Genomic DNA, 123,192 nt, shown 5'->3' with positions numbered 1-123,192 from the left:
TGGGGGTTTTTTATTTCACTCTTAGGTTCCATTTCTCTTGGCAGTGCTGCTGGGATATCTTTTCTTTTATAAAATGACACCATCAAAGGTTGCATTATATATGGAAGATACTCAGCATATAAATCTAGATCCAGAATTCCAAGTAACTGCTTTTTTCATAAGGGAGGAAGATAAAACCGTTGAACCAGGACCTTATAGCTTTGAAATAAGATCAGAAATTAAATTTTGCAGGGCAGACCTGTATCCAGAAGCTCTAGTCACTGCTGCTGACCAGATTTCACAGTCAGCTGGGCTGCCCCACATAGGAAACAGCTCAGCCACAGGCTCAGAGCACACTCCAGGCACTGACTGCAGCCCAGCCCTCCCTCCAGTGGGGTGATCTGCAGCCCCAGAACAGGTACCTGAGCCCTGACAGGGTGTTTTTATCTCTTGGGCTCTGTTTATGGCAATACTTTTATTCCAGATGCTAAATCTTGCTTTCCCTGGAGCAGCTGAGCACTTTGCCACAAGCTTTGGGGTGCCTGTGACCCAAGGCAAGGGTCAGTCTGTGCTCACAGCTGTGATGAGGACTTGGGAAAATGAACTTTTAAGAGAAAGTGGAATGTCCCCTAATGATAAAATTGATGGACCATCCAAATCCCTCTATAATTTCTTTTATGTATTTTTTTCTATTCCCTACCCTCCCTGTTTTTATTTTCCAATCAATTGCAAACATGTGGTTTCAAACTCTGTTTAAACGAGCACTTTTAAAATATGTCATAGTTGAAAGCAAAAGTTGTTTCTTTTGATGCCTGTGGTGATTGTGTGAATGTGTGATTTGTGTAACTTTTCAGGACGTGCAAGTAAGAGGAGTGTGCTGAGTCACTCCCTGGCTTTGCAGGGACAAGGAGGGGGTGGAAATCCCTGCCAGGTGAAGTTCAGTCCCTGTTTCTGAAACAAGGAGCTCAACTGGGGATTCACAGTGCCTTAACTTTCAACTTTTAGCTTTCTGAGTGGGAATGTGCACATCCAACTGCAAAAACTCCTTGTCTATTGAAAAAAAAATTAAAAAGGTGCAGCCTTTTGTTTTTATGTGAGTATTTAAATTTCTGCAGCTGTGGATCCCTGGATTTTGTACAGCTTTTGCCAGGGTCAGTGTTAATTTGTGTGTCCACGTTGCCTCCCTTGTGCAGGAATCTTCTGCATTCCAAGGGAAGGGAAGTGCTGTGGTTTAACTTGTGGAAACTCTTGTTTTGCTGGAAGCTTGACCAAAAGCCTCTGGTCAGAGATGGAAACCTCCTGAAATGTATCTCCAGGACTTTAATGAGATTTGCTGGAGGACAGCTTTCCAGAAGCAAATTATGTTAATACAGTTATAAGTTGTTGCTTGATGACTCCCTTACCCTATTAGCTGTATTGCTAATTGTGTGGCCAAGGCAGTTGTGCTGGTCTGAGGATATCTTTGGGGAGTAAATTAAAATGAAATTACACTTACTTAGACTTCTCTGTGCAGGAGTAATTGCATTCATGTGGTGAATTTTATTTACCAACACTTCTAGTGGGTTGCTATTTTCTGTTGTAGCCAAGATATAATGAATATTTTGGGGCTGTTCTGTTGGTTTGGGGTTTTTTCCCCCAGCCAGGTGTTGTTCAGCTCTTCCTCAAATTTGGGTGATCATCTTCACTGGAGGTAAGCAGGACTGTGAGATGTCATTTTTAATTGAAATACCAATAAAGTCTCTATGGAATCAAAGCCCTTCAGTGTTTCTCTGACCACTGACAGCCCTTGAGAAGCCTGTGCTGAACTTGTTTTTTAAAAACTCTAAAATGCCAGATCTGTTGCTCTTCATAAATGTTTATTATCAATAGGCAGCTGGAAATGTTACATCTGAAAAGGTAGAAACACCTTGATTTTTCAATAGGCTTACATTTTTGGGAAAAAAATTAAATGCTTTTTATTTGTTTGGTTTTTTTTTTTTTGTTCAGTTTACAGTTAAGCTAAAAATACACATAAAATAAATAATTTCCTTTGTTATGTACATAGGTTCATTTTGTACAGGTTATACGAGGGTCTGACATGGAGTCTGCACTAGGGGTGGAAGTAGATGCAAGTAGAAAAGTACATAAAACTAAGCATCTGTTTTTGCTTTTTGCTCTTGCCCTTGTCTCCAGGGGTGGCTATTACCACTCAACTGGCAGATTCTGAGGTCCCCATTCTGTCTTTGCATACACAAAATTCTTACAACATGTAAAAGCTCTTTTGCCTGGAAAAGGCCTTTGAGTTTTTGAGCAAAACTAAAATAAAGAAGAAGGGGGTGGGAGGATGGAAAAAAGCCTCACTTTTTTTTTTTTTTTTTTTTTTTTTCCCATGAAATAAAATGGTATTTTAAAATATGCTTGGGTGTGAAGGCTGTTTCTGTGGTTGCTTTTTTTATTAATGAAGATTTGATTTGACAATAAAACTTGATTGCTAAAAAAACTTCAGAGTCAGCCCAGGTCACCAGGGCTCCACATAGAAAATAGAATACTCAAGCATCTGCTACTGTCTTTTGCTTCTCAAAATCCTTAGCCCTGTAGCTCCCAGACCTGCCTTATAAACACCTTCAGTAGTTTTTAAATAACTGTACAATAGCCAGAAAAATAGCTAAGACCCAAAAGTGCCCCCTTGCTGAAAAACAACTATTTATAGTCAAAAGGCCTCGCTCTGCTGGCTAAAGGTATCACAGTGTTCTGTCAGCTCCTCCTGGGGCACCTCTGAGCCCTGGGCACAGCAGCTCTGCTGCCTCAGGGGTGCTGCTGCTGATGTGGGAATGCTTCCAATGGGATGGGAAAGGAAAAACAATCCCCCAAACAATCCCCAAGGCAGGCTGTGCTGAGGAGGGCTGGGGACAGGCTGCACGGGGTCCCAGTGGGTGGGACTGATGGAGAAGGGGCTGTCAGGAGACAGAGGCTGGGACTGGATCTCCAGGGGTCTCTTCCAGCCCCAAGCAGGATTCTGTAGGGGAGGAATGACTAGATGTAAAATTGTGGGTGGTTTGAGCTCTGCTGCTGCTCTGCCTGGGGGTTTCGTTTTGCTTTGCACACCTTAAAAAAACCATAGCAGGTCAAAGTGTTTCCCTGAAGCACAAAATGCTATCAAAGGTTTGGAAGTTGAGGATCAAATGCTTTTTGCTTTTTAAGTGTACTTCTTTAGATGAAACATGTTTTCTTTTTGGAACAATGGTCCTTGGTCACGAATTGCCTGCAGAGCAGTTGTTGGTCTGGGTGGAAGCAGTTCCATGAATAGTATAGAAATTACTCTTCTGTAAAAAGGGCCTGGAATGGGGAAAGAAGTGTGAAAATTAAATTTAATCATAATATAAACGTTTAGGAAATAAGCTGATGGGACTTGCCCAGAGTATTCTCTATCTCCTCCAAAAAAGTTCAGAGAGGAAGTGACTTTATAGCTGTTTCAAGTCACACATTCACTGAAAACTGCAGATTCTGTTGGAGGACAGTTTATTTTAGATGCTTCTCCAGAGAGTGAATTCATTATCCACCACAGTCTGACTCAGTTAATTTCACCATGACATGAATTAGAGAGCCTGGGGCTGGCAGCACACCTGGGAAGGTGTGAGCAGCCCTGGCCCCTCCCTCAGCTGGAGCTGCTGTGCCAGGGGGCTGGAAATGCCCCTTGGGGGAAAGAGTCCCTGCAGGGCACCCATCCCCAAACCACCTCCAGGAGGTCTCAGTTAAAACCCAACCCTCATTAACTCCAGGCAGCCTTGGGGGCTGGGATGGTTTTGATGGATTTTTGCCCTTCTGTGTGTAGAATTGCAGCAGAGGTGGGAGGGGGGTCCTGATCCTTTGGGAATCAGCCTCAGGGGCTGCACAGAGCTTTGTCTGCCCGTGGGACAGGGGTGGACACTGCAGGAGGAGCTGACTGGTTAAAGGAGAGCTCAGCCAGCACAGAACTCCTCCTGGTTAACTGGAACACGCTTTTCTTTGGGATTTTGGTCCTTTGGAAAGGAAAGGAGCAACACCAAAGGGAAAGGAAGGGGGACAAACACGTCATGGTGTGAGAGCAGTGAGTGCTTGGGGGGCTCCCAGTGCTAGAAACCCCAGAGGTGATTCAGATCCTTGCTTACCCTGCTGCTCACTGTCAGTAACATCCAGGTCCCCAGGGCAGGGACAGTGCTCCTGTGCCTGGCAGGGAGCTCAGAGTGCCCTTGCCCTGCCAGACCCTTCCTAGAGCTCCTCTTGCTCAAACCCAAGACCTTTCTCCAGAGTGAACACTGGAGAAAACACCTTGTACAGAGAAATCTGTGGGAGGAGCCCCTCCCAGGGATGCAGGGGACAGTGTCCACCTGTCCAGGCTCCCCCAGCAGCCACAGTGCTGGCCACCCTCTGGTGCCTGGGGGGGTGTCCAGAGCTGCTGTCCCCTCTCCTGGAGCAGAGCAGGCAGCAGGGCCACCCTGCTCCAGTCCCAGCCTCCCTCTGCCCTCCTGTGACACCCAGGTGAGCTCTCCTTGCCCGTGGTGGGGTGAGAAGTGATGATCACAGAGGTGATGGTGTGAAATTTCCCTATAGCCCTACCCTGGTATACACATCCTGGTGTGCACCAGTGCTGAGCTGCCTGTGGAGCCCCTCACCGTGCTCAGAATCCTGTTGTACCAACCAATTTTAACCTCTTTCAAAGGGTTTAGAGTCATACATTAATATATTTATTTAAATACTCTTTAATATTTACAGTGGCTGTTTCTGCTAAAAATCGTGTTACAGGGGCTGTGGGGAAAGGGGTGGAACACAAAGACAGGAAGGTGACATTTGGGGTGAGGCATAAACCACAAAAGCAAAGGTGTCAGAATTTAGGCTTCCAGGGTATGCTGCTCCTGCTCTCTGTCTACTGCAGAAGTCCCCTAAATTCCCTTCATGGGGAAACCATGCGAGTTTCCTACATGGAAAATTATCATAACAGACATAACAGTTAAATCCTAACCTGAATTAGTTGTAAGAAAATAAAAGTACCTACTGCTGCTACCAGTGTCACCTACGTCCTGTCTATAGCGCCTTGGAACTGGAAAGTGCTTCTAAACTATGAACTAACCCCCCCTGCGAGGTAGGTAAGTATTATTATCCCTATTTTACAGATGGGGAAACTGAGGCATTCCAGAGGCTGAGTGACTTGCCCAAGGTCACAGGGGAGGCAGAGGCAGAGCAGGGAGTGGAGCTGAGCTCCCTCCTGGCTCTGAACCTGCCCATGCTTCCTCTGAGGGGACACGGGTACAAACACAGGAGTATTTACATATTTACCAGCAAGTGAGCCGTGTACCAATGCAGTTATCCAAATAACCTGCACTGATAATTCAGTTAATTTCTTGTTTCTGAAGCAATTTAGGTAATCTCTGACCTGAGTACAAACACCTCCCAGCTCTATTAAATTCTTGACCCTGGGTGCTATTTGTTAACTTTTTAATTGGTGATGATGCCCCATCCCTGGAAGTGTCCAAGGACAGGGCTTGGAGCAACCTGGCCTTGTGGAAGGGGCCCTGCCCGTGGCAGGGGGGCTGGAACAGGAACTTTAAGGTCCCTTCCAACCCAAACCACTCCTTAATTCCATGACCAGGTGTGCTGTTTTACAAAGCCAGGTGAAAATGCCACTGGGATGGGAGGCGAGAAGAAAAAAAATGCAACTTCAAGAGCAAGAGACCTAAGAAAGGAAAAGTGGTTGAAAAATCTGTTCTTCCTAACTCCAAACTCCAAGGGTCCTTCTTGAAGCCCACAGAATAAAGGCCAGGTGTGAACCAGCAGAGCCAAGGAAAGGTTTGACTCCCCACAGGAGAAACTCAAGTGTTCCACCAGCTCCTGCCCTGAGCTGAGACAGCACAGGGGTCATTCACTGATTTCTCTGCAGGAGAAAAGAACTTTCACTAAAACATGCTCTCATTTTTGAGCAACTGAAAGCAGAAAAACACTGGTGCAGTCCCAAATACTGTGCTGCAAGTGAATTAAGCAAAACCTGGGTGGGGTTTGTTTTATCAAATGTATTTTTCAGAACCCACTTCAATTTCCGCTCCCCTGAAGCTCCTGTTTTAGCATAATAATAATTCACCAGCTGCTCCAAAGTCTATTGCTATCAACAGGGATGCATGGATGCAATCAAAGAGAATTTTGCCTTTTGGGGGGACCAATTTGAGTTTTTCAAACTCCTGGACACGTGTATTAATCACAGCCAAATCAAATATTGGTGTTGGATTCCAGAGTCAGCTCAGACTCGCTGCTAGCTGGGAGCAGGGAAGGATTTCAGTCACGAAACAAAGCCCAGGGGAGCCCCAGCCAGGGGGCCAGAGAGCATCTCCCCCTCGATCCCAGCCCTGGGGATGCAGATCTGCCATCCACTGCCACGGGGCAGCTCCCAGCCCTGCCCTTTCGGCACCAGCAGGGGATAGTGACTCACACTGCCCGCAGGAAAGGGATTTTTGCATTTTTGGGGGCAGCACTGCTGAGTTAATTCTGTCTCTTTGTGCTGTTTGTACCTGGCAATGCATTCGAGTGTGAGCTGTGTCACCGGGCTGGGTGCTGGTTCTCACTGCACACTTCAAAGCCTTTCTGCTGTCCAAGGACACAAACCCAGCTTCTGGCCCAATTTGATATAATCTGCATAACTGTACTTGAATTGTTTTCATTCTTCCTCCTTACCCAGGAAATGCCACAAAGATTCTCTGGCCCCTCTGTCCAGCAGAGTCCCCAGGCTGCAGAGTGGGTCAGGTGAGGCACCACAGGACCCGAATCCACCCCCCTGCAGCAGCTCCTGCTCATGTTTGTCTTTGCAGAAATGTGCTCAGTTTGGTTTCCTGACCTGTGGGGCTCTTATTGTGACCACTGCCTGGGTGGGTTCTGCCGTGGCTCTCCCCCATCCATGGATTTGCTCCCCCAGCCAGGGGTGCCTGATCTCCTGAGGGAATGATCAGCAAGCTGCTTCCCCCTCGGGTTTTGCAAATCTCCTCGTGTGCCACCAATGTCAGCTGGCTCAGCTTTCCATGAGGGAAGAGGAAATGCAGTTTTCAAAGACAACCCTAACCCTGCAATTAGTGTGAAAGCCCGAAATCTGTTGATACAGAAATGCCTTTCACTCTGCCTTAACTAACACATCCAGAGGCTTAAATATTTGGGGTTTTACACTGCCTGCTGCTAACAAGACTGCTGTCACTATAAGCAAGGAATACAGAATTGGCTTGGAGTCTCTGCTGGTTTATCCCAGCACCAGGGCTGCCCTGGAGCCACAGAGGTCTGCCCTGAGCACTGCCATGGGTTTGGGGTGCTGGCACCTCAGCTCTGCCCCAGCAGCTGCTGCAGCACCCACTCTTCTCTCTGTGCTCCACCTGCTGGGTGAAGCTGCACGAGTGCCCAGAGGAAGAACCCCACAAGGGGAGTTTTCCCCCACAAGAGGAGGGAGGCAGGGTTAAAACTCGGGCAGAGCATCCAGCTGCAGGTGCTCCAGCATCTCCCACCCCCCTGACCCTCCGTGCTGCCAGCAGAGCTGCTCCTGCCCTGCTGGTGGATCTGACCTGCTCCAGTGGCAGGTGTGGATTGTCCAGCACTATGTTCCTCCAGAGGCAATTCACAACCCAGTTCCCAGGTGAGGGGATTGCTGGCAGCCACCCTGGGGAAATGCTGGAGCTCCACAGCCCCTCCAGGGAGCAGAGCCCTGCAGGAGGGCAGGAATGGGGACAGGAATGGGGACAGGAATGGGGACAGGAATGAAGCCATTCCCGAGCTCCTGGGCAGGACCTGCTCCCTCCAAGGAAGCAGCTGACCAAGATCAGCTCTGAGGTGGTGCTGAGTGCCAATTATCTGTGCTCCTTAGCAACACTGCAGAATAAAGTCCAAGTATCCCATTGTTAAAAAATTAAAATAAAGCCCCCTAAAAGTCCCTGTTAAGAATTCAACCACCTTGCCCTTGATGGGGCTTTCCCCCCCCTCTGATGCTCCTTGGGACAGCAGCAGTGACAGTGTTAAGCCCTGTCCAGACACTCCCACAGCTGGGGAAGTAAAAGAAAATAAAAGAGACCATCTCCTGCCACACTCCTTTTTGTTACACCTCAGAGAAGGACCTGCAGAGCTGTTCCATGCTGCTGCAGCTCTTGCTTAGGCTGCTTTCAGACCTGCAGCTCAGGGGCCCAGGGAGGATGCCCTCCCTCAGGAGATGGATTTCCCCCTGGCACCCATCAGAGAGGCAGCAAAAAGTGAATGCAGCACTGGAAGTAAAATCAGGAATTGCAAAATAAGGGCAAGGCTTAGAGCTGGGTTTTGGTTCAGCCTATTAGAAACTACTCTGAGGTTTGTATTTTAAGCAGCCAGGATTGTTTTGGGTTGTTTTGGGTTGTTTTCTTTTCAGTTCATCTACACAGGAGTTGGAGGCAAGGCCAGGTGCTGGCTCCCACTGTCAGCCTAATTGGAAGGTCCTTCTGCTCCCCAAAAGGGAAATTAGGTAAATAAGCAAATATGTTAGCAACAAAAACATGATCCAGGTGGATGATCAAAGGGGTCTCATATTCAGTAATACTTTACAATATTAATATAGTGGCCTGAAAAAACAAGCACAACCAAAAGAAGTCATATTGCTTAAAGGAAACAAAAAAACACCTGTTATAGGCCAAAACCCCTTTAAAAAATATTTTCAGTGTGATTCTCAGCCTCCTGCTGAACAGCTGTTTGTGTTGATGAGGAACACTGAGCAGGATGCAGAGCCAATGGTGCTGGGCAGCAGCACTGAAACCCAGCTGGGCTGGGATGATGATGGGAGCACTGGAGAAATCCTTTCCTTAGCCACCTGCATGCCTCACGTCTGTGGGGCTTGGAGACTAAGACTGCATCCAAAGGGATTCCTGTGGTTTATGGCAACCTTATAAATGGTGCAACCATTCATTTAGCATTAGTGAGTGTAAAAAAAAGTAAATTAAAAAAGGTGCAGATGGCTATAAAATAGGCTGTAACATAAGTAGGCTTACACTTTTTTTTCACCTGTGGACAGAAAGGAAACAGTGATGCTGAACCAGATGAGAGCAAACAATTACCAATACTTGGCTGAGTTTTGCAGTGAGAGTTAAGAGAGCTTTGCTCAGAGCCGAGTGGTAACATGATCCTCCTGCCCATCTTTCCACTGGTTTATAAACAAGTCACAGGCCTCTCCCCAGGAATCAAACACATCCTCTGATGAGTCTATAAGTTTGGAGTTAGAGGAACAAATACTGGAAGCACAGTGAAGGGAACTGGTACAAACCACAGGGCACTCCTTGCTCTGTCCCGTGAGTCTCGTGTTCCCACTGTAGGCCACCTCATTGAGGTTAATTTCACTTTTGGAACAATTCTCTTCCCTCTCTCTGTCCATGGGAGAATATTTAATGTCTTTCCACATGTAGTGTGGCTGGATGATCCCGTCTGAAATGGTGTACATGGGTTCTGAGCTGGGCTCGGGGACGTGGCCGTTCATCTTGGAGAAGAGCAGCCCCAGCCTCTTGAAGGATTCCTTCTTGGAGCTGGAGAGTCTCTGAACCCTGTTCCCGTTGCGCACAAAGGAGCGCTTGCTGATCCCGTTGCTTTTCGGCCTCTCCTCCACCATGTTGATGCCAGACATGGTTTTAATCAGGGCAGACACGTTGAAGTCCTTTTTCTTGTTGGCTACATTGAAGGACACGCTCTTGGCTCTGGGTTTTTCTCCAGCATTGTCCTCGTTTGTCTCCTCCTTTTGGGACACCTCTGTGCTGCTGGTAGAGTAACTTCTCCTCTGGGGCTTCCTGTTGCCTAAGAGGTCAAGAACTTCATAGCGAAAGCTCGAGATGTCCTGTTTTAATTCCTGGGGCAAGAGGAGACAGGAGTTACCCCCAGCAGCCTTATCTGACATGAAAGAATGACCACATTCCCTCAGCTGTGCCAGTGGCTGGTACCAAATCACACAAGAACATCACATCCCCGTCCAGTGCCACACAGAAATGTGTTGGTAGTGCTGAGAACTGGGGACCTCACAAGGCTTTTGTCTCCAAAGGCTGGGGACTGGCCCTGATGATCAACCCTCCCTGCACACCTCAAAAAGTCAGATAAGAGAGTTACAGAAAAGGGAATACTGCTGAAATAGGGCAGGAATGGTGTCTGGCTGATAGGCCCAAATTTACATTTGTTTGTGAGTGTTCTTAATATCCATCAACCCCAACCCATTCATCAACTCTGTCTGCATTAGGACTGGGAATGTGATGTTGACTCAAATCACATCTTTCACTCCTGCTCTCTTCCAATGCTTTTGTCTGCATAGCACATTGTATATTAACATTTGGGAGATGGTCATATAGGAAGACACTCAATATTAACTCACTCTGCCCACAAAACCCCACAGGCCCATCAGATGCATTCCCAGCTCCAGTCACAGTCCTATTTCCACACATCACAAATCACCTTAACAGGTTAGTGCAAACTCTGCAAGTGGCTGTTTGAATTAATAAAACCAATTATTATTGAGGAATAATAAGCTACCTTGAAGTTTTCTTCAGTTAAACCTTCGTTGGTTTTGGAAGTTCTTATCATTGCAGCGACGTATCTTTTCACAAGATTTCTTATCACTTCCTGGAACAGGAAACAGTCCAAGTGATTCAACTGCTAGCTCAGCCCAAACTCTGCTCTTGCTGCGTTTCCCTGAGCTCTTGCCAACAGCAGCTGTCCTGACTCTGCTGGCTAAAAACCACTCACCACCAGAAACAAAATGCTTCCTTTTAAGCAGAGCAAACCTTGGGAAGGGGTGATACAGCTTCCACCTCTCATGGAGGCTCAGTTTTGAACTAAAGGCAAAGCAGTTGTTTCGTGCTGGGGCTTGGAGATGTGTAAGTCATGCAGAAAGAAATTCTCAGAGTGATCTCTCCAAGCAGTTCTTGGATGTGCTCTTTAATCTCAGCTGCTGAAAGGTTTTACAATTACCAATCTCATGTGCACACTGCGTATCGTGATGGGCTAAATTTGGCATCTGAAGGTGGTTTGTCAAGTCTTTGAAGCCAAGGAGGCCATGTGAGCAATAAATAATGTGAAGAGCAGCCAGGATCCCATGGGTCAATGGACATTCACCTCAAACCACATCTGCAGCTGCCTGAGTGTTCCCTAAGGGCAGAAACTCCTTTCAGGGTGGCTGCACCACGCGTGGGCAGCACTGGAAGGGCCAAACCACACTCTCAGTGACTTCTCCAGGGACTCTCCCTCCTCTGTGTCACCTGTCTGCTACACTCCATGTTTTTGGTTGGATGAGCTCCATTTTGCTCTGCTCATGTCCCTCCCTGATGCCTTCACGGAAGCAAACTGGTGCTTTGAGCTTGCACATTTATCTGTGCCAGCCAAAACACACCCAGGCTGTTTGTGCCTGCTGTGTGCAGGGAAGAGACCACTCCAAACCTGCCCTGCATCTTCCCCCCTTCACAAACAAGTCTGAGCAACACCAAGCTGAGGATGGTGTCAGCAGCAAGGCTTTGCTGGGAGGTTTTTCAGAGATCCCAATGCCGCAGCCGTAAGCTGTGCTGTGAAGTCAGAAAGCACCATATGCCAGTTGTCAGAGGTGACTAATTATGTTAACCACCAACTTCTGATAAAAGTGCTCTTCAGAAAGCAGGAGATGTCTTAAGTAAGACAAATTACTAATGGCTTTTGGCAGTGGAGCCTAACATAGAGCCTAACATTTTGGAGAATATTTTTCCTTCCAGCGTGCTGGCATAATGCATCCCACTGAATTCAAGGGCTGAAGCTGGTGTTTTTAATGAAGTTCCATCCTTTTGTGGGTTGAGTTTAATGAGTACTTGATGACAGACAGGCTGAGAATAAACAAACCAGCAAGATTCAATAAAGGAATCATTCCTCCTTCCCGAGCTGTCCCTAACAAAAGAATATCCCAACCACAGTCTGAGTTAGGGGTGCTTTACAAAAAAGAGCAAGAGAGGAACAATTCAGGAGTGTAAAAATGCTGCAGGAATAGTTTTAATCAGGATGTCCTGACAGCCTGATGGCAATGGGGATGTGACCTTGACTTCAGCAGCCACACTGATACCTGCAAGTTTTCCACTATTCCAGAGGGGCTGAAAGGCAAGGACAGATTTACTGAACCATCCACCTCCAACGAGGAAATGCTTTAATCCATGATAAGCTAAATCCTCTTAGAGGACCTACACTTACCAAAATATATGCTGGAAGCAAGCAAGAATTGAAGTATTGGAAAATGAGGAAGAGAAAGAAACAGCAAGTAAAAACTTTATGTGCCCAAAAGTTTACCTGGTAATGTTGATTCTGAATCAGGTTGTCAGCGTGACGTTCCTGGAAAGAGAAAGGCACAGGGGTGTCACCTGTCTGCTCCTGCCTTTAGAGCTCCCCATGGCTCTGAGCAAGTGTCTCAGGGTTAGCTGGGTGTGTGTTCTATCACCATCTGTCAGAGCTGGGGCAGTTCTCTGCTGTTCCTTGGGCAGTTTTATCTCTCCCACAGCCCATCCTCCCTCCAGGAGATCTCTGCTGTCCATGGCCAGGGAGTGTCCCTGCAGGGCCGATCAAATTCCAGCATCCCATGGGGAGATGCTCCGCCCAGGGGAGGAGCCAAGCATTCCTACCTGGATCTAATCTGCCCTGGGAACAGCCCAGCAGCCTTTGCCCACTGCATTCCCAGAGGAGCAGCTTTCTCCTGCCCTGCATTCCCAGAGGGAGAGCAGGCCCATCTCCAGCAGCCCTGGAGCTGCAGAGGAAAACTCCCCCCTTGTGCAGGATCCCTGCTCCAGCAGAACCACAGCTGGCACTGCAGGAGGGCTGAGCCCCCCTGGGATGGGACTGTGCCACCACCCTGAGCCATCCTGGGATGGGACTGTGCCACCACCCTGAGCCCCCCTGGGATGGGACTGTGCCACCACCCTGAGCCCCCCTGGGATGGGACTGTGCCACCACCCTGAGCCCCCCTGGGATGGGACTGTGCCACCACCCTGAGCCCCCCTGGGATGGGACTGTGCCACCGCCCTGAGCCCCCCTGGGATGGGGCTGTGCCACCAGCCTGAGCCCCCCTGGGATGGGACTGTGCCACCACCCTGACACACAGGGGGTCAGGACATGCTCTGACTCTGGCAGTGGGGTTTTTTTTTGTTTGTTTGTACTACTGCATTTTTATTTTTAGTTTTCCTAGTAAAGAGCTGTTATTCCTATTCCCGTATCTTTGCCTGAGAGATTCTTAGTTTCAAAATCATAATAATTTGGAGGGAGGGGGTTTACATTTCCCATTTCACAGGAGGCTCCTGCCTTCCTTAGCAGACACCTAGTTTTTCAAACCCAGACAGCTAGTGATGATCCAGCAACCCCCTGCTGATCCCTCAGGACCCTGAATATCCCCAACACCCTCCAGAAACCAAGCACAAACCCATGAGCTCCTTACTGTGAATGTTTTGAGGTTTTCGTGCCTCTTCTGCTCGTTGTCAGAGTCATCTCCTGGGCACAGCTGGTTGTGGATCCACTTGCAAAGGTACCAGACAGACTTGGGGCTGGGGACGATGTTAAAAGGAGGGGGCAGAGTGGCGCCTTCGTCGAAGTAACTCATCCAGAGCTTCGTCCGCGCAAACTTCCACTCGATGTCCGCGTGGTCCTGTGGGACGAGGGCAGAGACCATCAGCAGCTGCAGACAGCTGTTCCTGGAGCCAGGCTGAGCAGGGCAGGTGTGAGGGATTCCCCCAGCTTCAGGCACAGCAGTGTCACTCCTTACATCTCCCTCGCTGGGGGTGGGCGTAAAAAAATTGGTGTGAAATGTAGCTGGAGTGAAAAAATACCAACCACGGAGAGGCCAGAGGAGAGCAATACCCAGCAAGGAGAATTCCCTGTGCTAGAGGCCAAAGGAAAGCAATACCCAGCAAGGAGAATTCCCTGTGCTAGAGGCCAAAGGAGAGCAATACCCAGCAAGGAGAATTCCCTGTGCTAGAGGCCAGAGGAGAGCAATACCCAGCAAGGAGAATTCCCTGTGCTAGAGGCCACAGGAGAGCAATACCCAGCAAGGAGAATGCCCTGTGCTAGAGGCCAGAGGAGAGCAATACCCAGCAAGGAGAATTCCCTGTGCTAGAGGCCAAAGGAAAGCAATACCCAGCAAGGAGAATTCCCTGTGCTAGAGGCCAAAGGAAAGCAATACCCAGCAAGGAGAATTCCCTGTGCTAGAGGCCAGAGGAGAGCAATACCCAGCAAGGAGAATGCCCTGTGCTAGAGGCCAGAGGAGAGCAATACCCAGCAAGGAGAATGCCCTGTGCTAGAGGCCAGAGGAGAGCAATACCCAGCAAGGAGAATGCCCTGTGCTAGAGGCCAGAGGAGAGCAATACCCAGCAAGGAGAATGCCCTGTGCTAGAGGCCAGAGGAGAGCAATACCCAGCAAGGAGAATTCCCTGTGCTAAAGACCAGCTTTGTCCTTAAGAGGTTGTGCTTATTAGCTCATCAATGCAAGAAGCAAGAAAACACATTTCTTATTTTGCTCTTTGCTAGCGTTTTTATTATCACAAACCGCTGTTCCTCATGTCTAAATCCAATGAATTCTCATATTCTACCCTGGGAAAAAGGTTTTCCATAGTGGTTTTTGATTTGTTTTTTATAGCCTCCATTAATTCTGCTCTTATAAGGAAATGACACATTTTATGTGTGCTGTATTTTACATCTTGCCTCTGCATTATCCTTACAGAAGCCAGGAGACATTTTACTCTTGGGTTGGTGGGTTTTGTATTTATATTATCACCATGATGGCTTGCTGTGCCCTGGTGTTTTTCACCCCACCAAAGTGGAGGTGGGAAGTTAACACCATCCTTTCACAGCTGCACAGACACACACGGGGTCCATCCAGTCCCCAGGAAAGGAATGCTGAGTTATGGAAGAGACTGACCTCACAGACTTCAGAATAGCTGGGTTTGGGGAGCAAAATTTAGTCAATTTTTAATGATGGTGGAGCCAACCCAGTAACACAGTGCATATTCCAACACCATGGCAGAGGCAGCTCCCTGCAGCCAGAGATGCTGCATAGACCCAAAACAGACCTCGTGCTGCTTTGTGCTAGATTTAAAGTTGAAAAAAATGCCACTGCTTGGTAGGTTCTGCAGAAATTCTGACATTAGACAGAAAAGGGGGGGAAATAATTTGTGCTGAACACGGCTGGCACCAGTGGAGTGAGCAGAAATGGTGTAGTGTGTGTTGTTACCTCTGCAGAGCAGCGCTAAGCTGATGGTTGTGACATTTCAGCATTTGCGTGAACGGTGTCTGACACCAGATTAAACCAAAGCCACGGTGATTCAGGCTGAGAACGGCACAAGGTGGGAGAAAAGGACAATGCAGGACTTCAGTTTTCTGAGGAGATTTCAGCGAGGCTGGAACAAGCAGCTTATTGAGCGAGGGGTGCTGGGCTGCAGCTCTGGCAGGCAGGCACTGAAGTGTAGGACAGGGAGTTTAATAAAATATTGCTGAACATCTACCCAAAAAATTGCTACACCGGCTCTCTGGCCATGCTCCAGTGCCCTGACACGGGTAAAATATGCTCACATTTTGACAGTGAGGTGCAGCTGAACTCCATTTTGGTAATGTATTCAAATTATGTGCAGCCCTGGATTCAGAACGACTGTCTCGGTGGCCCGGGTGCACATTAATCTCTGCAGATGGTTGAACCAGCCCAGAACATCATTGTCCCCTGCCAGTTTACCACAGGGGCTCTTTGCAAGCCACAGGGAAGCTCAGAAGTGCAGCCTGTCATGCCCTTTTTTCCTCAAACACCATCACACCCCGTAAACAGGTGAGCTGCAGCATTGCTGTGAACTATCACCAGTTGATGCTGCTGGAAATTAAGTCCTGGGTAGTAAAAAAAAAAAGCAGTTTGTAGCAGTAGGAATAACTGCCACCATTTAAAAAAAAAAAAAAAAAGAAAATAAAAAGAACAACTCCTGCTCATTTTTAGTTCATTTGTCTCTGCCTCAGCCCCTTCCAGAAGCAGGGCTGGCTGCTCCCTGCCCACACCTGAAAGCTCCCTCACCTCATGCCCATCTTTCCACCTGAACCTTTCCAGGTCTGGGCAGCTTGAGCTGAAACCAGAGGAACGATGGGCACTGCAGGCCAGGTGAGCCCAGAGGGACCAGGGAGGGGGGAGAGAAGGGGCCTGAGCTGCCCTTTCTGTGCTTCACCTGGATATAGAATCATTATCATGGAAAAGCCCTCTAAGATCATCAACTCCAGCCATTCCCCAAGGCCACCACCACTAACCCCTGGCCCACATCTCCCCTCCTTCTAAATCCCTCCAGGGATGGGGACCACACCACTGCCCTGGGCAGCTGTGTCAGTGCTGGACAAATCTTTAGGAAAAGGAATTTTTCCTGGTATCCAAGCTAAACCTCCCCTGCTCTCTAGCAGGAAAAGCCCAGTGGCAGCTGCACGTTGCTGCTCTGAGCATCTACAGCATTTTGTAGGGGAAGATCTGCATGAGCCCAGGGTTGGATTACTCAGCCCTGCTGGGGCTGAGCAGGAACTAAACCTGGCAGCACTGCCTGAGGCAGCTGGGGAGCTCCGGGCAAGGCAGGAGCTGAAGGACAGCCCAAACACTTATTCTGGGTAGAGACAGATCTTTTGAGTTCTTTGTCAACACAGGAGTAGGTGTGAATGTGCTGCCTTCCAGCTCGGCATATTCTGTGATATTCTGTGTTAAACCCACCCCTCCCCTCTCCAAGAGCCCACCAAAGGCCCGGTGTCAGGGGGATCAGGGGTGGGGGCTTGGCAGCAGTTTCCTCCAGCACATCATCAAAGGGCCCATCCTGGGCAGGTGCAGTTTGGCACTGGATGTTGGATGCTGTTTGAATAGGAAGGTGAGGCAAATCTCTACCTTGGGGATAGCAAATTTGTTTCTGGGAAAGGAAGGAAAAGGCTTAAAAAGCTTTTCTGCACAAAGCAGAAGGTTTTTTTTACTTTTTGTCCTTTCATTTTTAAAACAGCTGGATGGGACACTTCATCCCTGGAGGTGTCCCAGGCCAGCCTGGGCAGGGCTTGGAGCAGCCTGCTCTCATGGATAAGGATGTGCCCATGGCAGAGGGTTGGAAAAGGTGATCTCAACCCAAACCATTCTGTATTCTGTGACTACACAGGCTTTCCTAGGGCTGAGGGCTGTGAAGCTCAGCAAGGCTTTTCCCTTGGGAAGCTTGGAGGCTGGTCTGAACAAATCCCTGCTGGTCTGGGTGTGCCTGTGGATGCTGGCTTCACCCCACCTGTATTTCTTCTTGTGTTGTCTCAGTCAACAAGAGCACCATTACTTCTCTGAAAAGACAGACCAGATCCTCTGTACAGAGCTCCAAGTGTCTTTTCTCCCCTTCTCTGTTCTGCTGCTGAAAAATTCCCCAGAGTTTGCAAACGCAGCCTGTCTCAATTATTCACCTTGATGTTTTGTGAACCTGAGCAAATCAGATGAGAGCTCCTGGCAGCAGTTTTGTGTTGGAAATATACAGCAAAGAGACACTTCAGTTTTACTGACAATGTCTTTGTGTGCCAGGAAACCACCATTTTCTTGGTTAGAGCTCTCCTTAGTGCTGTAAGCAATAAAATCCTCACACAAAGCTACAGCTCCCCGAACTCTCCTCCCTGTGCTGAGCACCAAACAACCACTTCAGTGTCTGTTCTGTACCCAGTTCAAACCTGGAGCACCCGGGACAGCCAGCCAGGACATCAGTCCCTGCAGTGGCTGGGAATGTGGCCCCACCAGGTGTGCTCCAGGTTTGGGGTGTTCCCCCAGTGACTGCTGGCCCCTGGGCAAGAGAGACATTTCTGGGAGCTGCCTGAGTCTGAGCAGTGAGTGCAGGACCCTCCCAGACCTGTGCTGCCTCGTGCAGTGTTCCTAGATGACAACTCCTTGGTAACATTTATAATAAGCTCAAACCCCACATTCGCTAGCTTTGCCAGCGTGACCTCGCTGCTTCAGGAATTTTTATCCAAGTTGGGATTTCAGTGTCCTCTCTTTGAGAGCTTCTGTCTCTCTCACCCTTGTTCTTGTCACCATTTCCTTTCAAGCACTGCTCAGCGTTTCAGCTATCAAACACTCCACACTTAAGAGGGCCAAGCCCTCAAGCTCAAAGAATACACGAACTCAAAGAAACCAGCACTCAGCTCTGCTGTGAGGGAAAAAAACCTGCCTCACTTCCCATCACAATGTGAATGTGTCATCCTGGCCACATAATCCTCTTGCAAATCTCTGCCATTTGAAGTGAGAATTAATCTCCCACCAGGATTTCCCTGTGGGATGGCTGAAGCCATTTCACTGTAGCAGTTGCAAATATTTCCTAATTCAGTCAAAGTGATGTATTCACAGATGTGCCAGATTTTAAATGATTACCTGCTAAACTAATTATCCAGGGTAATTCTGACATTAATCTCCGTCCTTATCTCTGTGTAGGAAATGTGTTGTTTACAGTTTCTGAGATGTTTTCTATAGAGATTTCCATCACCTCTCCTCCTCGGCCGTGCAGGTTGGGTCACACTTTGCCCATGACAGCAGTGAGTCCTGACCCAGCCACACAGACCCAGCTGGCAGGGAAGGTGCTGTCAGCTGTAAGAGCCTGAATCAGGGATGTGGGACTCCAGGGGCTCTCCAAAATGCAGCTTATGGTACCCAAGAGTTACAGCAGTCCAGGGCTGTGGGTGACAGAGCTGTGCCCACAGCTGTCAGCTCCAGCTGCAGGCAGGCCTGGAGACCCTTTGGTTTTGGTTACAGTGCATTCTAGACTTTTCTTTGCTGAGCATCCTAATACAGTAGAACCAATCTATACCTTAACTTTTACCTATAGCCTGTCATAACTACTCTAATTACCCAATTCATGTTTCTGTTCTCCAGTCACTCACAGTCAGTACATCACAGTTCAAGCCAGAAGTTGTTTTTCAGTTTTCTTGCAGTGGAAAATTCTGAGACCTTTCTTCTACTTGCCACATGGGCAGGCTTGTCTGCCTGTGCTCTCTTTCTGCTTGGTAAAAACATCTTCTTGTCTGGGTTGGGTTTATCCTTTGCTCTAAGCCATAAAACCCCTTCTAACTAACACACCCTTTGCCTCCTTGGTTACCCAGTAACACTGGCTCAGCAATTCTTTTCTTCGATATCAAAACTCGCTTCCATCTCTATTCCTTCTTCAGATTCTGCTTTCAAAAATCTTTCTGCTAAGCACACATATCTGTGAGACTTTCTTGTCCAACTTTCATCCTTCCCAACAGTCAGCTTTCTGCATGAGGGGGACACTCTGCCACAGGCTCCAGGTTCCTTAAGCTCTCCAGGAGTTTTTCCAGCTCCCTCCTGCCTGGAAGCTGGTGCAGGGAATCACTGTGAATTCCTCTTAGCACACAGGAGCTGAAGCTCATCCTGTGGAAAGCCTGTGGCAAATCAAGGCATGGGAGTCCCATCTCCTGGCTCTTAAGTTCTTAACAGCCCTGGAAGCTCTGGGATAGCCCCGAGTTTAGGTTGGCTCAGGGCTGAGATGGATTCTGGGCACCCTGTAGGTTTTGCAGGTGTCCCTGCACTCTGGATCAGGCTGGCACAGAGCTGTGGTTCAAACTCAGCTCCCAGGGGCAGCGTTAGATGTTAAGATAAATTCCTTTATTGTGAGGGTGGGCAGGCCCTGGCACAGGTGCCCAGAGCAGCTGGGGCTGCCCCTGGATCCCTGGCAGTGCCCAAGGCCAGGCTGGACAGGGCTGGGAACAGCCTGGGACAGTGGGAGGTGTCCCTGCTATGGCAGTGGGTGGAATAAGATGATCTTGGAGTCCCTTCCAACCCAAATCATCCCAATATTTCTACGAAATCGAATGCTGGGGTGATCTGATGCTCAGCAGCCAGGCATGCTGAGATCCTCCGACTTTTCCACCGCCAAACAATCCCAGATGATCAGTTGCTCCAGCTCCTCCGTGCCACACAGAGGTGCCCAAGGGCTCCTGCCCCTTCCTCTGGGACTTCCTGGGATGCAAATCCTCCCCACAGCCACTTGGAAGGAATGACCTACAAAGATCCCCAGCATCACTCTGTCTGGCACGAAAAGGGCTGTGTGAGCCTTTCCTGTGTTTTGTTACACAACAGGCAGTGGGCTAGGCTGGGAATCAGGCTGCTGCCTGTCAGATGCAGATATAGATGGCTCTGACAGTGCCCTGGGGACCAGGCTGTCTGGCTGTGGCTGAGTGCCTCTGAAGGAGGGATGGGAAGCTTTCTAGCTGTGCCAGGAGTGCTGGCAGGAGCTGGAGTGATTTCTGCAGCAGGAGCAGCTCTCTGCTGCTGTCCCACCCCAGGAAGAGCCACCAGCAGCCCCACAGGATAAGGATGTGCCCAAGCTGCACTTTGCTCTAGGAAGGAAGGAGGAGATGTAACATTTACCCTGCAGGCTACTGAGTAAGGGAGGCTGGCTGCCCCAGAGGCACGGGAACTTCAAAGGTGCCTTTTTTGCTGTGTAATTAGCAGTGCTGCAAAGTCATTACACTCCACTCAACACATTTCTCTCTCCACGTGCCTCTTTATTGCTCTGAGCTAAACCCAGAGCAGGAAACTGCACAGAAAATGTATCAGGGCTGGCTTTCAAGCAGGCTAGCACAAGAAAGATGCCCTTGTGTGTCCTGAACAGAAAGCACTGCAGAAAGAGGGTCAGGAGAAATGTAATCTTTACAGAGCTCCACACAGGCAACTCTTGTGCTGTTTCAAAGCTGTTAATTTTGTAATATGTGTCAGGCAAACTGGAAATAACATCAGCAGAGCTCGGGGGCTTGGTGACAAGCTCAGAGAAGCAAGCAGCAAAATTCCAAGCAGGCTATTTGACGTAAGTGGTGCTTAACATTGTTCAAAAGAAAGGATGTCATAGAAAGAAAAAGTCTGTGAGAAAATCAGGAAGCTACAAAGTCAATTAATGCCTAGGTAATTCAGCTGCAGCTGGCAACAAATGACTTTGCTTTCAAAGCTGGGGATGACATACTGAGGGGTAAGAACTTAATAGGATCAATCTCCAAAATAATGCAAGAAAAATTACTAAAGGAGGACAACCTAGCATTAGGAAAAGCAATTAGAACAGTCAGGGGATGAGACAGCCAGAGAAGAGATGAAAGCACTGAGGAGCACAAGGCAAGTCCTGGGCAGCTGCAGTGGCACTGCCCTGGGACAGCCAGCCCTGGGTTATGGAGGAAAATCAGGGAAAACCCACCTGGAGCAGCCCCTGCAGCAGCAGGCAGGGCAGGGAGGGGGGGAAGGGAGAGCAGCTCCCCAGGATCAGCTCCAGGGGGGACACAGGGGGGTTTTGGCTCCAGCACAGAAAAGGAGCATGGGCAGGTCCTGAGGAAACACTCACAAATAAATACAGCACTGGGAAACAAGGAAAGTGAATTCCTGGAGCAGGATGCAGGGAAATGACTTCAGGCAAGAGCTACCCCTGTCTGGCCAAAGGCAGCAAGGCTCTTAGGTGAGGAAAGCAAACAGAGCACAAGGGAGAAAAACCCTCCAATCCAAAGTTTTATATGGCAGGTAAGCCATCACTGGGACTGTGAGCCTTCAGAGCCTGAAGGCTGGGAAAGATCCCACATGGCAGAGCCTGTGAAAGAACACACTGCAATGGAGGAAGTGAGGAAAAATTTCCTTAATTTTGCAGTGTCCAAGGCCCCCCGCTTGGGAATGGCCAGTGCAATGTCAACAAGACACAGCACAGGACCTGCATTTTGTTGGATAAAGGACTCCATCTCTGGAGCACAGCCAAAGAGGTTCAGGAATTATGGAAATGGAAAAGAAAACCACAAGTGGCTTCTGAACATGCCAGGTGGGGCAGAGAGCAGGGACATTCCCCGCTGGATGCCAGCCCAGCAGACCTGTCCCAGGAGCTGTGGCACTGCCCATCCCTGCCCAGAGCCTTGGCTGCTTCTCCCAGCCCCAGGGAATCAGTTTGTTTGTACTTGGAAAATGCATGCTTTAGCATCTCTGCTATTTATAACTTCCATGTGCAGAAGATATTCATAATTAAAATTGTTCTTATGGCTCACAATGTGCTGCATTCCACAATGTATTTAGGTTATATGTACATATACAGATATATATCAAATACTTTTCATCTCCCAGCAGCATCTTGGATGGAAGCAACGACAGCTAATGAGAAGGCCAGGGAATATTATGTTGGAGAAAACACAGAGAACTGGGGATTGTGCTGGTTTTATTGCAGTTAAATTATGGGAACTGACACCTTTTTGTTTCTGCAGTCATATTCCAGTTAAGTTCAGTTTTTATTTTAATAGTCAAATAAATCTGAGCAGTGGGAAGGTCATGCAGAGAAACAGCTCTGTAAAAGCCTCAGCAGGAAGATATCACCAAGGCTTTGTTCTCCCTGCCATCCATTCTTTCTCCTCCATCACTGCCTGATAAGAGCCTCTTTTCATGCTGAAGGTCAGAGAGATAAGGGGCATCTGTGCTGATAACTTAACCACCTCCAGCCAGGTCAAAACCAAACCTCACATGTCCTGGGGAACTGGAGGGCTGAGCAGGTATGGACAACCCAAAGTGCTGGAGTGCTTATGACTCTGTTAGTGCTAAGGCAAAAAATAAACAAACTCAGCCTCATTTTTACTTGCCCTATTTCCAGAAGATTGTCTTTGATTTTTTTTCTGCATAGCCAGTCAGGCTGAGATTTGATCTTCAAAGGTCTTTTTTTTTAACCCAAGCCATTCTAAGAGTCCCTAAAGCTCTCATTGCTAAAGGTATCATATCTGCATTACACCTGGAGATACTGCTGGGCTCAAGAAAGTGGCTGCTCCTCTCTGAGCAACCACTCCTAAAGCTCAGGAATCAAACTCAGCTCTCTCTTCTGGCCTCAGGGTGCTCAGCCTGTCAGTCCAGGCTACCTGCTGCAGGTGGATGGGAACCCTGGATTCCCTGCTGCACACAGCCAGGATGATTCCCTGGCACAAACCTGCCCTGGCAGGAAGGAGCACTGCAGAATTCACCAGGCTGCACTCCGTGTCTGACCTTGGCTCCTCCAGCTGAGCTGCTGCAGGTGAACTTCAAAGGGGAAGGACAAACCACAGGCAGAGCCCAGAAACCAAAACCCAGCCCGTGAGTCATGGTGTCCTGCTGAGGATGGAGCAGAACACTGTGAAACTGGGCTGGAGCAGCCTCTGGGGCTGGCAGGGGGCTCTGGAGGTGCCAGGCTTCACCTTCCCAAATCTCAGAACTCCCTCATCTGCTCAGAACCAAAGGCAAGGCTGCTGCTCCTCGTGTCCCCTCCCTGCTCCTGGCAGGAACACGACTCTGTGCAAGTATTCAGGCACCAAATACCTCAGTGCTCTGCTCTTTTATGGCTGCCCATAAACTGCCTTTCCTCAGCACAGGAGTGGGGCTGGATTATGTGTTTTACTGAGCCTGGAAAGGTCACAGCACCAGAGGGAGCAGCAGGTGCCCAAGACCTCTAGAAGGCAGCCTGCTTGCACAGCCACTGAAATGCAGCGCCTGAGCTTAGCTGCCAAAAATTGAGTAATTGCTCAAAAATTGAAAAATCCTGTCTCCTGACCATTTAAATCCATCCTTGAGCCAAAGGGAAGGGACAGATTATAAATGTCTGAGATTGCTCAAGTTTGGAAGTGAACCTGGAGCTGTGCAGACAGCACTGCTCAGGAGAGAAGGCTCTGTTTTCTCCCCCAAAAAGCAGGGGCTGTAGCTGAGTAGCCACTCAGCTACAGGGAACAGGACCAGCAAACAGGACCAGGTTATTAATCATATCCCCATTTAATTAGGAGTGGTTGTGGGTATCCTCTTTCACCTGTATGATCAGCATCCATTTATTTGCAAGATTGCAGCACGTTGCAAAAGGAAATCTCTGAAGCACTGGCAGCTAAAAAGTCATTATTTCAGAGAATTCTTAGTAATATAGCTGTTTCCATTGTTCAGTACCAGGGGAAAGCTCTTCCCAGATAAATCCTTTTTAGTATTTCCCTGCTTTTTCCTCAGTAATATTCTCCCTTTATCTTTCACTTTTCCTCTTTCTCTCCTGCCTTTCTAACAAGAGTCCCCTCGATGCAGAAGCACAAGATAATGCTAATTGAGCTTGTCAGGCCTAAATAAAAGATGGGATAATGCAGGGGCTGCAACCTATGTGCTTCCATCTGGATACTTCAACTTCTATCATGTAGCAAGAGCAAACCTTGCTGTGCTGCTCACACGAAATGGGCAGAGAGTTATTGACCTGTCAGGCAGGGCACTGGGGTGTTAACCACACCAAAAACCCCCAGAGCCCAGCCCTGAAAATTCCAAAAATAAGTGCCAGCAATCTCCCTGGAATATCTTAAATCAGCCAGGGTTCATCTACAGATTGCAAGCTCTTCTTTTTTTCACTTGAGTGTAACTTTTGTGCCCTGAATAATCCCCGAGATGGTTTGGCCATGGTGGTCCCCAGGGACACACAAACTCCTGTGGCTTCCAAGATGAAAAGCAACAGAAAGGCTGAACCTCCTGATTCTGCTGCCAGTTCTCACAGGAGAGGCAGGACTGGATCCCAGGACGGAGCACGAGCTTTGTCTGGTCTAAGAACAGAAGATGCAGCATGTGAAGCTGGAGCACATCGAGTGCCTCTATTTAGAGGCTCTGCAAACACCAGATGAATATTAACAATGTGATTCAAGTCCATGGGTTACATGTAATTAGGCAAAAGCCAGCAAAAAGACAAACAGTTCTACACCTTCAAATGAATCCTTTAGCTTGCTAACAAAAAGCAATTAAGCTGCCTGCCAGTCTGGAGCGAGGCTCCAGGGCTAATTTCACACACACAGGCTGTATGGGAGCATCCCAACAGACCACTGCTGCATATTTCCCTTCCCTTTCCAAGGAAAATCTGCTGGCAGTCCCCCCACACCCAGCCACAAGGTGCAGAGAGAGCACTCAGCCTTGGGAATCAATCCCACTGCTCTAGAGGTGGGCTGCAGCTCCTCGGCAGGGAACAGGAGTGGGGGTCCAGCATTTCCTCACATGGATTGCACTCCATGGGAAATGGGACAGAAACCATGGAGTCACGGACTGGGCTGGGTTGGGGGGTCTCATTTCTGTGGTTGAGATGACCCCTGAGGTATCAGAAAGTCTCTTTTTTCCAGTGCCATGAGTGAAGAAGTCGAGATTCATGGGTTCTGCTTTTCAAGGTTGTTTATCTTTTCTTATCTGTTACGTTCTGTCTCTGCCCTGCTGAGCTCTGTCCAGCAGGTCGGGCTGAGGCACAGTCCCTGCCCTTGGGGTGGTGTTGGCTTCTTATACTAAGAACTACCTGTGCTTTATTTACAATAACTTCCCAATCCCTATCACCTGTGTTAGACAGTCTGTCTCTACTCTAAACCAATCCAGAAGTGCCACCATCACAGCAGGAGAGAGGACAAGAAGATGAAGAAGAAGGACAGGACACGCCCAGATTTCTCCATCTTGCCTCTTGAACCCCCATTCTAAATCCCCAAAATTCTGCTTTTTCACCCTGTGACAAATTCACTGTCATCCTACTCAAACTCTTGTGGCTTGTACATCTTCACACCAAGTTGGTAATTGTTTCCATGGGTTAAAATCCAAGGCACAGGTGTCTTTGACTCAGTGCCAAGGTCTCTGAGCCCCCTGCCAGGGTCTGGAGTCCTCCAGGGCAGCCAGAGGAGTTTCCTGGGCTCTGACAGGGACAGACCTTAAAGCTCATTCTATTCCAACCCTCTGCCATAGGGACACCTCCCACAGTCCCAGGCTGCTCCAAGCCCTGTCCAGCCTGGCCTTGGGCACTGCCAGGGATCCAGGGGCAGCCCCAGCTGCTCTGGGCACCCTGTGCCAGGGCCTCACACCCTGCCAGGGAAGGATTCCTTCCTTAGGCTTGATCTAAACCCACCCTCCTTTAGCTCAAGGCCATTCCCCTTGTCCTGTCTGCCTGCCCAAGCGTCACTGAAGGCACTGACCAAGTGCAGGAGAATTTCCCATTTCAATTAATTATTGCTGATCCAGGGATGAGTGCAGTAATTGAGATCTGGGTCATTACAGCTGTGCTGTAGAATAAAGGAGAGGTGTGAGTGTGCCACCTGCACCTCAGACACTTCTGCATGTGGGCAGTGACCAGCAGGTGTGTGTGTTGGTCAGCAGGAGGCTCTGAGGGACACAAAACTGAGGGGCAAAGAGGGGTGTTCACTCAGCTGGCAAACCAAGGAAGAGCCATTTCATTCTCTTTCCAGACCCTCCTTGTTTCACTGCACCATAAAAATCTTCAAGAAATATTGATCCCAGCTTGTACTGGCAACACAACAAGAGCATAATTTCATTTCCTGCAGCATTACAGAGTTAAAAACTGATGGCTTAATTTCTAAGAAATTCAAATTGATGGTGTTGAAATGGACCTGGGAGATGAACATTTCCTGATGCTTTAAAAGAGATTAGTTCTGAGACCAGATTTAGGAGCTGGCCTTACCTTTATAGGGGAACACCCACCACCCCAAAATCTGCCCAATGCATGGACTGGGCAGCTGTTGTACTTCAAACTAAGTTTATTGATTCATAAAATTCCTCCTCAGCAAAACCACCAGGTAATACCTGTGCAGGTCGTGCAAGCAGAGGAACATTTTCTGACAGTCCTGAGGGTCACAAATCACAGTGGGGAAGAGAATTTCTGCTGGTGTTGTGAATTAAACTGGGTAGCAATTACTGCCATGGTGCTGAGGGAGTTCAGCTGCTGCAGCAAAGTGGAGGAATCTGTGTGCTTGGCAGAAGAAGAAGAAAAGTTTGAAACTGCCACCTGGGAGAAATCCAAAGTTATCTTGGAAACAATGTAATAGGGAGCTGAAAAATCTTTATGTTTCTCTGTGCCTTAATTTTTAAGCTCTCTGGCCTGCAAAAATTGAGAAAATTCTGTATCTAATATCCCTATACTTACAGTCAAAGTTTTCTTTATTTTTTAGCTGCACATGCCATTTCTGTTTCGTGTACAGCTTTTGTTTTGCCATGCAAAATATTTCTATTCTTCATTCTCGTCCTAAACTCCCTGTGTGAATCCATTCCATTTAATTTCATCATCTAAAACTGCATCCTGAGGTTGGTGCCCAATGCCCTGATTCCTGCAACCCAAACACTGGCAGCTCAGTTCCAATTTAGACATCCTCTCAGAGACACACTTAAAACTTTTTTATTGTTTTAAAGACTGCAGCCTTTTGCAGGAACAGCTGTCTGGGATGAGCTAACTCGAAATAACAGAGATACCAACCAACAGGAGGATACAAAAGACAATGCACAGAAGAATTTTGTAGCTTTATGCTGGCTGCTGAAGTCATTATTCCAACATCACACACGGACACTGCACCACACACTCGAGGCTGCAACACCTTCTCCCATGGGAGCTGGAGGGAATTTTTCTCAGGCTCCCTTTGGTGTAAGTAATCCCTGAGGCATTAAGCATCTTTGTACTTTTTTCCCAGAACATCTGAAGGCTGTGAGGGCTCGCATCTCTCTTTAACGTGCAGAGCTGTTGTGCACCATTTACCACCCTACCTCACCTGCAGCTCTGCCCAGCAGCTCACAGCCCGTGCCTCCCATCCTGCACAGCCCTAGCTTGCTGTTCTCCCACTGGTATTGCTCCTGCTGCTGCAGAGTCACCACTCCTGGTGCAGTTCCAGTGACCAATTCTTGCCTGACTCCCCAGAATAGTCAAAGGTGTGGCCACAAGGAACAGGCTGTCAGAAAATACACCTTAAATCCCTGCAAGTGTCCCTGCCCCCGAGGGCACCCCCAGGGCCAAAATGCACCTGCACCCTCGGGAACACCAACTATCCCCCTTATTCTGAAAAAGTTATCACCTGGCAGGAGGATGGCTTGATGAGAAACAGCCCATCACACAAAGTGTCCTCATCACCCACTCAGTTACTTTCTGCCACTTAACAAACGATGCAGCCACCTGGCCACTCTCACATCATTCCCTTGTCCTTCCTCTTGTGATTGTGACAAATTCCTCTTCCCATCCTGGGCTAATGGCAATTCTGTCACGTCTGGAAGGTATTGAGATGAGGGAGCTGGCACTGCATAACATCCCACTGCACCCTGTGCTGCTTGGATAAAACATTCTGATCTCCCCATACTGAAACACAGGGGGGTATGGAAATTTGGGGCATTGCATTTGGATTTTGTTTGCTTTCTTGGTGAAAGATGGTGTCTGCCATAACCAAGGTATGGTTTGGCAAAGGAGAAAAATGGGCTGTCTGGAAATAATCGATATTGAAACTGCTTCAGGGCACTCCTGGAAGTGTGTGTTTATTGAAGTCTGAAACAGCTGAGGAAAAAACCAACAAAATTACGGCAGAAAAGTTCTTCCTTCTCTGAGTCAAGAACCACTTGAAGCAGAGGTTTTACTCTTTGCTCGCCTTGCTCTGCCTTCCACAGCCCGGGGTGCTTTCATGCTGTGTGCCTGCAGTGCCTAATTAAGCACCAAGCCCTAATCCCCAGACTGGGGAGACACAAGGAAGGGCCAAGGAGGAGCAGCCCAGATTCTCCTTTCTCAAACCTCGCAGCAGAAACTCAGTGTGAACACAGGAGAAAAGCTGACCTGAAGAATGACTGCTGCAAATGCATGAGGTGTATTTGTCCCTTCAGGAGAGGAAGGGAGAAAGCCTGTTTGCATTGCAGCACTGCCTGGGGCTCATTGAAGATGTCCTCAGCACTCCACTGCAGGGGAGTCAGCAGGCAGAGATGCACTCTCATCTCACCCCCCACGTGTGTTTTATTGCTCTGCAGTGATGTTTGTGGCACAGCATTTGCTGCTGGTGCAGAAGAAGACCTCCACCCCACCCCAAGGACTCCTTTCCCCTCCTTCCCCCTGGAATGCTGTCATTCCACATGTACCCACTGCAATACAAATACCAGGAGGAAGAAGTGCCCAGTCTAGCACCCAGCCTGCTCTCATTCAGCAGGGGTGAACCTGATTACAGGAGGTTAATTAATGCCCCACATTTGTAAAGCTCAGCGTTTATTAACGACTTGTTTTCTTCGGGGGAGAGATTAATTGATGTTTGCCCTGAGAAGACACACCAAGGAAATCTGTCCCTGAGAGGAAGCATGCAGGAATGCAGCCTGCAGACCCCAGCTGGCCAGAGATGGGAAGTGCCTGCCTCCTGCCTTCCCAGGAAATGTCACTGCTCTCGGTATCACCTGCAGCCAGACACTTTCAGTGACAACAAAGTCTCCTGTAGCATTTCCAGGGTCGTTTTCCCAAGCAGGGGCTCATGCTGCTCACTGAACTCCATGCTTTGCCTCAGTTTTCTGGAGAGTCCAGTCCTCCAGCCCCGGGTCTGTCAAGGGCAGACTTTCTGATGGGGCCAGTCCCCGCTGCCAGCTGCTGCAGACACAAAACCATGAACACAGCAGCCCTCTCTGGAGCCTTCTCTTCAGCTAATTGTTATGATGGGTCCCTCTAATTCATGCGGGATTGTGTGTAATGTGTCATTGCATCACTCGAATTATTCAGGGAAAGAATGATGAGTGGTTTGTGGCCCTGTGAATAGCAAATACTGCTATTCTTGTGCCAGTCTTAGGCTGGGCCTTTGTCTTAGTGACAAGCCTGTTCGATGACAATAAAGGAAAGGGAATTGGAGAAAATGGCCAAGGAGAGAATCTTTGTTTTCTGTCCCTCGTTCCAGTCTCCCTGGAATGTGAGGAGTAGCAGCGAACAAAGAGAAAGCACTTGAAGCATTGAAACAGACTGATAAATGCCTTTGTGATAAACTGCTTTTCTGCTCATCTGGAAGGTCAGTGGTCCAGTTTTTCTCATACTTTTTACCATGATAAAGATCAGATGTCCAAAAGAATCAGCAATTTGACCAAGTGAATTTAGGAGCCACTTGAATCAGCAGATAATCAACAACAATTGTGGAACCTGTTCAAGAAAACAACTCAATACTCCCCTCTGTGCTTTAGCCAGGAAAGGAACTCACCCACACACATCCCCGGAGACTTGTCCAGGGATTTGTAAATGGAAATAGTAGGAGAACTGCTTCTGGTTCTGTTATTGCTCTGGTTTATCTTGTAGAATAAAACAAGAGTCACCAAAGCAGAGGAGGAACCTTCCACTCCCTCTGTACTGAGTGACCAGCCAGGGACACAAACAGCTCCCCCCAGTCCTGTTTTGCTCCCAGATGCTGCAGCAGTTCAGCACCTCCCTGTCTCCAAACCTGTCATGTTAGTGGTCACAATGGAGAGTAAGTGCCCACTGGTTCATCTGAAGTCCTGTGCATACAAGATTTTACTTCCTTCCATACTGTTCCTGACCTAAAGAGCCTTAAAATGCAGAGCCACGCTGCTTCAGCTTTCAGTCTGTTGACAAATTTAATCATCAAGGCACAGATTGGCTTTTGGGTACACAGAATGAGATTACAGTGGAGAAAACAGGTCTGAACATTCAAATGAAAGTTCAGTTTGATGAGGGCTCTACATGCCCGAGCTGCCTCAGCTCAGATCCATCCTGCACTGGGATTACTCAGGAATCTCACATGGTTATACAGCCAGGAGACTCTGGTATTACAGATGGACATGATCTAATTTCAAGTGGGAAGACTGTGGAAAAAGAAATTGCAGGACTGGGCTCCTGACACACGTGGTTTCACAGGAGAAAGCAGAAATAGGATAAAAAAATACACCACAACACCCAACCCCCAAGCTCTAACCAAACTTCAGGAAGCAGTGGGAAGGTTTCCCTTTACACACCCAAGGTGGTCAGCAAGGTTACTCCACAGGAGGAGACAGGGCAGATCACAGCCCATGAGCCTTTTCCAGCTAAGAAGCTTCACAAACAGAGCAAAACCTCCTCCTCAGGCATGATTCAGGCTGGTGAGCAGGAATCCCAGCTACCTGCTGGCAGAAAGTGGGGGCAGCAGTCTCCAGCCGCCCAGAAGGGACCCACTAGCTGCAAATCAGACCAGTGAGGCACACAGGGAGCAATGCCAGCAGCAAGAGAAGGGGTAACTCACAGCAATGAGCTGGTAGGAGTTGTTCATCATGGCTATGAGCATGTTCAGCAGCACAACGAGGGAGATGACGTTGTAGGTCCCAAACATCGTGGCCCCAACAAACTCTGTGAACTCGTGCCTGGCTTTCACGTTGGTGACATAGAGATTCAGCAGCCCAAACACAGACCAGAAGAGTGACTGGAGGGTCTCGAAAAGCCTGCAAAGAAAACAGATTTTTAGCTGGCAACCTGATGCTGGGGGGTGGCAAATGATCTTCTCCCACACAGATACTGGGGGCACCACAGAGCAGCCAGTCAGCACAGCCTTTTATCCTCCCTGGGGACAGCCTGTGCTCAGCCACAGTGAGCCACCAGCCAATGCATGTGAGAGCTGTCCCATCAACAGCATTTGCTGTCTGTCCAAGAGCCCAGTCCACATCCTTGTGAGATGCAGCGAGCACGACTTCCCCAAGGAACCCAAGGCTCCCTTTCCCACTGTGCACATTGCAAAGAACAGCCACAATATATTCCATTTAATTAAAATTGCCATGCTGCGATGCTGCTGCTATCTATAAACTCTCCTGTTTAATCAGTGCCTGCATCATTAACATGTCTGCAGGATGAATGCTCAGGGAACCCAGCCCCAAGCATGACTGCAGCAGTGAGCAGTGCACAACAACAAGGCACCACGAGGTGGGAGCTGGCAGAAACCACAGCACTTGCACCTTCTGCTCTAATTTGCAGTGCTGTGTTTGCAGTGCACCTGCCCAAAACTCTGCTCTGTTTGGAACACACCTGCCCAAAATTCTGCTCTGTTTGGAACACACCTGCCCAAAATGCTGCTGTGTTTGGAACACACCTGCCCAAAACTCTGCTTTGTTTGCAGTGCCCCTGCCCAAAACTCTGGGGGCTCTGAGTGGCTGGAGCAGCAGCTCCCACCCACCAGGGGCAGAGTCCCTGGCAAAACCCTGCAACCACTGCTGGGTAATGACTCAGATGAAAGAGTCATCACATTAACTCAGCTCAAAGTTTCTCTTCTTTTGAAGGCTTCCTTCCCCAGATGAACCAGACCTGACCCCACTGAGCTGCTGAGATCATCCCAGGTCTCTCTGCTTCCAGTGACCTTTCACAGTCACATCAGACGCGTAATCAGCAATCGAAGTAATTGCTCTATTTGGGCATCTCTGTTTTGGCTTTCCAAAATATGGCATTTATATCATCCAAAAATGACATTTATATGCCTGTTTAAGAGTTCCCATTTTGGCCTGAGGTCGGCAGATGTTTTCAAATGCGACTACTAGGCACAGCAATATGAATAATTCAGATGCTTTACTTGACATGCCAGGAATCTGTTCTCCCATCATCTCCAGGCATTTGTTCACATGTATCCCCATGCCTTATAGGAGGGTTCTGTTTATACTTTGTGGATGTAGCTTATGTTTTTCACTGGCCAAAATCATAAAGATGCTCCCTCCCAAAAAAACTCCCTCCAAAAATCCTCCCTCCCAAAGCTCAGGCTGTTCATTAGGCTTATTAAATAACCAGGGTAGTAAAATACAGATTAACCAAAGAATGCCAAGCATTTCTTTACTAGAAGTGGTAGAGTGCTAGCTGTCTTTTAAAGTATTTATAATATTTTTACTATTAACGGGAGAAATACTGCTTGGGCTACAAAGTACAAGAGAGGCAGGGGTTCTAATCATTGAACTGAAATCAGTTCTAGAAGTGATTCGTGTGTTGTGTGTTCTTCTAGAGGCACAAGATTACCCAGGTGTGTAATCTGGGCCCAGACAAAGCAAACAGTCACATATGGGCACGTAGTGCCCTTGGCAAAGACACCAGGTGGTTCCTGCAGCTCTGCAGAGCAGTGAGGATGCTGTGTGGTGCTGTGTCCTCAGTGTTTAATGACAGGACAGGTCCACAGCTTCTTTTCACAGTCCATGTTTCAGGGCAGGCTCACACTACTTTGGAGAAGCAGCTGTAAAGAAATAGAGTTTTGGAAATTGTGATTGAGAGGCTCTCATGTCCTGCTGAGTGTATTTTGAATCCTAATCAAGCAGAAGAATTCTCACAGCTCCACCACTCTCCATGGTGGCTTGGAGAGAGCAAGTGCCCCCTGTGCCACAGGAACCTGTGCCCAGGGGAATGGCAGAGAGAAGGACACAGCAGACAGGGAGATGTGACTTCCTCCACCCCTTCCTCCTCTTCCTCACCCTCCTCTCCCTCCTTTAGTTGCCAGCATCACAGCTATAAACATATTTTCCAATCATCTTCCTAAGCAGCAGGCACTCTGCTTTCTGAGGGATGGCAAGGCCAAAGCAGAAAACCTTAAATTATTCATTACTTCCCCTCATTGCTGTCACAAAGGAATATTACTTTTCCATGATCTGTGTGTGCAATGCAGAAAATTTCCTCACCAAGAAAATGTTAAACCCACCCTCTGAGAGTAATGGGAAATAAGGTGCCAGTAAATAGGTGTCACGCTTGACACAACTGCACACACACCAGGGGTGCCCTCTTTGCTCCCCCAGAAGAATTAGAGCTCATTGTGTGAGGCCAGGAATGCTGGTGGGAATCAAAGTGCACTGATTCAGAGCTTTGCAGATTTATTCCTTCATAAGGAATGAGCCATGAGCAAAGTCAGGGTCCCCAGCCCTGGCTGGACTGGCTCCAGCCTCCCCCCCAAAACAATATTTGGATCTGCAGCTGCTCCTTCCCAGCCACTGCCCCATGCTGTGCATCTGCTCCCCAGCCAAATGTCAGCTGGTGCTGGGGGTGTTAATAGAGACCATTTAAACTTTTAAGAACACGTTAAATAAATTTCTTAAGCGAGCCTCAAACAAAAAGTACCTGCAGAGTGTTCTGTCCCCTGCCAGGAGACCTCACTCCTAATGGATCCCCTCCCACTGGGATTTTGTTTTACACAAACCTCTGCCACAAAGGCTGAGCCCCCTCAATTTCCTTTCTGTGCTACATTCCCTTGGCAGGGGGTTCAAATGAATGTTAGGGGGGCAGAAATTGTGGCTTGCATTTAAGCTGATTGACACACGTTCTGCTAAGTGCTTCTTGTATAATTTTTAGCTCCCAAGACATCACACCTTCTTACAGACTTCAGGATGGTTGGTTGCTTGTTTTGTTTATTTATTTTTTTTTCCTGCTGGCCTGATGTTCTTTTCCTTCAGTCAAATCCTGCTGTTGCTTTCTCCACTTACCTGACACGATGAAATCTGTAAAAAACCCGGTGTGCAGTGGTGGCAGGCCCAAACCAGAGTGCAGAACTGCACACATCTGTTCACCACAGCTCCAGAGAAAGGCAGGGTTTGGTACTGGATTTTGTAGGCTTGACCCTTCCTGAGGTAGAGTTTACCCCTTAACACACACTGTGCTTGCCAAACTTTCCTCCCTGTGGCTGCTGCATCAATGGTCGCAGATCAAGGAATAAATTTGTGATTTAATTCCTTTGCCAGGGCAGCACAACACATTTCTGGGGCACGTGAGGCAACTGAAACAGAAAAAGGTCTGAAATCTTTAATTCTGTTTCTCATTAGCACAGTGCAGGTCCATTCACATCCCTCAGACAGAGTTGAGTTTCATGAGAAAATTAATCAAGCCTGTGGTGTCCCTGCTCTGCAGTGGGAAGTGGCACATGTCTGGTGTGCCAGGGCCTGCTGCTCTTGAAGGATGGGCTCTATCCCATGAAAACTCCACATTTCTTTTAGGACACAGCCCACAGGACAAAGCTGGAACCTCTCCTCTCCCAACCAAGTCATGTGGCCTGAGCCATCATCTGTTTTTGATAAGAGTGCAAATACATCCCAAATCCTTTCTTAACCCCAAACCTTCAGCTGACAGAGGGAGGAGAATTATTGGGCATCATGACAAGTTTTATTTAATTTAGCATAAAGTGGTGGACAACAGTTTTGTTTTGCTTGTTTGCAGGGCGTGGGCCTTTTTCTAGACCGTGCTTTATTTATTTCTCCTGCCATTGTGAGTTAAGTACTGTGCAAGCAGCAAGAACAATCGGGTGGGGGCTGATTATTATAATTATTTCTACTATTAGTAATTAAAACAAATACATCAGCAAGACAATTCATGTCATTTTTCAGCATGTGCTCTCTCTTTCAGCTCTGCCAGATGTCCTCACAGTAATTTCCATGCCAGCATCTCAGCAAAGTACCAGCATTCCCAGCAAAAAAAAAAAAAGTTCTGCTGGGATTTCAGTCTGCAAGGAAGGAAATCAGAGAAGCCTGCACCATCATGTATCCATGAAAATGGTCTAGGTGAGATTGTTGTTGTTGCTGCAGGCACATTATTTATTAATTCCTGTTTTTAACAGGTTTATCCCTTATTTTCTTCATTTTTTTCAGGTTCTCCTCCTTTCTTCAGTAATTAGGCAACGACTACTGTGGCAAAATTACACCTCCTTTCTCAAATCTGCTGAAATTGTGCATAGCCATAATGAGATTTAAGTTGCAGGATCATGCAGGGAAACTCCTTGGTCCAGAACTAAAAGGTCTCCTGGTGCCGAACCTAAGTGAGAGTCTTTGTGACGGCAGAGCTCAGCACAATGTCTGCCCCACTTAACTCCCACCTCTCCTGCAGAGCCAACCACCTCACCTGGCATTTGCAAATGAATAAATAAAGGCCCTGTCAGCGCAGTGACAGGCAGCAGGCAAGGGCAGGGGAGGCAGGGGACAGGGGAAGCAGCCTCAGAAGCAGAAAGAGAGGATGTCTTACGTGGAGAAGGCATTGTTCTGTTTCTCACATCGGATCCCCTTGCAGTTGTTGGGTTCCTCCGAGGCACTGGTCTCATAATAAAAATAAAGCTGGTTCAGTCCATTGGCAAAAGCCAGCAGCACCAGGCAGTAGATAAAAAGGAACTTGAGGATGTCTAGCAGCATGCGTCCCAGAGAAATCTGCAGGGGTCCCAGGTGTGAGTTGGCTGTAAACAGGGAGATGAGGCGCAGGGAACTGAGGATGTTGGATATTGCAAAGAGGGCTTCTGCAATCAGGGTCGGGTGCCACATCTCCCACTCCTCCCGCGGGCGAGAGCCGTTGTACTGGCAGGAAGGAAGGAAGAACAAGGGCATCAAAGTGAGATGAGGTGTAATTTCTCTGGGCTCACTCCAAGCTCACACCCACTAACCCAACCCTTCACAGGTAAATCCTAACCAGGTACTGTGGCACAAAATGGGCTTTTAACTGTCGCTGCAAGGAGCCCCTGACGCTGGGAATAATGTGCTCTGACTCCATGATTCAGAAGGCTGAACAATGGCTTTATTAAAGCTATACTATATTACACTAATAATATATTAAAACTATACTAAAGAGATACTATACTATACTGGACTGTACTATACTAAAGATATTAAAGAAAAGCCTGTGACTGTCTCCAGACAGCCAGGACACAGCTTTGAGTGACTGGCTAATCACTCAAAACCATTTTCACCCGTGTCCAATTAACCAAATCACTTCCAGGTAAACAATCTCCCTAACACATTCCACACGTGCAAAAATAGGAGCAGTGAATAGAGATAAGAATTGTTTTCTTTTCTTTTCTGAGGTTCTCACTGCCTTCCCCAGGAAGAATCCTTGGGAAAGTTGTGCCTGCTGCTCTCTGTGAAGAGAGCTGAGGCCACATTTAACCCCTTACACCCCAGCTGCTGTCAGACTCACAGCTGGGATTCAGGACTGAGAATGTTCCAGGTGTAAATTTCCAATTACTTTTATTCTTCTTTCTCCTAAATATGACTGCACATTATAAACACTGCACATTCCAGGAACAATGGGAGGCATGGAGAAGGAAGGGAAGAAGAAAAGCAGTGAACTGTTGGATGCTTTCCTTCCCATGTAATCTCAAAAAAAAAAAAAAAAAAAATGGAGCAGGCAGCCCAGAACCAAAAGGCTTTTATCATATTAATTTTCTTATTAGTTAATTTGTCATGGCAATTTTAGGAGAGTTGCTAAAGCAGAGGTCTTAATTACAGCTGAAACACTGTACAGTTGAGTGCATCAATTACAACATTAACTGGGTTTGTAATGTAGCTGTAAAAGCAGAAGCATTTTCTGAGCAAAGTGCAGGCAGATGCGAGCAGGTACCACAAAAGATTGGTTCTGTAAAATGTAACTGCTCTGGTTCTGTGAAATGTAAAATGTAACTGCTCTGGCTTAACGACAGTGGCACAGAGAATGGAGTCAAAGACATTTAACATCAAGGAATAATTGTCCTTTTTAACATTTGTCTCCGCTCATTTAGCATGCATAAAAAGGCAGAACTGCACTCAGCATAACACAGCTAAAACCATAACCAGCGTGTTTTGGGCTCCTAAAATAATTCAGGTACCTCTGGAAAGGAAATGGTACCAATATCACACTGACAGGACGAGATTGCAGAGACTTTCTATTTAAATCTGAAGGTCCAATACACAAACCCCAGTGTATTCAAGGGCTCCCAGCTTTTTCAAGGGCTCAGCAAAAAGCAGGTTGATATTTCAAACTATCCCTCTGTATGAAGGAGATGAGACATGATACAAAGGCATTTCAGCATGACCTCGGATTGCTTCTGACATTTCCAAACTGTTCTTTATTACATGAACAGCATGGCCTCAGCCTGTTAACTTGATTTGAAGATGGGTCTTCAAATGCCCACAAACAGGCAGAGAGGTTAACTTTTTGTGGATATCCAGCAATGGGGGTGGGTGGGTGGGTGGGATTGGGAAGCAGATTTGCTTCTGGACTGCAGATTTGCACAGCTATTCCCAATTCTCTTCTTCAGGCTGGCTGGACACAGCAGCCCAAGGCTCTCTGCTAAGGTTTAGCACAGACTGCACATAAATGGGAAAAATACCTTTTTTTAAGGTATTTATATTTTTAAAGGTATTAAATATTTTAAAATATTGCTTTAAAAAGAGGTGTGGGACACTATTCTGTGCAATATTTAAAGCAATAAATAAAGCAATATTTAGGTCATTAAGGTCACATTTTGGTCCTTTATGAACTGATGGTATCTCCTCGCTTTGCAAATAGCATCTTCAGGGCATCTTCTGTTACCTGGCATCACAGGTAACAGAAAACCAGCAGATTTCAGAGTTACCTAATGAAGCTGGGTAGCTGGGAAGGGTGGAGTAGTTTGGTTTGGTGTCTGTTCAAAAGATGAAATACAGCAGAGATGTACACAGAATAGTACAAATAAATTACACCATGCTGTCACATTTACCCTTCCTCATTACACGATAATTCAATGCAGCAAATAGAAACTGATTAAGAAAGTATTTCTACCCTATAATTAGCCAGAAGATTCCATTGGTATCAGACAATATTAGAGCCAGGTCTTGGAACCAGTCAAATCAAGGGAAAAAAAAGTTTTCACGTAAAAACAAGGATGGAAAGCATTTAGTGTCAGTATGCAATTTATTTTTTCTGCTATTTGGCAGAAAGTTAAATGTCCATGTAATCCTTTGAAGTTCTAAGAAGTGTTAGAATATGGTATATTGGCATATATCCCAGCCTCTTCCAGCTCAGGGCTGTTCTATAAATAACAAACCATGTTGCAAAATGTTTTGAAGCCATTATCAACGTTATAAGCCCTCACACTGCAGAGCACACTGCAGCCCCTGAGTGACACAGGGCACTTCTGTGACCACGTGTTCAGAAGATTTTCTGCACCTCTCAGAATTGCCTGGCACTGGCCCTCATCAGGAGCTGACCTGAGATGGGCCAGGTTTAACCCAAGCAGGTTTGATCTGGGCTCAGACAGATCTGTTCCTGCCAACCCTCCTTTGTGTGCTGGCCCATGGGGTTTGGGGTTGAGCTGCACGTTTCTGTGGCTCTCACAGGGAGCACAAACAGAGCTGCACCTCCTCTGGAGCTGGCTTTGGCTGAGAGTTTACATCCCAGAGTGACTGCACAACCCCTGGATGCACAGCTCCTCTAGTAATCTGTGTGAGGAAGAACCAGATTGGTAACATTTTAAGTTTTGTCCGTGCATTTTACCATTTCCAGGGTTTTTTTATTGGTTTGTTTGTTTGTTGGTTTTTTTGTTTTGTTTTGTTTTTTGGTTTGGTGGTTTTTTTTGGTATTGCTTCTGATTTAAAGACCAACCTTTCAAGTCTGTAATTTCCTCCCTGGTTCTGAATGTTGGGAGAATAAAAGACATAATCTGTTCCTGCTTTGATGCTGTTACAGAGCTGCCTCTTCAGGGAGCAGCAACCAGCTGAAAAGCCTTTCCCTTTGAAAATCTGACTCACCACACTGCAGCCTTCAGGATTTAACAAAGGCCCCATAGCAGGGCTGTTTGCATTCTGGAGTCAGGGGGCTTGGGGAAATGTTCTCCTCTCTCCCCCTCTGCCTGCTGGCCAGCACTAAACAAGGCTGCTCTGGGGAAGGGCTTGTCCTGCTTATTGGGAGCTGGGCTGCCAGAGGTGGAGACCTTGCAAAGCTGGGAAGAGCAGGGGTGGCCAGGGAGCAGATCCCAGTTGCTTGATTTACACCTGAGTAATTTCACTGACTGCAGTGAAGCTGCTGCTGATTCATACCAGGGGAAGAACTAGGCCAAGCACGAAGCTCCAGCTGAAGCCAAAGAGAGCTGTTGCATAAGGAATTTTACTTTTGTGTCTTGTCTTTGAAAAAGGGAGACAGAAGGAAAGTGAGGGAAGTGCTTCAGGCCATCCCCTGGCTTCAAACCCTGTGCTGATGCTAATTTGGAGCATCAGAAGTTGATAAGTGTGAAAGGTGCTTTTGAGGATGAGCTCTGATGTGGGCTCTCACCCCAAATGGAACATGACAGGGAAGAACCTAGAGGGTGTTAAAGCCCCAGCTTGCTCCTTTGTCATTCCCCTGCCCACAGGTTACACATTGAAGAGTGAGCTGACCCCTTTATATCAGATTATCAGAGAGAGGCCTCCCAATAACAGTCTTGCTCTTCTCAGTAGACCTGTCACAAACTTCTCATCACCAATCTCCAGATCTGTAGGATCATACAGATGATAAAGCTTGGGTCTAGAAGTTTTCAGGTAACCCTGTTCTTGTTTTGCCTTTACCATTTTATTCAAAAGCCATGTTTTCACTATGCACTGTTGAAGGAGGTCCAGTGCCAGCACAGAAAACAAAGTGCCTTGGCAACTGAGTAGCTGCAAAAGGCACAGAAAGTGGAGAAATTTCTCCCCAGTGCCTAAACAATCTATTTAACTTTTAATTAAAGAGTCGGAATGAGCAGGATGTTCATTCTCCAAACAAAATAGCTTTCCAGGTGAATTTTCAAAATTGGACTGCTTGAAAAGCTGCTATTTTCTTTGCTTTGTGATTTTGATTCGAACAGTTTGTACTCTGTGTACCACATCTCTCACCAGCACGTTACAAATTCCCTCTCCCAAGTCACTGTACCTTGACATAGGCAACAATTTTAAGGGAGATAGTTGCAAGATAGAGGGAGTTCATTGCAAAATCCATCAGATTCCACCAGTCATGCACGTACTCATTGAATCCACCATCCCACATTTCCTTGATTTCTCCCCAGATGAAACCTGTAGAAAGAGAGGGAGTCCATTACCACGCCAAGGCATTACTTTGCCATTAAAACTCTGTGTATATACATATGATGTAACAGGAGACAATTTGAAATTAACAGCTTGGAAAAAATGCCTCATCCCTCCTGCCTTCCACAAAGTACAATGCTGCTGATTATGAGACATTTTACAAGTCTGTGGGGAATGCAGTCTGGAGAGAGCTGAAAAAGACCTTGGTTTCCTACCCAGGGCTCCAGCTATGCACATGAGGAGACTGCCTGAAACACATGTTATTTATAACCAGGACGAGCAAATTGGCTCAGCTGAAATTTGTTCTACGTGAATAAACTCTTCAAGCAGCTGTATCTGGTATAGGTCCTAATAGACTGTCTGCTCTACAGACACTGTGAGCAATTCCTTGCTCTGTTGGACAGCACTGATTTTCCCTGACTTTCTCTAGCAGCACCAGAACCAGCTTCTGCACGCCAGCACAGCTCCTCCCTGACCTGGAAATATCACCCCAAAGAAGGAAGCAGTGGATCCATTCTCTGCTCAGCCACTGCACTGATGCATCTTGCTGTAGAAAGAGCCCACAGGGATTATTTGTGAGGAAAGGTAAGACTCAGCAGGAAGCAGGGCACTGCAGCCTGGCAGTGACTCACCTCGTGTCAGATGTGGCTCTGGGGTTTGGGAGCTGTTTGTTCCCAAGGATACGGCCAGAGCCCATCATGCCAACCCTGAAATGCCTCCTGGTGATCATTTCTGGCACCTGCTAATGCTCACTAGGCCTCCCTGCAGCTGAAAGGGTGAAGGGCAGCTTCTGAAATTCAGCACCAGACTGCTGAACCCACCTGACACAGTTCTGATAAGTAACTGTTATGTCCCCTCTTGCAGAACTGTTTAAGTATTTCTGAAAACCCAAGTCCCATCAGAAAGCAAACGGCAGCTCCTTCATGCCCTGGATCCTTCTGAAAAATGTCTTTAGAGCCGCAGGTATTTTGAATTGACATTATCCTTGAATGAAAACTGGAAATGTGTGAAGAGGACACAAAACAAAACAAAACAAAGTACATCTCCAGGTGCATTGCCAGTATAATTACCCAAACTGCTGCCCCCACCTAACTACAGCATATTGCAGTGGTCACTGATGTGCTGCTTCCACCTCAACCTTGAGGACCTGGATGTCCAATCTGAAGAGCAGCAAAGCTGCAATGAACTGCTGCAGGCCCCCAGGTATCAATCTGAGCTGCTCAGCTGCCAGCCAGCAGGTCAGTGGCCACACATGCACAATGTCAGGGCCAGCCAGGTAATCCCATTACAGCTGCCTCCACGTCTCTGCACGCACACAAACCCATAAAATAAAATAAATCAATGGAGAGGAGCCTGTTGAAGAACTCATACACTGTATTTATAGTGAGTTATCCTTGCTGGTTACTATAGCTACAGCAATGCTGTGTGTGCCTGCTCTCTCTCTTTCTATAGTGGAAAATATTTTGTAAGTAATAACCTTTAATCTGGTGAAACTGTTCTAATTTCTCTATTTAATAAACAGTCATACAATATCTCTATTTATCTGAAACAAAGGAACTCAAGAACAGACAGCTGTAAAAAAGGTTTTTTGAAGGGATTGTGCTTTTGAAAGGTTTTTTTAAATGGATTATCCTTCTTTCATCTGCAAATCAATTTTACTGAAATGCCTACCATTTCCCTCAATTTTAACCATGAATTTAAAGATAAAGTGAATATATGACCTAAGCTCAGAAAAGACATTTAACCCCCTGAGCTTACTTGAAGGTTCTACCAACACCTCCATTTGAGTGCATAAATCAGCTTCATCAGATAATGAGGCTGCTGGTGGAGGAGCAAGGAGCACAGTGCCCTGGGCCACCACCCAGAGTGATTTGTGAACATGACTGCAACTCTAACTTCCCTTCCTCGTTTCCCATCAGCAGTTTTGGGTTTGTTCAGCACAGAGCCAGCCTGACCCAGAGCCACCAGAGAAACAAGGAGCAGAGTCCTGGTGTCACCAGGACAGGGGAGTCAGAAAGCTGTGGGGAAGCAGGAGAGCCAGAAAGCTGTGGGGAAGCAGGAGAAAGATGTGGAAACCACTGCCCATGAGCAAAGTGCCTGGTGACATTCCCAGCTCCCAGGGGTGCCACGTGCTGGTGGCACACCAGGGACGTGGGAGCTGATCAGGATCCTGATGGAGCTCACTCTGGAAGGGTGAATAGTCCTCTCTCATCAAAAATGCACCCACCTGGCTTCTCTGTTCTTCTCCCACCTCATCCCATCGCAGTGCCTCACCTGAGCATCCTCAGCACACAGACACCTCCTCCTCTGCCCAGCTCTGGCTGCCCCAGCCAGACAGGAATGAGAGCCTCACATGGAACTTCAGACAATCAACACTCCTCCTCCTCCTGCTGATATCAGAGCACTTGATGCTGATGTGGCCAGGGATTATCAGCAGAGAGTGAGCCTTATCTTCCCTCTCCTGCATTCCTGCAGCTCATCTGGGAGGAATAAGCCAGGCTGGGAGCAGGGATGGCAGAGCCAGGCTCTGGGCACTGCCTGTCCCTGCAGCAGGCACAGGACAGAGCCAGCAGCAGCAGGGACACTGTGTGTGACCAGGAGCTCTTCCCAACCTGCTCCTCTCCTCTCACCTGGCGTGGGGAGGCAGGAGGGAGTGCACCATGCATCTGCTGTGCTGCACTGGGGTCACGGCCAAGGGCACATCAGGTGGCACAGAGCAGCCCCAGGCCAACAGGAGCTGCTGCTCCAGGAGGAGCCCAGCTGTTCTGTGCAGCTCCTGCAGCTCCTGCCAAATCTCTGCACGTGCTGGGCCTGGGAGGAGCCCCACACAGCTGCTGGGGGTGCGGGTCAGGCCCTGGAGCTCAGTGCTCCTGCTGTGGGATTTATGGGATTTGCCTAGAACCCAGGGCAGGATCAGATGCGGGATTTATGGGATGTACCTAGAACTCAGGGCAGGATCACGTGTGAGATTTATAGGACTGGGTGTGGGATTTACAGGATCAGGTGTGGTATGTACCTAGAACCCAGGGCAGGACTGGGTGTGGGATGTACCTAGAACCCAGGGCAGGATTGGGTGTGGGATTTATGGGATTGGGTGTGGGATTTACCTAGAACCCAGGGCGGGACTGGGTGTGGGATTTACCTAGAACCCAGCGCGGGACTGGGTGTGGGATTTATGGGATGTACCTAGAACCCAGGGCAGGACTGGGTGTGTGATGTACCAAGAACCCAGGGCAGGATTGGGTGTGGGATTTACAGGACCAGGTGTGGGATTTACCTAGAACCCAGGGCAGGACTGGGTGTGGGATTTATGGGATTGGTTGTGGGATTGACCTAAAACCCAGAGCGGGACTGGGTGTGGGATTTATGGGATGTACCTAGAACCCAGGGCAGGATCAGATGTGGGATTTACAGGACCAGGTGTGGGATTTACCTAGAACCCAGGGCGGGACTGGGTGTGGGATTTATGGGATTGGTTGTGGGATTTACCTAAAACCCAGAGCGGGACTGGGTGTGGGATTTATGGGATGCACCTAGAACCCAGGGCAGGATCAGATGTGGGATTTACAGGACCAGGTGTGGGATTTACCTAGAACCCAGGGCAGGATCATCCACTCCACGATGGTGGGAGGTGGCCCCTGCATGTGGAGGTCAGTCCTGACGATGTGCTGCGATGCCAGCAGGAGCATGAACAGGAAGGTCAGGTAGGAGCCAGTGTGGCAGATAAACTTGATAAATGGCTTTTTAATGAACAGTCCCAGCCTGCTCTTGGGTGCAATCAGGTATGCCACGGATAGCACTGGGAACAGCAGTCCAATGGTGACACAGGTCAGGAGCTTCACTGCCCAGTGTTTCCTCCTCCATCCTGGAAAGCCATCGTACCACAGCGTTGCTAGCAGCTGCTGGCAGTTTGGCTGAGCAACAAACTGGGGAGGAAGAAACAAATAAAAAATATTAAATTATTACTGACTGGTACTCTGCATGCACTGCCCCTCACTTATGTGTTAGAGCCCACTCAGATTACTTTTGGGGCCAGCTATGGGCTGGAAAAGCATATTTTGGAGACAAAGGGAAAAAAGGAGGGAAGTTCCACTCTTCTTTTTCTATGTAGGATTTAAGATTCCTTCTCATGGAAGCAATGTTTTTCTACTTGCAGCATCCCTCTGCAGATCAGCCACTCACCACACACCCAGCCTCGTGCCAGAGCAGCACCAGGAGGATTACTACAAGCTGTTTCTCTCCCCATGTGCTGGAGCACGTTCCCTCTCGCAATGTTTCAGGTTCCGACCGCCTGGAACAAGTCACTGTCAGCATCCTCAAGAAGTGACTCAAGGATGAGGCAGGAGGGAAAAGGTGCAAAGCTCTGAGAGTGTGTGTGAGAGGGAGAACGTCTGCAGCGGGTGTGTGTGGGCTGGGCTGGCATGAGACAGCCAAGAGCAGCAAGAGGTGTGGCCAGGTGACACCTGGTGGGAAGCAGGACAGCACATTGGGAACCCTGCCTGGCTGCTCAGCCAGGGAGCAGCTGTGAAACACAAGGGATCAAGCAGAGACCAAGAAATCCAAGTGACATTTGACAGTTCACTTTCACTCTGTAAAAAACAGCATTGTGATGGTGATTTTGTGCATCTCACCCACCCACACCACACGGGCTCAGGGTGCAACTTCTTCATCCCAAACAAATTTCTGGGATTTCAAACCAAGCTGTGGTATTCCTGCTCAGTGCCAGAAGGCTTCCTGTTCCTGATCATACCTGGACAGCCCCATGGCTTTCAAGCCTTTCCAGACCCAGAACTAACCAGAGATGTCTGCAAGACCAAGACAACTCTGATTTTTTAAAAAAATCTTTAGCCCACACCCAAATCTTTTAAAGACACCACAAAAACTGCCCAGTGTTGGGAGGACTTCTAAGCACAGTGCTCTGAGTGCTCTAAACAAGCAGAGCTCTGTCATTGCCACGTTCAAAATGACTAAACCAAGGTCAAACAAAAGGATAAATTAGTTGCTTGTTCTGATGAAGTCATTCACTTCTCTAAGTATTTTTAGATTTTGGTAATATATTTTATATGTCTTAACAGGCTGTTTAGATCAGAATCAGACCATTTTTGGACTGGGTAGCTCAAATCTGTGGAATGACCCAAACCAGCACTGCAAATAAGCTCTCCAAGGGAACTATCTGGCATTTATAAAGCTGGATTTTGATGTGTTATTACAACAATAAGCTTCTGATTACTTCTGCATTGGCACATAACTGAAGACACTCTGCTCCAGAGGGCTTGGGAAAATAATATCAGAAGAGTGTGTGATTTGGAATCAACCAGCACATGCAGCAGCTGAAAATGGGCCATAGCTCATGGGGTGATGGTCTCCAGAAAAAGCCAAGACCTGCTGCTCGCAGTGATGAGAAAATATTATTGTGAAATTCCATATATGGGGAGAATGATCATGAAGCCACAGAATCCCAGAATGGTTTGGGTTGGGAGGGACCTTAAAGCTCATCTTATTTCCACCCCCTGCCACGGGCAGGGACACCTCCCACCATCCCAGGTTGCTCCAAGCCCCGTCCAGCCTGGCCTGGGACACTTGCAGGGATCCAGGGGCAGCCACAGCTGCTCTGGACAGGTAAGAGAAACAATTCCACAGCAACTGGAAAACTGCCAAGCAGTGATTGGTGTCTGGCTGTGTTCTAACTCTGATTTCAGAAGGGTCAGCGCTTTGTGTTTAAAACCTGGAAGAAGCAGAAAGTTGCACTGCTCTGTTTTCTCAGGAGCTGTTCTGCAGTGACTCACAGGGCAAGAGATGCTGCTGCTTCTCTGAGATGAGGCACAACTTTTCCTTTTTTTCTAATTTTTTTTTTTTCGAGGGAGAAAATGTTATAAACACATTTTCTCTTTATCACATATGATAGAAAGCTCTGAGGGGAGAATAAAACTGTTTTTCCCTTGAGTCAAAGTCAAAGTCATTTGAGAAATCAAATGACTGTATGTTCCTCTGGTTGCTGTGCAACTTGCAAGCGTCTTAAAAGTGCCTCTTCTCTGCCTAATAGCTCATTTCTAAAATCTGCTTTCTCAGTTGTAGCTGATGTTAGTTCTTCAAATGGAGACAAATTCACACATCATGAAAGAGCAGCTTTAAAGAGCAGATTGGCAAAAGGGAATGGAAATGGAAAAAGCCATTAAATTTTCCAATCAAGCTGATCCCAACCTCAATGAAAATTGCCCAAGGGAAATTTAAGCACACCACACAAAGAGACTCCCTAATGTCATAAACCACCAAATGCTGTGTTTATTAAAGGTGAGGCCAAGCACTTACCAAAGTTGACTTTTACTAACTTGTATTAGTCCAACTTATTAACCACAGATTTAAAATCAGTAAGCACTGATGCTTTTATCTCCAGTAGTGCAGTTGGCCGAAAAACAAAATTTCCAGTGTGCAGAAACACTGGAATTCTGAATTTTAATGAAGAAGCAAAGCAAGCCACTGGTGTGCTGCCTAAAGAATTTATTGGTTTTTGGTGAGTTTGTTTTTAGGTGCTGTTAACTAATCTAAACCCCCAAATTCGTTCAGCAGACTAAACCACTGAATGCTCAACTTATTAGAGATTGTCTAGGAGTCATAGTGCTAAATCAATGCACACAAAATACAAAAGTATATTCTTTTAGGTGTGAAGTACCCTGAAGCTCTGATAATACTGTGGAACTTTTGTTATCCTCCATAATTTCAAATTTCTCCATAAAGTTAGGGAAATTTCTACTTTGCAAATAGGAGAGCAGAGAACTGGAAAAGCAACTTGACATCTACAGCACCACTTTTACCAAGGCTTTTCCTGAGTGAAAGTTAATTTTCCATGTAAGTAACCCCAAATGTGTTTTTTTTCACATTTTTGCAAAGCCTTTTATGTGTCACAGCCTGAAACAGTGCCTGTGTATATCACAGCCTTTTATCACTTCACACGAATGTACCGTGTGTGACAGGATTTGGCATCAAAGTTTCTGCACAACAAAAAGCAGGAAAAAAACCTGCATTTTGTCCCAGTTTTGTGGATGGGCCAGAGTCACAGGCAGATGCTCTGCACCAGAAGCTCTGCTAAGAGAACACATGGCTATCAAAGACTATTTCTCCAACACCTGACAAGCATTTTATCCAAGGACTGCTGGATTACAGGAGCCTCCAGTCTCTAGCACAAACAGCAGCACAAGGCATCACCCCATAGACAGGATGGAGAATGTTCTGACAGGTGCACCAGTGGAAAGAAATGTCCCCAAGAGGTGGCATTTATGCTCAGCTCAGTGCAGGAACTGAACATCTGATGCTGTGCTGGTTTTGGCTGGGCTAGAGTTAATTCTCCTCACAGCAGCTGGGTTTGGTTTTGTGCTGGGAGCAGGGCTGATCACCCAGGGATGTTTGAGCTCTCCCTGAGCAGGGATTGCACACAGCCAGGGCCTGTCCTGCTCCTCACCCTCACCACTGAGGAGCTGGGGGGCACAGCCAGGACAGCTGATCCCAGCTGACCCCAGGGACATCCCAGACCTCATGGCATCACCCTCAGCACTCAAAGCTGGGAGAGAAGGAGGAAGGGGAACATTCTGAGTTTGTCTTCCCAAGTCACTGTGACAGTGATGGAGCCCTGGGGATGGCTGAGCTCCTGCCTGCCCATGGACACAGTGAATGAATTCCTGCCTTTGCTCTGCCTGCACACATGGCTTTTGCTGCACCTGTTCAAACTGTCTTTATCTCAGCCCACGGCTTTTCTCACTCTGCTCTTCCAGTTCTCTCCCCCATCCCACGGCAGGAGGGGGCGAGTGGCTCCAGGAGCTGAGCTGCTGCCTGGGGTTAAACCACCACAGAAGCACCAAAGGCTGTGGCTGTACAAAACACTGCCCAGGGTGGTCCCCACCTGCAGATGCATTTCTGGAGGAGCTAATCCCAAAACCAACCTCCTTGTCCGTTACCTGTCGAGCAAAACCCATCCCTAGGTGAAGATACAGTTCACAGGGAGATAAGATGCAACTCAGAGCCCCTCCTTGTGGGCACAACACCCCTGTGATACCTGTGAGCAAGGGGCTCAGTCTCCTGGCTTTTGAAAATGGGGATAAATATCTTTTCCTTTCCAAGAAATGAGATCAGCAACTCCAGTCATAGTTGGGAAGCACTCTAGAGATTACTGCAGTACAAAGTCTTTTATATTCTCTTCTTCTTCTTCTCTCAGCCTTGCCAGGGTCCTTGTGTAACATTTGGCTTGCAGGTGGATTGTGCTATTAGAGAATTTCATTTTCAATGTTCATCACGCTCATTGCCACCTAATCCTATACCAAGGGGGACATTTTTAAGGGGGAAAAAAGCAACTGCTGGATGGAGTGTCTTTTCCTTAATAACTAATCTTTACTGGTATTTTTAAGTCACCTAAATTCCACTTCTCAGGAATTAAATGCTTTCTGCATGCTGTCAAACACAGAAATCATGTTCCACCCCCCTCCCCTCATCTATGGGGAAATCCCTGATCTCTCGCAGTCATAAGTAATTTAGGATCAGACACAGATGGGTTGAGATGTGAATGCCTCAGGGAGCATCTGAAATAGCTCCCTGATAGACATCACAGGGGCTGAGCACAGCATCCCTCTGCCTTTATTGTGATTATTGTGGCTGCTGCCAGCAGCCTCTTGTTTGGAGTTTGCTGGAGTTCTTGTCGCTGCTCTCGCTGCGGATGGCGAGGGCGAATCCTCTTCATAGATGAATAACCACTAATTTGGAACTGCAGAGCTCTGTCTTCATCAGCAGGACCCAGTTCTTCTATCAGTCAGCTCCAGCAGCTCCCACAGAGGTCACCAGTGAGAGCCAAACACAGCCTGGGAGCCATGAAATTACCTTTGGTTCCTCTCCAAGGTCAGAGCTCACCAACATCCCCGCAGCCCAGAGCATCTCAGACCTGCAAGGCTGCACTGCATGCTGCTGCCTCCACAGTTAAAGCTATTCAGGCTTTGGAAAGGCAGATTTTCTCAGAACAGAGCTAGGCTTTGCAGCCTGTGAGCAGTGTCTGATGCAGCAGCGTGTCTCAGAGAGGTCTGTGAGGAATGCAGATTCCCTGTGAATCCCTGTCTCCCAGGAGAAGGAGAAATGCCACTGCCATTCTCCACTCAAGCAGCAGCACACACTTCCAGGGTCACACCAAGCCCTCTGCCTCTGCTTTTACTGAGAACAAGACCTTCTGAGGAAGAATGGAAACGTGGTGGTTGCAGCAGGCTGACTGCTCTTCAGGGAAATTCCAGCGGGCAACAGTCGAAGAGCCTCATTTCTAAATTAGCCCAAGACAGGAGAGAGAAACTCTGTGTGGCCTAATTTGAAATTTGATGCCTGCAGCAGAGAGCCAGTGAGCCCTGTGAGACCCCATATTCCAGAGAAGAAATGCCAGCCTCCTCAAGTTTGCAGTGTGGCAAACAGTGAGATGAATAAGAAAACCCTCTTTTGTAGCACATTTCTTTTAAAGTTCAACCTTGTTAATGACTGCAAAGTTATTTACATTCTGCTGCCGAAGTGTGAGCTGCAGAGGGTAAACACCTAATGGCTGTTCATCCTGTTAATTAAGTACTTTCTGCAAGAGGAAAGAAAAAAATAAATAAATAAAGAGAAATGAGACAAAGTAGTTGGAGGGGGGGCTGTGTAATGTGGGGGGAAAGGGACTACACAACTCAACATTCCTCATCAGACACTTCCAAGACATAACAGTTTTTTTGCAGGATGAATATCCTATCAAAACCACAGCTGTGAGTAGCAGCAGTGAAGCACTGATGAAAATCCAAATGGCAGCATTCCTGCCACGAAGGAGATCACACAGCTGAGCTGGACCAGCCCTTCAAGAAAAGCAGGTGCTACCCTCAGCTGGTGAATAAAACAAACTCCAGATCCTCCACAGATGAACATATGGCCTCAAATTAGACAGGAATTTAGTTTAATCTGTTCTTAAAATATTTCAAATTATGATGACACATGAATCTCAGCTAAAGGTCTCCTATCCATAATAGATCTCTCTGGTGGTAGCAGACATGAACTCAGCTGAAGTGGCAGCAATTGGAAATTCAGCAGTGAGGTGAATGCTGACAAAAGGAAAGAGTGAATAACCTCTAAAATCCTGCCACTGTCCCATCAAAATTCATGGGTTTAACACCTTCAAGTTGGATTGGCTTCAACATTGAAACTAAAAGGTCCCACATCTCCTAGGACATAGACAGATGCTTGCAAATGCTGCATACCAACCCATGGAAGAAGCAATTATAAAGTCTTTCAGCTTGAAATTAAATCCATCTCTACCCCGAGTGCTTCAATGTGTGTTGGGCTGTAGGTCTGTACCTGTGGCCTGTCAGCAGGATTCAGGTGCATTAGTTCTGCCCTGAACCAAGGCAAGGTGCTGAAGGCTGCTCCTGGAGCAGACCCCCCAGCAGAACAGCCTCCCCTGGGAACAAGAGCCCAACAGAACCACAACTTCCCAGTGTTTATTCAAGCAGACAGCTACAGCTGATAAATAAATTCCTCAGGGATGGATCCCAGCAAACATCCCAGGATCCAGCTCTCTGACCAAGATGCTCTGGGCTGGCTTTCCAAAGGCAGAGTGCTGAAGTGCTGAACAGGAGCAACACAGCCCACGGGGAGTTAATTCCAACACATCCCTGGGTCCCAAGAGCTGAACAGGGGAAATCAGACACAGAAGCACTGGAAAAACACTAGGAAGTGTTTAGAGACAAATCTACCAGCGTTTCCTGAGTGCTCTTTCAGGCAGCACTTCAGGAGTTACAGATTTTGGCAGTGAATACTGGGAGCTCTCAGGGGCTAGAGCAGAAGTGGGGAAGGTATTGACTTTTAAGTAAAAGGCTGGGCTCATTCTCTAGTGAATTACTAACATTTACATTAAATGAGTGAAAAGTAAAGCAAACAGGAAAATTTTAAAAGCCATTTACGAGTATTTTAAAATACATACTTATTTTACCCGATGAGCATTAATAAAAAGTCCCAAAATTCGTTTCCCTTTGCTTCCTTTCTGACCTGAGACACATTTACAATGAAACTGTAATTTTGGATTCCTTTTCCTTTCTGCCTTACCTTCTCCTGAATGAGTAAATTTACTCCAACATCCACAAAAGAGCAGAGGAGCACACCACAAACACTTCTCACCTCCCTGGGAGCCCCCAGAGGCTGCCCCTGCTCCTGGGTTGTACCACCCTGGCAGAACATGCACTTTGCTGAGGGAAGTTTGCTCAGCCAGCTGGGGTTTGGAGAGAATAAGAACAAAAACTGCAGCCACAGCTTTTAAATGTCAGTGTGCACAAGAGCTCGGTCTGGGGGGTGTCATGACAAACCCATCTATTCATCTCACTTCTCCTGGAGCCACCTGTGAGGTGGTGACTGAGAGCAGTCACCACTGAGATGGTGATGGACCTGATTTGGACATGAGGTGAGAGGAGGGTGCAGTGGCAGTTCTTTTCTGAAAGGAGCCTCATAACTCGCTTCTCTAAGCCACAGGAGTGAAGTTGAAATCCCCAGAAATCAGGTAAGTAACAATGATCACTTCTAAATCCAAACGAGAGACCCCATGCCCACAGTTTCCCCCCAGAGTTTATTATTGCAGGGTGTCATTCAAAGTACAAAATAAATTATTTGCTTTCTCCACTGACATAAAGCTGACTCTAAATACACTTCAGCCCTTCAGATGTGGGCACACTGAACACTTGGCTGTTACCACACACCAGGCATCACTTGTCCTCTCCAGTTCCTGCTGTCTATAGAAAGCCCATCAATCATGTCCTGTACTTTGGCTTTGGCTTCCCAAGCCTCTTCTCTGGCTGGCAAGGAGACTGATGGGAAACATGAAGTTTGGGGAACTGTCAAACTCACTAAATCACTCTTGAATGCTGTTAAAACAGTGGCAACCTCTTTAGCTTTCAACATATTCCCCATCTTTGTCCAGGAGATCATTAAGTAAGAGGCACAAGACACCAAAAATGACTTAAAGAATGATCCTGGCATTTTCTGCCCATTACACATCACCATAATGCAATCCGAGTCCTTGTCCTTGACCTACATACCAGTCTTAGGGTGCTTTTTCAAACTGGTGCATGACAGGATTAGTCAGAGATGATTTTGCTGTCAAAAGACAGATTTCTGCAGCTCTGTTCCGTGACAGCTGCAATATGTGGCTAACCTTCATCAAGCGAGAACGTTCCGGCGTTACGTGAACGATGTACCAAATCATGCTGCTCCCTCAATAAACATTCCAGCCCACTGTGTCAGACCACTGAACCATCAGCCCTCTGAATATGATTTTTTTCTTCCAAGTTCAGAGAGGAGTTAAGATTTAAGTGCCACTTGTCCTGATTTTTGTAACGCGACAATGCAGCCGTACAGGTTAAACTTCTGTGACAATTTCCTGAACCGAACAGAGAGACCTGGCAACTGCACAAGCCCATAGAGGAGGGGCTCTGAGTCATGCACCACCAGTGATCAGCAGGGATGGCTCTTTTAAGGGTGCAAATGTAGACAAATCTCCCCTCCTGCCACCACAAACCCTGCCTCCCAGGCTGCTGATAACAGCTCAGTTAGTGCCGCGTTCACACGAGATTTTCCAAGGTGGTCGAGTGCTGCTGGGATGGAGTCTGGGAGAAAACAGCTTCATTTAGCACAGGCCACTGCTCACACACCAGATGGGAACACTGCTGCAGACAACAGTGAACAAATGAGAGGATGGCTGTTGGAAAAGGGAAGGTCACATTTGGCCACTCAGTGCTTTTGAAATCCCTAAACTGACGTTTGGGTTTGTGGCACAGGATGGACCACACTGTCCTCACCATGGACCACACCAAGGAATATCAGTGTTCCAGATCACCAGAACCAAGAAAAGCTTCCACAGGGAGCAGCTCTGCTTCCCTCAGCTACTCCTAATAAAGATCTTTTCACGACCTGATTTCCTTCTAGAAATCTGGAAGTAAAAGCCTCTTTATCACTCTTCTGAGCTGTGCAGGCTCAAGCAAGACTTTTCATTATGCCTTTAAAGAGCACAATACAAATATTCAGCCCTCTATCATTATTCCTCCAGGCAGTATGGCAAGAAAACAGACAAACCCACAGGAGAATAACTGAGCTTTGCCTGCAAGCAAAGAAAGACCTGTGGCCATCCATCAGGATACCTGAATGGCTTTCAAGTCAGGTAAACAAGGTGCAGGCGAGGAGCTTTGATTCTCACAGACCTCACACTTCATTCTTCATGCATCTCTGATATTTTCATAAGCCCTTTTTATACACTAAGTGAAGTGCCCTCAGAAATTTCCCAGGTTTATGCATGCTCCCTGGAGAGGGATGCTGTGCTTCTGACTGCAGCCACACAGCTGACAAGAGTCAAGACACAGCGGAAAAATATGCGGCATGGCAGGAGTGATTATTCATTCACTTCAGAACTGCTTCTCAGGAGGTGCTTGTCTATGTAAATGTCCTGGGAAAAAAAATAAAAAAAGGACTGAAGCTGTTGAAGCTTCATCCTTCAGAGAAAAACGGCGAAGAGCACTGGGTTTGAATTGGAAAAGCAAACAATTCTGCTTCTGTCCTCTGCTGCCATTGATTAGAGCACGGTGAGGAGGAGATATGGGGGTTAAGGGTTTTTGAGAAGGAATTTCTCTGTGCACTCCTTTGATCTAATTCTGTGGAAGTGCTAAGCAGTAGAGTCACAGATAAAATAATGGGTTTTTTCTGAGTGCCTTGCATTGTGCAGACACATAAACTAAACCTGCCCAGCTATTTGCCAGCACCAGAAAAACGCATTAAAACCCCCACTACTGTGATGTTTCACTTTGTTTTGGAGATGGGAATGACCTGTGATGGAGAGCAGGAGAGCAGGAATAAGCTGAATGTGTGTTGCTGTTCTTGAGGCTCAGCAGAATGTTAAATATGAGCAGAACTCTGCCCTTTTAGACCTGACTCACTGCTACACTATGGATGTTTTACATCATTGGCAAAGGAAAAAAAAACTTTAAGGACATCAAAATTGTCTCTGCCTGCTGCCTCTGCTCTGATTCCCTAAACCAGCCACACACCTTGAATACACAACTGTGCTCTACAAGACTGGCAAGATCCTAAGAGACGACTTTTCCCTATCTTTTCTTAGAAATGCAAACAAATTAACAAATGTAGAGCTAATTTGGTGCCAGGAGAGCACAGTGAAGACTGATCCTCAACAGCTGAGCTGTGCCTTTTCCTATCAGGCCCTCAGTACCCTTTCTCCTTCCAAAATTAGTCATGAATAAAAGAACTAGAAAAGACATACTATGAAGGCAAATGCCACACACTACAGAACATTTATGAAAAGCCTGCTGGTCTCTTAGACCTTAATTACTGCAATCCCTGGAAAACAATTGCTTTAACAGTGGACTGAGAGAACTGATGTGTCTGTGCTGGGCCTAACTCATCGTGTTCCACAGTGTTTTGTGCTGTCCTCATTTTTTCCCCAGATTTTGTGACTGCCATGCAATCAGATATCACAACTATTAAGTCCTTCCCATTTCCTAGAGAAATGATCACAGGGAGTTGAAACTGAGCACACAGCCATTCTACACTTCACATGAGAAGGGAGAGGGAGCTTGAGAACATTGCACAGCAGGTTTTACCATTTACTGCCATAAAACACACTACAAAGCTACCTTAGGGCACATTTTAATCTTTCCTGTGTAATTGATTTTTTTTTTCCCCTTCTGTGTAAACAGAAATTTACCTTCTAGGATTTACGGACTTATTAAAAACAAACAGGAAAAGCAACAAATTTATTCTCTATTGTTTTGGCCCTCCTCCAAAGAAGAACAGTCTTATTCCTCAAGAGCAACGCATTTCTCAGTTTATAAAATATTTAGCACGTGTCATGTTTGGGAGTAATCAAAATTTCTACATTCCAAGGGGTTTTTTGGGGAAAAAAACCCCAACAAAACATAATGGGAGATTTTTCTAGCCTTTGTAAAGACAAACCCCACAATCTCTTCACCCATCTCCCCTTGACAGCTTCTCTGAGAAGAATCTTGAAGCTGACCTTATCTGCCTGATTAAGCTGAAATGGAATCATTTCATATTTTGGAGAGAAATTTTCAGGTTCAGCTTCATTTAAATAAAAAAGAAAAAAAGCTGCAGGAAATTTGTCTGAAATCAATATGAAATTACACATTCTTCGTGCAGAATATAGAGAACTAAAAACTGCAGTAACAATTTGACACCCCAGAAAATACCCAAAGCCCACGTTGGATTCTTCTCTTAGGCTACCCGAGATCTGACTTTTATCTTTGTCAATGTTCAGGTGTAAAAACCTTCTCCAGCCAATCCAATCCAATCCAGTCCAATCCAATCCCATTTAACGTTAAGACATAAAAAGCTTCAGCAGAACAAGATGATCTACTTTTAAAAGTCTTCTGTTTTTCTCTGCACAGCCTTCTTTCATGAAAACCAAACTCACTTCTCTTTCCCTTCCTGTCCCCACAGAAATCCTCCCAGTCTGATACTCTTCAGTCAGGATGAACAAACATTTCTCAGTGTCTCCCTGGCAAAGGTTCCTACTCATTTTTTCAGAAGCTGGCAAGGATGTTTGCATCTCGCTTGATGTTTTGTGTTGTGCTAATTGCCACGCCAAGATGGCCTGATTGTTATGGTAAGAAAACCCCAGTCACCCTGCAGGATGCTCCAGGGGTTTGTGAATAACCAGGTGGGATGGCAGGGCTCAGCAGCTGCTTCCCCAGCCTCATTCACTCTGCCCCTGCCCACCAGTATTCCACCTGAAAACAGCACTGACTCGAGCTGGCAACACAGAGCGTGTTTGCTATCATTTTTAGGCTGGAACTGTCATGAATATGTCACAAAACATGGAATTTGGCCATATGCTTGGAATTCAGTCAAATACGCCTAAAAAAAAAAAAGATAAAAGCTGTCAAGAAAGCAGGCAACGATTAAAAATTTTAAAATTAAAAAAGCTCCAGCACTGTTCAGCACCACGTTTCAAACACAGTGAGCTGCTTCAGATTTGCAGCTCCTGAGTGTGAGCACAGGACCAGAGCAGGCACAGACTCACACCTGGATGCCACCAGGGACACTGTGGGACCTGCCCCTGGAGCTGGTGCCTGCCAGGCCATGCAAAACCAGAAGCAGAACCTCTGCTCCTCCTCAGATCCAATGAACATTCACCTGATTACCTGGGCTGCCCTCCTCCAGAGTAACCCTTCACCACTTGTCCATTCCCTAGAGCACTTGTGGTGTTACCCAACCCTGCCACAGAGCAAAAAACAACCTGACATGACACCAGCGAGCTGACATTCCCCCAGAGCAGCCCAGCAAGAGCAGGGAGCTGCCAAGTGCTGGATCCCAGGAAGTCTGAGGCTTTGGCTCCAGCTTAGTGCATCGAGGGGCTGGCACTGGGGGCACAACATGAAAAGAAATCTGCAACTTTGACCTCTCGGCCCTTCAGGGAGGTGAAATGGGTCACACCATGCTGGGGCAGTGCTGGATGTGGGGCAGGCAGTGAAAAGAGGAATGTGGCAGGATCTGCTGCCACTCAGGTGACCCTGCAGACAGAGAGGAATGTAATGCACATTGAAATTCAGCTCCTCCACCAAGCAAGTGAATTCCTCCTTCAGATAAGCTGGAGCACCGCTGGCCAACAGCAATAAATCATCCCCTAAATTCTGCCTGGATTTGGAAAGAGAAAGGAAATCCAGAGCCAGCTAATGAAACTGCTGCCAGCATTCTCCTGGGGTTTGTGGCCTTTATTGAATCAACTCATAAATCTGTGGATCTGAGGGCTTCTGAAAGGCTCTGTGCCCTTTAGCTGAAGTGTGGCTTCCCTCTCTGGAACTTGGGGCAGGAGTCTGAATTTCTGGGAATTGCTTCTCAGTTTCTAAAACAGAGATGGGGTCGAGGACTGAGGATCAAGAGGTGTCACAGGTGTGAAGAAAGAGTTGCACCACATGAGCATTTTCACAAGACTGCTGGTGACTTGGAGACCTGGGACTCTGGGAGTGCTCCCAGCCTCTCCTGCTCTCTTTAGCTGCTGTCACATCTCTGGCCCTTTTGAGTTGGAGCTGAATGGGTGCCTGGAAGTGCTTGGTGGCTGCAGGAAGTGATTTGTGTGCTGTATTATTTCCTGCACTCCTCAAGGGAGCCAGTCTTCAGGAGCCAGACAGCCCCTTCTAGCTTTGGGTTCCTGTACAAAAGCAGACACTGGGAAAAGCTTTCAGGGCGAGCAGAGCTGGCAATGTCCGAAGGCTGCTCTTTGCAGGGGCACCATGAGGTGGGATTCAAGTGGCTTTGAGGCAGAAATTATTGGTGCTGTAGAAGCCACAGCCCACTGCAGCAAGTCACAGTCCTGCTACCCTCAATTGCCATCATGCTGTCACCAAGGTGCCCTGAGCCTCCTGGTTTGTGACTAATCCCTGTACACATCAAAAATCCCCCCTGAGAGCCAGCACTGAACAAACCCACAGCATCTCCAGAAATGAATTCTTCCACCCAAGACCTTCACATTTAGGTGACTCTTACCTCTTTCTGGTGATACTTTATTGCTACCTTTAGCTTTGCCAAATCATGACACTTCTGGGGATCCAGCTCCTCGCTCTGATCATCCCTGTGGTTGAGGATGATCTCCAGCTCCCGGGAGCTCCGGGCTTGGTCCAAAAGGTCCTTAGCAAAACGCTTGCACTGCTGTGACAGCTCTTCATACTCAGCCTTGAACTCATTTTCCACCTTGCTCAGCTCCTTCAGCTCCCAGCCCAGGCGGAAGGCGGTCAGGATGGGATCCTCGCTCGATAAGGCAATCAACGAAGGGCTGGCTAAGGCTTTGTAGATGTTCAGCCTCGACCTGGAGTGCCTCAGGCTGTCCACCTCGGAGCTGGAGACACATTCCACACAGTTGCACCTGATCTGGTGCGGGCGTGGGATCGTCACCCGTCTTTGGACCAGCAGTTTGATGATCTCGTAGTTGTTGGTGTGAGCCGCCAGCATGATGGGGGTGATGTCTGGGGTGAACTCTGAAAACTGGGTGTCCATCATCAGCGTTGGAACCTGCATGGAGGCATAAACCACCAGGGAAAAGTCACATCTCACGTGGAGCAGCGGGATTTAGAAGCCCCTCATTCATACTTTGGCAGTGACATCATAACAAAATGGGTTTTGTGGCACCCTCTGTGCTGTAAATGCTGCTGTAGGCAGGCTTAGCCACACACTGCTATTCTGGCAAAACCCCTTCCCCCCCAAATCCTGCAAATCTGCCTCCTGACCACTCCTTCCCAGTCTGCTGTGAAAGTCAGTCCCATCCAAATGTGAATCTGGTCTGAAAGGGGTATGGGCTCATACACCAAATGGAAAAAAAAACCCCAAAAACCAGAAAAAAAACAAACAGAAAAAAAAAAAAAAAGAGGGGGGGAAAAGGAAGAAAAAAGGCTCAGGTAATTAGACAAAAAGAAAGAAAAGCCTAAAGAGTGAACACTGAATGGATTTCCATAACTACCATTATTGCACTATATATCTGCATCAGCAGGCCAAGAACCCGCTCAAAGCAGGTCCTGCACGCACCAAACCCTGGTCTGCAGCTGGGCAAAACTCTTCCTTCCTTCACTTTTGCCTACTGTTTTTATTTGAAATATTTTTCAGTGTAAGGATACATTACTTAACTGCCCTCAGAATAGACTTGTAGGTTTTTTTAAAAACGGATTTGAAAAAAATTAAATGTAAAATTAATGAGCCATAGTCCACTACAAATAAGCCACTCCAGGGTGTGCATTATCCAGCCACTGCTGCACTTCTCAAAGGATGAGCTCAATGCACACCCTGTTGTGTCTTATTACTATATGCAGAGTGTAAAATTAGCTGGGAGTGCTGTTACATGCAAGCACCCAGTGTGTTTCCATTTGCAGGCAGGCAGCTCTCTTTGTTGTGTGTTAATCAGTGCCCAACACTGCTCTCCCCGTGCCCACCACTCCTGCCCTGGCACATCTGCTGCTCCAGGGGGCACAGCTGGGCTGGGGGAACAGGGGTCTGCTCCCTTTGCAAATATCAAAGATGCCTTGGAGGAGTTGCTGCCAAGGAGTCCTCTAATGCCAGGAAATGTTCCTCAGCCTGCCTAAATCCAGGGGCAAAGCAGTGATGGAGGAGTGGGAGGTAAGAAACCCCCCTGCAGGACACACCTAAGGCTGGTGGTGAGACCTCCAGCCTTGGAATCTCAGTTTCCTGGGAGTTGAGAGCCTGGAGAGCCCTAAAGAGCCAAAGGTGATCAATAAATCCTTACATGTAACAGTGTGACAGCACACAACAGGCTCCCAAAGATGCTCACACCCTGAGGGGCAGGGGCAGTCACAGAGCCTGCAGGCATTTCGGGGAACAAATCTGCTCCCCTGGATGTGGCACATGAGGAGTTAAACCCCTGGCAACCTGCAGGCGTGCAGGTTTGCTAAGCAGGCTGGTGCCCAGAGAGGCAGGAGGGAGAGAAAGCAGTCCTGAGGATTTGCTGGGGGTCATGGAGGGCTTGGTGGCTCTTAGCAGGGTTGGATAAATGCATTTCAAGATATCCAGTAACAAATGGCTGAAAGCAGCTCTCGGTGTAAGGTCTTGCTCTCTCTTCCTTTCCCTTTGCTTAGCTTGTTTAGGTAGCTTCTTAAATGTCAAGAGAAAGGTGTGGGGTTTTCTTTTCTTCTCTTTCTTAGAAGCTTTTTTTTTTCCAAGACCTGCTTGACTATAACTGTATTTATCTTTCTTCCTGCCCTTTTTCAATCAGTGACTGGCTGCTGTGTTCAGAGCCTGTGCCTCAAAGGAAGAACACTTTTCCTCCTCTATCACTTCTATTACTGTCAAGTTTAATCTTGTTTTCCTAGATGGAAGTTCTTGTACCCAGGGCTGCGAGAAGGATTTTCAGCTTTACACAGATGAGGAATTCATGTTGCTCAGAATATGAAATGGGCACTGGAGGGGAAGGTAGTGATGTTACAGGTGGGGATAGTGCTAATCCTGTCTGCTCCAGAGCTGGCTAAATATGGATCTGGGGCACTCGGAATGGTTTGGGATGGAATGAAGTGATCTCTGGCTGGGATCACAAGCCCTCACCCCCGGATCAGAGCACTGCCTCGTGAGGACTGGAGCAGTGGTAGGGAAGGTGTGTTCTCCTGGGCACCTCACACTACTTTAAATTATGGATAAAGGTGGTGCAGGGACCCAGAGGCTCCGAGGAGCAGAACAGTGCAAGGGTCCAGGAGCTGGAGTTATTTCTGAGCAGCAAAGCAAACCAGCACAGCACAGAACAGGGACAGTGTGACCAGGGGCTGCTGCAGCTCTCTGCTGTGTCTGCCTGACCCCAGGGCCATGGACTGGCCCAAAATTGCCTGTCTTGTGATAGACATTTTTGCCATCTTCTCACACAGTGTTTTTTGATAACCTGCATCATAAAGTATCTGTTTTAAAGCTGTGGCTGTGCAAAGCCTTTGCTGAAGGGCTGTGTTCTGTCCCTGGAGGGGCAGCAGGGATTACAACAGCACTGATGTTCCTCCTGTGACGCTCTGCCCAGCTGAGTTATGTTTAGATCACCTTCTCCTGTGTCTTGGGCTAACCTGCAGTGATGGAAGCAAAAGAGGAATAATTTATTCTCCCCCAAGGGCTCTGCTGAGCTCTTCCAGGGCTACTTTCATTAAGTGACCAGAAAAACAAAATTCTTTTCCATTAACCTCCTCACCTGACACCAGCTGCTGACCCCTTCAGTCCTTCAGAACCTCAGTGCCACCACCTGCACAGCAGCAAACACCTCGTCTGCATTTCATCTTGGTTCTTTTCATTTGAGAAATTAATGCTACTGTTGGCAACAAGTGACTGAATGCTTGTTATCATCTGCCTAGATTTAATCCTCATAAGGTCCTGCTTACCCCTGTACCACTCTGAAAGATGCTGCAGCCAGTGAAAAATCCCCTTTATTTGAAAAGGAGGGTGAAGAAACAAGCTTAATTCATTAAAGGAGAAGGATTAGCTCACATGAAAGCACTGTTCAGTACAGCTAAGCTCTCCTCTGAATGGAAAAATAAGTTTTCCAGCAAAATAGTGCACTGCTGGAAAGGAGCTCAGGATAGAAAGAGAGCAGGAATCTCTGCTCTTAGTCAGGAGTGCAAGGTAAGAGGAATTAAACTGCAGAAGGGGGAAAAAAAAGAAAGAAGCTGGCACTGAAGATCTGGTGGCCTTGTTGTAGGTCTTTTAGGAGTTTTACTTTGAATTTAATCTAGTTTGGTATCTGTCCCTGGAGCAGCTCCTCTGGTTTAGTGCTGTGTAAAAGCAACCCTCAAGTGCTCCAAGACTGCTTAGCAATGTGAACCACACTGCAATAAATGGAAAACTGAGGAGAAGCAGCTCAAAAACATTCTCCTCAGCCAAACTAACAGACACATGGAAATGTACCTTTTGCCCTTTATGGATAATAATACTTTGTCTGTAAATAACTCACAGTGCTTTTACCTGTAACATTTGGAACTGCCCTGTTTTCAAGCCATCTGCATTTCATAAGCCAGCATCTCCCCTGGATCAGTGCAATAAATTGTAAGTATAACCATGATAAACTGTAAATACATTACTCTGTAAATACATTAATCTGCATTATTTTCAGCTTGTATAACTATCTGACTCAGCTGTGTTTTATAGAAGATTTTCTCATTGCCAACACGAACTTGTGCAAGCCTCACTGGAAAGCTACAAATATAATCCAGCTTTCCTGGAAGCTCCCTTTAGGCACTGGAAGCAACTTTATGTGGGACCCTGGGAAGGGGGTACATGGCTGAATAAATTTCAGCATTTATTTTAGGTGATTCAGTGATGTGGGCTTCACCAACTCAGCATCTTAACCAGAGATGCCTTGAGAGATGTCTGGTACCAGAGTGATGCCAGGGTTTATATTAATAGGGAGTTTGTGGTTTTTTCTCTCAAGAGCAATTCACTGACTGAAATGTTATCATTTGGTTAATGAAATGCAATGAACAACACAAAGTGCTACCTAAAAAATGTACTTTAAGGGCTTTTGTACTGGTTATTCACAGCCCTTGTGAATATGGCACACACTGTCGATGTGCTTATGGCCAAACTCTGCTGGTATTGAAGTGTTCCAGTGGTTCCTGTACAGCTGTCCCAGAATATCCAGCTGAAGAGAAGGCCCTTCCTGGTCTAAAATCTCCTTAGTGATTTACAAATGTGTCTGTAAAGCCAAACACAATCTCTGCTCCTCAGACTGACACAAAACACTGACAATTAGTGCCTTGTAGTGCCTCGGAGCACGACAAATGCTGATACAGGGTTACCAGATGGTGCACATTAACACTAAAATAGGTATCTCTGAATTTAAAAAAGGCATGCTATAGAGCCACAGAACTGCTAATAATTGTTAATTAATGGTATTCATGAAAGAATGTGAAAAAGCAAATCCATGATACCTGCATAACCAAATATCCTTCTCCACAACCAGTAAACAGAATAAAATACTGATGGAGCTGCTCTAGATTCTTCCAGTTTTAATTTGGCTCCTTATCCACGTGTTTAAAAAGGGAGGAAGGCCCAAGGGATTGGTTCTCAGAGCAGAACTGAAACCCAGGGCACTCGAGAGAGGCAGAACTGCATCAGAGCCCGGGCTCAGCCGTGTGTGCAGGAGTGCAGCACAGCCAGGAAGGATGTCAGAAGATGTCACCATTTGTGGCTGATGCTACATAATAACTTCTGCTGGGGATTGAAAAAAAAGAGGGACTCGGAGGGGAGCCTTCAGGAGGAAAGGATTTTGGAAAGATGCATTTTAATGGCCTGGGGCAAGTTCCTGCAGCCAGAGCCCCTTCTCTGTGTCTCTGTGTGGGGGGGAATCCATAAAATCAGAGGGTTTTGGGAAAGCTGCAAAAGGCAGGCCTCAGAGACAGCAGAACTGTGATCAGAGCTAAGCAGTGGCCATAAAATAAGGCAGTAGAAAAATTATGTAAAAAGTAGAAAAGTAAGGACAAATAGAACAATGGTCTGTGTATTAAGGCTTGTCTAGAATAACTCCCTAAGCTACAGAAAAGTTTATCTAGTGAGATATTAGGGAGTCCTGAGCTTAATAGTGGAGCTCTGTGCACTGTGTTTTCAGGCTCACAAGCAGGTGTTGTATTTGAAATGAGCCAGCATTGTTTATCCAAAGGTACCTGTGCTTACAGTGCTTGGGTAGAACCACTGTCAGTGTGCTTCTGCTTTCTGTGATTGGTCAAAAAACTTTTAAAGTGAGTTTAACACTGAGCTCTGTCTGCTGCTGGGGATGTGAGCTACTGGCACCTTCCCACTGACATAACCATGGAATCAGAGTGATGCTGGAAAATCAAACAGCTCAAGGCACGTTCCCAGCAGTCCTGTCCTGTTGGTGATTTGTGCACAGCCCCTGGCTGGTGATATATGTGTGTGTGTCTGTGAGTTTGTGTGTGAGTGTGTGTGGGTGTGTGTGTCTGTGTGTCTGTGTGTCTGTGTGTGTGTGTGTGTGTGTGTGTGTGTGTGTCTGTGTGTGTGTGTCTGTGTGTGTGTGTGTGTCTGTGTCTGTGTCTGTGTGTGTGTGTCTGTGTGTGTGTGTGTGTGTGTCTGTGTGAGTGCCTGTGTCTGTGTGTGTGTGTGTGTCTGTGTCTGTGTGTCTGTGTGTGTCTATGTGTCTGTGTGTCTGTGTGTCTCTGTGTGTCTCTGTGTGTGTGTGTCTCTCTGTCTCTCTGTGTGTCTGTGTGTGTCCCTGAGTGTGTATCTCTGTGTCTCTGTGTCTCTCTGTGTCTCTCTCTGTGTCTCTCTCTGTGTCTCTCTGTGTCTCTCTCTGTGTCTCTGAGTGTGTGTCTCTCTCTGTGTCTCTCTGTGTCTCTCTCTCTGTCTCTCTCTCTGTGTCTCTCTCCTGAGCCCTCTCCTCTCCCACGTGAGCAGGAGATGAGATGAGGCACTTGATGATGAAGGAATGAAGAGTGCAGTCACTGTGGCTGACTGCGAGTCACAGGAGGACACTGACGAGAGTTACCTCGTGTTTGACCCTCTTGTGCTGAGCTGGAGTGCAACCTGAGCTCACTTTGCTCCAAATTCCCGTGCCCTGATGCAGTTCAGAGCCACTGGCTCCAGCAGGGAGATGGGCTGGGAGTGCCTACAGGTGCTGTGCCTCGAGGAACTGCAGCCTCTCCTGGCCATGGCTTCTCCTCTGTGCAGGAATGTGTTACAAGCTTGCTGCAGTCCTAACTTATCACATGTTTTACCCTGATTTGTCACACATTATGTGATGTTATCTCCAGGGAACCGTGGCTCCATCATACCCTGCATGGTCTGGGGCTCACTGAGTGGGGACACTTCTCCAGGCAGAACAAACACGGCACAAAAGTCCAGGACTGTCACAAATCCAGACAATAATGAAGCTGCTGAAGTGGCCCAAGTGACGTGGGGCCCTGGCAGACAGTCTGTTATGGGTCTACCAAAAATGCAATATTCTGGATCTTCCCAAAATGCAGAGACTCCCTGGCTGCTTGCTGGAGCTTTTCCTGAGACACCAACACAGGTACAGTCCAGAATTCCTGACATGGGAGTGAACTGAATGATCTCCTCAGGACTGGACAGGCAGACTAGCTGGCTTATTCCTGGTGGTTGGGGATTTTCCCCCCCTCACTTGGAAACACAAAATGCTGTTTGTTTGGGTTTTTCCACCTTTCTTCATTACCATTTTAAGAGTTACTTTGTGATAGGAGCAGCTGTTCTGAGTAAAAGTTATTAGGGTTTATTCTTTATTTTTAATGCTGCTTTTAAGCTTTGAAGCTAATTTTATTAAAGAGCTTGCTTAATCCAGTCCTATAAATTTCTTAAGTACTCTCAGGACCTTGGAATGTGCTGCACAAGATATTTTTTCATTTTATGGATAAGCTTTCCCCTGACCCCAAACACAAGTGGTTATCTGGAAATCTGCAGGCTCTGTCTTCAAGGTAATCTTTATTTCATTACAGTTACTATTTTTCTAATATTTTTCAGGCTTTATTCTGGGAAGGAGAGCTGTCCAGCTTTTTGATTCATTTTTCCTGGTCTCTGTATTATCTATTCTTAGTGGTAACAAGGACAAGATGTGCTAATATAGGTTAATAATCATGCTATCTACAGCCTTTTATATCATCTTTGTACATAAAACATCCCTTCTTCCTGTAATTGATCACCTGGCGTGGATGAGAGAGGTTTCATTAAGTTTAGGTGAGGTAATGTGTTGCTGACAGGGCTTGAAGAGGGAGGGCTTTTTCCTTGGGTTGCATTCATATTCAATCACATTCCTTTAGAAAAAAAATGAAATCAGATTGGATCATGAGACAGTGTCAGGGAGAGGAGTGAGTTACTGCACCTGGCGCCAGCCCAGCGCTGCCTGATGCTGCACAGAACACAAATCCTGATGCTCACAGACCAGGAGGTTCATTATTCCCCATTCTGATACTAAGCTGTGCTTTTGGTGATGCCTCAGGTTTAACTTTCATATTTTTCAGATTCTGTGCTGCTTTAGTGTGTGTGTCTGGGCTTCACATTATGGGATGGTGAGCTCTGTGCACAGAGCAGGGATACAAAACAATTCCTGCTCCAGCTGGGACCAAGGACAAATGATCCAAATCTGGGCCCAAGAGCACAAACACCGTGGGCTGGAGAGAGAAAAACAAGGGTGGGACTGCCTGGGCTGGAGCTGGAATGGGACAATGAACTCCAATATGCAAATGGAGCAGAACTGATCAAAGTGACAGACCCCGTGACCAGTTGTCCATTTTGTGACCATTTTGGTTCATCTTGGGTTCATTTTGGGACCATTTTGGTTCATCTTGGGTGCAGCCCTGGCTGGGCTCTTGTGCTGCCCAAGGTGGATCCATTGAGGAGATGCTTTTAATAAATCCCTGCTTCATTCTTTAGCTCTGTCCAGCCTCTGTTCCAGGGCAGCCCCCACAAGGCATCACTGGCACTGCTGTTTTACCAACCAATGCTGGGGCATCTGAAAAGACCCCAGAGTTTGCAACAGCAAAGAAATGACAGCTTAGACAGGTGGCAGGGGCTTGCACAAGAGAGAAAAAAAGATCTGTGTGGTTGAGATCTTCCTTTATTCCCATTCAGGCAGTGACTCCCCCTGACATCCCCAGTGCTAGGAAGTCAAAAGCCTCCAGGTAATGCTGTGCCCCTGATGCTGCAGAGCCTGGCACTGCCTCATCCTCTCCTGCCTGAGGAGTACTTGGAGCACACCAGCCCTCTCTCACTGCCATGAACTAAACACCAACAATTCACATGGCCCTGGGCCTCTCAGCAGTTTTCCAGCATCCTCCCAAGGCAATGACAGAGCAAAGACCTTGGATCACAGCATTCCCTCACTGCAGCAATTCAGAGACAAGAAATACTGCTCCCAGGCAATGCCTCTTTGATATTCCACCACCACTGCCACCAAAGTGCTACCCAACCAGGCTGTATTTTGCCATGGGATAGCAAAATACTGCTCCTACAGGGATAAACAAGCCATAAATGTGACTTTGCCAGCCCAGCACAGCTCTACTCAACAGCCAGGTAAGGCTGAGGGACTCCTGCTCAGCTGCCCTGCAGTTCTTCACAGATCTTTATAGATCCCAGAGCTTTGTTTTGCAGGAGCCTGTAATTTGTGACATTCACTCTTCCCACAGAGAAAAGCTGCCCCTGGAAAAAAAATGTGTTGTAACTATTGCACCAGGAAGAGTCTCCCACAAATCTGTACCAGGGAATCTGAACAGCCATGTCAGACCCCTGGGATTGGGGATTCAGACAGACCAGAGGCAAACACGTGCTGGGTGATGTCAGGGGATGCTGTAATGGGGGCTCAGGAGCAAAGGGAGGTGGGTGCAGTAGGCACATCCCTGGATGCTGGGTGGATAATATGGCTTTTTGAAATTAGGCTCCTTGGTCAACACATCTACAGAGAGCCCAGAAGTTCACTCGTGCAGCAGCACAAACAGGATTGGTTTTTTTGCCCTATAACAGTTCATCCACCCAGCTGAACCCTGAGAACCCATCACACCTGACTGAAAATTCACTTTACAGTGTGCCCAGAGCAGGCAAGTGCTAAGGACCCTCCTACAGATCAGTAAAGACAATTCTCTGGGAAGCACCTTGGATAATTCCTGACTTCTCACCTGTCTGTGTGTTCAATTACAAGCATGGCATGTTTGTGCACGCTGTGATGCAGTTCTTGGCTTGACGCCCACCAGCACCCTAGGAAATAATGACAGAGTTTATGCTGACCCAGGAGAAGGAGCCAGTGCCTTATTGCCACTGTCAGAAAGCTGGTACCTGTCACTGCCTTCATCTCCTGAGTGCAGGAGATGTTTCACCCAGTTCTTTTTCACCTGGATTTAAGATTATCTGGGGACTGAGGCAATGGGGAGGGAGGAAAGGATTTCACAGTTAAATGTAATCATTAGCTGAAGTGATCTTTGATTCCTCTGTTGTTTAGTTTAATTAGATGGAATTCATTTTGAAGGCAGCCACCAGTGTCAAAGGCATGCTAACTATAACTGTGAATTATTACTGCATCAATATAAATAATGAAAAGCTTGGGTGCTAATGGAGCCATTAGGCTTTGAAGCTGCTTCTCTGTTTTCAGACATGATCCTTCTTCCTTATTGTTCCTTTCAAATATTCCCACACTGAGAACTTGTGGCCATATTTTTCTTCACTGGTTCTATTCTTCAGAACCTCCTCTTGCCCAGGAGTGTTTCTAACCAGGTTCTCCTTCCCTTTTCCCTTGAGACCCTCCTGTTAACGTGGAAATGACTGTTTTGAGTCACACCCATCAGCCTGTTCCCCTCTGAGTTCCAGTGCTCCACAGCCACCATTCAGAAGTGCCACAGAATCCCTTCATCCAGGTGCCTGCTCCTAAACCTCTCCTCTTCCCCACTGCCTGCATAATCCAGATTTTATATTGTGAGATTTTTGAGAACTGAACTGCTTCTTTTGACTTAAATGGTGCCATCAGTGGTGGCTCAGGGCTGGCAATGAGCTTCTACCAGCAAGTCTAAAATCAAGGGCTAAACTTGACACTGGTTTCTGCACACGGGACAAAAACCCTGTGTCAGTAGGAAAATTAGGCTAAATCACATTGTCTCGAGAAAGTTATTAGACTTGGGCAAGAATAAAATGGTTTAATGCAACCCTTATTTTCTGTTTCACAAAAGGCTGTCTCTAGGCTGTTCATCTGTGGGATCTGAACAAAGATTAAGGGGGATTTTCATTCATCAGCTCACCTAAAAGAGGATTTTTGAGGTCAAATTTTAGGTTCACCAACACTATGCAGTGCAGCAATCTTGTACCAATCTGATGATTAGCAACTAAGACTGAAAACTTGCCATTTTTTCTCTACAGTTTCCTCTTTACAACCATACTCTTCCAGAGGCTGTACCTGCAAACTCCTTCTTTTGGAATACATATGGATGGCATCGATTCAGAAGGCCTTTGGACCATCAGAACAAACCAAATCACAGCCACAAGCCCTAAGATCCCTTTTTTCTTTTTATTCTCATTATTGAGGAATTGCATCTGTAGTCCCATCTGTGAACCAGCTTAATTTGGAGCCATCTGCCACGAGAGCAAATTGCTAAGCTTGCCAGAGAGCAGAGAGATGCTGGTACCCCCCTCATGCAAACAGCTGATGTCAGCTCTGATGGTTGTGAAGAAAACAGCCACCGTGGAGGTGCTCGTGGACCTGGAGTAATTGAGATGACTGATTACAGCTCCTCAAAGAAGGAAGGAGGGCTCAGCAGGCAGCAGGGACCGTGTGTGGTGTGCTGCAAGCACAGCCCCAGCAGGAGGGCAGAGAGGCAGGCGAGATCCGAGAGCTCTGACGCACCTTCAGGGGGCTGCTGCCACCACTCCACACACAATTCACACCAGCAGCTCCAAAAAATGGGCCCCTGAACGCCTCATCTGGAAAATTTGTACTGATTTCAACAGGTTTCCAAGTGTCAGGAAATACAGCTATTACTGGTGAATTGAGGGTGAATCAAATGCAGGAGAAATGGGAGTTTTCAGACACGAATTTCCTGCTCTTTGCTGGAGAAGGTTAGGTGCAGCCTCCAGCTTGGCTGAAAGCAAAATTCACTGTATTGATGTTTGTATAGCGAAAATAACCATCTGATAGCACTTTTAGGGAAAAAAAAACCACCAAAAAACAGCAAAACTCAAAAAGATCAAATAGGCTGAGAGACAGAAGATTTTACAGGGAAGGAGAATTCATTCAATAGGCTTCAAACACGTTCTCTTGCTCATACAGTAGTTCTGAATTAAGGAAAAAACCCAAGAATTCAAAGTTCCCTGTTAATTTCAACCCCATAGGATGCCAGCCAGATCTCTGTTTTTGCTGTGTGCCTACTGCCTTGTTCTGCCACTGCATTTACTGGACCTGTCCCATGCACAGACAATTCTGCATGTTAACATTTCCACCCCCAAAGAGAAAAGCCTGGCCCAAAGTCAATGCTGCATCTGCAGGTGCTCAGTTTTGCAATTTCAGACCTATCCCTGAACTTTCTGATGGTTATTCAGTGGTTTGCTGTCTTATTTAAATAACATGACACTCATCACTCGGGATGGATTGCCATGCCAAGTACACCCATATTCCTCCTCTGCCCCTATGCAGCACAACATCAGCCTCTGCACTGCCCAGAAAATCAAACAGTAACAATCACAGCACCAGACTAGGCTCACTTTTATTTCCTGAAAAATGCATGTTTGCTGACTACAATCCTCTGCAGGAAAAGCAACACTTGCAAACCCTCCAGGTTCCAGGGATATTAGTTTGTTTTGTTGTTCCTCTTAATATTCATGAATAGGTTGCTTGATTTCCAAATGCCTGCCATGAGTTTGGGAAAAAACAAGCTATGCTATGGTTTAAGTTACCAGCTGTGTGACTGGTCAAAGAGATCTATGGTTTATGAAAAGCTTCAAGGAGTAATTGGAGTAAATTATGCAACCCTTGGAAATTATAAATTAACCTGTAAAAATCACAAAATTAGGGAAGCTCTTTTGAAGAGGAGAATGGGTCATTCAAGCCTGGGCTTTACTCTCTGCTGGGAGTGAAGCACACCAGAACATCTCTATGCTCTTCCCATGGTTGCACCATGATGACTTTCTCATCAAAAATTTCCCACAGCCAACAGCATCTTTCAGAACAGCTGAAAGTTCATTAGCATTATCCTGCCTGTAACTGGTGAAGCCTCCTCCCCAGCTCCACCAGCAGTCACAGCTCAGTACCCAAAACCACAGCTCACAGAATTCACAGAATCACTGGGTTGGAAGAGACCTCCAAGATCATCGAGTCCAGCCCAGCCCCAGCCCCTCAGCCAAACCCTGGCCCCCAGTGCCACATCCAGGCTTTGTTAAACACACCCAGGGATAGGGACTCCACCACCTCCCCGGGCAGAACATTCCAGAACTTTATCACCTTTCTGTAAAAAACTTTCTCCTGATATCCAACCTGTATTTCCCTTGGTGCAGCTGGGGGCTGTGTCCTTGGGTTCTGTCAGTCCCTGGAGGAAGAGCCCAGCCCCAGCTGAGCACAGGCACCTTTCAGGAGCTCTGAGAGTGATGGGGGCACCCCTGAGTCTCCTTTTCTCCAGGCTGAGCACCCCCAGCTCCCTCAGGGCTTCCTCTCAGGGTTTGTGTTCCCAGCCCCTCTCCAGCCTCGCTGTCCCCTCTGGATGTGCTCAGTGTCCCAAGGTCCTTCCCAACCTGAGGGACCAGAGCTGGGCACAGCACTCAGGGTGTGCCCTCACCAGGGACAGGGGCACGATCAACTCCCTGCTCCTGGGACAGCCAGGGACAGCCAGGGGCAGAATGACCTCCCTGCTGTGCTGGCCACACCATTCCTTGTTGTCTCCACCGGGCAGCACGGATTTGATGAGAAGCGCTAAGATCTTAAAATAGCCCTCAACCCTCGGTAGGAGACAAAGCTAAAGAGAAGCCCATCTGCTGGAGCACATCAGCGCTGATCTCTGCTGTGCTCCGCAGCATCCTCTGGAGCGAGGTGCCTCTCCCCATGTAAACAGAGCAATTTGCTCCCGCGCCGAGCCCCGGCTGCAGCGCGGGTTGTTATAGTTACTGCCGGTGACTTACCCCTGCCATTGTCACCGCATTCGCAGGAAATGGCGCTCAAACAGCAGGCGAGCAAAGGTTTGCAGAATAATGACTCAGAAAAATCCACTTAATAACAGGATCCCAGTCCCTGCGCCGCCCAACCCCTTCATCCACCCCCCCCTTCCCCGGGCCTTACAGCATCATCGAGACCCTGATTCTCTTACATAAGGAGCACAGCAAAGGTCACTACGTGTGTTTGAAAGGTTTTCAACTCCTGCTCCCTGAAAAGGTCATCCTACAGGTGGAAAAGCAGAGCTCTTTCCCTCGGGCAGCTCTAGAGCCGGGTCTGGAGCACTCCTCTTGGAGACTCTGTGGCTGCTGAGTGAACCTGCCTTGGCAGGTCCAGCCCGGGAGCTTCCCACCTTGTTTTGGGGATCTCTTTTCCTACCCACATCCAGCCACTGCAGCTCCAGGAGAGGCTGGAAGGAGGCAGCTGTAAGAGTTGCTGTCAGGATTGTGGCACGGTGATAAGGCTGAAGATACACACCCATGAAATGGATTATGCTGGATGATGCTGCTCAGCTGCTTTTGAGATGCAAAGGCAACAATTAACGGGGCTGACGTGAGCAGACGCAAATAGGAACAGCTCTTCATGCCCAGAGAGACACCAGGCTCAGGGAGAGAGGCAAATAACTTGCTCGGAGGCAGGCAGCAGGAAATGGAGCCAGCAGGTTCTCCCAGAGCCCAGGTTCAGGTGAATGAACACTCAACACAGAGCAGTCAGAGGATGCTGCCCCTGCATCTCTGCCCAGAGAGCAGCAGAGACAGCCAGTCCCTGGTGGCACACAGGCTGCCACACACGAGCCAAGAAGCTGTCCCCACACAGGCCTGTGCAGGCAAACTGAACCCTCTGTACATTTAATAATTAGATTATACTGAACCTAATATGTAAGAAGTGCAGTGATAGCATCTTACAAATTTCACAGCCAGACAAAAACCTTCCTATGAGGAGCAGTTTTTTTGTTACTACTGGAACAAAAAAGCACGTTTGTACATGTTTTAGAACATCTGAGCAGCTGATGAGGACAAAGCTGTGCTAATCTGCTTTATCAGGTGCTTTTTGTGAAAGCAATTAGGTGTGGGGTTCCCAAAGGACCTTCTGAGAAAGGGTCCAGCACGGACAATTAATGAATGTATATTGATACTGCTGTGGAATTAGCATCAGGAGCTTGTGCTCAGAAACCCCTCCTGTAACAGCTTTGAGATTTGACAAAATAACCAACTTTGGCCCAGCTTGTCCTTTCACCACACAGGAAAGAAATGTTCACCCCCATCACTGCAGGAGCAGTCAGGGAAAGAGCTGCAAGGGAAGTCCAGTCCTGCAGCCCTCTACCAGCAAACTCTTCCTGCAGTCTCCAGAAGAGCCTGAACCCCAGCCAGGGAAGTTAATCCGAGTTTGTTCACAGAACCTTGCACCAAGCCAGTGCTAGTTTAAAATACACTGACGAAATCTGCTCTTGGAACAAACCTCGTAAATAAAGCTGAAACTGGCACTGCATCTTTTCTCCCCCACACACGCTCTTCTCCAAGTTGTAAACCCTGCAGCAGATACAATCCTAGCTACAGAAGGAGAGCTGGCACAGAGATAACAAAAATGGAACAGGCCTACTATGAAATGGATCACTGAACTGGAGACACTGGAGCTGAATTTCAGCTGTAATATATCAACCTCATTTCACGCACCTCTGTCTCTGGCCAGTTAAGCCAGCAGGGCTGGGGATTTGAGTGGACACAAGTTTTGGTATTCAAGGGGTGTTACAGAAATCCACATGAATCCCATCACTTGCCTTCCATGACATTTCAGGAGGAACTTGTCATTAGCCTGCTATAATCAGTGGCAATTCCTCGTGCTGCTGAAAAAAAACTTTTCCCTTCTGCTTTCTGTCCTGTTGAGCTGCAGGATGCTCAAATTTCTAGAAGACCAAAGGAAAAATGGCTCATCCCTAACGGATGGTCTGTATTTTGCTCCTTACATTGTCAGACTAAAACTCAGTACTAACAGTTCAATTTTTAGGTCAGCTAGAGGAGTTTTGTTATCTCTCTGGTTTTTAAACCACACATTAGAATCACATTGCTACAATGCATGCACAGTGCTGCTATTTCTAAATAATAAAGCTGAGCACTCTTGAATTCTGCCAGGGTTGATCCTTATTGTTTGCTTGGCTACATGAAATTACTCTTGAAAAACTATGTGCCAAGGGGCCTATGCACTGAAAGCATTTTCTTCCATGATTGACTGGTATTAATCTTTCACACACAGAGGGATGTGTTCCCTTCAAAAGGAGGCTTGATATATAAGGATTATCCACATTTTGGATGTTCCTTTCTAAGCAGTGAAGAGGCAAAAATTATCAGTGGTCAGCAAAGTACATAAATTATTCTAGTTATTGGCAGTGGTGCTTGCAAATGAAAAGAAAAAAATCAGAAAAAAAACCAGTTGGTGACAATAGGTGACGCGTGAAGTGACGGGATTCAGATTTGGTGGTTTTTCCACAAGATCCTTATGTAACTCAGGGGTGGTTCTGCAGCTCAGGATCCTTCCTACAAGTCACTGCTCTAAGTTATGTCCTGCCTCAGCATTTCTGCCCTGGAGCTCTCTGGGGAGGGAGACCAAGATGATCTGTCTGCACTACAGCAAAGGACTGAAGCCCAGCAGACTGTTTGCTTGCTTGCAGCTGTAAATAAGCTTGTGTGCTTTCAGGATTTACTTATGAAAAGCAATTCCACTTAATATCAGCACAACAGCGTGGCAATAGTTCATATTTACAGATTGTAATATAATTTCAGAGAGCCACAAATTCCTTTAGAAAGTGCTCATCTATAAATCAACCTATAAATCAGTGTGTCCACAAACACTGTGGGGCTGGAAAGAACACTGAGTGAGAGAGAAAAAACGGAGTGTTTAAATCAGGCAGAACATGTTTGCTCAGGCTGGAGATTACCATCCAAACAGGACTGCCCAGGTGTGGCATTCACACTCTCTGAAAAAATCCTTTCACTCAGGATTTTTCTCCTGGGAAGCTGAAAGGCAGCGAGAGAGGCCTCAGAGAAAGGAAAACAATTCTGATCTCATGTGCTTCTCCTGTGCTGTGCTCATGTGGAATGTGTTTGGAGATTGTTCACCCACAGGGGATTGTTCCATTGCATTCTGCTGGGAGTTGTTTTCACTCTTTGGCCAACCAGGGCCAAGCTGTGTCAGGGCTCTGGAGAGAGTCAGGAGTTTTCATCATTATCTTTTTAGCATTCTGTAAGTATCCTTTCTGCACTCTTTAGTATAGTATAATATTCTTTAATGCAATATAGTATAATAAAGTAATAAATGAGCCTTCTAAGAGCATGGAGTCAGATTCATCATTCCTCCTTCATGAGGGCGTCCCTTGTTTACAATACCCAGGTCTGCTCTGGGCATTTAAAGCCACGGACCAACACCAAGCACTTTGAGCACTTTCCTGAGGCAGGATAACGGCTCAACACCGAAGGGGAACACTCAACCAACCTGTTTTTCACCACTGGGCTTCCTGTAATTGAGCAGCAGCTCCACAGCTCCCACCACCTCCTTGCGTATGGCGTAGAGCAGAGCGTCCCCCACGTAGACGCTGTGGCTCAGCAGCAGCTCCATGATCTCCAGGTTCTCATTCTCTATGGCTATCAGGAGGGCGCTGCGCCCCAGAGGATCCATGCAGTTGATGTTGATGTTGTAGTAGATCTCTGCCTCCTGCAGGGCATGTTTCACGCTGGCATAGTCCCCCTTCTCCACAGCACTGAGGTAGGCTTTCTCTTCCGACGAGAGCTCTGCCTCCGCTCGCACGATCTGCAGTGGGATCCGGTCTCGGTACGGGGAGAAGTTGACCTTTTTGTAGTATAGCTGGGCCATGGTTCATAGTGACCAGGCAACCTGGGAGGGAGGAGAACCACGCATCAGTGACAGCACAGCCCCACAGGGGACAAGCTTCCAAAGGGCCGTCACGGGAAAACCTCCCCGACCCTTTTTACGACGTTGTATTCTTAACACCACCCCCTGAGCGACCCCACCCCAAAGGGCTACCTGAAAGCAGAAAGGTGGCACCACCACTCACAAGGACAGATACTCAGTATAATTTTTCATCTTGTTTAAACACTACGCCATTGATGTCTTTTGTCCGGTCAGAAGCATGATCTTGATGTTTATGGGTAATCTATCACACGCAAACAGGTGGATTTCTCATCTTTGCTTTATTTCCCACTCACAGTTCCTTTCATTTCCTCCCTTTCCGCTGCTAAGCCAGGTCCTCAGCATCTCTGAACTGTCAGTGATGGGGGCTGTGATTTACAGCCTCCTTTTACAGTAATAGATTCATTTTGAACATTTTTGCTGCTGCTTCTCTGCTTCCGCCTCTTAAAACAGTCTTTTATTTTTCCTTAGTGTTTACTCTTCGACTAGGTCATGGTTTTATTTTTAAAGCTCGCATGTTTTTAAACATTTTTTCTCACTCTCTTCATTTATAAATAGGACCTAAAGACAGGCTGATGCAGAAAGCTCCCACCCTTGCTCTCCAAAGGCAGTGATGCTGTTTCGTGGTCTAGGAAAACGAGAAGTAAATCCTGCCTTGGAAAAAGTGCAGCAAACTGAATGAATTGAGGTTCCTTCCCCCGCCTCAAAGATCCCAGCAGGTGACTGGAGTCACAGGAGACACGGGCTGGGTATTCACAGGTAAGGAAAAAAGGAACCAGGCTTGTCTACCTCTGCTTGGCACTGACAAAGGACACCAGGCCAGCGCCAGGGGCCACCAGCAGCTACAGCTAATTGGGTGACTTATTCCAGCTCCTTGCTCCACAGCTTCCTGCAGCCAATTAGTGGAGTTTTGGGCCATTGTAGTGCCCTATCCTGGGGGAAAAGGAGGTGCTGATGAAGGATGATGAGGAGGAGGCTGTGGTGGCTGCAGAGGGACCCGCAGGTGCCACCCCAGGCAGCCGCAGAGCCCGGCTGCATTTCTGCCTTCCCAGAGTGGGTGGATCTGAGCTCCAGCCCAGCTGACACTGCAGAACAGTGGGTGGCTGTAGCAGACAGCAAAGCTGCATCTGAGAACTTCCTGGGGAGCCAGGGATCTGTACCAGCTGCTTTGGCACCTCGGGGAATGTGCCCGCTCAGGATCCCACTCTCCTCCAAGTGCCAGAGAAGTTTGTGTTTGTTACTTACCCAGAGATGCTGGCACAGTGCTCACATGTGTCTCTCTGCACAGGCAGAACCACAGAATCCAGTGGCTCAACCTCAAGACACACACAAAGGCACTGGAGGCAAAAGGAACCATAAATATATTGGCTGATTTTCTACAGGAGCACTATGCCTCTAAAGCTCTTCGAACTAAGGAAGAGTCTCAGTGAGTCAGAAGATTCAATAAACTGCATGTGGAACCAACTACTGATTTTGGAAAGCACCAAGGATCACAGGTCATTTTCAAATTTTGTTTTTGAAAACGTTATTCCTCTGGGATCCAGCTGATTCCCCCTGAAACACTGACTGGAGACAGAAGGATGCAGCACAGGTCTGGTAACAACTAAGGACCAAAGAGATCTTTGGGAAAGTCAGGAGAAACCCAGATGGGAAGGGAAATGTGTCCTTGTGTGACAGTCTGGCTGATGGGAGCAGGGAACACCAACCAGTGGGACTGGTGCCAGAGGACAGTAGTCACCATGTAAAGGTCTCCTGGGGGAATCTGTTGGCTCCAAAAAACATGAGGGATTCTGGCAACAAGTGCAGCTGCTAAAGTGGAATTGGATATTTTTCACTGCTCTTTAGTTTAATTGGACGTTTTGTAGATGGTGAGTAACATTTGCAATGAGTTATAACAAATGTCACCTTATGAAGCATCATGCCAGCATTGCATCCCTCTCCTTCCCAGCAGCTTTGCAGAAAGAAAAGAAAGCTTCAAGTACCTCAGCTCATCAGGGAGATCTCCTCTCCCAGCAGAACCCCAGCCCAAAGAAAGCCAGTAATGTTAATACCTCGAGCATATAGGAAGCTGCAATAAAACCAAACAGGAAAGACTCACAAAATTAATGATCTTCCTGAATTCCTCCCATGCCAGCACCTGCATAGCCTGACAAACACATGCTGCTGACTGGGTTTGGAAATAATAGCAGGCAGGATTAAAAGAAAATAATAAAAATGTCTGCCTGGAGTTCATGGAAGATTTCAGCCAAACCTTTATCTGTTGAGCTGCCCCTCAGCCAGAGATCCAGCACAATTTACAGCCCCAATGTCTTTGTCAATCAAAATTATTTAACAAATAATTTCATCCACATCCACCTGTGGATGGAATGAATGAGCACAAGATCCCTGCTCCAGCTGTCCCCTCTCAGCACCACCAGGCTCCCAGGGCAGCATCTCTTGGTGCAGCAGACAATTCTGGTAGGCTCTACACACTTGTGTTTCCCAGACTGGTCCTGCCTCCTCCTTAACAGCCCAAAATTACAAAAATATTGATGCAATCCAGGTAAGAGAAGGGGAAGGCAATGCACAGGTGCTGCCTAGGGAGAAGCAGCAGTGATATTCCTGAAAGGTAGCAAAAACAGAAACACAGTCACACTAAAATTTTGGCATCAGTGCAGAGAGCCTGAAAACACACATTTTCCATATGAATTCTCCTCACACAGAGGCATTTTCTGCCACTTGGGTTACTACCTGGGGCAAGGAAAACTCTTCCAGCCCATGCCTGAGTGCAGGTGCCTCAGACAATACACAGTGACTGGTTAAAGCAGAGGTGATCCCTGCACCACAAACATGTGGGGAGAAACAGGAGAACCACAACGAGGGAAATATAACAAACTACTCAAGATACAGGCAGGAGGACTTAGCACTCAGTTGGGACTCCCATCACCTCTCTCCAGCAGAGATGCCCTTCTCCCTGAATTATTAGTCCAAATCTCCAAGCCTTTTCAGCCTGGCACAAGAAATCAGAGTTTAGCTCCTGAGAAGCAGGAACAGCTGGCCTGGTATGGGGAAGGAGAGTTTCTGGCCTTTTGCCACTAAAAATTCCATGAGCTGTCACTACAAAAAGCTTTTGGGGTCTGTTAGGAGCTGAGGCATCCCTCAGTTCCCACTCTGCACACACCACACACTCCCACACAGCCCTGTCTCAGGGGAGTCAGGGTGACCTGGATGAAATGGGATGAACAGAACTGGAGGGGAGGCAGCCAGAGCCAGTTTGCAGCCATGTATCACCAGGCCCATTATAAAACAGGACCTTCCTGGATTTTATTTGCTTTGATCATCACCATGGATCTGATTCAGAGGTGGAAAAGCTCCTGATGGCTGAGCTGCCTCTGTAAGGGAGGCACAGAGACTCTGGGGGTACTGAATTTAGCTGCCAGCTGACATCTGACAGCCTGAGGAACTGATCAAACACCGATTTTGGACACGAGACCAAGAGCAAAGAGTTACCTTTGCCACCTGCTGGGACTCTGCAGCACACCTGAGAGCAGCCAGCAAAGTCCCCCACCTGGCAAGCTGCTCAGAATCCCAGAATCCCAGAATGGTGAGGTTGGAAGAGACCTCTAAGATCATCCAGTCCAACCCATGCCCTAACATTTCAACTGGACTATAGCACCAAGTGCCATGGCCAGTCTTTTTTAAACACATCCAGAGATGGTGATTCCACCACCTCCCTGGGAAGAGCAGTCCAGTGCTTTATTATTCTTTTGGTGAAAAATTGCTTCCTGATATCCAACCTGTACCTTCCCTGAGGTAGCTGGAGACTGTGTCCTCTGCTCAGAGCATGGCTGGGTGTTCCCTCACACCAGCAAAACTCTGTGTGTGGAACACCTCTGCACCTTCTCTCAGACCTGAGCAGGGTTCATGTGCTGCAAAAGCCACCTGCATTTTCCAGTGGTATCAGCCCCATCAAAGAACTGATCCCTTGCAACACGTCTTGCTCCACTGCTTCCCCCCATCCTTCTTGCCACGGCTGTTTTCTTCTTTTTAGTGTTTCAGGGAGAGCATTTTCCTCATTTTGCAATTCTAATCTGGACTCCAGGTCTGGAATCACGGCCCAGAACTGTGCAAATGGCCTGACTTTCGTGGTGCTCACACACTGCCTGCTCAGTACTATTGATCTGTTTAAAAAAGGTTATCAACCTGAGCTATGAAATAGTCCAGAAGGGCCACTTAGGTAAATAATATTACATGTAGTTAATGGACCAATTGAATTTGTGATTGGATCCTTCTTTTAAGTGCTCTAGATCTTATTTACTAACAATGCCTGGCTGAGCACAGCGTGAGGAAACAAAACTGACTTTGTAATGTTCTGCAATTCCCTTCCTTCTGCAAAGATACCCCTTGTTCCAGAAAATTGCTTTTTCCATGGAGTCCAGTGGGAACCAGATTACAACCCTAAGTCTCACTGCCTCTCCTGATGTCTCACCAGCAGAGGCAGAAATTTTTCCTGATGCCTTTAAATGCAAAGAGAGCCATGACTGAATAAATGTATGACCTCAGACATGTTTTAAAATTATAAAATTGCAGTGACCTTCTGCTTCTATGGCTGTGTAAATTCCTTTTAGCTAAAGCCCCATGATCTCAGAAAGTTTATATCCAGCTCATAAGTTCTATAAAATATATCACTGACTGGAGTAAGTGCTGTCCAAAACTTGCAGGGCCACAGCACAACACAAAAATGAGAAAGTGACAGCTAATAAAACTGGGGATGAGTAATCCACTTTCACAGCCCAACGTGAAGAAAGGAAGAGCACTAACAGCACATGTGATCAAAATGCAAGGCTGCAGTGATTCACAGTGGAGATATGTCCTTAGGAGACACAGAGAACAATTCCCCATGAAGTGTTTTCCACTCATCCTCACTCCAGGCCTAGGTAAGAACACACCAATTCCCTGGGTGCAGCACAGAACCTCCCAACCCAGAAGTGTTTGGAAAGAAAGACAACACAGAACCTCCTAACCCAGAAGTGTTTGTGAAGAAAGACAACCTCAAACTCCAGAGCACAAAGTTTACAGCCACCAGGAGAAAATCCTTTGCCAGTAACGCAAAATGTCACAATTCTACTCAAGTCCCAACTGCAAATCTTCACTTCCTGGGGAGGGTGACAATTATCAAAGATATATATGTTTGATTTGGAAAGGACAGCTCTTTGGTAGAAGTCTCTTCCACTGCATAATCAATTGATGAGTCATGAGCAACCCCATATGGGGATTTATGTACGTGGTTTTATATGTCTGTATGACATATATATGTGTGTGTGTGTGCATATATACATATATATATATATAAAATATAAGCTCCCTGCTGGAAGCTTCAGCCTTGTGTCCACTTGCAAAGCACTGAGGATTCACCTGACTCATTCTGTTCCAAGATGAGCAAGAAGCTCCCTTTGCACCAGGATGTTCTCCTCTACATCTCCTCTGCCAGGCAGACCATAATTCATGGATGGAGAGTTTGGGCTGACAGAAATCTCAAATGCTTCGGGCTCCCTCAAGCCTCCCGCATGTCCAGGGACAATTCTGAGTGTTTTGATCCACCCCAGGGATGGGATGCAGATGGAGGTTTGCCCAGCGCTGGCCCACGGGCGAGTTTCACACGGCATTGATGGGGTGTTAACGATGCTAAAATTTCAGCCGAGCTCCTCGGCCACGCTGGGCTGGGAACGGGGAGAGCAGTTCTGCAATAAAACCCAGCTGCAAACCAGATTTCCCGGCAGCACAGCCAGAGGAGCTATCCCTGCACCCGGGAGAAGGAAGCAGAGGTGCAGGAGCTGCAAAGCAAGACACAACTTTGGGAAGGATGACAGAAAAAGCCTCTGGTGTAGAGCCAAATGCAAAGCTCCTCTTTGGGATGCAGCAGGAGGTGGAAGTACTGACCCAGCCACGGAATATTTCAGTATTACCTCAACAGAAATCAGTCTGGGCTACTAAAATGATTAAAATTACTTCCTAGTGATGGAATGGCTGCAGAACATGCTCTTAGCTACTATTATAATAAAGCATTTACAGTCTGCAATTCTCCCACTTCTTTCCACACAGCCATCACGCAGGTGGTAATAAATAAAAATGTACCATTGTAAGAAGATTAAAAAAAAAAAAAAAGCCCTGGAATATATTCCTAGTACACTGGAATATATTCCTAGTACATATCTTTACAAATGCAGGCAGAACAGAAAGCTCATTTTGTCTGTCTGACGTCACTGCTCTGTCCCTTACTTGTTTGAGATGGGCTATGTATTCATTTTCCACAAAAAAGAGATGTCAACTGAACTGAGAAATACTGTCAAGCACGCTGCCCTGTTGTCTTATCTGCTAATGCAGCACTAATGTAGCATGGCATCATTATCATCTCCAGCTCCGTGTCCACTGCTGCTTGTAATCTCTGCCTGCTGCAGCTATTAAACAAGAGATTGGTTTTTTGGTTTTTTGTTTTTTTTTTTTTTTGGGGGGGGGTTTTTTGGGGTTTTTTTGGTTTTTTTGGGGTTTGTTTTGTTTTGTTTTTGTTGTTTTTGTTTTGGTTTTTGTTGTTTGTTTGTTTGTTTGTTTTGGTTTTTTTGATTTTGTTTTTTGGTTTTTGGTTTTTTTTGCTTGTTCCCACTCTGGCTCATCATTCCTGCAATCAGCAGGGTAATCTGGGAGCATGGTGTTGGGGAGAGCAGTCAGGAGTGTCAGACCTGCCTCAGCCCAGCTGGAAGGGCAAGTGAGCCACCCAGGTAGGAGGGGAAAGTCCAGATGAAGGCACAGCAGCCAGAGAGGGGAAAAGGCAGTGGCAGCAAGCTCTGAACGACCAACAGCAACAGTCTGGGCTCCTTTTCTCATCTGGCAACGAGTGCATTTACCAGTGGGCATCAGTTCCCATTTCTGAACAAGCTCTGCTGGGCTGTTTTCACTGTCAGCCCTGTAAAACAGAGTCAGACCCAGCACATGGAGCATCCATCACCTGCAGCCCTGCTCTGAGCCCCCAGGGCTCCTGTGCTGCAGCAGCTCTGCCTCTGGCTCCATTTTGGGTTTGTTCCCAATTCTGGCATTCAAACCTGACTGGAGGCTCTTGGAAGGAAGAGGCAAACTCGTGTGCTCAGTTCTCAAATTAAAGTGTCCCAGTTGCAAAAGAAGAGCTTTTTTAGACAATACTATGTTCACCTGCAGCACCCTTTGGATACGAGAAAGTGCAAAACACCTGAATTCTCTTTCCCAAGTTAAATTCTAAACCGTGGTAAATGCAGAGGGATTAAAAGCCAAATCCATTGCATCTGCAGAACTCTGGGGACTGGAAGACAAGGAATCTGTGCCCCATGGAGAGCAAGCACACCACGTTCACAGCTGTCTGCACAAATGGGGCCAAACAGAGAGCACTGGCTGGGCAAGGAGCTCACCCTGCTCCCATGAGGGTGCTGGTGCCTGGCAGTCACTGTGTGCCTGCACTCTGTGCAAAAGCAACAAACTTCCAGACATTTCCCTGTTCTAAAACCTTCACAGAAGAAAATAATTATTCTTTTGAGAGCTTCCAGACAGAGGAAGAAAAACCTGAAAAATCCAAATATCTGAAGTAGCTAGAGCAGGTGACTGAATTAAACACAGCACAGCTTGGTGTGGGGAGATTCCCATCTCCTTCAGCAGCTGCACACAATGCAGCCCACAGTCCCCTCTCCATGCAGCTTCCTCACCATGCTGGATCCTGCCTGGCTCAGGCACACCTCACCACCAAACCCCACAGTCTGAGCCACCCAGATGGTTGTAGAGCTGAGAAACAGAAACATTTCCACGAGCAAAAGGTCTCCCTGAATGGGTTTTTGAAGGATGGAGACCGAGCCTTGCGACTGCAGGGCAGCCCCAGTTTGTCTCAGTCATGGCTTTGCACAAGTCAGCCCTGGTCATCACATCCTTCAGAGTTCCTGGACAAAACAACTGCCTGAGCTTCACAGGGAGGTGGAAATGCCATCCAGAAAAGAGAAATCTTCATAGAAAGCAGGTGTGAGCGAGCTCCTCCTGACAGTGATAATAAACAGAATAGTCTGCAGATAAAACAAAGAAGCAGAGCCAAATCCCAGCTCATTAAGATAGCTCAGGAAAGAGCCTAGAACTGCAGACTGGACAGTTTCTGAAGACCCACAGAAAGGCTGCAGGCAGTAAAAACACATTCATTTTAAGTGGAAAAATGTTGTCCTCAAGGCAAATCCAAAAGACTCCAAAAATGCTGCACAGCCATAAAGCAGCTTTTAAAGGGAGGGGAGTAACACTGGTACACTGCTTCTAAGTGAAGGAATGCACAGAATGAATCAGGTTTTTGCCTCCATGAATGCCCTAAAAGGTTCCTGAATAACAACTGCAGTATAAAACCTGCTTATTCAACCTTATTCCAGATCATTCCACTAAAGTCAGAGATTTGGGTCAGAGATTTGTAGGAGTAACCACGTCATTCCTTGATCTCTGCCATGCTTCCATTGTGCCCTTTGGCTACCAACAATAACAACACCCTGATCTTTTGAGTCACAGACCTGAAAGTCCTTTCAGAAGGACAGACAGCATTCATCCTCATGGTGTATGGGCTGGAAATCTGCAGCAGAACAGAAGTTATCTGTTTCATCCTTGTGACAGCAAGTGGTAACTGGGCAGAATACCCCATAAATACAGCTACACATACATATTCTATACCTAGAGCTTAACAGGTGTGACAGTTCTTTGGTGCCTGTTGAGACAAGCCCCGTGCCAGAGCGATCTGGAGTGCAGCAAGTGATGATAAAAACTAGAAATGTCCCACTTCACCCGGGAAAAAGCTTATTTTAAATATCCCACAGGGCTGCTCTGTCACACACTGAAAAATCTGCAGACAGTATCTTGGAAATCAGTCCTTGGTTTTCCTAAGGGGAACTACTCACACGGGCAGAGGATGCCTTTTCCCCCCCAGCCTTGTCTGTAGTATACCTTAATGTCACTGCTTTTTTTCTTTTTGTATTTCCCTTCAAGATACTTTTCTAAACTCTTCTCCCATTTTCTTCTGGATTTAATTTTACAGTTTGCTGCCCTGTTCAGTTAAGTGTTGATTCAAGACACCTCAGCTTTCTAGAGACATCTGAGGTGAGGCTCATCAGTTTCTTTTCAGGAGAAATTTATTTTATGTGCTCTGGGGTTCAGGCTCAGCTACAGCAGAACTGCAGGGGGTTCATGTTTAAATTGAGCTGCATTCCTTTGGCTGCAGGAGTGGGCCCAGGCAAAGGAAATGCACAAATCCATAAATAAGGCTTGGCACGGTTCCCCTGCTCTACTTAATGCCGACATTTACAAGCTCTGTTTTCCCAAACCCCTCGCTTCCAAATCCCTGCACCTGCTAATTTGTTAATTCTGTTTTCACTGAGTTTAGACTTATGTATTCTTAATTATGCTAATGAAGAATAAACTACTTAAAATATTAACGTTTTGCAAGCCTTAAAAAGAACACAGTGAACAAATATCTTGCCCCTGGGGTCTGTCTTAGCTGTTGGATTCACAGACCAGCCCAGGGCACTACTTTTTCTCTTGAGGAGATGTCCTGTCCTCCCTCTCTCCCTTCTCCTGCCTCCCAGGTCTCTTCTGATTCAGCCTCACTTTCTCCTTTTCTGTTGGGAGGGAGAGCTCACAGTTAAATGAAAATCACCCCCAAGGTGGTCACTCACTACCTCAGATGTCTCCACCAGTTTTCTTTTTCTCTTTTGGTGTTGATCTCTCCCCTCCGAGGCTCTGTAAAGGCTCCTTGCCCTGCTCCTTGTCAGCCACCCTCCCTGCTGGGAGTTCCTGGGGTGCCACAGAGCTCTGTCCCCTCCTGTCCTCTCCTGTCCCCCCCTGTCCTCTGTGCACCCCTCAGGTACCCCTGCCAGGCAGCAGAGTTGCAGCTCTGGCAGAGCAATGAGGCAGGACACAAGGTGTGCCCCCTGCAAGGCAGGAGCTGAGCTCTCCTCCTTCCTCATGGGTCAGACAATGCCCTTTTCTGACCCAGAGATGGGCAACTGAGAGGTGTTTCAAACACTTCTATTCCATTTCCAGTCTCATGAGAAGGGTGAGACAATACAGATGTTATAATTCACACCATCACCATCAGAAGCCAGCTATTTCCCAATTACAATGCACTGTAAGTGTTTCTTGGCCTCTCAGCTTTTGCCACCCCATGCTGTAAATACCTTAAAGCCAATCATCTAAAACCACTCCTTGTGGGTCCTACTACAGTGCATCTTCCATAGTTCTACTTCTCCAAAGTATCCAGTCTTACTTGTAAGGCCATCCTTTCAAACTTTTTTTAGCTCCATTTCTCTCTCAACAATGTCTGTCCTATCCCATGGCATTTCTAAGTCAGCATTTCTTATCTCAAGGTTTGCACACAGATGCACACTGTGTCAGCCTTCTGTCAGGCCCTGAAAACTCTCTGCAGATCCATTTCCCACTTTCATGCACCCACAACTCCACCAAATTCTCTTTTGCTCTCCTTGAACACTGCTTTGCACACCCGGTTCTACCTAACCCAAAGGCCAGATCGTGGCAGCCACGCACCAAAATTGTGATTTCCTGCACAGAACAGGGATGGTGAGCACTGAACCTGCACAGAGGAAAGCTGACTAATTGCTTCATTTCCCCAGACAAGGACTACCTGCAGAACGTCCCTGCCTGCTCGGGGCTCCTTCCCACCTGTGCCCTCCTGATAAAAGCTGTGCTTTTTCTGCTGCCAGTCTTTCCTGAATGTCTGCCTGGAGCTGCTAAATCGCAGATTACACCGGGTAGGAGATCGTTCTCACCATCTCCCTGACAAGGCAGCATTGTTTCTTACGGGACAGATGGCTCACAAGATACTGATCTCTGCCAAGGGAGCAGCGCTGCACTGTCTGCAAAGCGCCTCTGAAGTGACTCTGAAAGCAACAGTTTTGGCATTGAGACTGAGGATGAGGATAAACCAGCCCAAGGAGCAGGCCATGTGAGCAGCATCACTCTCAGCAGGGTCTCAAGGAGCTGTTTCAGCCCCGCAGAGCAGCTTTCCCCAGGGCTGTGAGCTCCCCTGACTGCTCACAGGCTGCATCATGCCATGCTTGGCACTTCCCTGGGAGTCTAGCCACACTTGCTGGGGTTTATTTTCAGCCCTCAGCTTTGGGAGTTCAATAATTATATGAGAATGTGTTCTTCTGGGGGGGAAAGAAAGAAAAAAAAAGTTTCTAGCCTCTGGGGTGTGAAGTAAAGAGTGTGAGTCACAGAGTGAAGTTCATTGATGCAGAAAGCAGACAGAAAGTGTCCCAAATTCTCTGGGTTTAAAAATCTCCCAAATTTAAGCCAAAGTTTGCTGATTTAAGATGCGGGACAGAGAGGGGATAAATGGGCCCTGGAGCCCCTGGACTTGGCAGAACAAGAATCACAGAAACACAGAGCCAGAGAACATCCTGAGCCTGAAGGGACCCACAAGGATCAACCAGTCCAGCTCCTGGCCCTGCACAGCCACCCCAAAAACCCCACCCTGTGCACCCCTGAGAGTCTTGTCTGAACACTGCTGGAGCTCTGTCAGGCTTGGGGCCATGAGCATTTCCTGGAGCTGCTTCATTTGGGGATGCCAGATCTTCTCTGCAGCCCCTGCACCTCCTCTCAAGTTCCTTCCTGGCTGGAAAAATCCCCATCACGTCCAAGGAATGTGTCTGTGCCCTGCTCTGTCAGGGTGACAGTGGCACTTTGTGCACTGCCTCAAGCCCACACACTTCAGGGACTGCCTTCTCTGCTCTTTATAAAGCTGAAAGGGTGTTATCACTCAGCCAGCACAGTGATGCAGAAGCATCATTGGTGTTCTCCATGGAGAGCAGTTTTGTAAATCCATTAAATCATTCCAGCTAGATATGATCCACCTTGCTCACACGGAGTGACAGAGGATCCCTTTGACTCAATCCAATACAGCAGCCACCAATTTAACACCACTTTTGGCAGAGGAGAAATGCATTTCTGTGCAGGCCTACTTCACAGCCAGGGCCAGCTGCAGCTCCTCTGCTGCAGGACACCTCTGTCTCTGCCATGCTGGGCTTAAAATCAGCTGTAAAATTTGCTGCACACTGGAGAACTTGATTTAAGCACAGTCAGAAGTGTGGCTGCAGACAGAAATGCAGAGTGGACATCACCAGACAGGCTCTCCTGCCCACTGACACACCTGCTCAGGGAGCCCTGACAAACAGGAACCATCACCCCCATTTTCCAAGGAAAGCAAAGCAGGAGACACTTCCAACATTTGAGAGAGTATCCAAGGCACCAAAGAACCTCATTCCACGGCACACCTTAAGCACTGAGTGACAGCTGAACCCCGTGTGGAATTGTGCAGAGCAGAGTGAGACCTCCCTGCTGATGCTTTCCCTCAAACCAGGCACTGGAGCACAGATGTGCAGGGATGATGCACTGCTGCTCTCCTCTGACAAGCACTGCTCTTCCAAACCCTCATTTTCTTTTGGTTTCCTCTTGCTTCTTCATCTGAAATCTTCTGTTCTCTACGGCTCTGAAGGGTCTGAAAATTCAGGTATCTGATGCTTAGACAGCTGCAGGAGTTAGCAGACAGCCTGGAAAGGAACAAAGGGTTTGAACAGTCCCATCTATCTCAGTGAGGGGTTTAATCCTGGGCACAACCACGGCTGGTGACAATCCCAATCCTTATACAGCAGAGGAGATGGAAAGTTACCAGTTTGCATTACTTTCCTTTTTAGCATCCTTATTATCCTTTTTACTCCATGCCTGGGTGGTGTTTGAAGACACCCTCACCTATTTTGCCCCACCTAAATGGAGCTACATAAATAAACTTGTGCAAGAAGTGAGCTGTGATTAAGGTGGTCACTGAAACACAGGAAACAGGCAGAGAATTTAAGGAACTCTGCAAACTGCTGGAGGGACCGCTGCAGATGTCAGACATCACTTGGACATGGTTTCACCTGGCATGTGTTTCTTTTCCAGCTCTTGCTTGCCCAGGCTGACCCCACTCCTGGACTCTGAACCACCTCCTGCAGCAAGCACAGAGCTCAGAATGCAACCCTCCCTTCCCAGGGCTGTTTCCAGAGCTGTCTCCAGCTCCCAGCACTGGCTGGGGGCAGAGTGCAGGCTGAGAGCCCCCTCACAGCCACCTGAGCCTTTCTGCCCTCCTCCACAGCTCCCAGCAGGGCTGGGCAAAGCAGTCAAACCACACCAGCCCAGCTCCCCACAGGTCATCAGCTCCATGGCAGAACAAGCAGAATTAATGTGCAGGAAATGAGATTAGTGCCCAGCTCTGCCTTGACTCTGGTTTCTCACACCAGTGATGTGAAAGGCCTGGTGTTCCAGCAGAATGGGGTCTGTCAGGAAGCACAGCCCACCACATGTGCCAAAATAATCTCTGGGTGCCATCCCTGAGGTGCCTGAGAGCTTCTCTGGGGCTGAAAGTAATCAGGACTCTCACTGGGACTCTCAGCAGCAGCATTTGATCCATCCCACAGCCCAGGGACTGGGGATTGCTCCACTGCCCTTCTGGGCAAGCAGCTTTCCACAGCTGGGCTTCTGTTTGCTCCTCTCATCTGGTTTTAGAGTGTGTGCCTGCAAGCAAGCACAACCTGCTCTTGGTTGCTGTGACAGGAACCTGTTGCTGTTCTGTTCCAAGAATTCAATTTTTGCTTCCTCCTATTTCCAATAAATTTCACTGCACTGCTCTCCTCTTCAATGGCAGCACTCCTCTTTCCAGATACAGAGAAGCAGATAAAGTGTCTGATTAAAAAACAGATACAAAGGGCTACACCCAGCTTGTACAACAAGCAAATGGCAGAGATAATGAATGGAGACCTGGGGATTTTTTCTCTTACTCTTTCAATGGACACTGGCATAATGAGTGTGTACAGCTCCATCATTTCAAGCTCCACGGTTAGTTTTACACATTTCCTTGTTCATGTAATTAGCTGTTAGCATTCCTGAACATCATCCATTAAATTTTATTACCCACAATCTAGTTTTCATAGAAGAGCAGCAAAAATTACTGCAGAAATAATATCCATGGAAGACATGTTACATGCATCATCACAAGGGAAAACTGGGACGTTCCTCAAATTCTGAGCTGTTCCTAGACAGACTGCATGATTGATTAAAACACTGAGTCTGGTCTTGCTTCTGTCACAAATCTAAAATTAATTCTTTGACTCTTTAGGATTACCCTGCATCCCTGCTAGCTTAATTACACACAGGACTTAATTTGGATTCGCCAGAAGTATTCAGGTTCACAATTTCTTCAAAACCTAATTTTTCAGGTCTCTTTCTGTAACTGTACTAAAGGAATGGGTTTGCATGTAGGAGCTAGCTACCTCTATATGCATGAAAAAAACCAAACCAGAGCTAATATTTTCCTCTGATGAAGTAAGGCTGAATTCTTCTCAATGCACTGAGGTTGTATTCCCTGGGTCCTGTGCTCTGAAGTGCCACGAGGGACCTGGTCTTCACTCAGTGTTACAGTACTTGCAGTCTGTCTAAACTTCCTCAGCTCCCTCAGCCTGTTTCTCTGAGATTTCCATCCCCTGCTCATTAATTACCTTTGCCAGCTCAGCTCTCCAGTGGGAAGCCAGATTCAGCACCAACTTTCCTGTCTTCTCCAGCACTCTGAGGAGCCCTTGCATTTTGTTTTCTTAGCTGGATCTTGCTGCCAGTGACAACCTCTTCAATTCTATCTTAAATGCATTAGGCCAAATTTTCTGTTTGCTTTTTTCAGCTACCTTTGGCCCAGGTGTGACTCCTTCCTCCCTGTCTTAGGCTGAAAGATTTAGCTGGGGGTGTGTTCCATTGCCCTCTATCAGAGCTGGGGCAGTTTTCTTTATCTCTCCCACACCCACCCTCCCTCCAGGAGATCTCTGCTGTCCATGGCCACTGAGTGTCCCTGCAGGGCTGATCAAATTCCACCATCCCATGGGGAGATGCCCCGCCCAGGGGAGGAGCCAAGCATTCCTACCTGGATCCAATCTGCCCTGGGAACAGCCCAGCAGCCTTTGCCCACTGCACTCCCAGAGGAGCAGCTTTCTCCTGCCCTGCATTCCCAGGGGGAGAGCAGGTCCATCTCCAGCAGCCCTGGAGCTGCAGAGGAAAACTCCCCCCTTGTGCAGGATCCCTGCTCCAGCAGAACCACAGCTGGCACTGCAGGAGGGCTGAGCCCCCCTGGGATGGGACTGTGCCACCACCCTGAGCCCCCCTGGGATGGGACTGTGCCACCACCCTGAGCCCCCCTGGGATGGGACTGTGCCACCACCCTGAGCCCCCCTGGGATGGGACTGTGCCACCACCCTGAGCCCCCCTGGGATGGGACTGTGCCACCACCCTGAGCCCCCCTGGGATGGGACTGTGCCACCACCCTGAGCCCCCCTGGGATGGGACTGTGCCATCACCCTGACACACGGGGGCAGGGCCTGTCTGACTCTGGCAGTGTTTGTTGGGGTTTGTTTTGTTTGTACTATTGCATTTGTATTTTTATTTTTCCTAATAAAGAACTGTTATTCCTATTTCCCTATCTTTGCCTGAGAGCCCCTTAATTTCAAAATTATAATAATTCAGAGGGAGGGGGTTTACATTTCCATTTCAAGGGAGGCTCCTGCCTTCCTTAGCAGATACCTGGCTTTTCAAACCAAGACACTCCCAGAACTGCAGCTCAGGTCTACCTTTCCTGATTTCTGATCAAACCATGGAGGAGTGGATTTCACCAGCTGCAAGCACCTCTGGGGAGCACAGACCCTGCTCTCCAGGGCAGCTCCTCAGCCAGGCCCTGCAGAACAGAGCCCCACAGCCACATCCTCCCCAGCTTCCACACAGGAGAGCATGGAAAACTACAGACACCAGCCATGCCCTGGTTTTAGGCAGTGCTAAGGGAGCTGTTCACCTGTTTGGCTCTAAGTCTGTGAGCACAAGTCTTTTCTTTCTCCCCACAATGAGCCAGGGATGCTCCTGCCACTGCTCATCCCACAGATCCCAGGGCAAGGAACTCATCTTTTGTCAGCAAGAGGGGGTGCTCCAGCTGGAGAGAGAGCTGGTGAAGCTCCTAAATGTCTCAGTTCAATCCTTGTGCACTGAGGAATTTCTCCTAGAAGACATACTCAGAGTCTCATGCAATTAACTCTTTCCATGCCAGCTTGGCAAGGATCCCCTATGTGCTGGAACCCTGGCTGCTGAGAATTTCAGACTTTCTGTGCTGCCAGGCTCTGACCCCCAAGAGCACACTGCACTGACCTGAGGCTGCGGAGAAGCTTCCAGAATGGAATGACAGCACTGGGATTGTGGTTGTGGAGTTTGGATAGAAGAGTGTGATATCACAGGGTGGAACACTCAGAGTTTAAGGGTTTAGAATATAGTAATATATATAAGGCAAGATGGAGGTTTTAGGGCAGAGGCTGCTTCTTCTTCCTCACCTTCTTCTCCATGGGTTTGGGTGGTTTTGTGTAATTGGATAAAAAACTCCACACTGCAGGGCATGGGTAGTTGGTTATTGGGTTAAAAGTAAAATAACTGAGGTGTCATTTCTTAATTGGACAGTTTATCCTTAAAAGGCCTTGTAGAGAAAGATGGGGCTCCATTTTTAGTTTGTTAGACTGAAGTGCTGTAGAACTCAGGGTTTGTGAGACTGTAACAGAGATAAGAACTAACAAACATCTGAGTCCCAACCAAAAAAACACCTTGTGCATTCAAACTTGACCTTGGCAAAAAAGAAGCAAAGATTCTGCACACCTATGGATGAATCCAAGCATTTTGTGTTTGTCAGTAAACTGTTACTTGAATGGACAAATTTGCTTTTTTTCCCCACTGGTTTCCCCTGGATTTCCACGAGGAAGAGGAGGAGGGCCAGAAGCCATATGGGCCCTACCCACATGATCATGGTGACTACAGCCCTTCCCTCTGCCCTGCTTTTGCTCCAGGCTTTCCCTTCAAATAATGAAAGGTGCTGCCTGCTGCTGACCCAGCTGACCCTGGGAGCTGCTGTGCATCCCACCCTGCACCAGTCACTGCTGAATTTGCCCCCTCAGTCCTGCCTGTCTCCTGCCATGGCAGGATGGCACTGCAGTCCCTGTCCCATCCCCAAGGCCAAGCCTTGAGGCTCCAAGAGCTATTTATTCACAGTGTGCAATTTGGAGGGATTCCAAGTTGCAGATGCTTCTCTACCTCAAATTTTTATTTTTCCTGCTGGTAGTCTCAATTTTACCTCATCCCTGAGGTGTCTCAGAGCAGTCCACCCTCGCTCAGTCATGGATGATTTATTTTCCTTAGCAAAATCTTTTGCTAAGGGCATATCCTGCACCTCAAAACTGGGTTTGGTGGGATTTTTTTTTTTTTTTAATATAAGGATTATTAGCCAGTTCCCCTCTATTTGTACTTTGAGTTTTCTTTGGTGCTTTTATTGACAGCAGCACTCAAACTCACTGTGAATGTGCTGGGTCAGGTGAAGCAAACAGTGAGATGTTCTCTGAAGCCAAAAAACCTGCTCAGCAAATCACCCTGCCAGCCCCAAACCCCTGCTGACCTAGCCAAGAAACCATGGATCACCTTCCAGGGGAGCTACAGGAGTGAGGGGCCTGGGTGAAAGAAGCTGCACTCCTCCAAGAATTCCCTGCATTTCAGGAGAGCTCCTGAGGCTCCTTGCAACCCCTGAGCAGGATAGTCCGGGCTGTCACACTGTGCCTGACAACAAATGTCACTTGGCTGACATTTCAGGAGGGGAAAAAATCAAATGCTACCTGTGTGCTTCCCAAATTTCTTTATGGAATTCAACTTTCAAGAGAAGAAAACGAAGGGCAGCGACAGCTCTGGGGATGCTGCCTGTTGAGTTTGTGAGGGCTCTCAGGATGAGGGGAGAGATGAGAGTCTGACTCCATGTTCTCAGAAGGCTGATTATTATATTATATTTATATTATATTATATTTATTATATATCATATTATATTTATTATATATTATATTATATTTATTAATTATATATTATATTATATTATATATATTATATATATTATATTATATTATATTATATTATATTATATTATATTATATTATATTATATTTATTTATATTATATTATATTATATTATATTATATTATATTATATTATATTATATTATATTATATTATATTTATTAATTATATATTCTATTCTATTCTATTCTATTCTATTCTATTCTATTCTATTATATTGCTATACTAAAACTATACTAAAGGAAAAGAAGGATCCAGACAGAAGGTTTAACAAGAATGACACTGAAAGCTTGTGACTGACTCCTCAGAGTTTGACACAGCTGATGGTGATTGGTCATTAGGTAAAAACAATTCACATGAAACCAATCAAACATGCACCTGTTGGTAAACAATGTCCAGACCACATTCCAAAGCAGCAAACACAGGAGAAGCAATCAGATAATTATTGTTTACATTTTTCTCTGAGGCTCCTCCACTTCCCAGGAGAAGAAATCCTGGGGAAGGGATTTTTCAGAAAATATCAGAGTGACAGCTGTCCTTGTGCCAAAGATCCCCCAGTCTGATCTGCTCACAAACACACACCAACACTGCCACAAGAGTGAGGGGAAAACTGCCTCAAAGGGTTCAGCAGAACTCAAGAATGTGCTCCTTAAAGCCTGGCAAAGGTGACACCACTTTGTGCAAACCCAGGGCACACAGGGAATATTTCTCTGTCTGCTCTGGGGTGCCCTGACCCCCAGGGCAGCACTGACTCTGACCCTCACTCATGGAGAAAGTTTCCCAGACTTCAAGACAGACTGGAACCCACAAAAATGTGAAATAGATTACAGAGAGCAGTGTGGGTGTGTCACTGGGTGAGAAATTGAGGGTTTGGGATTTTTAGTGTGTTGTGGATGGAAGCAAGATGGAGGGCACAGAGTGTGGTCCTGGGTTTCTTCTTCATCCTTCTTCTTCCTCCTTCTGCATGGGTTTGGGTGGCATTTTGTAATTGGGCAGAAAAGTCCCATTGTGGGCTCTGTGGGATCAGCTATTGGGTTAAAAGGGAAAATAATCCATGTGTCAGTTCTTAACTGGAGAGTTTAGCCTTAAAAGACCTTGGAACAAGAGATTGTTGGCCATTCTGTGCCTTGCTGCAGAACTCACAGCAGTGAGACTGTTTAACTGATAAGAAATAATGAACACCTGAGTCCCAACATGAACTACCCTCTCAAGTGCCCTCAGTCCAGACCCAGAGAAACCCCCAGCTGGTACCCCCACACCACTTCAACAGACACACAGACACACAGACACACACCCCACCCCTCCCTGGGGGAAAGCCCCCATTGCCCACCCTGGTTTGTGCAGCGCTGCCACAGCACCAAGCACGGAGCCATGCAGCTCCCAGACCTGTCCTGGCTGGTTCAGAGCAGCAGGGACACCTCTGTGGCAGTGCAGCAGCAGGTTTGCACTTGCACAAGCTGATAAATGCAAACTCAAGGTGACTCCACTTCATGGACTGCATTAGCATCAGCTGCAAATCCTCAGGGCACAGCCTGAGCAAGCAACATCAGCAACTGCAGCCCTGCAAGTGACACAGTCCCAGGGAAATGCTCCCTGCTCACACCTGGAGTGCAGGACAGCATCTCAGGGAGTGTTTGCAGCCTGCTGGGCTCAGGGCAGAGGCACTGAACACACCGAAGGCAGGAGGGATGAATATTGCCTCTCAGAGACACCTCCTACATGATATTATTACTTTCCATTAAATTGAACAAAAATACCCAGGTTCTGGAAACACTGTCTCATCGTAACACCTGCATGATTGGATGAATAAATCTGTTTTAATTAACTGCCTTTTTTATAGTAGGCTGTAACAAAATATTGTGAGAAAGTGAGAGGCTGATAGTTGGCTTTGAGATTTCAAATAACCCTCTGCTAATTAAATCTGTATATATTTGTATGTCATCTTGGAGCACAAAAGCACTTAGACCAATCCGTTCTTTCAACTTCCTTGCCCATTTTCTTTCCTAGGGTTAGTTATTAATTAACTGTGCTCTTCCTTCACTTTGCTTCAGCCAGAGCAGAGCCAAATTGTTTCAAATGCATTTTGTGCACTCTGAATTTCACTCTGCCTATGCAGATCCTTGTCTTGCAGACTCCAGTGACATAACTCCTAATTGCACAGCTAAAACTGAAAAGACAAGTCACTCTCCTGGACTCCTTCCTGCTCCTTTGCACTTGTGATGCCATTGACTAGACCCTCCAAACTAAAACTCTCCCCAGCTCAGCAGGGAAGGTGTTGCAAAGCTTTGGGAGCACATCAAAGCATCTCTGTGCATTCATGTCCCACCAATGTGGTCTGTCACATGCTGCCACTGAACTTCTCCACTGCTCAGCCCCAAAGCCTGCTAAGCTCTGAGTTAAGTCTATTGTCACTCTCACTTTTGGGCTCCATCTGCCCTCATCAGCACCCAAAAAATAGGAAAAGAGAACAATGAGGAGCACGTCTCTGTCCATGCATCACCGGTGCTGTGCTGAGCTCGGGTGTGTGCTGCCTTAGGGGGAATTTAGAACCCAGTAAAGCAGAAATATGGACCAAAACAGGACCATCTCCTGGTGCCTTGTACATCTCTGTGCAGAAATAGGGTGTGGGCCAGCAGGAAACATTGAGGGGGCTCTGCAAGGGCTGCTCTGACATTACCCTGGAGGGTGAAGATGCTCAGGTCGTGGAACGTTCCTGGGCTGTAACAAACACAAACAGGATTCACTCCTGCCACAGTCACACACTGCTGGCTTTTAATATTTCCTCTGAACCAAAGCTGTGCTTTTGTGCCCCATAAGGTCTCCTCAGCAGTGCCACAAACACATCCTGGCAGATGACTGGGTTTCCACCAGGAACAGCCCATCACTTTGCAGCATCCATCAGTTCTCAGGGATTCAAGCACTCCTGCAAAGTGCAGTCATGCTCCAAACATCCACAAAAACAGAGGTGCTCCAACCAAAAATCCTGGTATTCAAACACCCCCTGTGTCTCCAGCATCTCCACTGCACTGAGGAGATCCATGTGGGATGGGAAAATCCTGCAGTCTGAGGAGGCTGATTCCATTTTTCAGGTGCAGGACGTTCTCTGTAGCAGCAGCAGCTCTTGATAATGGTAATTGATCCACATGGATTAAACAAGAGTGCTGGATGAAAAACATTAGATTGGGCCTCTGGTTCCAAACCAAGATAAAGGAAGAATTTAAATGAGGCATGAGCAGGTCTACTTATGTGTAGGTTAATTTGGAAACAAACCAGTATCTCTGAGCAGTATTAGTTACCCATTATATTTAAAAATGATCTTCCCTATAAAAGACTTCACTTCCAGTGAAGAACTGCCCATACTCTTCACTTTCCACATCTGAAGTCTCAGCTCTTTATGACTTGATTCCCCATTTAGTACTCACAAAGACATATTCTGTGTGCTGAGATTATAAAAGATGAATAAAATGGGAATCCATCCAGCACAGATTCCACACAGCAGGATGGTGCCCCTCACATATCCACACTTTCAGCAGCACACTGCTCGTTTTCCTCTGAGCTAATAAACTGAACTCAGTGACAGCTTTGTGTGGCACAGCCTCAAGGAAGGAAGAAACCTGGCTTGGGCTTCTCAGTCTTGCTGCTGTTTCTCTTCCCTTGCCTGTAGAATGGGTGGAACTGCTGCTAATCTGTCCTAACTCCACGCTAAGAGGCTCAATCCATAAAGCTGATTTAAGCTGCAGTATGGGCACAGTAATAATGCCATTAACATACTTCAGATTTTCCAGAGGTGAACAAGAACTGAAAGCCTAATTTCATTTCTTTTTTTCAACTCTGCATTCTCCTCACAGTGCTTCAATATTTAAGCACAGGAACATGCCCGGGCCAGGACTCAGCCCTGTGTGGATGCTCTCTCTGCATGCCCCAGCTGTTCCCACTCAAGCCTGGTGATCCCTTGGAAAGGGAGGGAAACCCACCCTTCACGTGTGGAGCAGCTCTCACCTTGCCAGTATGACCAGAGGGCATTTGAAAAGGCTCTCAGGCTCAAGCACCAGTGTCTGGATCAAACAGAACCACATCCTGTGGCTACCCAAAATCTCCTACAGGCACCACAGAAAATGAGAGTCCAATCTATGAGCTGGCAAAAGCATGTTTGGCCAAACATCCAGGAACACCAGAGCCATTTGTAGAACCTGGATCAGGGACTGAAATGGCCATTAGCAAGGAAAAAGAAAAAACCATGTAAGAGTGTTGTGGCTGTGAATAACCTGACAGCAGAGATCGGACAGGTGTTTGTGGTTATATCCTGGTTTAAATGTTGGAACAATCAGGCACAGCATCCTCCCACAGCCTCGGTGCTCCAAGTCTGGCAGTTAAAGGACTTCAGCCAAGCAGGATAACCAGATTAAAGGACTCTGAGAGGGGCTCTGCAGCAGGACTGCAGGAATCACTCCCCTCTGACTCTCAGCAGCTCCTCAGCTCCCTTCACCTCAGCCTGTCACAGCACAAAACAGCTTCTACCCCTCATCTGTAACTCCAGAGGGCTGAGCCTGAACTCCTGCCCAAACTGGGCTGAGTCAGCCCCCATTCTGGGAGGGACAGAAGGATGCTTCTGAAGAGGTCACGGCCACAAGTCAGATGTCCCTGCTCCACGCACACCTCTGGTCACTGAGGGGAAGCTCTGTATGCAGAAGCAGCAAAAAACAGCTCTGATGTTAAAAAATCAAACCCCCAGGACAGTCCTGAACCAGCCTGCTCTGCACAGGTCAGTGACACAGGAGAGGAAGCCTTGTTTCCAGCTGGTTTTTGCAGGAGAGAAAGATTAAACCCAAGAGGTACAGGAAGGTCATGGCAGCAACATCACTCTTTCATTACACCCCAAATGCTTCACCCAGAATTTTGGTGCTGTCACACAGTGTGCCCTAAGAAAGAATGAAAACAAACCCTTCAGAGGACAGCAAGAACATCTGAAATAAAACATTGTTCTTCGTGCCCAGATCTAAATCTTGCTAAAGTCAGTGGGAATTATTTCATTTCCTACTGCTGCTCCCGTGTTCACAGAAGGGCCCTTCAGTTTTCACCAACAATTCAACCCATAGCCAGCCCTAGGACTGGTGAGAGAGAAGAGGCTGACTAGAGCCACAGCTCCCTTCAGCCTGGCAAAAACTGGAAATTTTGAGAATTTAACTCAGCCTTGGACTGGAAATGTCCCTGAGCAGGGACCAGGCAGAACTAATAACTCTGACAAATCTGATGTTTATTCCCTACAGAAAGACCAGTGTTGGTGGCCTGAATCCCAGCCTTTCCCTGTCTTTCCCCAGCTCTCTGCTGAGAGATTTAACTACCAGGCTCTTGGATTCTCTAGATGCTCCTCTTTGCATAACTAATTAAAAACTTTGGGAGCTTGCTGTTATGCTTGAAGACTGGAATGACATACCAGGAATCTGTAAGATTTTTGTAGGACAAAACCACCTATTTTAAGTTTTGCTCCATTCATGAGTACATCCAAATCTTTGTCAAAACCAGAGGACAGCCAGAAAGATCTGCTCACTAGAGCAGATCCACTCCATAGGTGTGTGGCCAGTGCAGAGGAACTGGTTTTGACTGGAGATCACCCACAGACCCTTGTATGTAAACACTTCTAAAACACCTCTCTTCCTTTCATCCACTGCAGCATCCTGCATTTCTTTTCAGCCAAGCCACTCTCCATCCTGTCTTTTCCCAAACTATTTCAGTCAGCCAGGGGTTCATGTGGCTCCTGTGGACAGCCATGGGTTTATTTTGGGAGGGGTGCCTACCCTTCCCCATTCCATTTTGTGCCAGGAGCTGAAGTGATGGCTTGTTGACTGCTGATATTCCTACTCCTGTCTTTGACAGGCAAGGCTCCCACTCACCAGCTGCTCAGCCTGTTTGATTAGGTTACAGACAGGGTGCAGGGAAAGCTGCAGGAGATAACGTGCAAGCGGAGCTGCTCCGGCTGCGCAGGCGCAGCTTTGCAGGACACAGCAAACCTCTGCCAGCCCCCAGGCTGGTCCCAGCACTGAGCTCCTGGGCATCCTGCGGCTGGGGAAGTCAGGAGAGCTGCGAGGGCACCACTCCAAACCTGGCATCAGCTCAAGATCCACAGAAAGCCACAGACAAATGTCAGAACATGTGCCCTAACAGCCCAGAAACACGGAGCTCCACGCTTAAACAAAGATGTGCAATTCAAGGCAGAAGTTTAGACCTTGGTTTAGACCTTACATCTGAGAAGCCTGGAGCCCTTTTCCCAGCATCTCCCTGCCCTGGTCTGGGTTCAGCTTGTGCCCCTTAAATCCATGGCGCAGAGGAGGGACCTGGGGTCTGTCTGGAACAGGGACGTGGCACCTCTTCCCTCCTGTGCATCCAAGCTGGCCATGGAGAATCAGCCAGGACCTCAGAGGAGCTGCTCTCCCTGCTGAGGAAGAAGGAGGCTGCTGGAGCACAGGGCTGTGTCTGGGCAGCCCTGGTCCCTTCAGCAGCCCCTGTGGAGCCACTGGGCCCAGTCAGCTCCAGTATGGCCCTCATGGACTGCCCCGAGAGAAAAGTTCATCTTGGTTTTCCTGCTGAAGAAATGAGATATTGCAGCAGAAGCAAACTTTAAAAATTCTTCAGAGGCTGAGTCTGCTCTTCCCAGATGAGGATCCCCTGATGGTATTACACAGGACAGAAAGATCTGGGAAAAGGCTTTTCACTATAGCCCCTGCAGGGACTTGGCATCTTTTTGTTCAAACATTCTCTGTGCTCTCCTGCCCTCTTCCATAGATCACACCTTACTTCCTTTGTCCACATAACCTCTTCTTTTCAGTTAGAAAATCCCTGTCTTGCAGCAGATGCTTCTGTTTGAATCAGCCTTCCAAGCAGTCCCTCAGGGACCCCCTCAGAGCCCCCTGTCCCTTCAGTCACTGACCACGTCCCTGCCTCCAACTCGACCTCACAGGAGAAGTGGGTGACAAGGCACTGCCACCCTAGCAATCCCCATTCCTGTTATGAACAACTTCAGGGCGTTAGGACAATTTTATAAACCGGGAGGTCTTTCCTCCTGGAAACTTTCAAATACCCCAATATACACAGAATAGAGAGATTTCCATGAACTGCAGCTCCAGGCTAAGTAAGAGATCAGCACCTCCATTTCGTAATGCAGCACAGACCAGAACGAACAGGACACAAAGAGCCAATGAGAGACAGGAATTATTTCACCTTGTGGTCCCAGCCAGAGCCCTGAGCCCCAAATGGCTTCATCCTCTCACTGCTTTTGTCAGGAAGGCTTCACACAATGGAATTCTTGCAGCTTCCTATGTTAATCCATTAATACCTGTGAGAGCACGCTGAAATCTCTACCTGGTTACCACTCTGGAACCAAAATGCCCAATAAACACCATTCCATAGGCTCTATCCTTCCCTCTTTATTCTACTGAGCAGAAAGTGAGCTGCTGTTTTTGCAAGCTGTGCATGCCAGAGCTGGGAGAACACAGGAATGGATTAAATCCATGCTCCTTCTATCCCAGGATGCCATCTCTGGTGATGGGCAGCAGTCTGGGTGCCCTTCTGCACTGTCCCTGCATCTGGAAATTCCAGGGAGCCAGAGGTTACACCCAGACCTTCATCCTTCCTGTCCTCTCTCTGTGCATTGTGAACTCGCCTCATGCTTTTGAAGCTGCTTGTGCTTTTGGCCTCCACAGTATCCTGTGGTAATGAGCATTACAATTTAATTAGCAGACATGATAGGGAACCTATCTGACTCTATTCAGGTGCTTAAGCCACTCTTTCCCAAAGAGTGAATCAGATTGCTCTCTAAGGATGAAAAAAGGGAAGCAGGACACGTGAGAGGGGCCAGGAAATTGCTTCAGTTCTCACTGGAACATGTTCACTGCACGTGAAGAGGGAGAGAGAGGGAGAGAAGGGAGAAGGGAATAAGGACAAAGCAGCTTCCTGGCTTGAATCCAGAGACTGAGCTGAGAATAAATAACAATACGTGTCTAATGAGTGAACAGAAACACCCATCATTCCCAGCAGCACAAACCACCCTGCTGCCCAGGTCAAGTCCCCTGTCATGGCCACTGTGACCAACACCACACAAAATCTGATGTGCTCTAAAGAACATAAAAAATGGAGAACATGAGGACCCAGGTCTACCTGCTGCTCATAGGCAGAGAGAAATACTCCTTGTCTCTCCAGTTCCTCCCCTTCCCAGCCACCACCTCACAGAAAACACTGCAAGGATGCCATGCCTCCAGCCTCCCTTTGCTCAGGGACCACTGACTGCTTTGCAAGGCAGCAAATCTCAGGAAGAGCACAACTTTCATGTTGAACAGCTCCACACCACAACACAGCAGCCTCTTTACCATGATGATAAAAGCAGGCAGAACATGAGGCAGGTTATCCAGCAGGGAGGCAGAGCTGCAGGGAACTGATCCTCATGCAGCAGCAGGAGGGGACCAGCCCCAGCTCTCCTCATTTCAACTCTGGATGCCAGCACATTTCTTGCTTCCCCAAGAGGGAACTTAACCTAACTTACCCTGAAAACACGCTGAAGCGGAATGGCTCAGAGAGCTGAAAGGAAGAACAGCCCTGCCCCAGCTTTCCAGCCACTGCAGCTCCCTCACACAGGGACAGCTCCAGCCTCCCCTGAGCCCTAACTGCACTGGGCCTGGCCATCCAAGAGGAGCTGGCTGGCGAGATGCTCTGTTGCAGTGATTTGTGCTTACTGGCCATCTCCCTTGGCAGCAAAATCAACTGAGAGCAGCCTTTGCCTTGCTCTGGTTTGGTGTTTGTCTAGCTAAGAAACCCACAGCTGTTTCAAAGCCACTGACCTGCTCTGGTACTTCTTAATCTGAACCACACACTGGGTCTGGACCCTTCAGCAGTTATTCATACCAATTCCACATTGCTCACCAGCATTTCCTGCTCAGAAACTTTCAGGAATCATCTGCTAGCTTGTACAGCACAATTTTTCCCCCCAAACTGGACACTGTAGAGATGAACAGCCATCCCTGGCAGCACCCTGTCTCTCTGGGACAGGCAGCACACCAGGTTCCCAGCTCTCAGCCTCTGAAAAGTGCCAGATGCAGGTGCTGAGATGAACCTGCCCACCTCTGTACCAGGCTGTCAGCCCAAGCAACTGCAGAACTCTGCTCTGTGCAGAACCTGCACTTAGGCACTCACTCCACACAGGTGCCTCTCATTTCCAGAGGTAAAACACCGTGGCTACTCCAGACCCCAGTTTTTTTGATGGTTGCACCCTGTGCTGAACTTGGTGATCCTTGCTAAACATGACTTTATAAATGTCTCATCCTGCAGGTTGGCTTTTTTCTTCTCTTCTCATGTTTTCCTTTCTCTGTCTCTAGCCAGAAATGATTTACATGTTTGTTTACTCTGAGCTACATTCATCTGAGTCATTCAGCAACCCTCTACCCACAATCACATTACAGCAAATTTGGAACTGGAGTCTCAGGGAGTGAATATTATGCTGTTGTCAAGATGAGAGTGGGGGGCCATATTCTGCCACTGGGTTTCAGGAAAAAACTGACTTTTGCAAGCATGTCAAAATCCAACAGCCTCACAATCCCCTGTGTTCTGCATTTCTTCTTAAAGAAGGAGAAAATCCAGGCAAATCAATTACTCTATATTTACACCAGTTACAGTGCAACAATTAGTAGGATTTGGCTCATTTTGCACAAATTATACTACTGTACTTGTAGGAATAATCTATTCTGTTTCAAACTAATTTTAGCCACCCTTGACTGCTCTTCCATCTGTTGTAGAAAAAAAAAATTGTTTGCACATAGCTATTGTGAATTTTCTTCTCCAAGGTATGTTTTCAAGAACTACATCTCTCAAAAAACAACGTAATCATATTCTTAGCAAGACTCATAGCTCAGCTGACAGTACCTTGTCTGTTAAATCCACAACATGAAAAGACCTCAGAATTGACATTCTAAGGATCTTTTTAAGGTTGCCTGAAATAAATCTTTGCAGAAAGGAAGCTGATCAAAGAATTTTGAGCTTTGCATTACCTTTAATGCAATCCTAGAAGCTATTCAGAGATTCTACCAAAGCAGAAAGGGGTTAGGAAAAGTAACAACACCTTTTAAAAAACATATTACAAAACCACTGAGATCTCAGTACACTACAGCAAAAGCGATGCACATTAAAACAGAAATCACTCTCTCAGAAGCCCCAGTAATAAAAATAAAGAATTCTATTAATGTTCTATGCCCTTGCAAGATATATTAAGACTGATCAGAGGTGAGTCTCAAGCTCAAAGCCTTTTCCATCTAGTTTCTCTTCACCGCTTTACGAGAAAAAAAAAAAAACAAACCAAACCAAAAACCAGCACCTCGACCTTTTTCTTTACTTTTAATTCTAGAAATGTGCTCTGTAGCAGTATCTGAGGTATCCTTCTTGCCTAGGAAGTCTTGCACCTAGCTGACAGGGTATTGATCCCTGCTGTACCTGAGAATAAAAGTACAACCAGAGGAAGAGCAAAGCCCCACCACAGAGAGCAGTGGGCTCACAGAGGGCCAGGGGTGTCGTGGGCAGGGGAAGCACCTCCAGGTCTTCATCCACTGAAGGGCCTGGACCTGAAGCATTTCTTCAGCTGGTAATTACTGCCAAGTTACATGCAGGGAAACTGGGAGCGAATACTCATGGCTGGAACAAAGAGTGACACATCTGATAACACCCAAATGGGGGGTGTTCTTCTGCCTTTTCTCCAGAAACAACACTAGATTTCTTTAGGAGGGAGTATTAGTCAAAATGCCAGTTCCTTTAGTCTGCTTTGGAGCTCCCTGAGCAGGCATTTGGCTACAAGTTCCAATGAGCTGCCTAAAGATACCGCTTTAACTTCTGAAAAGCATTTTTAAAGCAGCAATACAGTCATTTGCATTTACACAGTACCTGCCTGGCTGAAAAGTGTTCTCAAGGGCTTCTGAGCAGCTTCACGGAGCCCTGGGAAGCAGTGACACACGACATCATTAAGGAGAAGGCAATCAACACCGAAGAAGCCTGAGAGCTTTGCCCAGGATCGGGGAAAACGTCCTCAGAGCAGAAAAACCCTGCTCAGCTCTCCCGTGGGGACAGGCACACACACAGAGGCACCGTGACCACAAAGACAACGCTCTTCCCAAAAATCCTTCCTCCCAGCTTTGATCCCGACGGGTCCCTTCACACCCGGGAGATTCCGTGCTCCTTGATCCCCTCCTGCATTCCGCACAGGGCACTGCATTACATAAGCTCGCCTGCACGGAGATGCACAAAAACTTAGGGTTCACATCTGACCCGCAGAAGGACCAAATATTTTTTACAATACAGTGGAAAAGTTAAGAAGAAGTGGTCAAACAGACTGGGAATTCAAAGTGACGCTGCTCGGGAACACAAGACGTGGTAGGTGACTGTTCAACCATGTTACCTTAGAGCATGGAGAATTTAATGGGAGACTCGCACATTACCATATTCATAACCATGACTAACAAATCTGTTGTCAATGCCACCAAAAATATCACACAAGCAGAATGTTTTTATACCAAAGAGACCACTGAAGTCACTGCTCCATAGTAAACAAATGAACTTATCAAGAGTCTTGAAAATCAGCCCTTTTTTCTTTTTTTTTTTTTTTTTTCCCTGCAGAATTTGATACGCTATGAACTGCGAGATGCCTGGTAGTTCAAAGAGGGGTCGATAAAAAAAGCGTTCTTCTTCTGCAAGCATCACAGCAGAGAGCACCCCTCCGGTACCACTGTCACCTTTCCCGTGCTGAGGGCACGTGGGTCACCCAGATGACTCACAGCCAGGTCAAGGGCTGCCCGAAGGAATAACCATTTAAACCGGCATTTAACCCGCTCTGCGAGGGTGCAGGTGGTCCGTGCGTGCTGTCATTTAGGGCAAGGGCAGACAAAATCCAGCATCGTCCTTCGGGATGCGAGTCCCGGTGCTGCCGGCAACTCCCATAGGGGAGCGCGGCCACGCATCCCGTCCAGTCCCGCACCCCGTCCAGTCCCGCATCCCTCCCGGTCCCGCATCCCTCCCGGTCCCGCATCCCTCCCGGTCCCGCATCCCTCCCGGTCCCGCCGCCGGTAACTTCAGCAGGAGCAGCGCTCCATGCCGGGGCAGGCGGGTGCCGGTGGCTCCGAGGGATGCGGGCACGGAGCGGCCCCGACCCCCCGCTCCTGGCACTCGAGGGCTCGGGGCTCCAAGTTGCGAGAGTGACCGCGGAGCTCTCGGCCCCGCGCCCGGTGCCGCCCGCCCGGTTGTGCCCCGTCCCCGCTCACCTCCGCGCCGCTCCGTCAGGCGGTACCCGCCGGGGTGCCCGCGGGCCCGGGGCTGCTCCGCGATCCTCCGGGCGCCCCCATTCCGCTGCCCGCTGCCCCGGTCCCTACACCGCCGCCCGCGGCCCCGCGGCTCCGCGCCGCCGGCGGGCAGGGCAGGGCGGCCGCCGCATCGCGCTCCGAGCCCCGGCGGGCAGGACTGCGAGCCGCCTCCCAAAAACCCCGCCGGGAGCTCCCCGAGCTGCCCCCGCCGCCTCCGCCCGTCCCTTGGCGGCTGCCGGGCCCGGGCGAGCCGAGCGCCGCGGAGCGGAGCCGAGCCGAGCCGAGCCGAGCCCAGCGGCCGGGCACACGCCGCGCCCCCCGCGCCCGCTCACGGGCACACGCCGCCCCTCGCGAGGAGACACCCGCCCCGCACACGCACACAGCGACACACACACCCCGCACACCCTACACAGCGACACACACACCCCGCACACAGGGACACACACACCCCGCACACAGACACACACCCCGCACACGCACACAGCGACACACACACCCCGCACACAGACACACACCCTGCACACGCACACAGCGACACACACACCCCGCACACAGGGACACACACACCCCGCACACGCACACAGCGACACACACACCCCGCACACAGGGACACACACACCCCGCACACCCTACACAGCGACACACACACCCCGCACACAGACACACACCCCGCACACAGCGACACACACACCCCGCACACAGACACACACACCCCGCACACAGGGACACACACACCCCGCACACAGACACACACCCTACACACAGCGACACACTACACACAGACACACCCTACACACACCAACACACCCCACACACACCCCAAGACACCCCCGCACACCCACACAAACCCCCAGTACACACCCCACTCAAGCGCGGGCACCTCACACTTTCAGCCACTCCGTTCACACCCTCACATGGGTACAGCCGCCCCTCGCACACGCACACACAGGCACACACACACACACACACTGTTTGGGCTGGGGATGGAGTGAATTCTCCCCCCAGGATGTGCTGCAGGGCCCTGGGCTGGCTCAGTGTGAGGATGGTGATGCTCACAGCCCAGTGTTGTAGCTGTGGCTGAGCAGGGCTCACCCCAAGCCAAGGCTGTGCAGTGGGCAGGTGCACAGGGAGCCAGGAGAGCCAGCCTGAGCTGGCCAAGGGGATACCAGTGTCCTGCCCAGTATGGGAACTGGGGGAGCTGGCCAGGGTCACTGTCACTGCTGGGGGACAGGCTGGACATCCATCAGCAGTGGCCCGTGTCTGCATTGTGTGTGCATCACTGACCTTCTCAGAGCTTATTCCTGTCTCTCTTTTGTCACCTCCCTTTTCATTACAGTTGAACGATGACGATGATGATGATGTATTTTATTTCAGTTATTAAGCTGTTTTTATTTCAACCCACAGGTTTTGCCTTCTTGCCAGTCTTCCACCCCATCCCATTTGTGGAGTGGGTATAAGTGAATGGTCTGCATTGTACTTTGTTGCTGGCTGGGCTTAAACCCCAGCACCCACACACCCACACCCACACCCATCCCCCCAGCCACTCATGGTCCCCTCACAGCCCTGGTCCTGTCACAGGGAGATTGGACCATGAGTGTCCCAGAGCCACCAGTACCACCCAGCACAGCGCTGGGTGACACCTGTCCAGGGACCAGCTCTGGACCTGAGCTCTGCAGCCACCTCAGGGCTCTGAGCCCACATCTCCTCCTCATTCCCCAGCCACTTTGTCTCGTGGATGTCAAAGTCTGTCAGACAACTGATCAAGGCTCCCAGCTCCTTTAAAGACAGAGTGAACCCAGTGAATTCCAGCTTTCACCTCCTCCCTGGCCAGGATAGCTTGCTATGGCCAGACAAAGGAACTTTTCATCCTTCCCTTTCCCACTGGCTCCACCAGGTTCACTGGGGTTCATTTCTCCCCTTTCTGCCCCTCAGGCTGAATGCAGGACTTTCCTTAGGCCAGGAGAGAGGAGCTGCCCTCTGAAAGGAGCCAGCCAGGAGAGAGGTCCCACTGACCCTGCCTCCACTGTCACACTGTGACATTCCCACAGCCACATCCACAGGCGCAGGACCAAACCCACGTGGGAGTTCTGTCCCCTAGTCCCCTGTCCTCAGTATTTTATGGTGCAAATGTGGTTCTGTCATGGGCACAACATCACAGCATTAAATTCCTTTTCCTTTGGAAGCACCATAACTGTCACAATGAGCCTTTCTTGCACTTCATGCTCCGAGTCTTGATGCTCAAGAGCCTGTCATTGGCCTTATAGACACATCAAACCCATGTCCTGCCCTTTTAATGATCAAAATAATTGCCAAACTCCCCTAAATTTTGCTTTGATATTGATAAAAGATGAATAATACATAGTCACACTCTGAATTTGCTGTACTTCACTCATGCTTCCCTTGAGGAAAGAGTTTACTGGCTACAGCCTGTGCACAGGGACCACTTTGTGTGTGACAGAGATGCAGCCACCTATGAGGAGAAATGCAACCACAGCTTTAATGGGCCACAAAAACATGACACAGACAATGCCAGGCTCCGTGGCTCAAAGTTCCAGAGCCCACCAGCAGCCCTGTCAGGGAGGCATCACCTAAATCTGTCCCAGCATTGGGACAAACTCTTCTTCTGCTGCAAACAGCACTGGAGTCCACTCAATATTTCATGGTGCAAATGTTGAGCTGCCCTCCCTGTCCTCTGAGGTTCTGAGCAGCGCTGAGTAAATAATTCACAGCAAATCATTTATTCAAAACTCCTGCCCGTGTTTTGTGTCAGTCCAAGAACACAAAATTATGCTCTGCCTGTTCAGGTTGAGTCAAGCTGTGTTTTAGGGTTTGGGTTGGAGTTCCAAGGGCTGGGGCACGTGGGGGGCTGCTGCAGGGGAGTCTTGGTTTGAAAAGCCAGATGTCTGCTAAGGAAAGCAGGAGCCTCCCCTGACCTGAAAAATGTAAATCCTCTCCCTAAGAATTGTTATAATATTGAAATTAAGGGGCTCTCAGGCAAAGATATGGGAGTAGGAATAACAGTTCTTTATTAGGGAAGAAAATTTCAAAAATAAAATAAACACAGTAATACAAACCAACCCTGCCAGAGTCAGAGCAGGCCCTGCACCCTGTGTGTCAGGGTGGTGGCACAGTCCCATCCCAGGGGGGCTCAGGGTGGTGGCACAGTCCCATCCCAGGGGGGCTCAGGGTGGTGGCACAGTCCCATCCCAGGGGGGCTCAGGGTGGTGGCACAGTCCCATCCCAGGGGGGCTCAGGGTGGTGGCACAGTCCCATCCCAGGATGGCTCAGGCTGGTGGCACAGTCCCATCCCAGGGGGGCTCAGGGTGGTGGCACAGTCCCATCCCAGGGGGCTCAGGGTGGTGGCACAGTCCCATCCCAGGGGGGCTCAGGGTGGTGGCACAGTCCCATCCCAGGGGGGCTCAGCCCTCCTGCAGTGCCAGCTGTGGTTCTGCTGGAGCAGGGATCCTGCACAAGGGGGGAGTTTTCCTCTGCAGCTCCAGGGCTGCTGGAGATGGGCCTGCTCTCCTCTGGGAATGCAGGGCAGGAGAAAGCTGCTCCTCTGGGAATGCAGTGGGCAAAGGCTGCTGGGCTGTTCCCAGGGCTGATTAGATCCAGGTAGGAATGTTTGGCTCCTCCCCTGGGCGGAGCATCTCCCCATGGGATGGTGGGATTTGATCAGCCCTGCAGGGACCCTCAGTGGCCATGGACAGCAGAGATCTCCTGGAGGGAGGGTTGGCTGTGGGAGAGATAAAGAAAACTGCCCAAGGAACAGGAGAGAGCTGCCCCAGCTCTGACAGATGGGAAGAGAACACACATTACCTTGCAATCGAGGACAAGGGGTTTCACTGCACTGTCCCTACGTGTGTGTGCTGAGTGGGTGCAGTTGGCTTTGTAAATGACATCCATTTGTCCCTGCTCCAGGGGATGAGCTGAATTTATTGCCAGGGAACAGCCTTGAGCCCAAGGAGAGAGTCCATTTAGCAGCCAAGATTAGGTTCAGATTACAGACAGAGAACAGTTCTAGTGAGACAAAAAATTAAAGCAAAAGCCTCTGGTTATCGTGTAGAGAAAACATAGAGGGGGCTTCTCCTTTCTGAGGGGTGTTAGCAGGGGAGCAGGGCAAAGCTGCAGCAGGGAAACTTCTCTCAAAAAGCAATGCAAAAGACCCCCAAAATCCCACCAAAAGCAGTGTCATTTTTGAAACACCATACCAACCCAAACTCCACTTCCAGAGGCTATATAGGTCTATCCCATTTGGGAATTCATTCCTCTGGAGCCACCTGAGCTCAATTAACCATCAAGGACCAGATTTCCATGTACCCCAAGCTCTGGCAGTGCCTGGTGGCACTGGTGTCAATCAGAATCAGGCCCAGTGGGGCATCACAACCCATTTTGTGTCACAAAAGCTGCCTGGTGCCTGTAATCTCGAGAACAGTGACAAGTAAAATGGACAAAATTATTTATTTCCCATTTCTTTACCAGAAAGTGGACAGTTGGTGAGCCCTAAAAATGGAAGGGGGAGCAGTCAGCTATCCTCAGAAATAAAGCCTCTGGAAAAATGCCTTTTATCTTGCTGAAAAAAAAGTGTTTTCCTTCATTGTGCAGAAAGGCAGATTTTGCATATTTTAATTAGATCAGTTGAAAACTTGGGAAAAAGAGAAAAAAGAGAACCTGCTTTGCTGTCAAGCTCCTTAGTGAAGAAAAGTTCTGAAAGTTCAGGAACTTGGAGAGAACTTTAAATCTCCATGGCTAAAAATAATCCATCCCTTAAGAAAATACCACAGATTTTCTTTTTCTTTTTTTTTTTTTTTATATCATCGCTGCCTAAGATGACTTCAGGTCATCTGAACATGGAAATTAAAGTAGGAAACTGAAAAACTTTTCCTTCTCAACTTTCTGGTTCTTTTCAGAACCTTTTTGCTGCTAACTGGGCAGAGGGCAATCCCTGCAGGGCTGCCATTCCACTTGGATTTGCAAGAAGTGGTGCAGCTTGATGAAATACAGCTTGACAAGATGTTTGGAGCTACAGCTGGTGGTGCAGACATGAGCAGGAGATTTCTGCACCTCCTCTTCAGTAGTTTTAATTTTTCTCTGGAATTATTAGCATTATTTTAGATTCTGGGGTTTTTTTGCTCCACTGAGCACAAACACCCCCGGCTCTGCTGGTGGCACAGGGGACAGCTTGGCCCATGACAGTGGCAGAGCCTCGTTCATGTCAGGGGAAGATCAGGCTCCAGGACTTACACCTGCTGCTCCCACTGAGCTGAACAGGAAAATGAATTTAATTCCTGTTGTCACAACGTTCCTTCCATCCTGCAATGGATCCCAGAGTCATGGAATCAGCAAGGCTGGAGAAGATCTCTAAGGTCATTGAGTCCAACCATTAAACCAGCACCACGCTCACTGCTGAACCATGTCCCCAGCTGCCACATCCACACACCTCATGAACTCTTCCAGGGCTGGTGATTCCAGCACTTCCCTTGCCAGCCTGTTCCAGTCCTTGACCACTCTTTTGATGAAGGAATTTTTCATAATTTGCAGAATTCCAGAATCACTGGGTTGGAAGAGACCTCCAAGACCATCGAGTCCAGCCCAGCCCCAACACCTCAGCCAAACCCTGGCCCCCAGTGCCACATCCAGGCTTTGTTAAACACACCCAGGGATGGGGACTCCACCACCTCCCTGGGCAGAACATTCCAGAACTTTATCACCCTTTATCTAAAAAACTTTCTCCTGATATCCAACCTGAATTTCCCTTGGCACAGCTGGAGGCTGTGAGCTCTGGGTCTGTCAGTTCCTGGAGAAAGGCAATAATAATTATAATATCCAATCTAAACCTCTCCTGATGCAACTTTAGGCCATTTCCTCTCATCCTGTTGTTTGTTAACTGGGAGCAGAGCCTGACCCCCCCCAGCTGTTCCCTCCTGTCAGGAGCTGTGCAGAGCCACAAGGTCCCCCCTGATCCTCCTTTTCTCCAGGCTGAGCCCCTTTCCCAGCTCCCTCAGCTGCTCCTCATAGGACTGACTCTCCAGACCCTTCCCCAGCTCTGTTGCCCTTCTCTTGACTCTCTCCAGCACCATTCTGTCAGCAGAGAATGGATTTTGTCACCACCACTTTCTCAGTGGTCTCTGTACATTTTTTCCCCCTGCCCCTGGTGCTCCAGCCCTGTTGCCCAAGGGGTTTGTCTCCCTTTCCTCGCCAGGGCCTTTTCCCCTTTTGCTAACAGAGCATCCACATCTCTGCCTCCCTCCTGCAGAGGACACACCCCGGGCTGGCTGGCTGCCCACACCAAGCCGGGTGATTCCTGGCAGGGCTGACACTGAGCTGCAGCATCTCACCACTGCTGGCTCCTGCAGGGGCCAGGAGGGGAGAGCTGACCTCGAGCAGCAGTCCCAGGGCTCCTCAACAGACCCCTGCTCATTTCTGCTGCTTGCTCCTGTGTGCATCACAGAGGGTGATGTGCCTGCTCCTGTGCCCGTGGTCCCTGCGTGGAGCTCTGCAGCACACACTGATCCCTCCAGGGATGTCTGCACCCAGCAGGAGTGCCCAGAAATGTCCCAGCAATTCCCCCAACAGACACACACGTGGGTTTGGTACATACTGGACTTGTCAGAAAAGGAAGCAAAGACCTTGACCTGGCAATAAATCTCCTGGGAAGAGCAGGGTGTAATGGCACACAGTGCCAGGGAACAGCACAGGGCTTGGCAGCCAGGAGCACTCAGCAACGTGAGAGTATTTGTATGAGACCAAAAGAGTAATTCCTTTCTTCCCACAATTCACCTCTAATTTTAGCCTTTAGGACAAATCCCTTTGAAGTGCCTCCTTATGCTCTCTTGCCCTGGATATCTGTCTTCAAACCTGGCCTTTTCCTTAGTGTGCAAACATTAACTCTTTTTAAATGAGAATATTGGGTATTAGAACGAAATTATTTAATTTTGGGTATTAGAAAGAAATTCTTTAACTGTGAGGGTGGGCAGGCCCTGGCACAGGGTGCCCAGAGCAGCTGGGGCTGCCCCTGGATCCCTGGCAGTGCCCAAGGCCAGGCTGGATGGGGCTGGGAGCAGCTTGGGACAGTGGAAGGTGTCCCTGCCATGGCAGGGGTGGCACTGGATGGGCTTTAATGTCCCTCCCAACCCAAACCATTCCATGGTTCTGTGATTCTCTCTATAATTACTCTGGAGCTGGGCATGGTTACTTCGCATTAAGTGACTGGGACTATTTTACATTCCATCACTGCCTGATATCATTTTTGCTAGGTTCAGTCCTTGGTTCACAGACTTCCTTTCCCCAGCAGTTCTGAGCCACCCTGCATTTCAAGAAAACCACTGAAATCTCTAGATAGAACTGGAAACTCAAAGTCATTGCTTTCACTCCATGCCAGCTGGGCAAAAGCAAATGCTGCACATCTGAGAGGGCAACAAGAAGGGTTTGCTCTCAGCCATACCTGCAGAGCTGCAGAGTTTTTATTTCCCCCAGCATCATGTTGCCCATCCCCAGCCCCAGGTGAACCCAGGGGAGACACCAGAGGCAGGACAGGAGTGGGGATTTGAGGTGCAAACTGCTTGAAATGCCAGGAAGGAGGGGGATCCCTTCTGTACTGGATGGTCTGTGCCCAGTGCTTCAGAAAGAGGGGGGTCATTGCAAATTCCAGTTGGCTTCAGATGCTCAGCACTGCCAAAGCAAAGGGGATCTGCTGTGGGGGGTGGCTGCCAGGTGATGTGCATTGGAAAGTTCAGCCAGAACTTCCCAGACAGTACCTGAAAATGCTGTGGAACCACATAGCTCTGTTCTGTGCCTGTCCCAATATAATTTATATATCTATTTATATATATATAGTGCTGCCAATAGATGTAGCCTACACTCATCTGTATTCAATTAGGATTTGCATACTGGGGACACCAAATCCTGTGCCATATCCTTCTCAGGGCTCTGTTCTGGCTGAGCTAGAGAAAAAAAGGCAGAAAATCACGTTGTGGATGCAAGGGGAAAAAACAACCTGGAGAAAATCTCCCAATCTCTGCTGGCAATCAGCTTCTGTGCTGGAGCAGAAGGGATTAGATCCCTCAGAGAAAGATAAACTTCTTCTATCTGACTTGGTGGAGAAAACTCTCACTTTACAGATAAATCTCCCTGCGTGCCATCTTCAGGGCTGTTTATCCCCTGTGCATCTCCCAGGCTAATTACAGGCTGTGGCTTTCTTTGTGTGAGTGTCCTGCAGTTTTGAGCATTGTGCTCCTGGGATTTATGTGCCAGGAAAATCAGGGACTCAGGAGAAGTCTGCAAATGCAGAATATGCAATAAATGCCTCATAAGTGTCCATCCTTCTCTCTGTGACTCTGTTTCACCTCCCCAAACTGAATTATTCCCACCTTTTCTCTCTCCCCCTCAGCAAGGACATCTATTTTAATTCAGGATTTTGTCTTCTCATCTCTTCAACCCTCAAGCCTTTCCTACTGAAGCAGCATCGTGGTTGTCCAGGTCCCACCAGTAAGCCTGGTGTGCCCCTGCAGTTGTCACCCACAGCCAGACTCTGATATAATTTATGCATTGAACCTGAGCAAAATATTGATTTCAGTGGTGTTTCTCATGATTTGCATTTGTGTAACAAAATTGTTCCTGCTACAAATATCTGTTTTCTCTCCAATTTAATGGAAATATGATTCTGGGAATAATTCTGCTTGGCTTTTAAAACTGGCTGCACTGGGGACTGAGTTTACCAAGTAAAAAAACTCATGACTTTGCATAGTCCAGACTACAAATTACTCTTTGGCAATAGGAACCTCTTACTCTCCTGTGGCAAACTTTTGCAAAAGGAGTCCATTCAGTCATGTTGTCACACCTCACACAGTTATTAATGAGCTCAGGGATGGAGACAGAGTAGAGGGGTAATACACTAATGATCCTTTATTGATTTAATTACAAACCTGCAGGTGTCATGGGATTTAAAATTGCATTTGAGAACAAAAAGAGCTGTTTTTGTAAGGAATCAGCATCTATCTGCAATTCCAAACCATGGTATCCAAACAGGTCCTTTAGTAGGAGCCTTTAAAGTGATTTCCTTTGCTTGTGCAAAGCCTCTGCTACTTTGCTCTTAGTATTTCTACCCATTACATTTTACTGCCTTCTTTCCTTTTTATGACCCCATTTTTATTTACAGTACAGCCCTTAATTTAGTAGTGCTGACACAGTTACATTTGCAGCAATAGCTTAATTACCATATATTCATGAATAGGGTGGTTAGGGATAGTAGCTACAAAAGATGACAGATTCATTTGCATTATTATCATTAGCATGCTGCACAAACGAGTTTATGTTTGGGAAGGAGCTGTTCCATGGGGCTATATTGGTTCCATAAGAACCCAAGTCTGGAGGAGAAGAGTGAGCTGCCACTAGCACCCCCCTGGTCTGGAACCTCTGCAAATTGCACCGTGATCATGCTGGCAGATGGCATCCAATGCCATTTTCCTACTCAGCAGAAAATGGAAAAATATAATAAAGACACGACAGACATTAGAGTCTTTATCAATGAGACTTGAAATCTAGTGCACCATATGCTTGGTATAAAAAGAAACATTCATCTGAAAAAATTAAAGCAGAGCATGGGCTGAATTTATCTGTTACTCTTTGCAGACTCCGTGGTTAGGTTTTAATCCCTGATTTTAAACAGAAGTGTAACTGCAGTGAGTGATAACGTGGTGCTCCAACATCCTCCTTGCTCTCTAGTAGCAAATCCTTCCCTCACTGCTCTCAGAATGAGACTGTCTCTGTGCTCAGGTGATTTTGCCAGCAGGAAATGGGCTGGAGCCCCCAGCCCTGCTCCCCACCCCATTTGCTGGTGGCAGGTGTGAGCCAGTGCCCAGGGCAGAGGGGTCTGAGCCAGCAGGGCCTGACCCTCCCTCTGGCAAAGGCCAGGAGGTGCATCCTCACACATCCACAGCCAAGGCTGGTGTTCCTGCCAGCATTTTTGTGGCTGCTCTTTGCTGGGGGTTCCTCAGTGGCAACAGATGCAGAGTGCTTATAATGTGGGCTCACAAACCCTGTTGATGAATTCATCCTTTCAGTACCATGCAGGGATGGCCACCACTCCTGGCCAAATGCCAAAGGCCACTTCAAGTGCCTGGGACATTCTGGGCCACCTCTGACTGCACGTGGTCCATCCCTGGGCACAGGTTCACTGCACAAGGACAGAGTCACAGGGCTCAGATCACTGGGGTGCTCAGGTGAGCACAGAAAGGGCTGAGTGCAGGATACTCAGGTGAGTACAAGATACTCAGGTGAGTGCAGGATACTCAGGTGAGCACAGGAAAGGGCTGAGTACAGGAAAGTTCTGAGTACAGGAAAGTTCTGGGTACAGGATACTCAGGTGAGTACAAGATACTCAGGTGAGTACAGGATACTCAGGTGAGCACAGGAAAGGGCTGAGTACAGGAAAGTTCTGAGTACAGGATACTCAGGTGAGTACAGGAAAGTGCTGAGTACAGGATACTCAGGTGAGTACAAGATACTCAGGTGAGTACAGGATACTCAGGTGAGCACAGGAAAGGGCTGAGTACAGGAAAGTTCTGAGTACAGGATACTCAGGTGAGTGCAGGAAAGTTCTGGGTACAGGATACTCAGGTGAGTACAGGAAAGTTCTGGGTACAGGATACTCAGGTGAGCACAGGAAAGTGCTGAGTACAGAATACTCAGGTGAGCACAGGAAAGTGCTGAGTACAGGATATTCAGGTGAGCACAGGAAAGTGCTGAGTACAGGATACTCAGGTGAGTACAGGAAAGTTCTGGGTACAGGATACTCAGGTGAGTACAGGAAAGTTCTGGGTACAGGATACTCAGGTGAGTGCCTGATGCTTGGCACAGGAAAAGTCCCCCTGGAGTTGCTGCACTTGCTGAAAATCAGGTGTTTACTGAAGTGCAAACCCTAATCTGGAGCAGGGATCAGGTCTGAGGAAGCAGGGAAGCCAAAATGCTGCTCTGGGTGTCCCTTGAGGATGTGAACTCTGTTTATAGCATGAGATAAAAGTGGCTGGGAAGTCTAATGACACAGACAGCAGTGGTGCCTCTGCTCCCACTGGGGCAAGGGGAGATTTCCCAGCCTTAGTGATGGATTTGCAACACACAAAACTGGTGATTTGGAAATGTAACCATTTTCCCCCTCTTAACCCTACATGTTAGCTTGTTCTCTGGGGTAGGCACTAGTCTGAACAGCAGCTTCTTTCAAGCACACTCACCTGAGGGAACAGGAATTTGTTTGGAACAGGTAGAGAGGCCATGCAGCCCATTTTCATTCTCTTCTGACACTCCAGAATAAGACCAGAGAAGAGATATGTTCAGTGTTCTTATTCACCCAGACAAGATTGCTGAGACAGCAGGGCCATGAAACCCAAAAATGTGACCTGGCTGAGCCCTAGGAAAGCTTCATCACAAACAATGACTATGAAGACACTTGGAGTACAGCTTGTGTGGAAAACTGGTGTGGGGGAAGAGTTTTTGGTTAAAAACTGAGCTCATCTGTTAAGGAACACTGAGGTGCTGGGTCTGTACCTTCCTAAAGATCACTCATGAGTCACCACTCAAGAGGGCACCTCCAAGGCCTCAATCCTGCTCACACCTGGTTTCCATGGCATCACACTCAGGAAATCAGTGCCTTAACTATGTCAGGGGTCTTATCAGTTTAACCCAAACTCCCTTGTTCTTTTTGCCCCTGAAACAGAACTTAGAGACCCTAAATCCCATAATTTCTGTCTGGTTTAGGTCCACCTTGGTCATGTGCAGCAGGAGTGAGGGAGGCTGTGGATAAGCCCTCCCCTCAGAAGTTGGCAATGTCTGTACTGGATCGTGCTGGAGGTCACTCCAGCAGCCAGCAGAGACTGCAGAGGGGACAAACAGACACAACACTTCCCTGGAAAGGGCTCCCAGACCCTCACATGCAGCCCTGGCACTGCCCTGCCCAGAGATTCCGTCCTGGCATTTGAGATCCCTCGATGATGTTTTCTCCTTAATTTCCCCCACTTGTTTTTGAGCTTTGCAATCTCCTAGCACCCACAGCATCCTGTGACAAGGAGTTCCAATACTAACTCACATATTCTCTGATTTTCTGCTCGTTGTTTTCCATTCCTGGAGTTTTGGTTGACTCCCCCCCAGGCCATCCCATGACCCTGGATGTTCCTGGCTTTAGGATGTGTCAGCAGGGCGTGCTTGTCAGGGTTGCAGAAGAGTTCCATTGGGATGAGGCTTGGTCTCTGTGTTCCCAAGCAGCAAAACCCCACTATATTACTCAGCAGTATATTCATGCTATAAATACACATTTTTTTTCGCATTAATTCATCCTTATTTACCACAGCAGATAACAGAACTCCGGGCTCAGATCCACACAGCAATAAAAAACGACAGAAATTTCTCCCAGATTATAAAGATTTGTCATGTTGTCACTGCGTTTATTTTCTCCATCTATTTCTCTCCTTTCTGTGCATTGCTTTATGCTCTGCAGGGCCCTCAGGGGAGAAAAATAGGGTATTGTTTTGAAAAATATAAGGGTTTTTTGATTAAAGGATACAAAATTAATTTGCTTCACAGAGCCTGGAAGCATATTATTTGACAACTGTACTTCACTGAACAAACACAGCACACATGGCCAAATTCATCATGTTGATCAGCAGACCCTGGCCATTTGTTCTCCAGACTGGGGTGTCTCTTTTGCAATTAGAGAATGTGAGTTTGGTGAAACACATGGAAACAGGGGTTGTTTTGTTCACTAGCTTGCACAAGGTTGGAGGGATGATGTGGCTTCAGCTCCTGCTTGTTGTAGTTGAGACAGAGACAATACAAAACAGCACTCCATTTTCAGAAGGCTCCAAACTGGTTTTTTCATAGCCTGCATGCTTTTTGTATATTCTTACAAAACTCACCAGTTTACACTTTACTCATTGGTCACCAGACACAAACAAAGGGCTCATTGGGACAGGCATTTTCAGGTGTCTCGTATTTATCCTTCTGAATTATCCTCTTCTGGCATGTTCTTTGAAGGTCCATGCTTCAATCCACCTGGTGGCCAGGGTCACCTGCTCATCCTCCTTCAGCTCTGGAACCTCCCATCCTCTTCCTTCCTTTATACTCCAGATAAGACTCAGCACAGTGAGCAAAAACCCCACGAGGGCCATTCTCTGCCAGAACACACACATCCCTTCCTTCATGTTATTAATTCACTGAGCCAGTCCACCTTCCAGTAATCAAATCTTTAACCCTTCTTTCTTTCTTGGTTTCTATGTCAACGACCTTGGTAGAAAATTCTTTCAGAGGTAAACATGGATCCTCTTATCAAACATGGATCCTGTTATCAAACATGGATCCTGTTATCAAACATGGATCCTCTTATCAAACATGGGTCCTCTTATCAAACATGGATCCTCTTATCAAACATGGGTCCTCTTATCAAACATGGATCCTGTTATCAAACTTGGATCCTGTTATCAAACACGGATCCTGTTATCAAACATGGGTCCTCTTATCAAACATGGATCCTCTTATCAAACATGGATCCTGTTATCAAACATGGATCCTCTTATCAAACACGGATCCTGTTATCAAACATGGATCCTCTTATCAAACATGGATCCTCTTATCAAACACGGATCCTCTTATCAAACACGGATCCTGTTATCAAACATGGATCCTCTTATCAAACATGGATCCTGTTATCAAACATGGATCCTCTTATCAAACACGGATCCTGTTATCAAACATGGATCCTCTTATCAAACATGGATCCTCTTATCAAACACGGATCCTCTTATCAAACACGGATCCTGTTATCAAACATGGATCCTCTTATCAAACATGGATCCTCTTATCAAACACGGATCCTCTTATCAAACACGGATCCTGTTATCAAACATGGGTCCTCTTATCAAACATGGATCCTCTTATCAAACATGGATCCTCTTATCAAACATGGATCCTCTTATCAAACATGGATCCTCTTATCAAACATGGGTCCTCTTATCAAACACGGATCCTGTTATCAAACACGGATCCTGTTATCAAACATGGATCCTCTTATCAAACATGGATCCTGTTATCAAACATGGATCCTGTTATCAAACTTGGATCCTGTTATCAAACATGGATCCTCTTATCAAACATGGATCCTGTTATCAAACATGGATCCTGTCATCAAACATGGATCCTCTTATCAAACATGAATCCTCTTATCAAACTCGGATCCTGTTATCAAACATGGATCCTCTTATCAAACATGGATCCTGTTATCAAACATGGATCCTCTTATCAAACATGGATCCTGTTATCAAACATGGATCCTCTTATCAAACATGGATCCTGTTATCAAACTCGGATCCTGTTATCAAACATGGATCCTCTTATCAAACATGAATCCTCTTATCAAACTCGGATCCTGTTATCAAACATGGATCCTGTTATCAAACTTCTCTCTGGCTCACAGAAGTCACTGTAAAACCCCTTCCACACCCACTGGACTGGGAGGAGGCCAGAGCACAGCACTGGCCACACTGGGGATACTGGACACCACAAAGGCCAGTGCTGGAGACTGAACCTCCCCACTGGCAGCCCCAAACTAGGTTCATTAGCAGGGTTTAATTTAGGGTTAGGTCCTAGCTAGCCAGCAGAGCTAGAAGGGTCACGGTGGTTCTCTCTGCAGGGTAGATTTTCCCATTTAAAGGATTGGGGACTGAGGTTCAGAGTCACATCTGAATGAACATCAGAGCACCATCACTGCCCTCAGGCTGGTGCCAGTCATCCAGCACTGCTCTCTGAGGTTATTTTGGATATGTGATGCTCTCAAAACAGGGCACAGCCAGTCCTTGGGCAGACACTGTTACCAACTCGGAAGCAAAGCTGAAGACAATTTGCTTTTTTGAGTATTTATGCATCAGAAAATGGGGGAGAAATCTGTGTGTCAGCCCTGCCCTGGGAAGGCACCTCTGTACTGTGCTGTCCCTGTGGCTGCAGCTCCAGTGGGACACCCCCTTGATGCACAACAGTCACATTGCCTGCTAAGCCTCTGCTTTACTCTGTGGTTTTGAGTGCAACAAGGAAGAGCCCAAAATTACTCACACAGGCAGAAATGTCACTATGGAAACAAGGAGACAGTTTAGCCTAGTTTGGCCAGTATTGACAGAGCTGCTCTAATAACCCAGAAGATGGTGTGACCCTGGCTGTCTGCAGAGAGCTCCTGAGGAGACAAATCCCTAAATCTTCTAAAATGGCTCTGTGTTGGTCCTAACAGGCATCAACAACTCTTTCCTATTCTCACAGTGCCTTCCCACAGCTAAAGGAAAAGTCCTTTAGGGAGTGCACAGGTGGGATGGGACCTGAGCAAACCTTGTGAAGACAGCCTCTTTTCCCATCCCAGCCCTCCCACTGGCTCAGGTGTGTCTCTCCATCAGTGTGTGTTTAGGAACCACATGATGTTTGCATGCACTGAGCAGTTCAGGTCAGTTTTCTGCAGCCCCAGCCTGGGCTCAGGATGGAGAGTGTCCCATGGCACCTCTGAGCACAAAACACACCCTGGGGGAGCACCAGCAGCGACTCCTGCCACAGCAAACACATCTCCTGTGCACAGCACAACCAGTTCTGTCAACCCAAGTGAAAATAATGTTACAAAAACAAGTTGGATGAAATCCTGCTGCCTGTGAGCCCTGGAGAGAGTGCACGTCCCCATCTCCCTCTCCCCGTGATTTATTGGCCTCCACTTGCCTCAGCCCATGCAGAGAGCCTTCAGCAGCTGCTGCTGTGACCATTTTTCTCTGCAGATGTGTTCTCTGTGGGGTCTCACCCCACAGCCACTTGTCTGAGAGATGAACACGAGGGATGCATGGAGAGGAGACCCTTCCTGCAGATCAGCACCAGCTCTCCCTGCCAGCACAGGCTCTCACACCTCCTGTGGTATGAAACTAATTCAAGTTGAAAATACAATTAGAAGCAGTAATTCTTCAGAATGCCAATGCTTTAAATACCTTCCAGACAACTCTGTACCCAGGAAAAAAACTCAGTGTAGCATCCAAGTGCATGGTCCCCAAAAAAGGCTGAGTGAGGCTCCTAAGAACCCCCTCAGGGACATTTTGGATCTTTATTCTTGCCAAAGGTGGGGAACACGCTCAAGGCTCTCACCAATCCCAGAGACCCTCAGCTTGAGCCAGTTTCCCTATGGCAAACAAAGTAATGAGTCAGATTGGGATGCTTTTGCTGCTTTTATTGCCCTTGGAGGCAAATTACTGGTGAAGAAGGAAAAGAGAAGGAAAACACAGCTTTTAACCATTCTGAGCACATCAAACCTTCTCTGTCCTGGAATACCAGAAGTGCTTGTTGGCCCCAGAGCTCCTGCAGGGAACCAGGACCAGACCTGCTGCCTGGGGAGTGTTTCCAGCCCTGCTGGGAGCTGCAGGGGAGAGCTTCAGGGGAGCTGCCCTCCCCTAAATCCACGAGCCACACTTGGGACACAGAGCTTGCTCCAGTGCTGTCAGTCACCATCCACCCCTGGAACAACAAGAGACAGCAAAACCCTTCTGCCTTTTCAAGCTTTCCCCCCTCTCAGGTCAGAGTTAACCTGCAGGGAGGATTTTTGTCACTCTCTCCATGGAAGCAGCTGAGCCAGTGCAGGGGTGGGAGCTGAATTTGGGGAAAGGAGTAAGAGACACACACACATTCCCACCTGAATTTCCTTGGAGGATGCTTTCAGTACAGCCAAGGAGCTGTGATCAAAGGTTGGCACCATTTCAGAAAGACACCATTTCCTCAAAAAAAAAAAAAGATCGTTTTTAAAGATAATTAATTGACCCATTTCAGCTTTTGCTTTTATTCTTTTTTCTTTTATCTGCTATTTCCTCAGCCCATCACTCCTAATCTGTAACTGTGTCATCTTTTACATAATCACATTTCTTACAATAGGCATCTTAAAAGAAAATTAATCCTAAGGAGTCAAATCTACCCTGGTCCTTTCTGGGCTCGTGTTTCTGATCTGATCCATTTTTTCCATGCTGCTCAAAAGCAGTGGAAACAAATCTTCCTGCAAATCACTGCCTCCTTCAGCCTGTGGTTCCTCTTATATGATTCATTTAGTTCTGTATAGGAAATAAAATGAGACAAGATGATAATTTTTTTCCCACTGAGGCGAGTTTATATTGGGACTTCCTGGAGTCCAGCACTTCTTACTCTCCTTACTCTCACTGTGGTACTACCAAAAACACACAGGAAAGTGAGCTGGTGAGGAAGAGCTGTGAAAAATGTGAGGGATCTGCCAGGTTTCTCCGTGTTAGGAAACACAAGGGTTTTGTCTCGGGCTGCTCTAGTAAACAGAATGTAAAATGCAGAGTGAGAGAG

At 47.7% G+C, this 123,192-nt stretch overlaps 1 protein-coding gene across 1 annotated transcript; it reads right to left on the bottom strand.

The window, feature by feature from the left end:
- Positions 1–4,401: 4,401 nt before the first annotated feature.
- TRPC5 (transient receptor potential cation channel subfamily C member 5) lies at positions 4,402–75,485 on the bottom strand. Its single transcript, XM_059859459.1, has 10 exons — positions 75,108–75,485; positions 58,001–58,522; positions 44,049–44,385; positions 40,308–40,447; positions 35,664–35,986; positions 30,949–31,144; positions 13,391–13,597; positions 12,256–12,297; positions 10,486–10,575; positions 4,402–9,814 (listed from the first exon to the last, which is right to left on the bottom strand). The coding sequence occupies exons 1-10, from the start codon at positions 75,483–75,485 to the stop codon at positions 9,080–9,082; spliced, it is 2,970 nt and encodes a 989-aa protein (XP_059715442.1). The 3' UTR covers positions 4,402–9,079.
- Positions 75,486–123,192: the final 47,707 nt, after the last annotated feature.

The sequence above is a fragment of the Haemorhous mexicanus genome, chromosome 14, assembly GCF_027477595.1.
Source record: "Haemorhous mexicanus isolate bHaeMex1 chromosome 14, bHaeMex1.pri, whole genome shotgun sequence".
Taxonomy (NCBI): domain Eukaryota; kingdom Metazoa; phylum Chordata; class Aves; order Passeriformes; family Fringillidae; genus Haemorhous; species Haemorhous mexicanus.
This window is presented reverse-complemented; position numbering and strand designations above follow the sequence as displayed.

Excerpts from the sequence above, each read along its gene's own strand:
- TRPC5 (XM_059859459.1), bottom strand. The coding sequence starts at position 75,485 with ATGGCCCAGCTATACTACAAAAAGGTCAACTTCTCCCCGTACCGAGAC. Across the intron at positions 13,598-30,948 it reads ACTCCTACCAGCTCATTGCT|GACCACGCGGACATCGAGTG; the intron begins GTGAGTTACCCC and ends CTCGTCCCACAG. Across the intron at positions 9,815-10,485 it reads TAACTGAAGAAAACTTCAAG|GAATTAAAACAGGACATCTC; the intron begins GTAGCTTATTAT and ends CTCTTGCCCCAG.